Source organism: Lepidochelys kempii, chromosome 4 (assembly GCF_965140265.1).
Source record: "Lepidochelys kempii isolate rLepKem1 chromosome 4, rLepKem1.hap2, whole genome shotgun sequence".
Classification (NCBI taxonomy): domain Eukaryota; kingdom Metazoa; phylum Chordata; order Testudines; family Cheloniidae; genus Lepidochelys; species Lepidochelys kempii.
In genome coordinates, this window is record NC_133259.1 from 75,071,298 (window position 1) to 75,215,476 (window position 144,179).

Genomic DNA, 144,179 nt, shown 5'->3' on the forward strand with positions numbered 1-144,179 from the left:
CACTCCTGTCTGTTTCTGGCAAGTCTTTCAATGGTTCCCCAGCTGTGCCACAGATTTTACAGGTCAGCTTCCACAGCTCTTTGCCATGTTGTTTTTGGGTGGCTTCATTTTCCCTTGCTTTCAGGTGTCCATCTTATTGCTACTCTGGTGATGGAATTAGTTTTCATCCGAAGCACATGACCGATCATTCTCCAATGCCTCCTGGCGATGATTGTGCTCAGATCCTCTTGGCTGCACTATGTCAATAGATCTTGGTTTGAGATTGTTCTGGGCCAAAAAGATACAGAGGATTTTTCTAAGGCAGGTTGTATGGAATGAAGACAGTTTGGACATGTCATACTTTCTCATTCCCCAGCATTTTGCACTATCAAGTAGTGTTGAAAGTACGCAGCTCTGATAAATCTTGAGTTTGGTTTTGGTGTTGTATTTTGATGATTTATAGACTGTATTTAAGCTCCTGAAAGTGTCCCTGGCTGTATAGATTTTGTTCTGGATGTCCTGGCTTGTTCCACCATCCTGGCTGATGGTGCTGCCCAAGTATGTGAATGTTTCTACATTGGTGAGAACATAATCCTCTATCCATACTGGTCATGATGAGGCAATATTAAAGGTCAAGATATCTGTCTTATTGCGGTTGATTTTCAGTCCAATTTGCTGGCTGAATGCGTTGAGTCAAGTTTTTTCTTGTATATGGTGTTGGGTACATGATAGGAGAGCAACATCATCTGCAAAGTCCAGGTCTTCAAGGGATGAGAAGAGTGTCCATTTAATGCCTCTTGGCATGTCTTCTGTTGTACGCCACATTACCCAGTCGATGGCAATGTTGAAGAGGATTGCAGACATGACACACCCCTGACGTGCTCCTGTTTTGACTTCAAAACTGAGCTCACTGTGATCAACACATGTAAAGTTGAAATAAAAGCTTGTGGTGATGTTTATACAGAAAGGAATTCCATATGCCCACAGAATGTGCCATAGGCTGGTCCTGTGAATGCTATCAAAAGCCTTCTCAAAGTCTATGAAATGTATGTAGCATTCCTGTTGCCATTCTAAGCACTGTTCTATTATGTTCCATAGAATGAAGATCTGGTCTGTGCATCCACACCCTTCTTGAAAACCAGCTTGCTCTTTTCTGAGAACACTATCAACTGCCTCTGGTATATGCTGGACTATGATCTTACACAATACTTTGCTTGGCACAGATAAAAGTGTGATACCACGCCAGTTATTACAATCACTGAGAGTTCCTCTCTTTGGTATCTTCACTAAAACCCCATTGGTCCATTCATCTGCCATTTTTTCCCTTTCTCAGACAAATGTAAATAAAGGGGCCAGGATAGATGCTGCTAATTTAGGATTTACCCTGAACAATTCTGAATTAAAGTTATCCTTGCCAGGAGCTTTCCCATTTTTTAAGGATTTGATGGCTTGAATGATCTCTTCCATAGCTGGGGTGTCTGTTTTGATATCAAGATCTTCTTCTGCCTCCTAGATGTTTGCTTTCTCTTTAGGTGGCTCCCTGTTCAGCAATTCTTTGAAATGCTCGGTCCAGCACATTTCTTGTTCTTTTCCGGTTGTTATTAGGTGTCCTTGTTTGTTCCTGATAGTGTTTGTTGGTGTCTGCTGTTTACCACTGATAAGCCGCGTCATTTTGTAGATGGTTCCTTGTTCACCACGAGCAGCTGCATCCTCTGTTTGTGTTGCCAGATCATCAATATAATGCCGTTTGTCTGCTGTCATAAGGAGTTAGACCTCCCAGTGTGCCTTGCTATTCTGCTTGTGGTATTTATCCTTTAGCTTTTGGGAGTTTGTGTCTAAAACTTTTTTCTCCAGGGCTTGTCTAGTTTCTATGCCATTCCATGTGTTGGGTGTAATCCACTTCTTCTTTCTCTTCTACCTGTAGCCTAGTCAGGCTTCACTGCTCTGTTTATAAATTGCTAAAAGAAAAGGAGTACTTGTGGCACCTCAGAGAATAACCAATTTATTTGAGCATAAGCTTTCGTGAGCTACAGCTCACTTCATCAGATGCATACTGTGGAAACTGCAGAAGACATTATATACACAGAGACCATGAAACAATACCTCCTTCCACCCCACTCTCCTGCTGGTAATAGCTTATCTAAAGTGATCACTCTCCTTACAATGTGTATGATAATCAAGTTGGGCCATTTCCAGCACAAATCCAGGTTTTCTCACCCCTCCCCTTCCAAAAACCACACACACAAACTCACTCTCCTGAGAGTGAGTTTGTGTGTGTGGTTTTTGGAAGTTGGGGGGTGAGAAAACCTGGATTTGTGCTGGAAATGGCCCACCTTGATTATCATACACATTGTAAAGACAGTGGTCACTTTGGATGGGCTATTACCAGCAGGAGAGTGAGTTGCGGGGGGGAGGGTGAGAAAACTTGGATTTGTGCTGGAAATGGCCCAACTTGATTATCATACACATTGTAAGGAGAGTGATCACTTTAGATAAGCTATTACCAGCAGGAGAGTGGGGTGGGAGGAGGTATTGTTTCATGGTCTCTGTGTATATAATGTCTTCTGCAGTTTCCACAGTATGCATCCGATGAAGTGAGCTGTAGCTCACGAAAGCTTATGCTCAGATAAATTGGTTAATCTCTAAGGTGCCACAAGTACTCCTTTTCTTTTTGCGAATACAGACTAACACGGCTGTTACTCTGAAACTTATAAATTGCTGTTACTTTGTCCCATCTCTTGGTGATCTCCTCATCTGCATTCCCCTCCTCTTCATCAAAGACTGCAAGTCTTGAAACCTATTATTTAACTGCAGAATGAAAGCTTTCTGTATTTCAAGGGACTTTAGCTTCTCAATATCATAACATCTATGTTCCTTGTTTGGTGGACCCACACCTTTCAGTTTTAGCTTGATGGAGGCTGTCACAAGGTGGTGGTTGCTGCCAACATCTGTACCCCACGTTAAATGTAAATGTACCCACATTAAAATGAAGTATTTTGATTAAATAATAAAGAAAAGTAAAGGGTCTCACATCTCCTGTTCTGGGCTACTGTTTATAACAAAGGATTGAGAGTCAGGAGTTCTGGGTTCTACTCCCAGATCTGGTATGTACTCATTTGTGACTTCAGTAAAGACCTTTAATCAATCTGTGACTCAATTTCTTCATCTGTAAAATGGGGATATTAACACTTTTCCCTCACAAGAGTCTTGACATTTAATGGTTATCAAATGCTTTGAGATCTTCAGAGGAAAGAAGCGAGGTCCCAATTCAGGAAAACACTGAAACACATAATGTATATTTTATACTGCAAGCAATACCGAGGCACTGCTACAGCTATGGCACTGTAGCACTGTAGACACTAACTATAACAATAGAAGAGGTTTGTCCACCACTGCAGTAAATCCATCTCTTCGAGAGGTGATAGCTAGATTAATGGAAGAATTCTTCCATCTACCTAACTGTGTCTACTGTGGGGGTTACGTCAAACTAATTACATCACACAAGGAATGACATTTTTCACAGCCCTGAGCAATGTATCTAGATTGATCTAAATTTTAGGTGTAGACCAGAATTTGGATTAGATTAGTTTATTATAAAGACAAAAGAAACCACTGTGGTCATCTAGTTTGACCTAACACCGGGCATAGAACTTCCTGGAATTAATTCCTTGTTGAACCACAGCATATTTTTAAAAAATCCAATCTCAATAATAAAATGTTCAGTGATGGAGAAGCCACCATAATCCATAGTTAGTACTTCCATTGGTTAATTACCCTCACTATTAAAAATGTGTTCCTGATCTACTGATGAAAAGTGCTATATAATTTGCTATCCAAGAGATAGGCATTAATTTATTTATTATTATTTCTAATCTGAATTTGTTTAGCTTCAGCTTCCAGCCATTGGATCTTTTAAACCTTAGTCTGCTAAATTGAAGAGCCTATATTATCAAATGTCTGTTCTGAGGTACTTAGACTGAGATCAAGATACCCTTTAGTTTTTTTCTTTGTTGAACTGATTAAAGTTATTTGTGTCTATCTCTATAAAGGCATGTTTTCTAATCCTTTAATAATTCTTGTGGCTCTTCTCTGAACCTTCTCTAATTTAACAACATCCTTATGGAATTGTGGACATCAGAACTGGACACAATATTCCAGCAGTGGTTTCACAAGTGTCAGATACAGAGATAAAATAACCTCTCTACTCCTACTCAAGATTCCCCTGTGTTTGCATCCAAGGATTGCATTAACCTGTCTGGCCACAGTGGTACATTGGCAGCTCATGTTCAGATTATTATCCACCATGACCCCAAGTCTCTTTTAAAGTTGCTGCTTCCCAGGATAGAGTACCCCATTCAGTAAGTATGACCTACATTCTTTGTTCCTAAATATATGACTTTACATTTGACTGTATTAAAACACATATTGTTTGCTGGCGCCCAGTTTACCAACTGATCCAGCCCACACTATGTCAGTGACCTGTCCTGTTCTTTTCATTACTTATCACTCCCCCAATCTTTATATCATCTGCAAACTTTATTGGTACTAATTTTATGTTATCTTCTAGGTCATTGATAAAATTGTTAAATACCATAGGACCTAGAACTGATCCCTTTGGATTCCCTATTTACAAATTACATTGTGAGACCCGTCAACCAGTTTTTAATCTGTTTAATCTGTACCATGTAAATTTTGTATAGTTCTAGTTTTTTAATCAAAATGTTTTGCTGTACCAACTGAAATGACTAACAGAAGGCTAAATGTATTATATCAACACTATTACTTTTATCAGCCAAAGTTGTAATGTCACCAAAAATAAATATCAAGTTCATTTTGACAGGTTCTATTTGCCATAAACTATATTTTTTGGCATTAATTATATTTGTCTTTTAATTATTTATTAAGTCATGTGTCAGCCATTCCATTATTTAGCTCAGGATCAATGTCAAACTGATTGGCCTATAATTACCTGGATCATTCTGTTTTTACCTTATTAAAACATTGACACAACATTGTGCTCTTCCAACCTTCTGGAACTTCCCCAGTGTTCTAACTGGCAGGCTCCTTGTTAAGCATTTTTAAACCTCTTAAGATGAAAGTTATCCACACCTGCTGATTTAAAATGTCTGATTTTAGCAGCAGCTGTTTAACATCCTCCTCAGTTACTATTGGAATGGACAGTGTTTCATCATCATGGGATATGACTAAATCATCTCTTTCCCCCCAAATATAGAATAGAAATATTTATTGAATACATCTGCGTTTTCTACATTACTGATATTTCTACCATTTCCATTTAGTAATGGACAAATACCATTGTTAGAATTCTTTTTCTTCTTAATATTCTTAAAATTTCCTTCCTTCTTATTGTCCTTAACATAACTAGCCATAGATGTTTCCTTTTATCTCTTTGCTTCTCCTATCAATTTTCTACAGTTTCTATCTTCCAATTTATATTCATTACTATAAACTTCTCCTTTTTCCATTTGTTATATATTTTTATTTATTTTTTATACACATGTTCAGTTCCTCTCTAATCCATGTTCATTTTTTAACCAGTGTGGCCTTATTTCTTGACTGAGGCTTTTTGAGCATCTACTAAAATGTTCTTAAATAATTCTAAGTTGTCATTCACATTTATCTGTTTTAATTCTTTCTCCCAGCTGATTTTGCTCATAATTGTTTTCAGCTTTGTGAAACAGACCTTTTAAAGCATGCTATCTCTGTGTGTGTGTGTGTGTGTGTAAGTGTAAAACACTGGTCTAGATCTTATTCTGTTTGGTAACAAATATGCTTAAGTCCATTCAAGATGATATTTGCTTTTGCACTCACTAGTATTTTATGTTTTACCCTGTTGTTTCAATTGCAAATATTTCAAAATCTGCCCAGATAAGACATCTGTATTTGAATATGAGTGAAATTGAAATATGAGCCCATTCTCCCATGCCATCTGTTCTGTTAACCCACCAGAAGGGAATGACATTTTAACATAGAGATTAAAGTGGGTGACAGGTATTTCCACTCCTGTGCATCTCTTGATTGTTTGTTTTTTGTTTTTTTTTAATTGAAACATTGCATTTACAAGGTGTTAGGAATTATAGCAGCTTTTAAAAAACCTTGTCAATTACATTATAGATGTTTCTCAGAATGGAACCATAGCTTTTTTAAAATGCTATGATTTCCTGATTCTCCCACTGTTTGTTGATTCCTGTATTTTGAGAACAGAAAAGTATACATTATGAATGTCTGCCTTTCTTAAGTGGGTCCTAAAAGCCTCTTCTCCATATGGCTTGGGCAAAGGGGGAAATGTCAATGTTTTTTCTTTAAACAACAAATAATTACTGCACTAAATGGCATGAAGGTAACTTAGCAATAATCTATTCATTTTCTTACATAGCATATTTGTAATACTTTCTACAGAGCACAGCACATCTGTGCTATTGTTACCTGAAGGGGAATAAGGCAACGCTCCAGAAAGTAAAACTTTAGAAATGGTAGTGGGGAGATAAAAGGAAATCCTCTTTTCTCAGAAGGACAGACTCAACTCCCTTCCGTATCTGATATCGGTGGATTTAGTTTACAATAAGGGTGTCCCTCCCTCCCTGTGTGATGTAATAAAAATGAAGACAAGACAAGGTAATATGGTGCAGACAAAGGTAAGTGTATTAAGGGCAAAGGTACAGAAAACTGGGGGAAAATGGGGGGGGAAGAAACACAAACTTAACCATACAGTGAATCAGTGACTGGCTTTAGGAGCTTGAAGCTCAGACTCACAAAACCTCCCTTGGCCTTTAGAAAAACAATAAATGAAACCCCGATACAGAAACCTTTCCTACGATTTAGGCGCAGTGGACACAGTGCACAGATACGAGGCCCAGGCTTCTACTCTCCAGTTGATTGAGCACATTTGAGGAGGACCACTGTGGAGTCCCAATGACTGCTGGACTTTGTCGCAGGTGGGGAGACCCTCTGGGATGTTGGACACCAGGAAAACAGGACCCTCCACAGGAAAGATGGATTTGATTTGCTGTGATGGGGATAGTGATAACAGATCTCTCCTTCCTCCCTCAACCTCGCTGCAGGATAGATGATACTCTTCTCTCTAGCTTTGGAGTGTTAGGAAGACCCGACCATGCACGTGCTGCTGCTGGAATGGACAGCACTGTGCAGGCACTGAGCAAGATCTTATATAATTTCTAAGGTGGGAAAAGTTTTGGAGGGAATAGAATGTTGGGGGTGGGCTCTGGCGGGAAAAGCTGGTTCAGTCCGGTTTGAGCCAGAGGTCTCCAGTGTCTAAGTTGTAAACAAGTTTGCTTACAAAGATAGAGTCTGAGAGTCATAGTTCATATACTCCATATTAGATTCTATTAAAGCCAGTGATTCACTTAATATTACTTCAAAAATACATTATTAAAACAACTAATTGAACATATTAAACTGTACCAACATTTCTTAAGACTTTATATCTAATACTATTTTGTTGCTAACCTGGATTGAACCATTTCACTTCTTCTCAGTAGTCTTACCAATCAGATGACAAAATATGAACAATACTTATAAATCCAGAATGGAAAGAAACCTCATTGAAATATGGCTAAACTCAATACTCTTTTCACAGATGTATCTTCACTAGAGCTGGGTGAGCTATTAATAGCAAACAATTTATTCATTAAATATAGTCCTTTATGTGTTCATGAATCCATGAATAGACTGCATTTTACAATAAGTCATGCATTATTTCAAAGTTTGAAGAAGGCCTGATCCACAACCCGCTGAATCAATGGAAGGATTCCCATTGATACCAATAGCTTTAGATTTGGCAAAATATTTTCACCTGATGGATCACTCACTAGCTGTTTTTTTGCAAGTATTGTGTCAAGTACTCAGTGGTTCACAATCTAATATTTGAGATGTGTGATTGGTCTACTAACATGATATTGCTTCCATCCCTGGCTTTTATGACTATGACTTTTATAAACAGAAAAGCCTGAAATAGGAAGGGGAAGAAGGAGGAAGCTATCTAAGGAGAGGTTGTTGAGCAGGAGGTAAGGAAGTCTAGGAAATGTTAGGACATTTTAACCCTATTTGCAGGATATTATAGGCTGGTTATGTGTGTAGACATTGGAGACCATGGAATTCTGTAGCATTTCTCAGGATATAGCATATCTTTCTTTGTATTTAACATCTCTTTTCCTATTGCAGCCTTCAGATTCCTTACATTTCAGACCCCTATTTGATTTTCAGATTGTTCTATGCATCTTTATATTATGATGTTCATATTAACTAATACCTTAGAAAAAACTAACCAATTTATTTGAGCATAAGCTTTCGTGAGCTACAGCTCACTTCATCGGATGCTATGCCCCACTAGGAGCACCTGGAGGCATTCCACTTTTGTTACAGATTTTTAAAAAGTGTAGCTTATTGCCCCAAGTGCAGCTGGTGACCTCTGCTGACTGACATGGGGGAGTGGAGCTACAGTTCTGCCTACTCCTTGCCCCTCTCCACTGTGTTGCTCCAATAGGGGAACTATGTGGTCAAAGTCCCCGTGACATCTAAGTATAAGGGCTGTGATTCTAGGTAACCCTTACGTGGATCATGCAAAAGAGGAGGTTCCTTACTGTGCCCCATGTAGCTGCAGAAAGCTAGCCACAATCTAGCCCTTAATTTGAACTGTAGTTTCTTGTATTTGCCCTTGTTTCCTTCACTATTTACTTCAGGGTTTCTTAGCGCCTGTCTAGAGACCAGTTTTGTGAGTTTATTAGAAATTGCTTCACTTTACTCTCCAGGTCCCCTACAGCAGTGCCTATCCTTTCCATTCGGGCTAAATATTTTGAATATAGCTTTGTCCATTGTCCATTTGTCCACTGAAGCTGTGTGCTTAATTTCTCTCTATCGGTGAGGTTGTCATTGAGATAAGCCCATTCATTTCCATAGACTCTCACTGGATAATAAAAGTGATTATCTTAACGGAAATTATTATAATGCTGCTTTCATTGTTGTGTTTCTCTAACTTACAGTCAGTTTTTTTGGGGGTAAAAGCAGTGGAAAAAATGCAGAGAGGAGAAATATTACTGAGCCCTGGTCTACACTACGGGATTAGGTCAAATTTAGCTGCATTAGGTCGATTTTAAAATGAATGCATCTACACAACCAACCCCGTTCTGTCGACCTAAAGGGCTCTTAAAATTGACTTCTGTGCTCCTCCCCGGTGAGGGGAGTAGGGCTAAAATTGACATTGCTGGGTCGAAGCTGGGGTAGTGCAAACACAATTCGATGGTATTGGCCTCTGGGAGGTATCCCAGAGTGCTCCAATGTGACCGCTCTGGACAGCACTTTAAACTCGGATGCACTAGCCAGGTACACAGGAAAAGCCCTGGAAAATTTTGAATTTCATTTCCTGTTTGGTCAGCGTGGCGAGCTCAGCTGCACAGGTGACCATGCAGCTCCCCCAGAATCGCAACCGAGTTCCAGCATGGACCAAAGGGAGACACTGGATCTGATTGCTGAATGGGGAGAAGAATCTGTGCAGGCTGAACTCCAATCAAAAAGGAGAAATGCTAATATGTATGCCAAAATCGCACAGGGCATGGTGGAGAGAGGCTACAACAGGGACACACAGCAGTGCCGCGTGAAAGTCAAGGAGTTCAGGCAAGCCTACCAAAAGACAAAGTAGGCAAATGGTCACGCCGAGTTAGAGTCCCATAAGTGCCACTTATATGATCAGCTGCATAGCATTCTAAGGGGGGGACTCTACCACTACCCCACCACTGTCCATGGACACCTGCAAGGGGGGATTCTCACGCAACAGGGAGGAGGATTTTGTGGATGAGGAGGAGGAGAATGCATAGCAGGCAAGCGGTGAATCTGTTATTCCTAGCAACCAGGACCTTTTCATCACCCTGGAGCCAATACCCTCCCAAGGTGGGATCCCCGACCCTGAAGCTGGAGAAGGCAGCTCTGATGAGTGCACATGTGTAACTACAGTACAGGGTTTAAAAGCAATTGTGTTTAGTGTTTGATTTGCCCTGAAGAATTGGGATGCCAGTACAGCTACTGGAAAAGTCTGTTAATGTGTCTGGGGATGGAGCAGGAATCCTCCAGGGACATCTCCATGAAGCTCTCCTGGAGGTACTCTGAAAGCCTTTGCAGAAGATTTCTGAGGCAGGCTGCTTATTTTGTCCTCCATGGGAGGACACTTTACCACGCCAAGCCAGTAGCAAGTAGTCCAGAATCATTGCAGCACAAAGCATGGCAGCGAATGCTCCTGGGTTTTGGTCTCATTCAAGCAACATTCGGTCTTTATCTTTCTGTGTTAGCCTCAGTAGAGCGATATCATTCATGGTCACCTGGTTGAAATAGGGAGATTTTTGTAAGGAAACAGTAAAAGGACCCTGTTCACGTTGGGTTGTTTGCGCTTGGCTAAAAGGGATCATCCCAGAGAATAGCCATGCGGTGAGGTGGGAGGGAGGTGGGTGCTGCACATCCACCCAAAGACTGAAGCTCCTCCTTTTAAATGTGAAACCCAACCGGCATTGCTTGTTATGGGAAAGGATGGCTCTGCAGTTTGAAACCATTCCCACATGTTATGAAGGCCTAAGAAGTGAACCCCATGTACCAAAAGGCTTAACATGGCTGCCTGGAAACCAAATTCTGTTGCGCAGCCATTTGTGATGTGTCACCATACTGGCAGGTGCTCAATATAAAAGGTAAAAAGAGACCTTGTACCTAAAGCACATGTGCTGTCTGCTGTGAATTGCTTGATTCACTGTGAAAGAGTCTCCCTTTTTTATTCTCAAATGTATCATCTTAAATTTTACTCTCCCTTTTTATCTCCCCACCAGGTGCAAATGTTTCTATGTTCCCCCTATCATCTCCATCCCTGAGGTTATCGCAGATTAGAATGCCAAAAAAACCACACTCGTGATGACATGTTTTCCAAGCTCATGCAGTCCTCCTTCAATGATAGGGTACAGCTTAATGCATGGAGGTATTCAGTGGCAGATGCCAGGATAGCATTAAGTGAGCATGAAGAGCAGAAGCAGGAGGCAATGCTGAGGCTAATGGGGGAGGAAAAAGACATGATGAAGCGTCTGTTGGAGCTGCAGTAAAGCCAACAAGAGTACAGCCCCCAGCTGCATCCAGTGTATAACCGCCTACCCTCCTCCCCATGTTCCATGTCCTCCTCACCCAGATGCCCAAGAATGCAGTGAGGAGGCTCCGGGCACCCAGCCACTCCACTCCAGAGGATGGTCCAAGCAACAGAAGGCTGTCATTCAAAGAGCTTTGATTTGTAGTGTAGCTACAATAAGCAATGTGGCCTCCTTCTGCACCCCACCCCACCTGGGCTACCTTGTCAGTTATCTCACTTTTTTTTTAAATAAGAAAGTATGCATGGTTTCAAAATAGTTACTTAATTTCGTTTGCCAGCTGTGATCAAAGCTGGGGGGGGGAGGTGGTTGACTTACAGGGAATTAAAATCAACAAAGGGGGAGGGTTTGCAGCAAGGAGAAACACACACAACTGGTTTTCAAAGCCTCTCTGATGTGCAGCACATCTAGCTGTGCTCTTCTAATCACCCTGGTGACTGGCTGCTCAAAATTGGCCGCCAGGCGCTTTGCCTCAATCTCCCACCCCCATAAACGTCTTCCCCCTTACTCTCACAGATATTATGGAGCACACAAAAAGCAGCAATAACAATGGGAATGTCAGTCATGCATGTGAAAGTTTTGCTGCCACTGTGAATCATCCCATACCCGCAACACTATGCAGTCCTACCAGCCTGTGCTTGTTTGCGGGGCCAGAATCGGCATTCCACCGTATCAGCCAGCCCCACTGCCACCATGATGTCCCAATTGCCACATCCCGTGCTTTCAGGAACATCTGTGTTCATGTCTTCATCACAATCATCCTTGTGCTGGTGTCTCTTAGCCCAGTTCTGCACATACTGCAGTATAATGCACCAGGTGTTTACAATGCTCACAACAGCAGCGGTGAGCTGAGCGGGCTCCATGCTTGCCATGGTATGGCGTCTGCACGGGTAACCCAGGAAAAAAGGTGTGAAACAATTGTCTGCCATTGCTTTCACGGAGAGAGGGAGGAAGGGGCGACTGATGACATGTACCCAAAACCGTCCTCAACAATGTTTTTGCTCCATCAGGCATTGGGAGCTTAACCCAGAATTCCAATGGGCAGCAGAGATTGAAGGAACTATGGGTTAGCTACCCACAGTGCACCGCTCCGTAAGTAGCTGCTAGCCATGGTATTGAGGACACACTCTGCCAAGTTAATTCACTTAGTGGGGACATACACAATCAACTGTATAAAATCGATTTCTAAAAATTGACTTCTATAAAAATCGACCTAATTTCATAGTGTAGAAATACCCTGAGAGTCCCATCATAATGTGAATATGTATGTCAATAAGTCTAAATGGGCATAGATACCACAATATTCAACATGTAGTGTAAGTAACAGATTAAGAAACATCCCCCCAGGACTAAAGGATACAAAATAAGGCGAACAAATACAGTAGGAAAAGTTAAACCATGGTTGATCAACATCTCTATTAATGATGGGATGAATTGCACCCTCAGCAAGTTTGCAGATGACACTAAGCTGGTGGGGAGAGGTAGATATGATGGAGGGTAGGGATAGGGTCCAGAGTGACCTAGACAAATTGGAGGATTGAGCCAAAATAAATCTGATGAGGTTCAACAAGGACAAGTGCAGAATTCTGCACTTAGGAAGGAAGAATCCCATGCATCACTACAGGCTGGGGACCAACTGGCTAAACAGCAGTTCTGCAGAAAAGGACCTGGGGATTACAGTGGATGAGAAGCTGGATATGAGTCAGCAGTGTGCCCTTGTTGCCAAGAAGGCCAATGGCATATTGGGCTGTATTAGTAGGAGCATTGCCAGCAGATCAAGGGAAGTGACCATCTATTCAGCACTGGTGAGGCCATACATAGAGTATTGCATCCAGTTTTGGTCCCCACATTACAGAAGGGATGTGGACAAATTGGAGAGAGTCCAGTGGAGGGCAATGAAAATTATTAGGAGGCTGGGGCACATGACTTACGAGCAGAGGCTGAGGGAACTGGGGTTATTTAGTCTGCAGAAGAGAAGAGTAAGGGGAGAATTTGAGAGCAGCCTTCAACTACCTGAAGGGGGAGCTCCAAAGAGGATGGAGCTCAGCTGTTCTTAGTGATGGCAGATGACAGAAGTAGTAGTAATGGTCTGAAGTTGCAGTGGGGGAGGTGTAGGTTGGATATTAGGAAACACTATTTCACTAGGAGAGTGGTGAAGCACTGAAATGGGTTCCCTAGAGAGGTGGTGGAATCTCCATCCTTTGAGGTTTATAAGGCCTGGATTGACAAAGCCCTGGCTTGGATGATTTAGTTGGTGTTGGTCCTGCTTTGAACAGGGGATTGACTACATGGCCTCCTGAGGTCTCTTCCAACCCTAATATTCTAAGATCCGCTGCTGCTTTCTCATTAACAAACAAATGGGGGGACTACATCATGCTAGTTCAAATAATTTAATCATTTTACCAGACTGTAATTGTTGCCTCTGTTGCTCTCTAGAGTAGAAATCTATTGCATGCATAAATGATTTTGCACCCTAAATTGACATGTTTATTTCTAGGAATATCCTGCAACATGCCAGTTATAATTTTAATGAAAAATAACTTCATTTTGTTCCAAATACCTTTGGGAAGGACTTATGTCATTTTTGAGGAACCATGACTAAATTCTTGTCTCACAGTGATTTCACAAGTGTGTCACTATTTACTTCTGTGGAGTTACCACTGGTTTACACTCATGTAAGTGAGATCAGAATCAGGCCGAAGTCTTTTGGCCATGTAGTCTGCTCTTAACAAGTCCTGTTAAACTGAGTGGTGTAGTACCTTCAGTTTATCTAAATATAATCCCCAAAATAAAAGTTATTGGATCTCTGGTCAGATGTGTTAAAGATGATATTAATTCTAGAGGAGTTTCTCAAAAGGCACTAATAGTATATAGGCACCTAACTCCCGGTGAAAGTTAATAGGGGATAGGTTCTAAACTGTCATTCGTACCTTTGGAAACCTCTCCCTCCCTGTTAATTCTTAAGAAGCCTCAAGTTCTGACAGTGGAACATTCAGTGTGCAAAACATGAGCAAAATAGTATATTTTCAGGTTCAGTTTGTCTGAAACCTACAAATAATTGCTTCTACCAGCACTATCCCATTGTGTATCAAAGAATACTATTTATATTAAAAAAATCAGCCAGAGAATAGATTTAACCTTCACCTTCTCCCCTAATTATATCAAGGATAATATACACAAGTCAGACCAGAATGTAGTGTATAAGATGAAGACTGAAGGAAATAAACAAAAAAAAGTCAAAAGAAGGACACAGAGGAAGAGTATGGACTACACACTACTCTAATTTGTAGATGTAATTAAAACTGATTGTCTAGTTAACATGTTTCTGACTTTCTAATGTCATTCTGATGACCGATTAATAAAGGCGCAATACTGCTGCCCTTTTTCACATTGAGTAAATGGTACTGATGCCAATGGGACAGCTCGCAGAGTAAGGTACTATCATTGTGAAATAAGGATGGCAGAATATGGTTTAGAGCCATCTATCACAGACCTCCTGTTGTTTTAAAAGTAGCACATACCTATAAATAAAACAATAGAGTAAAGAGCCATCATTTTAACACTGCATCCAGAGTAAAAATCTTCATTTTGTCATAATGGAGAAATAAATAAATAAAAAACAACAACAAGTGTACTCATTCCCCAGTCTGAAGAAAAATAATATTCCCCCAGCTTTACTTTATAATAAATTGCATGTTACATATTGGACACTGACAATAGGATGTGAAGTTACACTTTAAGTTGAAATGTAGATTGAAAAAGATACAGGTCTTAGCAATCAGGTCCTGCATAGGAGCCATATTAGAGTTTGTTTTACCGATTACAAATTATCGGTGGCAGATTTTGCCATCCCCATTCCTATTGGGCTTAATGGATGGCAATTATAAAACTGGAGTAATGTTGTGGTAAACCAAGCCCATTGAGTAGTATCTTATAGTATCTTGAAGAGAAATCTGGAGGGACTGCAAGATACTACTTGCAGAGTATGGTATTAGTCAACTTGTTCAAGGTGGCAGAATCTGGTCCTTAACAAATAATCATGTTTAGTCATAGATGCAGGAATCCTTGGGTGACTTCTATGGCTTGTGTTATGCAGGAAGTCAGACTAAACCATCATGATTAGCCTTAACATTTATAAATCTATACCCTTTACTATGGCAAAATATTCTGTATCCTACTGAAAGCAAAACTTGAATACAAACTTCTTGTTAAGCATTCAAACTTTTCAAAACTTTTTAGAAAAGTTTGGAATAGACTATGTCAATGCTCCTCATTCCCTGGTAAGATATGGATAATGTGAAAAACATTAATTATAAAGTCTACTTTATGCATTATCTGCTGCTTAAATAACTACTTTTTATTGTTGGTGCACCATTTTTTAGGAAAACTTCATCTAACCAAGTAAATGTTTTGAACTGCTTTTATTGTAGCAAAAAACCAAACACACCCCTTATTTCATGTATTTAAAAGGAAAAAAGGAAGATACAAAAGGGAATTTTGTCTTGCTTTTGTTACGATGATAGGTATATCACATTTGGCAAAAGAACCAAATTTCTCTTTACTGGAGCAAAAGAATGATTGAAGAACATACATCTTTGTAAACTATCCTTGAGGTTCCTTCATCTGGGCCCGTTTTATCTCCAGGAAGCCTTTTGAGACACTTTTCAATTGTGGTTTGAAGTTATACCATCTATTTTACATGTCAAATTTTGTTTTTGTCTTTTTCTGTGGTGGTGGTGCTATTTAGTTTTAGAACCAATTCACAACAGATACTTGAGTGAAAAGATACAAATGCCCGAGAGCAAGAATTTAAAATTCTATGTCTGTCTTTAATGATCCATGTGTTTTTTTCTTCAGACTGTTATGCTTTACAGATGATTTTATATGCGACTCACTTTGATTTCCAAACCTGAATATAATCCAAAATGTGATCCTTAATGTTTTAAAAGCTGTGTCAACATTTTTATTGTTTCCCTTTACAGTTCAGTTTTTCTGCAGACCTACTTTTGGCCTGATGAACTAGTTACTACTACTAAAGTAAATTATCTCTCAGTACCATAAACATGATCATGTAGTAAGTTAAACAATAAGTAGTATTTTTCTCTGCATCTTTGATTTCTCTCTCTTCTGGTAGATATTCTAATCTATCCATTTAAATAATCATTTCTTATTGTTCATTTCACTTGTTACATAAATAGATGTATTACACCCAGAAAGTAGTAAATCTATCAGACTTCCATTTAAAAAAAAACATTTGTATATGCAGAATTAAGGAGTTGAGGTGATTTCAGCATATACCACCTTAGCCTATAGGACTATGGGCTCAATCCTTGCTCCCACTGAAGTCAATGACAAAACTGTTTTGGGAGCAGCATTAGACCCCAAAGTCAAGTTTACACAGATGATGTAACTGTGCGTTCACATATCAGTCAGCGTGAAAACCCAGCACCCAAGAGCTGGAAGTATTTATTTTGTTAATTTCACTTTGCTGCTTTGTTCACACCTGGAGGTGAGAGTGAAACTTCAGGTCTGGTCTACACTGGGGGGGAATAAATCTAAGATACGCAACTTCAGCTACCAGAATAGCATAGCTGAAGTTGACGTATCTTAGAATCACTTACTTCGCGTCCTCGCGGTGCGGGATTGACGGCCGCCACTCCCCTGTCGACTCCACTTCTGCCTCTTGCCCTGGTGGAGTTCCGGAGTCGACGGCAGAGCGATCTACACTAAACGCCATAAATCGATCCCCGATAGATTGATCACTACCTGCCAATCTGGCGGGTAGTGTAGACGTGGCCTCAAAGTGGGTCCCTCCTAAGCAGCGCTGGGGAGGGCTAACCTAAGGTGAGTTGCATGGGGGAATCCAAACAGCTGTAAAGGGAGACTATTTTACTAATTTCACTATGCAGCTCAGGGAACAGAACATAAAAAAAATAGTGCTGTCCCTTTGTGTTGACACTTACCAATACACTTCATTTCTTGCTTCTGCCAGTTTGATTTATTAAGGAGCTCATGGCTGCTATATTTAATTAAAGCCAATGCTTTCAATAAATAGGCACCTATATCTGTATTTAGGCACCCAAAGAAGTGCCTTGATTATCAAAGGTGCTGAGTACCCATCAGTCCCCATTGACTTCATTGGGAGTGTAATGGGGCCAGACTCACCACTGTGCTGGGAATTAGCTCTCATTTTGCCACAGTGCGTTTGTCTAGTGGTGTCTTGCCCATCGTCACTCTTGTCTTCACCTCTAGGATCCATGTCACTCCCTGGACCGCAGCATCATCTGGACACAGCCCTCCAGCTGTGCCCCACTCAGTTCTCTCTCCACTTCAGGGGGACCCAATAGTCCTCAGTCCATCCACTTACTTCAGCAGCAAACTGCAGGCTCTGGTCTAGCCACTCACCTCAGTGGCTAACTGGAGTCCATTCACTGGCCACTCCCCTCAGTGGCAAGTGGGGGTGGGGTAAAGGGGGTGGGGACCCAGGCCTACCTACTACTCTGCATTCTAGCCCAGGGAACCTATAGCTAGCAGCCATATACTGCCCCTCCTCCTACTCCACCATCTGTTTCCTTGAGCCACTTCCTCACAGCCCTAGCACTTTCTCCACTCTTATATCAGGGTCTCAGTCAGGCAGCCATCAGGCTGGAGCTCCCTCTTACTCCCCTGACCTTGCCCTGCACTTCTCGGTCAGGACAGCCAGTCCTCCTCCCTTGACCTCCAGGTAGAGACTCCCTCTGTTCTGCTCAGCAGCCCTTCTTATATGGGCCAGCCTGGCCCTGATTGGTTGCTCCACAAAGCCTTCTCCCTATTGGCTGGCTCTATAAGCCCTCTTCTGATTGCCTGGGTTCTGTGCAGCCTCTCCAAGGCTGCTTTAACCCTTCTTCTGCCTGTGTGGGGTAGTCACCCCACCACAGGGAGCTTAGGACGATAGCTTTGTAAACAAAAAGATGCTAAAGTCAAATTCTTCAGTTTTATTAAACCTGCATTATTAATTTGTTTATCACAAGCAGTACAGATGTTTTTAGTTTCTGTCATTTCATTAGAGAGAATCTCTATTCACCATGGCAAATGGAAATCAATTCCATTATGCTATGCTGTTATGCGTGCAATATGGAGGTAAATGACAGTAACCAAGGGGTCAAACTCATCTCTGGTAAAACCACTTCACTCAATAGGGAGACTACCATGGCCCACTGATTATGCAACAACATTCATCAGCAGTGCTACCTTTACACTGCTTCCCTATAGGCCTGATCCTGGCAAGGAAGTATATTTCAATTACTTCAATGGGACTAATTTATGTGTCTGAAGTTAAGCGTGTGAATAAGTCATTCCAGGACACTGTATTTGCTCATACAAAATAAAATAAATGTACTAAATCAGTGCTTTGGAATTCTGTTTTCTGATGGCCCTTCTTGTGTACTTTGTACATATCTGCTATAATTTGTATAAATGCTTTGTTCACTGTAAATGTTCAGGGTAGCTTGTATACGATGCTTAAAGAAAACCATCTGTTTTATGTCAGTATTAGAAGGCTTTCTGTACTTTGTTTTTCTGTTTTTATAGAAATAATGGTTCATACCTTAAAATGATACTGAGAATTTGTGTTTCATTGCCTATTGGCCAAAAATCAAAACACTGATATTTTGACCATCTGGCCTTTACTACTGCAACCCTGATAAAAGCTGAATACGTAAAATCATGTCTTGATTAGGGCTGTCAAGCAATTAAAAATATTAATTGCGATTAATCATGCAATTAAAAAATAATCTGTTAAACAATAATAGAATACAGTTTATATAAATATTTTGATGTTTTCCACATTTTCAAATATATTGATTTCAATAACAACACAGAATACAAAGTATACAGTGCTCACTTTATATTTATTTTTATTATAAATATTTGCATTGTAAAATAAAAAAAATACTATTTTTCAATTCTCTTAATACAAGTACTGTAGTGCAATCTCTTTACCATGAAAGTTGAATTTACAAATGTGGAGTTATGTACAAAAAAACTGCACTCAAAACCAAAACAATGTAAAATTTTAGCCTACAAGTCCACTCAGTCCTACTTCTTGTTCAGTCAATCGCTAAGACAAACAAGTTTGTTTACATTTTCAGGAGATAATGCTGCCCACTTCTTGTTTACCATGTGACTTGAAAGTGAGAACAGGCACTTTTGTCGCTGGTGTTGCAAGATATTTACATGTCAGATGCTCTAAAGATTCATATATCCCTTCATGCTTCAACCACCATTCCAGAAGACATGTGTCCATGCTAATGATAGATTCTGCTTGATAATGATCCAAAGCAGTTCAGACCAACACATGTTCATTTTCATCATCTGAGTCAGATGTCACCAGCAGAAGGCTGATTTTTTTTTTTTTTTTGGTGGTTTGGGTTCTGTAGTTTCCTCATTGGAGTGTTGCTCTTTTAAGCACCTGAAAGCATGCTCCACACCATGTTCCTCTCAGATTTTGGAAGGCACATCAGATTCTTAAACCTTGGGTTGAGTGCTGTATCTATCTTTAGAAATCTCACATTGGTACCTTCTTTGTGTTTTGTCAGATCTGCAGTGAAAGTGTTCTTAAAATGGACAACATGTCTGGGTTATCATCCGAGACTGCTACAACATGAAATATATGGCAGACTGTGGGTAAAATACAGAGCAGGAGACATACAGTTCTCCCCCAAGAAATTCAGTCACAAATTTAATTAACACATTATTTTTTTAATAAGCATCATCAGCATGGAAGCATGTCCTCTGGAATGGTGGCCAAAACATGAAGGGCATACACATGTTTAGCATATCTGGCATGTAAGTACCTTGCAACGCCGGCTACAAAAGTGCCATGCGGAAGTCTGTTTTCACTTTCATTGTAAATATTGTGACATTGTAAATAAAAAGCAGGCAGTATTAATTCCCATAAATGTAAAGATTTTCTTTCTCTTAGCGACTGGCTACAGAAGTAGGACTGAGTGGACTTGTAGGCTCTAAAGTTTTACTTGTTTTGTTTTTGAGTGCAGTTATGTAACAAAAAAATCTACATTTGTAAATTGCTCTTTCATGATAAAGAGATTGCACTATGGTACTTGTATGAGGTGAACTGAAAAATACTATTTTTTCATCATGTTTACAGGGCAAATATTTGTAATAAAAATAATATTAAGTGAGCAGTGTACACTTTGTATTCTGTGTTGTAATTGAAATCAATATATTTGAAAATGTAGAAAAACATCCAAAATATTTAACACATTTCAATTGGTATTCTATTGTTTAACAGTGTGATTAAAACTGTGATTAACTGCGATTAATTTTTTGAATCACAATTTTTTTTCCATTAATCAGGTGAGTTAACTGTGATTATTTGAGAGCCCTAGTTTTGATGTTTTTGTCTTTGATGGTTAAACAGGGAATAAGATAAAAATAATATTAGTTGAATAACTTTATGTGCACCAAAATGAAAATTTCTAACATTCTTTCTGAGCTGCCATACCTTTGGTAGAGTCATAGAAGTAGTACTCATAAATATATTAAGGGAATTAGCTAATTAACTAACTGTACTACCAACATTTTTTGCTTGTTTGTTCATTTGTTTTAAATCACGGACAACTGAGGAAGTAGCAAAGGAAAGGAGAAAAGCAAACATAGTGCCGATTTTCAAAAAAGGAAAGGAAAGAAGGATGATCCTGACAATTACTGTCCTGTAAGTCTATTCCCAGCGAATTCGTGGGGAAAAATATTAAGGTTTGGAAAACCAACTTACATTTTGGACTTAAGTCTGCCCTTGCATGCGTGGGGAAGTGTTGTAAAATAACACAAAGACAGTGGATTCGTTGCACAAAAGAGAGGTCCCTCCACATCCTTCCCTGTCCATGTGGGGACAAGTGAATGAGAACGTCCATGATTTCTGCAAACGTAAGAGGAAGTATGGTTAGGATTAAAAGTAGAAGATGGTATATTTCACAGGATAGGCAGCTAGGGAAGTATCTTCCTCCTGTATTGTGCATGTATACCACAATGCCCTTGCATGAGTCATCGACTGGGATTCAATTCAGAACCTCTGAATATAAAAGCATGAGCCTCTAAAGAACCCAGGTGAAGCATCTAAAGAAGCCAGGCTCCAGAGCTCAAAGGCTCATAAACCTCTATGCTTGGGGTAGCCACTAGAGAGGGGCAGAGACTCTAACTGTGTTAATATGGTTCACACATGCAGTACAGGCAACTGAAGCAAGCAAATTAGAACTGGGGCACTGTAGAATACAACCAATCATCAAAGACAGCACAGGGGACCATGGCTATAAATAACAATAAATTCAATAAGAGCAGACCATGGGATACAATACGAATAGATAACATGTAGATATGAGGACGCAACATATTAGATGCCAGGAGGCCACAACACTATTAGGAGCAAACAGACAATGACAGTGAAATAGCTGATTTTTCAGTTAAACAGGTCAAAATTTTACATATGGTTTAGAAGGAAAAAAACAAACAAACCCTACATTGGTAGTGAGACAGTCTGGGTGACCTAAAAGGCTTTTTTCATTTCCATTTTTTAGGACTGTGTGATGAAATGGCTTGCTTTTGACCAAGACAAGGCATGTGAGATACATACAAAACATAAGTATCACAGAGCATAACTGGAAATGTCAAAGATTTCAGCTGCAGTGTTGTTGTTGCCATTCACATGGTGAAATTGCACAATAGAAAATTGTGGCTCAAGAGTTGTGAAATGGCTGAAATCTGACCTTTTCAATGAAGCTGTCCTACCATCTTCAATATATTCCCCTGAGGAGGCAATAGTCTCTTTGCCTCATACATTTTAGTACCCCTGGCTAGGTGATGGACATTTAATGCTTTGCAGAATTGGGCTCTTCAGGAAAAGAATAAAACAAAATTTTAAAATGTTGCTAAATAAATGCCCAAGCCTCTTACATACAGTGTGAGAGATCCAAACTAGAAGTGTAAATTTTAGGCAGGTAATTAATGGTCTCTTCCATTCACGCTGCTCTATTACAGTAGGATTCTGGATTGGCACTACACACCTGTGATTAACTTACTAGCCACTGGATGTCACTGATGATCTACACAAATACATCTTAACGCTTTGAATGGTTCATTGCATACCATATAAATTGAGCACAATGACTCATATGACCTTGTGCGCTTAATTTGTATATCAACAGTGTCTTTGCCTGGAAATAAACAGGATGCCATAAAAGGCATTAGCAGTTGGTGGGAACAATGATGTGGCACAGAATGAGTTAACACATGAACTGGGGGTCATCCAATGAAATGAATAGGTAGTAGATTTAAAATAAACATAAAAAGAAAAGGTGTACTTGTGGCACCTTAGAGATTAACCAATTTATTTGAGCATGAGCTTTCGTGAGCTACAGCTCACTTCATCGGATGCATGAGTACTTCTCCACACAAAACACAGTCAACCAGTGAAATTTTTTCTCAGGGGATGCTGTGAAGGCCAAAAGTATAACTGGGCTCAAAAAAGAATTAAATAACTTCATGGAGGTTATATCCATTAATAACTATTAGCCAAGATGGTCAGGGATACAACCCCATGTTCTGTGTGTCCTTAAGCCTCTGACTGCCAGAAGCTGTGACTGGATGACAGGGGATGGACCACTTGATAATTGCCCTATTCTGTTCATTCCCTCTGAAACATCTGGTATTGGCCACAGTTGGAAGAGAGGATACTGAGCTAGATGGACAATTGGTCTGACCCTACATGGCCATTCTTATTTTCTTATGTTATGTTAAAGTTCTATTTGATTAGGAGATTATTGGTACTGTACTTATGACTCTCTTTATAACACCAGAGAGCACTTTAATATGTGTATAACTACCCAAGGTGTTATAATTATTGTACCTACAATAACTCTTTGGGTTCTAATAGCCTCCTGTCTCACCACAGTGAATGGGCTGAGCAAGCTCTCTTGATGTTTGGTCATCTTTAGTTTAACTCCTCCCCGAACAATTCTAGGTTCTCCCTGAAGAGGACTCCCCCAAAGCAAAGACTGAGTTTTCTTAGCAATTTTACATTTTGAGTAGCAGGTTCTTTGCAACTGAAAGGTGAAGTATTTGTCTCTGGATGCAAGACTTTATGCTGTTTCAAGCAGCCGCCAGGTCCCTGGGGACCTCTATACATGAGTTAATTTGCTTCCCCACAATTTAAATTTAATTCTTTACTTCTTGTCTAGTGCCAATACATCGCCTTTTATTCACTGATGCCACTGTGATACTGATCCCAGCTTTTAAAGAGTTCCATACAAATACAATGAAGAGATGCATCATGAGAGCTCTTTACACTGATTCAGTTTCAGGTAGATCAGTCTCTGTTTGCTGGAAAATCATTGTCTCTTTAATCCCATAGTTTAATTTCTAATTAAAGGAGTTTTTAGCTTCCCTCCAGCAACTTGTGCTCAGTGAAACTGGAGAATAATGTAATGTTGCCAGTTGTACAGCTATTTATTTAGATAAGTAACTCTCGCACTATGAGAAAATAGTCTAATAAACCTTGTATGGATAGATGGAGAAAAAACACCATTATGTTATTTTAAGAACATAGATTTTTCTGTACCAGATTTCTCCATCAAATCCAGCATCCTGCTTTGGGCACTAGCCTATACTTGCTGCTGTAGCAGAAGGCAATTCCCTCCACCCTAACAGAACCTCAATATGAACAACAACATAAAGTTCATAATGCACCTAGCAAATTATGCAGTGCTGGATGTGGAAAGGAGATCCTTTCCTGGCCTCTGTGGAGATCAGTTATTCCCTGAAGTATGCAATTAGATTAATCTTATAGTCACCTGCCTAACTATAACTCTTTTTATTGGTCATAACATGGCCTTGTCCTTTTAGAAATTAGTCATAGGATCTCTTGTGTCAGTGAATTCCACAGGATGACTATATGCTCTATGAAGAACATTTTTTCCTGTTAGGAAAAGCATGGCACCCCACCCCCATCCCCTATCTTGGGATGTATGCCCCAGTAATTATTTTTCAGAGCTAAAATAGCACAGGGAGACCTTCTCCCTGGGGAGTCTGACTTATTAAGGCTTTCATCAAAACAACAGTTTCCCTCCTACAGTTGTATTAGCTGCTATACACTGAGCAAGGTGTGCAAATTTTATCTCAAGAGAATGAGGACAAGTCAGTGTTTGAGCATAAACATTATATGAAAAAAAACTGCTTCTATAGTCCCCTTTGGAATACAAACTCTGCTTTGCTTATTTTTTAATCTGTTACAAGTCTCTGGGTGAGAATCAAGGACTGGGTGTTAGGTTTCCTTGTTTCTCTTCCTGGCTGTGCCTCTGAATTACTTTATTACTTTGAGAAAGTCATGACAATCTACAATGGCAGATGCTGCAAGTGAGCATTTTATTATAATCTCTCTGTCAGTGAAGCATCACTAAGGGGAAAATCTTTATCCCTTTCCACATACACAGTCAAACCTGTGTAGTTTTCTACAAAGGAAAGGAAGGAGTTGGAGAGACTGCACAAGAGGTTCATGTTCCCTATAAAGAGTGCAGCTCAGCAGGATCGGTGTGCTGTACATGGGGGATACTAGGGCAGATGAAGGAAGAGCTAGCACACGGCAGGAGCTCTTTCCCACTCAGTGGATGTTTAAGGGGGATGCCTTCCCTCCTGACCTGGAAGAGAACTTTAGTGCACAGCCTGGTTGTTGGGGATCAGCACTGATTCTGAAGACTGAGACTAAAAACATTCTCTGGTGTAATACCATGGACTTGACGTCGATTCAAGCTCCATGCAGATCCATTTATAATTCAACAGAGCCTCAGCACCATTTTGTTTTCTCCCTAAACTATTATTTATGATTAGTTATCTATAGACATATCTTCTGTTCCTATGGTATATTCTATAGATGATCACTATATACTTACAAAAGAATATGAGGAGACAAACTGAGACTCTAAACATAGATACGAGCACTTACAGATCAGAATGATAGGTCATAATAAAAGGTGCCTTAAACAGGGAAACAGAGAAGGAATTTTGACTTACAATATTTTCAAGGACTTAGATTTTGCCACAATTAAAGGACTTAGCACACTGTATGGTTTTATATTGTATAGCATCTTATGCACAAATTATATTCCAAGATGTATTACAGAATTAGCAAATAATGTATGGCACAAAGTTAAGATCATGGTGACTTTAATATATTTCTATGAGCAATAAATTAAAGGATTCAGCCACAGAATCAATAATGAGAGGAAATAAATAAGCAAAGAAGAACACATATATTTTTAGAGGATAAAGTAACCTAGTCCACTACCTAACATATATCAAACCTAGGAACCAAAAAGCTGAAGTGTGGTTTCCTTTTCAAAGGAAAACGCATTTCCCTGTCCATTAAGCTTTTGGCAATATCCATATCTGATGTTTGTGGCCTTTTGTTAGTGTTCATAATTTTGCTTGTAGCCAATCCCTCCTTGAGCTGACGGTGGTATTTGAACCTGAGATTTGTAAAGCTAAAAGCTATTACTTGGACTGACGTACTAACAGTGGGAGCGTCAAAAGTGCTCACCGTTGACTTCTGTGGTGCCACTGCCATCACCTTCAACTGGAACAGGCCAGGGCTGAGCAGTTTTGAAAACCTCACTCTAAGTGTTAACTGGAAAGTGTAGCTGACTCGAAATTTCGGATGTGGGCCACCTATAAGAGTGAGATAAAGATCCAGACTCATAGAGTGGGTTATCTACAGTTTTTGAGCATTGTCATTTGTTTGTGCTATTGATAAAATGTATATGTGTGCAAACCCATTGGTGGTGATCAAACAGTAATGGCAAACATGAATGAACACACCCTCATCCTGGTGTGGAGAAGGCTAATGAGCTCCTCTGGGCATGTTCTACACTACAAGATGTAGCTGCAAGGTTTTTCAGACTGGAGTGGGAGAAACTTAAAAGGGGACAACTTACCATGGGTTGGGGTGGTAAACAAGAAGAAGGCTGCTCCACTCAGAGACTGTTGGTAACAAAGGTAGTCCAGTTGAGAGAAAACAACAGTGAGACACAGCTCCTGAAGTTTCCCTGACACATGGTAAAGCAGTATGCCCTAGGAAGAGGGGTAGAAGGTAAACCCCATGAAAGGGCAATAGACTTTGAGAGAATGAGCCTTTAAAACTGACTCTCTGGGGGCTGCCTGAGAGACTGGTCCATGTTTTAGCCAGATCCTTCTCTCTTGCAAGGGGTAGGGAAGAAGAGGAGCCAACCCCCTGCTTGCGGGTAGTAGCCCTCAGAGTGCTTTCCCAAGGTCTGCCAACTGGGGGGAGAAGGGAGATTAAATGATGCACAATGGGACTGGTGTGTGTGTATGTGTTTGTGTGTGTGCGTGTGTCCACGGAACCCTGCCCTCCACAACAAAGTATATCTGAAAATGTTTATATGCACAGTTTTGGGCATCCAAAAAGAGAACCAGGGTTGATGCTCCTTTTAAATATTCGCTCTTTGTCAGAAGTAGTGTAGATAGGCAAAATGGACCAATAAGCACTGAAAATGAGTGCAAATTACCTCCATGAGTAGGCCTACAGTGTAACCTTCCAAATGCAAGAATAGCCTCAACTAAGTTACAGTCCTCCCCCAAAATAAAAAAAAAACCCACCAGTAGCAAATCCTACTCTCCTAACAAATATTGCTATACTGCAAATGTTTCTACTGTAGATCTTGCCTTAGACTCTAATCCTGCATTTGGATATATGCAAGTGGGCCCTGGTGCTTGTGTGAAGCCCCATTGACTTCACTGTGGAGTCACTCAGTGTGAGACTTCCTTTGTGGAGCCCCATAGCTTTGGCACAGGGGTCTGCTTGAGTCTATCTGATTGCAAGATTGGGGCCTTAGTTTGTAAACACTCCAAGACAGGAATGATGTCTTCCTGTCTATTCTTACAGTGCACGGTACGATTGTCCTGATTCTGATGGGGTCTTCTGCATGCTACTGTAATACAAATAAAAAATAAAGACGTGTCTCCACAGGTTTCAGCTTAGTTTACCAGTTATCAACCATACACCAGACACTTGTTTTTTAACAACATTGTTGTTAATAAGGAGAAAGGGAAGCATTACACATTGAATCATTCTCTGTTATCTACATGTGACATGGTCAAAAACTTGTTAAATGATAGGTATCAAAATGCAATTGTAAATGGTGAATAATTGCTGAGCATGTGTATTCCTAGTGGGGTTCTGCAGAGACAGATTCCTAGCCCTATGCTATTTAACATTTTTATGAATGACCTGGAAGGAAACATAAAATCAGCACTGATAAAGTTTGCTGGTGATACAAAGATTGGGGCAATAGTAAATAAACAGGACAGGTCACTGAGGCAGAGCGATCTGAATCACTTGGTAACCTGGGCTCAAGCAAACAATATGTGTTTTAGTGTGGCCAAATATAAAGTCATACATGTTGGAACAAAGAATATAGGTTATATTTACAGTGTGGGGGACTCTATCCTGGTTAGGGTGAGCTGATAGTAAGTGAAAAATCAGGACACTTTTTTTTTCTTTTTCTGCAGGGGATGGGGTATAGTTTCATATATAAGACAAAGCTCCTAATATTGGGATAGTCCTGATAATATTGGGAAGTCTGGTCAGCCTAATCTTGGAAAGCAGTGACTCTGAAGAAGACTTGGGGGACGTGGTAGGTAATTAGCTGAACATGATCTCCCAGTGCGATGCTGTGGCCAAACGGGATAGTGCAACTATGGATGCATAAACAGTGGAATGTCAAGCAGCATGGAGATGCAATATTTCCTCTGTGTTTTTTGGCACTGGTGTGACCACTACTAGAATATTGTGTCCAGTCCAACAAGAAGGATGTTGATAAATTGGAGAGGGTTCAGAGAAGAGCTATAAGGGCTTGTTTTCACTGCCAGGGTAAGTCAACCTAAGTTACGCTACTCCAGCTATGTGAGCAACATAGCTGGAGTCGACATAGCTTAGGTCGATTTACCCCAGTGTCTTCACGGCACTGAGCTGATGGGAGATGCTCTCTGGTTGACTTCCCTTACTCTTCTTGAAGAGCTGGGGTGAACCAGAGAGCGCTCTTCCATCGATTTAGCAGGTCTTCATTAGACCTGGTAAATCAATCACCCACTTCTCGATCTCCCCGGTAGTGGAGACCAGCCCTAAGACTGTTTAAAGGATTAAAAAACATGCGTTATAGTGATTGAGCTCTTTGAATCTATCTATAGCTTATCAAAGGGAACATTAAACAGTAACTTGATCAGTTTATAAGTACCTTCATGGGGAACAGAAACTTTGATCGAGAGGGCTCTTCAATCTAGCAGACAAAGGTATAACAAGAACCAATAGCTGGAAGCTGATGATAGACAAATTCAGACTAGTAGTGATTTTTAACAGTGAGGTTTAAAGAACTATTGGAGTAACTTACAAAGGGTTGTGGTGGATTCTCCATTTCTGGAATCTTATAAATCAAGACTGGATGTTTTTCTAATAAAAATGCTCTAGTTCAAGCACAGATACTGGGCTTGAAGCAGGAATTAATATAGGGAAGTCCCATGACCTACATTATGCAGGAAGTCATATTAGATGATCACAGCGATGCTCTTTGGCCTAACAATTTTCTGTATACATTCTCATCCTGAGCTATCTTTCTGTCTTTTCCCAGAAAGGAACTCCATCTCAATTCAGAATTTTTGTGACACTCTTCTTAAAGATTGTAAAGTCTTCAGTGTAGGTTGTGCAGCTTCAAGGAGCACATCTTCTTCTTAACAGCTAAGCGATACTCTCCTTTGGTTTGCTCATTTGCAATATCCCAAGCACTTTAGCTAGGTAAAACAAAAAATGTACTGTATATTCATCCAGTTCTTCTTAAGCAAGAATTTCTCCTTTACTGTCATTTGTACTACAGATGTTCCTGGCTTTGTGGAGATGGTCTTGCTGGACCTGGATCCTTCCCTAATTATAAAACAATAATACAAATAACTGGAGATGATTACTTAGTTGTTCTGCTCAATCAATTACATGTCTCTTAAATCTTTTGTTTGGACTCCTCAGCCATTAAACTGGACCACTAGTCTAGTCATAGAGTTGATTTTCTGTTCCTTTTTTTCCCCTCTCTTTTCACTATGCTGCTGCTGTGAAAGCTATCCTAGCAGCTACCCACTTCTTGTTTAATTCCTTTTTCTCAGAAACATCTCCTCCCTAGATATGTGGGGCCTAACTCTCATTCCATTAACACACTGAGTTCAATTGTTCTCAATTTCCACCAGTGTGCGTGAGATCATAACACTTCCTTTTATTTCACTTCACAAATTTTACAAAAATATCCCCAACTCTGCAAAAAATCTGGACCAGCCTTTGTTCTGTAGATCCGCTGTTATAATTCTTCATTTAAAAAGAAAAAAGCCTAAATTTGAGGCTCATGAAAGGTGCTGGATCAATATCCTTTGAAACTTAGTACAGTATTTATCTACAAAACAACAGCAGCAGTGTAAGCTTTTCCCCATAATTCCCTCAAATTGTGCTTTATCATGGTCATGGAGTAAACACCTCCATTCTCATTAAATCTTTGGCCTCCCAGCCAGGATTTACAACAAAGTTGCTGTTCCTGATGTTTTTTTAAATTATTATTTATATATAGAAACCTGCTCACTGGTATTTTGACTAAGACCACCAACTAGTTGCACAATAGCCCCATATTTATATTAGATTTTATGTGCTTTGTATTTTCCTCATGAGTCAAGAGTGAAATGTACAGGGCTTGTACTGGCTTTTATTCCAAGAACACTGTGCTATAAATAACAGGCTGGTAATAAAATGATTATGGCAAAATATCTCAGGCTATGTAAAGCACTAAGGAAGAAGGTATTATCAAGGAACAGCATTTCATTGCTGAAACAAAGACTGTCTGCATTTGTCATGCTCAGTTAAAGGAGTTGATATCAAAACGTATCTTACATTTTCAGACTCAAGAAAATACCCACACCTTTTGTAATCACAACAGAATAATAATATAATAAATCATTTTTATGAGGACTGTCTCCATTAAATCATGTGAATAATAATTAAATTGTGCAATGAAAGAGCCACTGAATTCAATTTCTGTAGAAATCAGCCTCCTGCCCTTTCGAAGAAAGAAGATGAGGGTGGCTTGGAGATAAGACAAACAGAGTGAGAGAGAAAGACAGAGTGGCTCACTCTGGTTGTTAGTTTGAAGCTGTAAGATATGAAGGGTGTGTGTGTGTGTGAAAATCAATGTTTATAATTTGGAACCAGAAAAAGGCAGGAGTCCCTGCTTCAGTAATGATCAGCAGGCTAGTAACAATATTGACGGATTATTGTTGGTATTCATGTGTGTCATTACTGGCTGAGTGGTGTACAGTTAAACAGAAGAACTCTCATTTCATTTACCTTGTTTCTCTGTACTTATTAAACATGGTTGGTAGGTATGAGTCACAGGAAAGCACTGTCATGAAGTTCATTGTAATTGATGCCCCAACTGGCAATTGCAACAGAGAGGCCAAAGACCAAATCAATATGGAAACTTAACTGCCCTCCAGGGCAGCACCTAGGCACAGTGGGACAAGTGTGGAAATGCTCACTCTGCTGCTGCCTGTTCATCTCTTCTCTGGCATCTTCTTCTTCTGCTAACACTTTTAATGAGCACTAAATTCCTTTAAAAACAATTGCTTTAACAAATGGAACTGAGCTACTCCTTCATTCAGTGTCACTAAAACTAGATTTTATATATATATATATATACTATGCTTGATATTGGGGTGTGGGTGGGGGTGAGTAGGGTTTTAGATCAAAAGGAAGCAAGTCTGACTCACACCTGACAGTGCATGAGTGGTGATCCCACCATTTGTTCAGTTTAAAAAGAAGAAGTCTTAATTCTTTGGAGGTGGCATTTCTGTTCCAACTGCGACCACTCTTTTCAATAAGCCATTTTAAATACATTTAGCCTAAGAGCTTTTGTTTCATTTGATGAGTACCTGTTTTTTTATTCTCTTTTATTCTCCACTGTCGCTGTGTCACCTCAGCCCTGAGGACTATTTTGCTCAGTGTTCCATCTGCTGAAGTAAGACTCCAACTCCTTCTTTAACACAGGAAAGGAATTTCCTTTAATATGAAGAAAACACATTACAATTCTTTTGACCCCATGCCAAAGTTACAGAAGTGAGTTTACATTTGTTTCTGAAATGAGGGTTACTCATTTTGAGTCTGACTCTTGACACTCCTTTATTTACACAGGTGACCAGGAAAAAAAACACTGTATATGTAATAATTGATTTTAATATCCTTATGCTCCCTACAAAGCCTCTTATGGGCAAATTTTAACCACAAACATTGTTAGTATTAAGTATCAGAGGGGTAGCCATGTTAGTCTTTATCCACAAAAACAACGAGGAGTTTGGTGGCACCTCAAAAACTCTTTAAGGTCTTTAACACTCTTTAGTCTTTAAGGTGCCACCACACTCCTCATTGTTATTGTTAGTATTGTCGGTGTCTCTTTTTTAAAAATTGTAAAATCTCAAATATATCACTGGAGTTTTACCATAAAAGCCTCCAGTTCTGAATTTTCCCTTTTCATGTTAATTTATTTTAAAGCTGTTTGACATGAAAGCTTTTTTTTTAAATTCACCTCATCCTCACCCTGCTTTAGCACTGCACTTGAGTATGTGCTTAACTTTATGATAATGAAGTCCATGGAATGATTGGAGTGCTTAAAGTTGAGCATGCGCTTAAGTGTTTCTTTTTCTCTCAGGCCCTTTGCCCAATCCTACATTCCTTGGGTACTTAGGGCCTGATCCAAAGCCCACTGAAGTAATTCACAATCTTTCCCTTAGTTTTGGACTCAGAACTCCTATAAAAGCCACTGAGTTTTGAATGTACAGATAATAGCATTCTCCCTTTCAGTATATGGGGGAAAATTTCAAACATGCCTAAGTCACTTAAGAGTCTGATTTATTTTTGGTGGGACTTAGACTCCCAAGTCACTGGGATGGTTTTGATTATTTTATCTTATATGCTGAAACTGAAACCAATATTTATTTAAAATATTATGCCCACCACAAGAGGTATAAAGCATTAAGTTTACTCTCTGACTGTCCACACTACTGTAGTAGTATCCACAAGAGTTAAGCATATACAAGGGATTATCATGAGAGCTGGTCAGGAAACCGTTTTCCTGTCCTACACATTTTTTTTTTGTAATATTGAAAAAAATGTTATGCCCTAAATCTAAATGACATTTTCTGACAAAATAACTTTCTTCAGAAAGTTCCTATCTGGTTCTAGCTGGCATCGAAGGTTGGCCTGGGTTCATTCTTTTTAAAAAATGGCTATGTTGTTTCTAAGTAACTGGCGCCTAGATAGTACAGTTATTGGATATATAGCACAGATATGCCTTGAATGATTAATAACTACTGATTCCTTCTGTCTTCAAAAGTTAGCAAATCTGTCCACTTAGGTTTATCACAAAATAGGATCCACCTAAAAAGTACAGACAACAAATGGTTCATGTCACATGAGACACTTTATCTAAGGACCCACAGATCAGCCAAGAGTTCATCACGCCAAAACCAGAAACTAAAAATTGCTGAGTAATGTTAATCACCTAGACAAGAATCTCTCATAAGTTGCGTATGGATAAAACTTGTTTTTCCCTTTCAACCTAACTAAAAAGAGCTCCAAGTTACCAAGCGTGGTTGTCACCTGAATTCTAATGGAAAGTGATCCATTGCACACTATGAGTGGATCAAGAGTTGGGTGGGGAAGATGCAAGTTAAGCAAACCAGAAATGTGGCTACAAGATTGAAGGGACAAAGTATTACCTCAAGAAATCCAAGTCACACGTTTTCATCCCAAAGTATAAATTATACAGTGTTTTCCATGTAAATCACATATTCCATGGATAGTCTGTCTTTCACCCCAAATTAGAAGATACACATTCGTTTACATTGTGAGTCAGATCTACAAAATGTGCAAAATGTGCAAAATATCTCTGGTTCTATTGTAAGTCCTAAATAATATGAAATGCTTATGTACAGTCAAAGAATGTATGGAGAATGTCCTCTGAATTTAGAAGATTATAAAGGATTTTGTTGGTTTTCATTGCAAATAATTGATGCACTCTAGAGGTAATAGGAATTGTGTGGCACAAGGAAAGCTATATAAACCAGTGTTTCAGAGTAACAGCCGTGTTAGTCTGTATTCGCAAAAAGAAAAGGAGTACTTGTGGCACCTTAGAGACTAACCAATTTATTTGAGCATGAGCTTTCGTGAGCTACAGCTCACTTCATCGGATGCATACTTTCCACGGTTGCATCCGATGAAGTGAGCTGTAGCTCACGAAAGCTTATGCTCAAATAAATTGGTTAGTCTCTAAGGTGCCACAAGTACTCCTTTTCTTTTTATAAACCAGTGTGTAACTTTGAAATATTAAAGAAATTCTTTAAAAGGGGGGATCAAAATTAATAGTGGGGCTAATAATGAAATGCAATCCTTGAAACTGTATCAAACTAAAAAAGCCTCCGATAAGAAAAGGATCAAAGGAATTTCAATCCAACACCATCTACTGGATTCCAGTGGAAGCAGCAGAGAAACAAAGAGCTGAAATTTGAGCACCCACAGGGCATGTGTCCAACTGAGGTCATCATATGCTCAAGACCATTGACTGAACCCAACAAGAAGCTGCAGAATCCTAAGTGTGACCCATGCCCAGAACAGCCATATGGAAAGGACTTGCCCCCATCCCAGGATTATCAGGATAAGAAGTGGTGAGAGCTAATTTCAAGGATTGTATTTCTCCTTCCCTTCTGTAATATAAATAATTGAAGGTTATCTTGCTGAGTTTACATTCTCTAGAGAGACCTCAAGTAACCATATTTTATATTTTAACTCCTTTATAAATCCAAGAAAATTGGCTAAGGGACTGAAAACAAAAAGTTTAAGAAATTGTTTTTAATCCAAACTTGTTCCTTTTGGGTCAATCTAGTCATAGAGAAGTAACCATACTTCAAAGTGCCTTAAAGGCAAGTGGACTCTTGAAAGTGTGATAAATGTAAGGTGCTCAAGAATTGAGAACTGATAATCATAAGTAAAAGTAATAAGAAATCTTGGTAATTTGCATTGTTCTTTGATATAACTGAGTCTCAACTCCAAACTGTGAGAATTGCTTGCAAGATTGTATCGTGTGTGTAGTACACATTATTGGTTGTGTCTACATTTGAGTGGTGGTATGTTAATGTGGTTCTGGGTGAATTAATAAATTGTTGGTCTGTTAAGATTAAGTAAGTGTCCTGACTTGAGAAATACTGTTCAAGTTAAAAGTTGACCTGAATAGAGCCCAGCTTTAAAACTAGTAAGCTAATGCTCCCTGGAATCAATAAAAAGGCTATCCTATTGGATTCTATTGTATATTGGAAAACATAGCTTGTTAGACTGAAGCTTTAAAATTTAAATTGCGCTCTGTCAAATTCCTAAATGGACCACCCTTTCACACTTAACTTTGGGTGCTAGAGACAAAGCCAGGTCTACATTATAGTATTGCCAGAATAGTTATCAGTTATGAGTATGAAAGGAAATCACACCCCTAACTGACATAGCTATTCTAGAAATGAATGAAGAAACCCTTTGGATGTTTTGTTTTTAATACCAGCAAAAGGGTCCTTGTGATGACCGGAGAGATGCTTTAATTGTACTGAACTCTTTTTGACAGTATATGTTGTCTCCACAAGAGGGCTTTGCTAGTATATAGCTGAACTGGTAGGAAAAGTCTGTGTAGAGTAGAGTATCCTTTAGGGAATAGCACAACAGTCATCTGATTTGGGTTCATTTTACAGTGTAGTCAAAAACTGTCTGGGACTTTTTAAAGCTAAAAATTTGCATTTAGTTGGAGTCAGAACTGTAATTGCTTTTTGTATATTAAAACAAATAATTTAAAGTGGATGTTGTATGAATGTCCTAGGTACATTTTGTGTTTCTTAATCACACATGGCAGGACTAAATTGAGAATTCCCATATAATTATTTTTTATGTATAGAACAGAGTACTACCTACAAAAGCCTGAAACCCGCCCCCCCCCAAAAAAAAAACGAACAAAAAAAAACAAAAACTGAGGACAAGATCTTTGACCTAAGAATCTTACAATTTAACTCAGGATGTGACCACATGGTTCATGCATGTTCTGTTCAAATGAAAAGGGCTGCAAATAGTGAGAGGAGGTCCACATTGAATGGCTTATTGATGGAAGAGTGGTTTGAATGTGAGGCTGTTCTCTACCAAAAAAAACCAAACAGATTCAAGTAGTGGAAGAAGGCATGAAGCTGGGACCAGAAGAAAGATGACTTTGAAGCTTCTTATTGCAATGGGTATTTTTAAAGCAATACCTCTGATTGTTGGTATGGACTCATGCCTTGGTTCACAAAGGGACTTAGATGTTGCAATGTTCACCATTGTAATGCCTAACTTTTAAGCACCTAAAAAAGCACAGGGACAACACCGTGGTTCACAAAGCTTGAGTTAGACACCTACGTTCCCTATACAATGACTGGGAACAGACAGGCACCTTAGAATGTGATCCACAGAAGCCAGCATACTAAGCAGGGAGATGCCTAAACTAGTGTGGCAAAGCACCTCCTTCACCTCACTGATATCAGTGTTCCCCCTCTGGTAAACTGTCCTAATTTTTCCCATCTTGACTCTGTATGTCTTGACTTTCTGTATGTGCTCTTCAACATTCTTTTAAAGCATTTGTCAAGGTCATCAGTCTGAGGATGACAGACCGAGGTTTGTAGGTCCTGTATTTGGTACATCGCACATAGATCCTTCATCAATTATGACACAACTTGGGGGTGGGAGGGCAGGGAGGGGTCCTTGATCTGTCAATCTCCTTGGGTATTCCTACCCTAGAGACGATTTGGATTAACTCCTTTGCTATAACCTTGCACATCATGTTTCTCAAGGGTATGTCCTCTGGGTACTGGGTAGCATAATTCACAGCCACAATTACACATTGAACTCATGCTGACTTCTCAAGTGAGTCTATCAGGTCTATTGCAATCCTCTTGAACTGGACCAACAATAATCAATAGGTGTACTAGGAGGCCCTTAAGTGAGGTCATGGGCCGTGAACTTGGCATTCTGGGCAGGAGCTGCAGTGGCACTGGTCTTCCATACACACTCTTGGCCAAAAAACCCCAACCTTTTTAGGATTCTATCTAGGGTTTTATCCACCCCAAGTGTTCCCTGAACAAATGGCTATGGGCTAGGTCTAATACTGCCCTTTGATGTCTTCAAGGTACTAGAAGCTACTCCAGTTCTTGCTCCTGTAGTTAGACTATCCTATACAATAGATCACTTTTAATCCATGAAATATTGCCGTGGACCTTTGGTTTCCCCCTTTACCATGATGACATGATGATCCCCAACTTCTTTTCTAATATTCTAAAATCATATTCAAGAGGCCACCATGTCAAAACTCAAGGGGACCTATTTCCATTTCGCCCCCGGGATTGGTCTCAGGTTATCAGCTAGCAAAGTTACAACTCTGCTTGCCAGATGAGACTGCTTATCTGCAAATATCATCTTTGATGCTGGGTCAAGACTTAGGTCCCAATCCTTTGTCTGCCCACATCTAGTCTTCTGGGACTTTCTAGTTGCAGAAAATAAATACTGAGCTAATTCAGAAAAAATGAGAAGAGGGCTATTTTGCTGGGTCCATAGTATTGGTCCTGGGGTTATTGCCTTCCTCTGACCCCTCCACAAGGAGTAGATTTCCAAACTCTGGGAAGTCTTGTCCTATGAATACCAGATATGGGAGTTCAGGGACCACTCCAGCTGTCACCTTTGTTGTATTTCCCTGGACTTCAATTTGTATAGGAATGGCTGGGTAGTAATTAACTGCCTTATGTGCACAGATTATTTCCATGTGTTTGGTTTGAGACAGCTGGTTCCACCCCACCAGTTTCCCTTGAATCTATTAAGGCAATGATTTTCTACCATTCATTCTGACTAGCTGTATGTATCTATGTGGCGTCTTAACCACTCCCACAAGGTTGATTAAGCCATATAAGTCTTCACAGTCACCCAGATTGTACTGCCTGGGTTCCTCTATGGTAGGACACTGAGCTGCTATGTGCCCTAGTTCCCCATAAGCAGAACATCTATACACAGTCTGGAGTATTCCCCTATTATTTGGGTTATTGGGTCTCATCCCAAGTCCCTTGGCGGCCTAAGGCTGCTTTTCAGCATCCTTCCTCCCCAACATAATCCTATGTGAATTTTTGGAGGTCTAGGTCTTCAGGGATTGGACTGGCCTCTTGGTATGGGACATCTCTTCCCTGGTAGTTCAAGAAAGTTCTCTGGCCATTAACTGACTCTCTAGGAGGCTGAGCAAATCATCGTAAGAGGAGGGGTCATTTTGGCCAACCCACCCTTGTAGGTCTGGCAGTAGGCCTCTCAAGAATCTGTCCAAAACTAAGAGTCCTATGATCTTTTCTGTATGGTAGGTCTTGGGACACAACCAAATCCATGTTAGGTGGATCAGCTTGAACAGGTGTGATCATGGTCCTTTGCTATCCCAATACCTCCACTAGTGGAAATCCAGGGTGGCTATAATCACTCCAGCTCTTTCCAGGATCTCAGTTTTTTAAGTTAATGTAGTCTGTAGCAGCCTCTGCAGCAATGTCATTGTGGGTCTTGGACTATTCTTTCAAATGTTGGGACATATGCCACAATATCATCTTCTGTCATCATCTTTGGCAGATAATTGCTGGCCTCTAGGGATGGGGGCCCATTGTGGCCATGTGCCAGAGTGGTCAGGACTTTCAGATAGTTCACTACCTCCTGTAAGGTGGCTTGGTCCTTGGCTGCCTGGTGCATCAGCAGTTGATTCATCTCCTGTTGCATCTGTACAGAATCTTGCTGAGCTGCCATCTGGACTCTGGTAGCCTCTTTTTGTGCCGCTATGGGCTGCATCAGCTCCTTCACAATTTCCTTCACTCTTCCATCAATGAGCTATCTTGCCCCTAGGTTAGTTTGCTGCATATAATCCCACTGCTCACACCATGAGAGGCAAGACACATCCTTTACCTCGCTGGGCTCGCTATTTCCCACTCTGGCGGGAGGGGGAGAGGGTTAGAGTAAATCAGTCCCACTCTGGGAGTTTTTATTCTTCATTCAGGCTTTATTTTTCAATATTTTACAAGATGGGCCTCAGGATGTCCAGACACCTAGAAGGAGGCAGCAATGCACGTGCCCAGTGAGTCCAGAAACCTACAGGGTTAGGTGACAGCTGAGTGGGAGTTTTGTGGTTTACAGTGGAGCCTAAAGCTGAGATTTAGGTGACCCAGTCTGGACCTGGGCCTGAGTATATAAATGAACAATACACTTTGAACCAGGTTCTCATTTACACAAAGGCCCTTTACACCACTCTGGGAGTCTGGGCCTTATGGTGGGCCTAACATACATTTACACTCACTGTCAGGCCTTTTACAATGCAACAATGGCAAAAAAGGGCCTCAAAATATAATGAGAATAAGGCTTTGCGTGAATAAACAATGCACTGTCATGGCTCTAAAGAGTATATACAGTGGACATTAATAGGGATGCCAACTCTTGTTTTAGAAATGTTTTGTAATTTGCCTTTAGTTCAGTACAGGACTGCTGCATGGGTGTCAGTGATACTGTACCACTTATTTTAATGAATGGAGACTACAAGGCTATAGAGATAAGAAAGCTAGTATTGGATATTTGGCTTAACAAAATGCCTATGTTTAATCGTTACTATACCAATAGGCTGGTGTATGGCTGCAGAAGTTATATGCTGCCTTAAACAATCTGTACATTCCCAGCCCTTCTAATACAAAATCACTCATTCACAAGGGCCACTAAATAACTTGTTCCGCTACAGATTTTGTTCAGCTAGGCAATTTCTTGTTATACTCTTATTGAACCAGCCCAGATATATAATACATTACAGTTGATATTTTATAGAAATGGATTGATTATCTTAAAAGAAAAGTATTGAAATAGTCAATTGCAAAGTAAGGGCTTGTCTATCTGGGAACTCTGAGAAAAATAATCTGAATTAACCAAAGGTGTGAATTTACAGTGGTTTATTTAGATTGAAGAAAACCCCTGTGAGGACACCCTTGTAGAGAGCTAAAGTGGCCTTAATTCTGTTTAGTTTAATTCACTGTAGCTACTTTTATCCTGGATGAGAGTGTGCACACAGGGTTTTAATGTAGTTTAATTAACCCAATTTAAATTCACACTTTTAGTTAATTGGGATTAATATTCCTGAGTGTCCTGCTGTAGACAAGCCATTAGTAACATGGGATTTAGGCAGGGACAGAACCAATGACTGCCTCCAACACTATCACAACCCAAGTGCTTTCCAGTGTTGTAATTTGCACCAACCAACAAAGCTGTTTACTGTGTCATTACAACATGAAATTCTTATATAAACCTATTAAACAACTGTACCGAATCAGTGAAAACTATCTCACATATAGCTTCTTCAGCTATTGATAAAGTTACAGGCCCTTTGGATACTATTTAATCCAAAATTGGCTTTCTTTAAACAACAATCACAAAAAAAGAAAGAGTTTTAATAGTTGGAGTCCTTGCTAGTCCATTTTTGTTGGAAGTCTTTATAATATCTTTTTGTTTCACAAAATATCAGATGCATTGTATCTTGTAAAATGGTTTTAGCTAAAATTGGCGATGAAGGTTTGTTTAAGCATCTAGTTTACAGTTTTAAGTTTAAGCTTCTACTTTATGGATTTGAGCCCAATAAGAGGGAAAATAAAAATTGCTTACTTATAATAATGGTGAGTACATCTTATCAAATAATACAAAGTTAACTGGCTAAGTTCAATTCACTCTGATTCATAGGCTCATATTCTTTATTCAGAAATGTTCTGACAGTTGCTGGTTATTGATGGAATTGTTTGTGAATCCCAAATGTTTCATACATTTTATCATGAATAATTATTCATTCAAATGTTCTTAACACTTCAATTCAACTCAATACTTTGTACACATAATGAGCTATACAGATAGTGCCAGGGGTAAAAAAGAGACCGTTTCCCCCAGTTGTCTGTAATAGATCCATAGATTTCAAGGACAGAATGGATCATTGTTATAAGCTAGTCTGACTTCCTGTATAATACAGGGCATAGAACTTCCCCAAAATAATTTCTAGAGCAGATCACTTAGAAAAAAAATACAATCTGGATTTAAAAATTGTCAGTGATGGAGAATCCACCACAACAGAATTAGGTAACATTCACTGGGATAGTACTTAGCACTGCATTTGGTGTTTGATTCCCTGTCTCCTTTAGTCATTAGAGCCCACTTTTGATCCAGTGGCACACAGTGATGTGGTGTGATGTTCAGGGGAAGTTGGCCATTAGAAGCTGTCATAAATATAAAGGGAAGGGTAAACACCTTTAAAATCCCTCCTGGCCAGAGGAAAAACCCTTTCACCTGTAAAGGGTTAAGAAGCTAGGATAACCTCGCTGGCACCTGACCAAAATGACCAATGAGGAGACAAGATACTTTCAAAGCTGGAGGGGGGGAGAAACAAAGGTTCTCTCTGTCTGTGTGATGCTTTTGCCAAGAACAGAAAAGGAATGGAGTCTTAGAACTTAGTAAGTAATCTAGCTAGATATGCGTTAGATTCTGTTTTGTTTAAATGGCTGATAAAATAAGCTGTGCTGAATGGAATGTAGATTCCTGTTTTTGTGTCTTTTTGTAACTTAAGGTTTTGCCTAGAGGGATTCTCTATGTTTTGAATCTGATTACCCTGCAAGGTATTTACCACCCTGATTTTACAGAGGTGATTCTTTTACTTTTTCTTCAATTAAAATTCTTCTTTTAAGAACCTGATTGCTTTTTCATTGTTCTTAAGATCCAAGGGTTTGGGTCTGTATTCACCTATGCAAATTGGTGAGGATTTTTATCAAGCCTTCCCCAGGAAAGGGAGTGTAGGGTTTCAGAGAATTTTGGGGGGAAAGACGTTTCCAGGTGGGCTCTTTCCCTTTTATTTATTTGTTAGACACTTGGTGGTGGCAGAAATAAAGTCCAAGGGCAAAAGGAAAAATAGTTTGTACCTTGGGGAAGTTTTAACCTAAGCTGGTAAAAATAAGCTTAGGGGTTTCTTCATGCAGGTCCCCACATCTGTACCCTAGAGTTCAGAGTGGGGAAGGAACCTTGACAGGAGCCAATGGGCTAAGCCCCCTAAATAACATCACATGTATACTTATGTTGTTGGACTGACATACTCTTCAAACTCTTGCAGGCTGCAGTATTCCTAACTGCACCACAAGACTTCTGACACTACAGAACATAGAATACACAAGGAAGAAGCATGCAGCAGAGAATATTGGTTTAACTGAGATTAACCCTACATAGGTAGCTTACAGGGCTGTAGCCACACGCTTCCTGTGGCCTCCAGCAGTTGGAAGAAAAACAGAGCAGGGAATAGAGGCTTCTGTGCAGCCGTTTCAGATCACATGTACATTCTGTTTGCTGCCTCTGTGCCTGCTGTTGCGGCACAGTATTTGTCTATCTCAGTCTCTCCTTTGTCACAATGGCTACACAATTACTCCTCTGTGGAATTAGATATAACGTGCCATTTCTACCTCTGGTGTATGGTGAGTGACAATCCAGACATGCTTTATTAACTGTGCACCTTTGCTATTCTCCTGTTTAAAATGTTCTAATTCTGCATTCAGGGAGGATAAACAGTGCCTTAGGTGACAAATCACATCACACAAATAATGAATAGTGATGGTGAATAACAAAGAGACATAGGGCTTTATTTTCACATCAATTTAGGCCCCCTTTAGACCACACTGGTAATGTAAAAAAGCGTTAAAATAATCCTAATTTATGCCCCTTTTGAGGACCCTTTATATTGCCAGAGTAATGTGAAGGGATCTTAGTGTAAATGAGATCTAGGCCCAAATAAATAGTTTACCAACAAATAATATGAAGAAAATTATTCATTCACACTGTTGCTCCTCCCTCAGCTGGTAGCCAATGGCGACTTTCACACCAGCCTATGTACAGCTGGGACTGTCTCTGTGAAGTGTGCAGGGTTATACAAACACCCTGAGCACTTGCTCTACCTACCCTCTCTCCCAGGCCCTCAGTCTTCCAGTGGTGTGAAGGACCCCTGTAAATATAGTAAATTTCATGTAGACAGTATTAAGCACATGAGTGTGATTAGCTTTAACACAACCCTGTAAGGGAGTAAAGACATGGTAATAATTTCCCCATCCCTGTGCAGCTTTGCTAGGGCTACCCAGATTTCAGATATAGGTTCTGGAGAAGTTCAGGGACTGCACAGCAGAGATTATCCCCAGGATAGGAGTAGGCAGAATTCATACGCCTCTGGGCACATGATAAGGAGTCCTGAAGAGGCCTGAAGCAAATTACTCCTCTCCCTGAGTGCAATCAGGGCATATGTGATATGTAGGGGACTGGAAGGAAGGAGACTTGATAACAAGGGTTGGCGATGGAAACAGGAGATGCTGCTTTCCTATGAGTCTACTACAAATGGAAAAGGAAATGACAGTTCTAATATTCCTTAACACAGAATAACAAAGCCTGAAACTGTTTAAATATTTAAAATTAGAGCACTCAAAACACTATCAGATCATCACTGCTATTCCATCTCAGTGCTTATGTTAGCAGATAGCTCTGGGGGGTAATAAGGTGACAGAAATGTTTCTGAACAAACACTTACCACTATAGAGGTAGAAACTACATTTTGAAATTGAACCTTTTCATTAATATCCCAGATCAGGTTTTCTTCTCAAAATCAAATTAATGAATTCTATTAAAGTATTTTAGTGGGCCACACATTTTTATTCAAAAAACCTTGCCATCAGAATGTATGTCTCTAACAATTAAAGGCCAGATAATGAACTCCTTACACACCAGGTTCCATTGACTTTAGTGAGTAAGGTGTTCACAGTCTGGTTCTAAACCATCCAAGTATGGAACACAGTCTCTGTATCCCTTTAGGAATCAGACCTACCAATGACATAGGGCATTGTTGGTGGGCCACACCTGCAACTCAGTTGCACATGCTTATGCCATCAGTGAATTTGGCCCTGAATTAGTGAACCATTATAAAAGGATATCACAAAACTGGGTGAGTGGGCAACCAAGTGGGAAATTCAATGTTGATAAATGCAAAGTAATGCACATTGCAAAAAAAAAAAAATCCCAACTGTACACATAAAATGATGTGGTCTAAATTAGCTGTTACAGCTCAAGAAAGAGATCTTGAAGTCATTGTGGATAGTTCTCTGAAAACATCCACTCAATGTGCAGCAGCAGGTAAAAACCCAAAAAGAATGCTGGGAAACATTAAGAAAGGGATAGATGATAAAGAAAATATAATAGATATAAATCCATGGTATACCCATATCTTGAATACTGCATGTAGATGTGGTTGCCCCATCTCAAGAAAGATATATTGGAATTGGAAAAAGGTTCAGAAAAGGGCAATAAAAATTATTAGGGCTATGGAACAGCTTCCATATGAGGAGAGATTAATAAGCCTGGGACTTTTCAGCTTGGAAAAGAGACATCTAAGGGGGGATATGATAGAGGTCTATAAAATCATGAATGGTGTGGAGAAAGTAAATAAGGAAGTGTTATTTACTCCTTCTCAAAACACAAGAACTAGGGGTCACCAAATGAAATTGATAGGCAGCAGGTTTAAAACAAACAAAAGGAAGTATTTCCACACACACACACTCACACACACACAATGCACTGTCAACCGGTGGAACTCTTTGCCAGAGCATGTTGTGAAGGCTAAGACTATAACAGAGTTCAAAAAAGAACTAGATAAATTCATGGAGGATAGGACCATCAATGGCTATTAGCCAGGATGGGCAGGGATGGTGTCCCTAGCCTCTATGTGCCAGAAGCTTGGGATGGATGACAGGGAATGGATCACTTGATGATTACCTGTTCTGTTCTTTCCCTCTGGGGCACCTGGCATTTGCCACTGTTGAAAGACAGAATACTGGGCTAGATGGACTTTGGTCTGACCCAGTATGGCCGTTCTTATGTTCTTAATTGACAGGAAAGGTACCAGGATATTATAACAAATTAGTATGTCCTTGTGATTCCAGTAGCAATGACCCTACATTCTCACTCATCCAACAGGAGAAGGTGGCATAAAATCTAGCATAAGAATGGCTAGTAATAATATTTTGGGATGTTTCTGAGTCGATTTTAAATCTAACTAAACTGTTCCAGCTGAAGTAGCTCAACAGCCAATCCAGACTCTCGCATCTTAATGTCCTCTGATTAATTTAGTTTTTATTTATTATAGGTTTGTTTTGCCCTCTCCCCATCTTTCACCTGTTTGACATCTGTGTTTTTCACTACATTTTAGTAGTCTTTTTGTTGTGTTTAGAAGATTGGTGCAGAAGAGCATTAAAATTCTAGCTTAAAAAACAAGAGAGACCTACCACAGAGACAAGGACAACATATTTTAATAGACAAGGGATTGTTTTGAGTTTACAATTTTGTTTGAAATCTCTCTACTTTCCCTTTAGCTCTTGATATTCAGCAATAGTATTTTCCAGAGGACATGAAATTCAAACACACACATACACAAAACCCCAATGTGCACACACCTTAGGCCCCCACACTGGTGATTTGCAGTTTTTTTGTTTTAACTCTTTGTAGTGTCTTTTCTTTTTGGGTGTAAATTAACATAATTTTTAGTTTTGCTTTTTTTTCAAAAGCTTCACTATACCTTTCCGAGGGTTTTGTCTGCTCCTTTTATCATTCATGCAAAGGGACATAAAATTAAAGAAAGAAAGAAAATGATTGATAGAAAGTTTGAAAAATAAGACCTAGGAGGGAAAAAAAAGGTTAATAAGAGAAACAGGCATGTTCAAGCTAAAGAAAAGAAGATTCAAAGGAAGCATGATGACTGTCTACAAATATGTAAACGGACAAGGGAAATTATTCTCATTAGTCAACCAGGACAGAAGAAGGAATAACATATTTAAACTGCTGCAAGGAAAACGTAGTTTAAATATTATGAAAAACTTTATAACTATGAGAAGTGCTAGGCAATTAAACAAGCTGCAAAGGGGTTTTCTGGAATCACTATCACTGAAGATATTCAAGCTGAACTGGAAACTCATCTGTGAGGGATGATTTGGGACAAAACAGATGAAAAGAAGAAACATGACACGGGGACAGATTGAATGACCTACTAGAGGTCCCTTCAGACTAACGGGATTCAGTGATTCTAGGGATGAAAGACAAGGGCTTAGGGACCATAAAACATTAAGTCATGAAGAATAGTTCATATAAAATGGCAATGGAGCGCAACTCTGAAAGAGAGGGGTTATAAAAAAGTAATAATACTTGAGACGAAAAGAAAGGGAATGTTTCAGACTTGAATAATTAAACAAATAAGAAAAAAGGAATTGATGGTGCCCTATGTTTCCACATTTAGGCTCTGATCCTGCAGACATGTATACACAAGTAACTTTACATGAACAAGTCCCTTTGAACTCCATTAGACTACTCATGTATGTAAAGCTACTTGTGTGGATACAGGTTTAAAGGCCTTAACAAAACAAAAAATATAATAATAAGCCTTTATTGTATACTGCAGTGAGATGAAACATATACAGGAGTTGTTCACTTTTAGCCTTTTAGTGTGTGCCAAAAACTGGGGTTTCTTGTTCATGAGAAATTTTGGCATTTTGAAATTTGATTGAAAATGGAACAAATTTTTTTTCCCAAAAATTTCTCAGAAACCAGAAATCCTGAAGAAATGATGTTTTGCAACACTGACCTGTGGTGTTTCTGAAAAAAAATATGCTCCTTGAGACTGGCAGCTGTGGAGTAAAAATGACATTCTTACACTGATGAAACAAGAATGTCAATTTCAAACAACTGGAGTGTCCAGGGTGCTGAGCTCCATGGCTGTCCTGCCATGCAGACTTCCCCTAGGACAGAGACCCCAGTGCTTCCAGAGTCCCAGGCCAGCTTGCTCCCCAGAACCCTGCCTGTGATTCAGCAACAGTTAATTGCATCCAACTCCTTTTTGTGAGAATTTTTGGGTTCAATGGACCGGCCTTTTCTAAAGAAATGTTTGTTTTGTTGGAAAAGTTCTTACCTGTTCTACTCAGCCCTTTATTTTCTATTGTAATTGTCTAAATAGATGAATGGGGCTTTATACATTGATGTGTGAAGAAAAAAACAAAACTTCATAGCTTGGATTTCGGAAAGATTTTCCTTAGGCCTCATTTTTCCATTGCCATGCATCTTGTGTAGTCATTTACACCCGTGCAAACTGAGTACAATGTGGGACTGAAATAGTGATCAACCAGAATGTTTCACTCTGTACAAGTATAAGTCACTACATGAAGTGCAAGCCTATGGAGAAGCAGGCCCATTATCTTTACAATGTGCTGTTGGGTTTTTCTTTTTATCACCCACAACAAAGCAAGTGATATAGGATCAGGCTCACTTCTCAAATAGAAATTATGAAGACTATATCATAAAATGCCCTTGTGGTGAATCCCTTGTGGGTGAATCTGCTAGAATACTGAACATGAGAATCAGGAAACATATATACTTAGATTGTCAGGCTCAAATGCTAGTGATCAACGGCTCTATGCCTAGTTCGCAGCTGGTATCAAGCAGAGTATTCCAGGGTTCGGTCCTGGAGCCAGTCTTGTTCAACATCTTTATTAATGATCTGGATGATGGGATGGATTGCACCCTCTGCAAGTTCGCAGATGACACTAAACTTGTGGGAGAGATAGGTGTAAGGGCAGGGATAGGGTCCAGAGTGACCTAGACAAATTAGAGGATTGGACCAAAAGAAATCTGATGAAGTTCAACAAGGACAAGTGCAGAGTCCTGCACTTAGGACGGAAGAATCCCATGCACTGCTACAGGATTGGAACCTACGGGCTAGGCAGCAGTTCTGCAGAAAAGGACCTGGGGATTACAGTGGACAAGAAGTTGGGTATGAGTCAGCAGTGTGCCCTTGTTGCCAAGAAGGCTAATGGCATATTGGGCTGCATTAGTATGAGTATTGCCAGCAGATCGAGGGAAGTGATTATTCCCCTCTATTCGGCACTGGTGAGGCCACATCTCGAGTATTGCATCCAGTTTTGGGCCCCCCACTACAGAAAAGATGTGGACAAATTGGAGAGAGTCCAGCAGAGGACAACAAAAATGATCAGGGGGCTAGGGCACATCACTTACGACGAAAGGCTGAGGGAACTGGGATTGTTTAGTCTGCAGAAGAGAAAAGTGATGGGGGGATTTGATAACAGCCTTCAACTACCTGAAGGGGGGGGGGGCTCCAAAGAGGATGGAGCTTGGCTGTTTTCAGTGGTGGCAGATGACAGAACAAGGAGCCATGGTCTGAAGTTGTAGTGGGGGAGGTGTAGGTTGGATATTAGGAAACACTATTTCACTAGGAGGGTGGTGAAGCACTGGAATGTGTTCCCTAGGGAGGTGGTGGAATCTCCTTCCTTAGAGGTTTATAAGGCCTGGATTGACAAAGCCCTGGCTGGGATGATTTAGTTGGTGTTAGTCCTGCTTTGAGGAAGGGTTTGGACTAGATGACTCCTGAGGTCTCTTCCAACCCTAATTTTCTACGATTGTGTGATTCTAAAGTTTTATCAGAGGAGGAAATTAATATCCACTTAGCCAGATATATGGGGCAGAATTCCTACCAAATAGTAGCTCTATGGGAATGGAATAAAAGCAGAAAATCTGACAAGGTCATAAAATAAATCTATTAATATGGACTTTAAAGCTTATGGATTCTTTTCCAATACCTGAGGAAACTGATGTTGCCTTCTGCTACCTTCTAAATGAGACTTGTACTTGATTTAGTTAAAGGATGAGTAATATCAAATATTACTAGCTAAGCTGAAGACTGGGTATATTTAAGACATGGATAGCACTGGAACTCTGATTTGTTTGGATTTATTATATGAGTTATCCATATTGTCACTAGTTCATTCTGTATTTCTTTTGGTATTTTTGTGACTTGAAACACAATTGTTTGTCAGTGTTCATTATTTGACAATGAGGGGTGTGTGACAGTTTAACAGTATTAGAATTATACACATCATTTGAAATGGGACAAGAGATAGGAATCTTGAACTTGGGAGCTGGGACATTGATGGCCTTTATACTATAGCTGTCCATATGAAAAAAGCATACCTCTTTGCCTCTGCAGGAGGAGGACAGGGGATATAAATATGGAACAGATGACTCCTTCTTGTGTGCTTGCCACACTCTACAGGTTTGTGTAAGGGTGGCTGGGGAGCATGACTTCTTCTCTAGCCTTTTTTAGTTTCTTGCCCCATGGAGGGAGCAAAGGCAAGTAGTCCCTTTGCACTCCAGAGCCCTTGTGCAGCCAGACAAGTGGGAGATCCATGCCCAAACAAAGCCCACTCACAATCTGGCTCTGAACAACATGAGTGATGGACAGAAGTCTCAGTCATAGGCACTACCTATCACTATTATTCTAAATGTAACACTATTTATTGGACTGGCTGTCCAAAATGAAGGACTCTCTAATAAGTGTTTTGTATTCTAGAATGAGTAATGTTGCAAGATGCTTCCTCACACTGAGTAGTACCTTGCCTCCCATATAGTCATATTAATGTTAATGGGGCTGCTCAAAAAGCAAGGCACTATTCATTGGCAGGAAGAGTTCCCTTTCTTATTTGTAACAGTTACAACTATTTATGGCTTCATATATCCTTTAATGTTGAGATAAATGATTACTATAGATATTGAATAGATTATATATATGAATGAAATCCTCGTGCCTGAATTAATCATAAATGGTGAAATTCATCCAGTGAGATGTGCCATACAATGCCACATTACTTAAGCCCAGTGTTACAGCTGAATTTGGATGGGGGGTATGGGTGGTGTCACCAGGAAAGGGGGCTTCATAGAACTCTTGCATCATAGAAGGAGACAACATGCTCACTGTGATTTGGCTGAGCAGAGGGGAAAGGCCGCTGATTCTGTGCTTATGTGGGACCAATGGATTGGAATCCTTGAATACCTGGGACTAGGAAAGCATCTACAGAGGGTTTCACTCCAGCACCACACAGTGACTGTGGGTTAGAGAGTGAATTCCATAACCATCCCTGTTTAGTAGAAAGATTATTTTTTTCAGAGTAAGATTCCAGAGTTACACCAACGTATGAGCAGCCACACTGCAAAGCATATTCAGATGTGCTCACACCGGTGTTACACCATGTGAGGTGCTAGGACTTTGGGGAGTGCATCCCGTGGTTCTTGATGCTGCAGTAAATTGAGCTACATTATCATTCTTTCCCAGTGAACTGTGGGAGTACTTGCTGTCCTTATGGGCACACAGGGAGAATTGTGACAAAGCACTGGAAAACTATTAGCAATCAAGTGGGTAAGCCTGTATCCACAGTGCAAACTGGGTGGCTTACCAGCCCCTAGTCTATAGTCCCTGATGGGCCAGCTAGCTCAGGTGTAAAGTACCACCATGCTTAGGGCCAGCATATGAGTATGAACTCACATTAGCTCTGCAGTGAAGAAATCCATTCTTCTGTGAGGGTTCATCACCCAAATATATTGAAGAAGTCTTCTCTTCCACATTTACCCAACCTCAGTCACTGCTTATCACTGTCAGAACATACACAATACATTCAATGTATAATATAATCCATATTATTTTTATTTCTAACATTCACCACTCCTTTCCCTGCCTCTTTCCACGGCCTTTCTACACATTCTGTGAATGTCTAATTTTGACTAAAAGCTCTCTGCGTCAAGGATCATGCTAATTTATTAATTTCTGTAAAGCACCATGCTCTATAAATGTCTGTTAATAAACCCAGCAACAGAATATAATAATAATTATTGAATAAATGTTGACTGCATGGTTGTTATTGAAATATTATTGAGCAAAGCCCGCCCTAGGTTGATGCCATCACATGAGGGGGTCTCAGTAATGCCAATGGGGGATGAGGTGCTTGAGCCAAATTGTTCTGCCGAAGCACTAATTAAGGGCTCTATTCAGTAGCTGCTCCCATTGAGTTAAATGGGAGTTCTTTCCACAAAGTAACAGCTGTATAATTGATTTGTCTTTAAGGAAATGCTGAAATGGAAGCCTTTAAGTAAAGATGCTTTGAATTTTGAACATTTTTTCCTCACTAAGCAAGGCAGGATTATAACAGAAACTAAGCAGAACCTGTCAATGTGTTTGTTTGTCAAAAACTACTGACCACATTTGCTATCACAGAAAAATCAAAGGAAAGGGAGGCAACTGGAAACTCTAGTGACTGGATTTATTTGTGGGGGACTGTTAATGACTTATGGGGTCTGTTAAAATTCATTAAATGCCTGATGTCTCCCTTGAAGGAATAGTAGGTTTGAGACACATCTCAGACTTTGAGGACTGGGGACATAGCAATGGAACAGTGATTTCATGGACAGGTTTGTGATCTGGATATCTTTTGAGACCCCTTAATAAAGTAGTCCCACCAGAGGACAAATATTCAAGAATAATCACTAATTAGATCCACTCTATGCTCTCTCTTTTTCACTTTCTTAAAGAGAATCTCAAAGATAAGATTATCAGAGGTATTATCCTCTCTTAGAGTTCTCTCCAGCACAAATTTCTTTCCAGCTGCTGCCCACAGCAGTCTGTAGGGAGACTGCACACCCTTCCAGAGAGGTAATTTCCACTTATTTGCAGCCATGAAATGCTAGTTTTAGCATTATGTGTCCATTCAAACTTACCTCTTGGGAAGATTGGGGAAGGCACAGAGTACATTCTCCACGACACTTGGGCTTTAGAGAATAATAATGAGTGTGTTTAGTTAGGCAAGGAAGAAGCATTAAAGGAGCCATGTGGCCCAAGGAAAATGTCTCCTTGACAAAGTTCCATTACAGAGTTCACTCATGGAGAAAAGATGAATGTGTGATGATTTGGAGACTCTGTCTGTACAATTTATGAATTATGTGTGAAATTATGAACTCTCCGTGTGTGTCTTTACCAAGCTTTAAAATCCATTTTCTTTGTAAGGCTGTGTGATGCTCTGTACCTTGGGGAACACCCAACACCCCCATGTTCATCTTTATAAAATAATTGTGTGGTATCCAATGCAAAGTTTGTCATGTTGGGGGTCTTTGGAAGGCTCATAATGCACTGAACATGGTTGTTATAGTGATGATATAGTAATTGTTACAGTAATGTTATAGTAAGGTTATAGGTTATAATTATAGTAAGGGGGAAGGGGACCAAAACCCTGGGGTAAGTGGGGAAGTGGGATACCAGGAGGAAGCACGAACAGCAGAGCGCAAGAGGGGAGGACTCCTGCCTCATACTGAGAAAGCAGGACAATCAGCGAGATATTTTAAGTGCCTATACACAAATGCGAGAAGCCTGGGAAATAGGGAGAACTGGAAGTCCTGGCTCAGTCACGGAATATGATGTGATTGGAATAACAGAGACTTGGCGGGGTAACTCACATGACTGGAGCACTGTCATGGATGGATATAAACTGTTCAGGAAGGACAGGCAGGGCAGAAAAGGTGCTGCGGTTGCACTGTATGTAAGAGAGCAGTATGACTGCTCAGAGCTCCAGTAGGAAACTGCAGAAAAACCTGAGAGTCTCTGGATTAAGTTTAGAAGTATGAGCAACAAGGGTGATGTCATGGTGGGAGTCTGCTGTAGACCACCAGACCAGGGGGATGAGGTGGACGAGGCTTTCTTCAGGCAACTAACAGAAGTTACTAGATCACAGGCCCTGGTTCTCATGGGAGACTTCAATCACCCCACTATCTTCTGGGAGAGCAATACAGCAGTGCAGAGACAATCCAGGAAGTTTTTGGAAAGGTAGGGGACAATTTCCTGGTGCAAGTGCTGGAGGAACCAACTAAGGGCAGAGCTCTTCTTGACTTGCTGCTCACAAACAGGGAAGAATTAATAGGGGAAGCAAAAGTGGATGGGAACCTGGGAGACAGTGACCATGAGATGTTAGAGTTCAGGATCCTGATACAAGGAAGAAAGGAGAGTAGCAGAATACAGACCCTAGGCTTCAGAAAAGCAGACTTTGACTCCCTCAGGGAACTAATGGGCAGGATCCCCTGGGAGAATAATATGAGGGGGAAAGGGGTCCAGGAGAGCTGGCTGTGTTTTAAAGAATCCTTATTGAGGTTGCAGGAACAAACCATCCCGATGTGTAGAAAGAATAGTAAATATGGCAGGCAACCAGCTTGGCTTAATAGTGAAATCCTTGCTGATCTTAAACAAAAAAAGGAAGCTTACAAGAAGTGGAAGCTTGGACAAATGACCAGGGAGGAGTATAAAAATATTGCTCAGGCATGCAGGAGTAAAATCAGGAAGGCCAAATCACAATTGGCGTTGCAGCTAGCAAGGGATGTTAAGAATAACAGGAAGGGTTTCTACAGGTATATTAGCAACAAAAAGGTCAGGGAAAGTGTGGGCTCCTTACTGAACGGGGACGGCAACCTAGTGACAGAGGATGTGGAAAAAGCTAATGTACTCCATCCTTTTTTTTTTGCCTCTGTCTTCACAAACAAAGTCAGCTCCCAGACTGCTGCACTGGGCAGCACAGCCTGGGGAGAAGGTGACCAACCCTCTGTGAAGAAAGAAGTGGTTCAGATCTATTTAGAAAACCTGGACGAGCACAAGTCCATCGGGCCGGATGACCTGCATCCGAGGATGCTAAAGGAGTTGGCGGATGTGATTGCAGAGCCATTGGCCATTATCTTTGAAAACTCATGGCGACTGGGGGAGGTCCCAGATGACTGGAAAAAGGCTAATGTAGTGCTCATCTTTAAAAAAGGGAAGAAGGAGGACCCGGAAAACTATAGGCCAGTCAGCCTCACCTCAGTCCCTGGAAAAATCATGGAGCAGGTCCTCAAGGAATCAATTGTGAAGCACGTAGAGGAGAGGAAAGTGATCAGGAACAGTCAGCATGGATTCACCAATGGCAAGTCATTCCTGACTAACCTAATTGCCTTCTATGATGAGATAACTGGCTCTGTGAATGAGGGGAAAGCAGTGGGCGTGTTATTCCTTGACTTTAGCAAAGGTTTTGACACGGTCTCCCACAGCATTCTTGACAGAAAGTTCAAGAAGTATGGGCTGGATGGACTATAACATGGATAGAAAGCTGGCTAGATTGTTGGGCTCAACAGATAGTGATCAATGGCTCGATGTCTAGTTGGCAGCTGTTATCAAGCGGAGTGCCCCAAGGGTCAGTCCTGGGGCTGGTTTTGTTCAATATCTTCATTAATGATCTGGAGGATGGTGTGGATTTCACCCTCAGCAAGTTTGCAGATGACACTAAACTGGGAGGAGTGGTAGATATGCTTGAGGGCAGCGATAGGATACAGAGGGCCCTAGACAAATTAGAGGATTGGGCCAAAAGAAATCTGATCAGGTTCAACAAGGACAAATGCAGAGTTCTAAACTTAGGATGGAATAACCCCACTCACTGCTACAGACTAGGGACCAAGTGGCTAGGCAGCAGTTCTGCAGAAAAGGACCCAGGGGTTACAGTGGATGAGAAGCTGGATATGAGTCAACAGTGTGCCCTTGTTGCCAAGAAGGCTAATGGCATTTTGGGCTGTATAAATAGGAGCATTGCCAGCAGATTGAGGGACGTGATCATTCCCCTCTATTCGGCATTGGTGAGGCCTCATCTGGAGTACTGTGTCCAGTTTTGGGCCCCACACTACAAGAAGGATGTGAAAAAATTGAAAAGAGTCCAGTGGAGGGCAACAAAAATAATTAGGGGGCTGGAGCACATGATTTATGAGGAGAGGATGAGCGAACTGGGATTGTTTAGTCTGCAGAAGAGAAGAATGAGGGGGGATTTAATAGCTGTTTTCAACTACCTGAAAGGGGGTTCCAAAGAGGATGGATCCAGGCTGTTCTCAGTGGTAGCAGATGACAGAACAAGGAGTAATGATCTCAAGTTGCAGTGGAGGTTTAGGTTGGATATTAGGAAAAACTTTTTCACTGAAGCATCGGAATGGGTTACCTAGGGAGGTGGTGGAATCTCCTTCCTTAGAGGTTTTTAAGGTCAGGCTTGACAAAGCCCTGTCTGGGATGATTTAGTTGGGGATTAGTCCTACTTTGAGCAGGGGGTTGGACTAGATGACCTCCTGAGGTCCCTTCCTACCCTGATATTCTATGAATTTCTTGTATATAGTTATGAGGCTGAAAATGTACCCTCATAGCTTAAAGATAGCCCCTGCAAAAACTCCCCAAGAACAGAGAGGCAGTTCACACCTCGTCAGGGCACAGATGGGACAAACTTAGCCCAGCCTCACAGGAACAATGGACACTGGCTTAGGCAGCAAAAAAAGAATCTCTTAGACCCTTGAGGGAGTCACCCTCTTCCTTTGGGCAGTTTGGGACTGCCATGAGGTAATGCTCACCTGACTCTGAAGGAGGAGGAAGGCAAAGTCAGGAGGAAAGAAAGGACATGATAAAACGGAGAGACATTTTGCCATGCTCCCTCTCTTCTACCTACATCTACAGACATCAGCACCACCAAGCAACTGAAACACTGATCAAAGGCTGAAGAGACAGCCTGTGGTGAGAAGCATCTAAGTTTGTAAGGACTTTGGAAGTGTTATCAGCTTGGAATGTGTTTTGCTTTTATTTCATTTAACCAAATCTGACTTGTTATGTTTTGACTTATAATCACTTAAAATCGATCTTTATAGTTTATAAATCTGTTTGTTTATCCTACTTGAAGCAGTGTGTTTGGTTTGCAGTGTGTCAGAGGCTCCCATTGGGATAACAAGCCTGGTACATATCAATTTCTTTGTTAAACTGATGAACTTATATAAGCTTGCAGCATCCAGTGGGTATAACTGGACACTACAAGATAGAGGTTCCTAGGGTTGTTTCTTGGACCGGAGATATTGGCTAGTGTAATTCAGTTGCAAGTAGTTGGGAGCAGCTTACATGCCAGAGGCTGTGCGTGAACAGCCCAGGAGTGGGGGGTTCTCACAGCAGAACAGGGTAAGGCTGACTCCCAGAGTCAAGGATTGGAGTGGCCTAACAGATCACATGTCCAGACAACACAGGAAGGGAATGTCACAGGCTGGCCTTTACTTTCCTATTGTCTTTTGACCTGTCTGCCTTCCTGAACACAGAGGAATGAATAAGCTAGTGAGAGGCATTATGGTTAGGATGGTGGTTGTTTTCTAAATGATCTGTACTGTCTTGTGCTTTATCTGTTATATAAAATAGCAATAATGTGTTAGACTTCTGGGCAAAGTGTCTGAATGAGCTATATATTCTAGACTTACCACGTGACTCTTGACAGTTAAACTGTAAGCCATAAGACCCACACTTTGGAATGAAGTTCTGGAAGAGGGTGTGTTTATTCTGTGGAGGAGTCAGCATAAGTCCAAGGGCTAGGTAACTGGACAGCATGTTCCAGCTCTCAGAAGGGGATGCTAGACCAAAGATATGTTTGTCAAGTGTGTGTCTAGGAACCCCCAAGACTGGGGCCGTGGCTCGGCTCCCTTTAGGTTTCAGCAGCTTAAAACGACTGGGACCCAATGGTGGGGCTCCCTCACAGCAGTCTAATGGATGGCTGATCTGTGGCAAGATGTCAAGTCAAAGAACCCTTCTATGGGAAATGAGAGACATTCTCACTTCAATATCAGGGGGAATCCAACAGTAAAAAAAGGATGACTCCTCACCTTCTTGGCAATTGGTTATGACCAGACAATCCAAGGCATTAAAACTAAATAATAGTCTGTCCTCATGTGAGGGAGCCAGAGCAATAGACCACTCAGGCCTGCCATCTCAATTGGGAAGAGAGTGGAGTTGAAGTGTAGAAGCTCATTTACACAATCTCTTAGTTTCTGCACCTTCTTTATTGCACACACGGATTTCCTCCCTCACCAATTTGGCTGTTAACATCAGACCAATCTCCTTTCTGCACAGGGTAGGGTCAGCAGCCTTCCAAAACTTCCATGGCATATAATATTGAAGAGATTGTCAGCAGCACACAGCTTTTAGCTTCTCATTTTAAAATATTTCTTTTCAGGTTCTTAGTGAATAGATCAAGTGAAAGTTTATATTTCTTTTTTCCAAAATCTACCAGAATAGGAAATGCATACTTAATATGAGCAGGGAATTTGTCACATCATGGCATGGGAATTTCTCGATGTATATAGTACCCCATCTCAACCAAATGATGAAAGGATCTGAGTCCCACTCCAGTTCACTTCACCCCAGTACCTGCCCACCTGTACTTTCCCTCCTGTCACTACATGATCAGGGCTTGTACCACACAGGGAGAACTGAGCTCAGAAGTTCCTGGATGTTTACCTCAGTCTCTCCACAGGCAGCTCAGTTACCCTTTTAACATAATATCACTTAAACATATATACAATTTATTTACACCCAAACCATTTATTTAGGGATTAAATAACACATCCCGGTGTAAGCACTGTGAGGAAATGACTTAGGTTCAATGCAGCACTCCCTAAAGTGCAATAAACTTTACAGCTACAACAAATTTACAAGTCCGTCATCTTGGATCTGGATGTGATGCTGTTGGTGTGACATTCCCTCGGCATAGTTTTGCACTCTGTGCAGTGGCACCTGGTCTTCACTTTTGATTCTAGCCCTCCTGTTACGCAATATCTGCCTCTTCCCTTAATGCCCTCTTAACTGGCTCCTGCTGTTGTACCAGTTGCCTCAAACCCTAGCTGCCATTCCACTGTTCAATGCCCCAGCAACCCCAATTTTCACATGGTTTCCAATAAGGCCTCTCCCTGCTTCCACCTCTGCATCTCTGGAAGCTACCCAGCTTCCTCAAAATAAAACAAAACAAATGAACCCTGGTGATCACACCTTTCTTTTCACAAAGGCTCCATTCTCAGGACACTGCCAATCATAAGGTGGGCTGGGGAAAGAACCAGAGATCCATCATCCTCCCCAGCTAGCCTGAAGCTCTTCTGCAGTCCCTCCAACAGAGGAACCTGGCACCCTTGCCCAGGGTACGTCTCTAAGGTGTCATTTCCTCCCCTTACATGAAGGACTTACCTGTAGATTTACTCACACTGTGAAGTACTTAAGACATTAATGCAAGATCTGGAGCTTCCCCTGCTATTAATTTCAGTTCCCTTTCTCATATTTGTAGTTTTTCCACCCCATATCAATGCAAATTTGTGAACCTCTTTGGGAGTATTAAAACTATATGTACGACTGTGAAAGTAAAATTGTGACCTTTCTTTAAAAGAGATGAGGTTTGTGTTTACAGCCAAAATACTCAAATATTGAAAAGTGCTCTTATGGAGCCTTGTACATGCCAGAAAGAAACACCCTGCTTTACTGGAAAATATCTGCTTCTTAATTTTAAATACTGATCAGGTGCTTGGTTCCAATGTTTTGAAAACTGTGGGATCCATACTTCCAAGAAGTAAAGCCAGGTCAAAAAAAGTCTAGAATATGCAAGGGAAATTAATGTTACATATCACAGGCATTTTTTTAAAAGAGAATTGTCATAAAGCAGTACTATCTCTCTGCCCCATCACTAGCTTCTCACAACCTTGAAGATGGGCCAGATCTTCAGCTGGTGTCCCTTAGCACGGCTACATGAGCATTAATCTGATTTACATCAGGTGACAATCTGGCCCTTTATCTTGCCAACATTCTTATGAGGAAAGGAAATATTATTTCCATATTACAGATGTGAGGAACTGAGAGATCAGGTGACTTTCCCAAGGTCACAAAGAATCTGTGACAGAAGCAAGAGCTGAACCTCTATCTTCTGAGTCACAGACTGCATCATCACCATAAAACTATCCACCCTCTTGCTTTGAGTAGTATCAAATTACTTGAATAGTCCCAATGAAGCAAATGGGACTGCTAGTGGAGTGAGATGCTAATTAACATAAGTAAGAATGTCATTATCTGGCCCATAGTTAAGATATGAGAGTCACAATTCCTTCTCTGATTTGTTGCCAAGGCAGGGAAGCTACATGTTGCCCCTTGTTAGGGGCTGTCAGCACTGAGGGCCTGCAGCTGTGCCTACCCAGTTGCCAGGCAGCCAAAGAGTTCAGCTGGGCCACAGCAGAACCACCTGATTGACTAAGGCAGTCAAGTGGCTAGCTCTTAAACTCAGCAGTGGTAGAGGAGCGATGCCTGTTCAATACACATACCTGTGGATTCTCTGCCTTTCTGTGTGTGCCCCATTCCAAGCACTTGACTCTGCCCTGCACCTAGCTTTGTTCCAGCTATGTCCTAGTCTTGCTCCTGCCTTCCCTGACTCCAGGTAATCTGGTTCTGACCCAATTTCTAGCTCTCTGTGTTAACCCTGAGTTCTGTATTTTGATTCTGACTTTAGTTCTGATTCCTGCTCTGGCCACTAGGGGTCCTGTCAGTGGTGAGCTGGAGCCAGTTCGTATCAGTTCGTTAGAGCTGGTTGTTAAATTTAGAAGCCCTTTTAAATCCGGTTGTTCCACGAGGGACAACTGGTTCTAAAAGGGCTTCTAAATTTAACCAGCCAAAAGTGGTGCCTTAGGCGCCAACTCCATGGGTGCTCCAGGGCTGGAGCACCCAAGGGGAAAATTTGGTGGGTGCAGAGCACCTACCAACAGCTCACGGCCCCAGCTCACCTCTGCTCCGCCTCTGCCTCCTCCCCTGAATGCGCCACCCCGCTCTGCTTCTCCGCCCCCATAGGCTTCCCGCGAATAAGCTGGTGCAGCGGAGAAGCAGGTGGCGGCTTCACACTCAGGCCCAGGGAGGCGGAGGTGAGCTGGGGTGGGGAGGGTGCGAAGAGGGCCACCCGCGCTGCAGCAGGTAACCAGGGAGCGCGCAGGGGAACTGCTCCCCACCCCAGCTCCCCACTGCCATCCTTGGCCAGAGCGGGAAGCCGCTGCCTGCTTCTCAGTCCTCCCAGGCTTCCTGACGAACAGCTGATTCGTGGGAAGCCGGGGAGGGGACGGAGAAGCAGAGCGGGGCAGCGTGTTCAGCGGAGGAGGTGGAGCGCAGGTGAGGTGATTTGGGGCCGGGCGTGGGGTGGGGAGCTGCTGGTGGGTGCTCTAGCCAAATTTTCCCCGTGGGTGCTCTAGCCCCAGAGCACCCAGCGAGTCGGTGTCTAAGGTGCCACTTTTGATGTGATTAATGGGGGAGCGCCTGCTCCCCCTGCTCCCCCCCAGCTACGCTCCCCCACCCCTAGGAGCCAGAGGGACCTGCCAGATGCTTCCTGGAGGCTGCCCCAGATAAGCACCTCCAGGACTCCCCACCTCCCCCCTCGGCAGGTACCTCTGGCTCTTAGGGGTGGGCACCCACTACGGTGGCCCACAAGACCCTCCTGCCTGGTTCTGGGGGCAGTCAGGGGACAGGGGAGGGGGGTGGATGGGGCAGGGGTCCAGGGGGTGGGTGTCAAGGATCGCGGGGGGGTTGGATGAAGCAGGAGTCCCGAGGAGGGAACCTATTGTTAAGATTTTGGCAGCTCATCACTGGATCCTGTCTTATTGATTTCAAAGAACTACTGAGGTATTTAGGTCATACTCAGTGTGCATAACAGAGAGAAAATGTGGCTCACAGTGCGTTAAGGGCTGGTTTAGCCTGACTACTGTGACAATATCTATATTTGGGGCATGCTGCTGTGTGTATTTGCCTATATCTTCTGCATCCCAATTACTTTCCTTGATTATGAATTTTTGCATTAAATATGGCCTGCTTTCTGTTAGGCTGATCAAACTCTGTCATGTGTGCTGACCAACATTTCCAAAAATATCCATGAATTATGAATGCTTTAACTTTTGTATATCTACCATGAGATATCTAAAGCTGGATTTTCAGATATTTGGAACAACTACAAATATAACTGAACTCCATGAGAATGGTGGATTCTGAGTACCTACAGAAAATCAAGGCTTAGGGGTATCAAGTTCCTTATCCAACAATTAAAGAGAAAATCACTAGGTATTTCTGAAAAATGTACTTGCCTTGATTTCTACTATCAAAGTTTATCTACCTGACTTCTTAATGGATACCTTTCTATGTCGTAGTTTTACTGGTTGCTACTAAGGGAAACAGTTCACTAATTTCTCACTTTCACAGTCTAATCAATACCTAGACTAATTCTGGTCTCACCTCCTCTTGTGAATTTTACCAGCTGTTGCTGTCATAATCATTTGGGGGAATTTATGGGATCAGAAGGAAACAACGTTTGTTAATACTAACAACTCTGCTGTGATTAAAATTATTAATAAAGGCAATTATCTTACTCCATCCAGTTTTAGATTTCTAAAATATTTGATGTACTTCTAGGTTTTTGAATTTAATTTTCTACACTAAACAAAACTGTCAAAATGGACCTCATCAGAAGGCCAAGTGGGTATTCTTTCGAGCCAAACAAATTTAAGAATAAATATATGTTTTTACTTGTGTTCTTTTATATGTTAATCTAGTTTTTAATTCTTTTGCTCTAGTGCTTCTTGGCATGTCCATTTTTAGCAGAAGAGTTCACATCAGGAAAATCCAATTATTTGTGCCAAGGGGTTAACTAAATCCATTTTAAATCCTTTCTTTTTCTATTTATGTAATCTCCTAGCCTAAACTACCCACACATACATTTATTTTTTTATTTAATTGTAAAAATAATTACTTTAATAAATCTGTGAGGGTTAGGCAGGATTACAGAGCAGATCAGAGAATACTCTTATGTATAGCATTTTCAAAGAATGAAGGCACTACAAAACCCAAAATACATTTTGTAGTGAACCCAAGACAGCTAGATGCCAATTTACATAACCAAATCCCTTTCTCTGAACCTTAAATCCTTAAACCACAATTTATGTAATCCCTGTTATATGCAAACATACTGTTTGTGTGTAACAGTATCTTAAAAGCGTTGGTACAACCCCCCAAACAATATATTGAATTAATATAAACTAGCCAAATCCCTGGAGACTTCACCACACTTAGGTTCTGAGAAGGAAACTCTTAAAATTATATTCTTGGCTTGGGTGTCCAAATTGTATAATATAGGCTACATATATATGACACACGACTGGCCGTGGCTTGAAGTGTAAGTATAGCTATATGACACAGTGCAAAGCAGGCTGTGTCTACACTGAGGTGTGTAGCTACGCATGTCAGTGAAAGGCTCTGGTGCAGAGCAGGCGGTCAGGAAAGGCTTCAGCAATGGGGAGCTGGCAGAGCCTTTCCTACATGTCTCCCCACTGCCAGAGTGCTTCCCCTGGAGGGGAGATGCTCCGGCAGTGTGGAGCTAGCAGAGCCTTTTCCTTGCTACTGGAGCGTGCAGCAAGGATGGGCTCCACTGTTAGGGAGCTGCTAATCTTTCCCTGCTGGGGAATCTTTTTCCCATTGAAGGGTAGCAGGATAGTAATAATAGCAGTGGGAACCATAGTCTCCATTTTCTAAAGAGACATAATAACATAAGAGCCTAAATCTCCTTGAAAATCAAACATTACTTTTGAAAATGGGACTTAGGCTCCCAAATCACCAAGGTGGGTTTGAGAATTTTAGCTCTTGTCCATTCGCTCACTTGGGCAGAGTCTGAGTAGTGTCTACTGACACCCTTGACTTTGTCTTCTCTCTACCTGATCCTTTTGTGTCTTTCTCAGTTCTGTACCTTTTATCTTAGTCCATTCTTTTTTGATCAGTCTTTGGCTTTTTTTCCTTGCTAATGTCCTATGATTATTTTGTTTGTCTGTTTAGCATTTTTCGGTCTGCATTATTATAAAACAATCCAGCTACCCTTACTTACACAAGGAGTCCTGTTTTCTAACTCACCAAAGAAGCCTCACTTATTTCAGTAGGAATATACATGTCTGGAAGAGTTGCAGTGTTGGGCCCTGAGACTGTAAATATCTGTAGGTGGGGACTACACATTTTATGTTTGTAAAGCACCATTTACATTTTGGCATTCCATAAACAAGACAATTTTATGTCATGTTCAAAACACTTCCTATTTTAGTTGTTTCTTGTCCCACGATCCATAGACATGTTGCCAACTTTCATAATTAGATTGTGAGTCTCCGATAGTTCATGCAATCTTTTTAAGCTCCAGCTCCTGAAATCATTTGATTAAATTAAAAATTAAAAACAGATTCTCATGTAAAGTGTTTTGCCCTAATGGCTGTGGGGAAAAAAAAACTTGGAAATATGACATGGGTGCAGCCTAAAGACTTGAAAAATCAAAAGGCAAATAAAACAAACACTGAATATATATATTTATTTATTTAATGTCATGGTTTGGGGGAGGGGCTTGACTCATGATTTTTGAACTCTTCGGAGTAGCATTAGCAATACTGCTTATGTAAGCACCAGGTACTGAATATTTTTAAAATATCACTATTTAAATGTCTCTCTTTATTGGGCTTTGGTTAGTATTGTTTTTTGACAAAGTTGGTCATGTGTTACAATGAAATAATAAAAAAAAAAATTGAAAAAGATTTAGACAACTTTAACTGACCTACATTAACCATTAACTGGTTAAGGATGTACTGGGCAGAAAGTACCCAGACATCTTAGCAATGAATCTGACTTCGGATCACATTAGTCCTGTAAATAATTTAAACAAAGCTTTAGAGGCTTTTTTTTTTTTTAAAAAAAATACTGAAAAAAAGATGACCACTTTAGTTTTTGACAACTGTGTCTGCTTAAAACTAAGAGCCTGATTTATAACTGCATTACTCCAGTTTTATTCCAGTGTATCTATTTGCATCCATAGAATTGTACTGTCATAAAACTGGAGTAATGCAGTGTTGAATCAGGCCCTGAATCTTTAAGATAGTTCAGCTGAAAAGACCTGTGCTCATGTATCTTTGCAATGATGCATCATACTTACTAATCACAGTCAAGGTGACCCATGTCAGCATGCACTAAGCTTCATATAAGTCATCATACTGAGAGAAAGAGCAGGGGGAAACCATTTAATATTTCATAGTAATTGTGTGATTTTTTTATATTAATACTCATAATCAATTTATGAATGAATATATTTGCAGTGAGTGTTCATTGCCTAAAAATGTTATGCAAGTAATTGCCAAATGGGTAGAACTAACATCTGCTGTCCAGAAAAAGTAACTAGCCCAAATTTTACACATGCCTGAATACTTAGTAGCAGATTTCTAGCATGCTAATAAATAAGTTAAACAGAAATCAGCAGGGGGGGAAAAATCATGAGCCCATATGTTAGCAGTGATATGTTTATTTTACAATATTTGTCTTAATATTATCAAAATGTAATTCATAATTTAAGATTTATTAAAATAGTTCAATGAAATTAAGGTTTGGTCCCCGCAATATGCACTTAGTCAAAAGTCCCACAGGATTGGGCCTTAATTTTATATTTTGTAGTTACTGCTTCAGAACTGTTTTCTTTCATATGTGCTTGGTGTTTTGTTAACTGTTTAATAACACAGGAAGTTACTCAAACAATGATGATTTATGAACAACTTATTCATTTTATAGTGGTTGGCAAACTTTCTGCAAATTTATAGTTTCCCTGAATTTGATCATTATTTGTCATTATAAGGGTCCAGATACTTCTGTCCTTAAGGTGAGATGTAATTTATACTGCACAATTAATCCCACAGAATCAGACAAGTTGGGTGAGGGTTACCCCAGTCCAGATTTCTCTGGTACAATTTCTGTGGGATTGGGTATGCAGTTACTGAAGACAGAAAGTGGTATTGGGAAACCATCTGGTAAACCCATGCTACTGGCCATGCATTCAGGGCCCAAGATCACAATTCCATGAAGAGGGTGGGCTGGGTTCTTCCAAGGTCGTTTCTCTTCGGAGAGCCGTGAAAGCAGTGTTCTTTGTGGTGGCCATGTTGTAGGCATGGCTGGAGGCAAGACTTGTTGGGAGATCAGGGAATATGTGCCCTTTCCATACCTGGGAAGGGCCTGGGGGGAAGATCTGGAAGGAAGTAGAGGTATTAATGTGTCTCTTCTGAGAATTATTTGCAAACTCACATTTCTGTATCTGCTCTGTATTGTTTAGTTTGGGAAGACTTTGAGGTGGACACTTCTGATGAGGGCATGAGAGACTAGAAATATTTTTCTGGTTTTGGACAAACTGAAAAAAATTGTCTGTAGAAATCATCAGGGCAGAAAAGTGAATAAATGAGGCTGTGAATGTGGTCAGACTGAATTTGGAGCTGGAATTAGCAAACATGTTTGCCAATGATTATTCTTGGTTTTCTCATTTCTAAAAATAAATAACAAAAATGTTGCTTTCTAGGCAAGATAGAGGCAGAACCAACATAACTTGTTCCTCATCACTGAAAATGAAAATGAAAAGTTAAAATTCTTTGCATCCTGCATGCTATGCACTAATTAGAGTAATATTTATATAGTAACATTTCATAATGAATGACATTGCCCCCCGCTTACATGTGAAGGCAAATAAATCATGCTTTTAAGAGAACAGTGTTTTCCTAGTTTCGTATGGCAGCCATTTGACTTATCTTATTTCTTTACAAAATAGGAACTTCAGTATTTCATTTCTTACCTTTTATCATGAGAAACCTACAGCTTTAAAATGATTCCCCCTTCCCTAAAATGCAAATAAATTTCTCTGTAGTGAAAACCATATTATACATGCAGTATGTAACTTTCAAAACTTTAGTTAGAAGTAGCAAAGCAAGCTGTCAGACATTTCAGTAATTGAATTTCCTTGAGAACTGCCTTGGTTTGTCAGCTCTGACTTTGCTGTCAAAAGAAAAGGAAATAGCCAGGGAATTCATCTGAGATAAGAGGATATTTTGATAATGCCAAGGCACAAATATTAAATGTTTTCTCAGGAGATGTCTTGTGGTGGGGTTCCCTACCCCATTCTCAGCAAGTTCACTTTAGCCTTGAGTCATTATTAACTGGTGCTGAGTTCTGAGAATTTACTAATGGCCTATCAAACTGCAGTACAAAGGATCCTTTCTTCCTGTTAAAATGCAGAATATCATTGCTTAAAAAGCCCAATATACCCTCTGTCAATTACTTCATAAGTGCAATTCATCTTTTACTGCTTCCGTACTTGGATTGCTTGTAAAATGTTTAGTGGTTAATTAGCCTGGAAGGAAGTCCAACTTATGAGAAACCAAGCCAGAGGAAAAAACATAGCCATAAAATTAATGGCTTACTCTCTAGTCCTTCTTTTATAGGAGAATGTTAATCAGACCCTGTCGGAACTGTACCTTTGACTAGCACTCAGCCTTCTCTGTAATCAGCTTCAGAAGTATTCCATTCTGAGTTTTCTCCTCTGGCCTGTACTTTTCTCCGAAGGACTTGAATGTATTTAGAGACTGACAGCTCTCCTAACAATTGCAGATGGTCTGATAGCTAAAAGGAAATGGGGGCTACATACTTTTACTCTGCTGGAACCATCCTGAAGTAATATTTAAGGTATAAAACTGTTACCTAAAAAATGAAACTAATAAAATGTATACTGCTGTACATAAAAGAAACTAGGCAATATCTGAGCTGTGAGACCTTCATTAAGTAGTGGTAAAAGAGAAAAAGGAGAGAATTGTATGGAGAGTAAATTATTGTATTTACAGCTAGCACTTTATCCCTGCAGGGAAGATAACAAAATAATCAGCTCCTAGGGACAACTTGGCCTACTAAATATACATTATATTTTAGGTTATGTTATAAGGATGCACAAAGAGAGAAATTTTGCTAGTGGTAAAACTGACAAATCATATTTATGTAACATCTCCAAACATTCTGGGCTAGACTCTACAACAGGGGGATAGCTGTAGGCACCCTGCTGCCTAATTGAATTCACAGCCTGGAGTTAGAAGCCTAGGTTCACAATAGAATGTGTGGGGAGTTAGGAACCTAAAAAGGATTCATAAAAGCCAGTGTGCTGAAAAACAAGCTACCTAAGCTGGCCAACAGAAAATGCTGATAAGAGGGTTTTGGCTTCCTTTTAAAAGGCACCTAAGTCTGTGCCAGAGGAGGGCATCTCTCTCTGCTCGGTATTCACAGTGCCTGTGAATCAGGTGTCTAAGCCCTTTCTCTCAAAAAAATGAGGAACCCCCAATCCCTCTTACAACCTTTAGCACCGTGGGTAGAACACTCACCCAGGTTCAATTCCCCTCTCTGCCTGATATGGAGAACAGATTTGAATTTGGGCTACCTATTGGGCTACGGGTTACTCTGGGTCAGGCCTCTCTCATTATATCCAGTTTCTCTCCTTTCCTCTTTGGGAAAAAGGGGGACCTCAGGTCAAGTTTCTGCTCTACATCAGGCAGAGTGAGAAACTGAACCTAGGTCTTTCACATCCTGGCTGAGTGCTCTAACTATTGGTCTAAAAGTTATGGGAAAAGCACCACCATCACCATAGATTGGTGAAATACGTGGTGGAAAACCTAGTTTGAGTATCCAGCCAGGGCTCAGACATGAGCTAGGCACCTCAATACTTAGACTTAGGTGGCTGTGGCATGCTCACCAATAGATTTTAGGCATCTTTTGGGTGTCTACAAAGTTAGTTGTTACCTGAGTGGAGGTTTTAAACTTCTACATTTTGCATTTAGAAAACATTTGGCATTATGCCAAAAGTGGCAGTTAAGTGGCAGTTAAATTTCTTTGTGGTTTTAGCCATTTGTGGGTTGGCCTGAAATTTTTGGAGAGAAAAATAACAGATTTCTTATCAGGCAAACTGCCCTTCAGCACAAGGTGGTCACCAGTAAAAGGTCTGCATCATTGTTTTCATAATGAATATCGTAACATTTTTAACATGTTGCAAATAATGCATTTAATTTCTGTGTCTATTGGCTTGATCTGGCAGGCCGTACTCGGATAAAACTGCTATTGATTAGGTACTATTTTTTTAATGTTTTATATTAATGTAGCAAAAAAATTCCTAAAAGATTTAACTGGAAAAGATATTGACAGCAGTTATTAAACTTACCTAGGAAATACATTTTGTGCACCCCCTCCACACCTCCCCCCCCCTTGGAAATGGCAATGTTTTGCCTTGGGGCGTGGGGGAAATCATATCTAGTTTCACACACAAATAGCCGCATCACTCATACTACCTGAGCATTAAGTACAAAAGGTTTGATCCTGAGAACTGCTAAGCTTCTCCCACTGAAGAAAGTTATAGGTTCTCAGCTCCTCTCAGAATTCAGCCCTATATGCTGGATTGTGACTATAGAACCTGCCCTGTAAAATGAGTGGTGTGTAGCTCTGTTGTTCCAGGAACGATGTGGGGAAGGAATTGTACTATAAGCTCTTTCTATATACATCACCCCCATTACTATACTAGCCCCATGTATGTTACAGGAAAGTACTAGAAGCAGATCTAAGCAATAATTCACCACATAGTCTAGAAATGTAGACATTTAAGGAGTTTATAGCAGGATGAAATATCCATACAGCAAAAAAAGCTCGGTTTTAGCACTTGATCCTCCACTATGAAAACTGTTGCGTAGTTTTTTCGGGGGTTGGATAAAAACATTCCTCTTAGCCTATCTTCCTAACCTGCTGTAGTGTGCTGCTGGTTGAATGACTCTGTGGTTCAAAGTAGCTGCAGGTCAACAAAATGATTTTGTTTTTCCAGAGAAGGATAACTGGCTTGTATTTAGGTCTCATAAATATCAGATCAGTTAATGTCTGAAAATAGCAACTGACAGCTGTTGAGAGAACTAGCTGAAATTCAAATGCTATTTAAATTAAATCATCTCAGAAACGGGGAAATTCTCTCTTGTAGGGACATTGTACATAAATAAACCTTCACCACATAAACACTAGGACTATGCATGATAGAAAGCATCTCATTGAATCAATGCCTGTGTGATGTGAAAGGTTTTGTGTAGAGTTCCTTGTAAGGTCACTCCTGTGGTGGGTTTGGGAGACCAATACTGGCTGACATATCTCTTCCTGTAAGTGCAGAACAATCTTAATAGGCTTCACCGTGCTGTTTTGTACCACAGTGAATCACAGCAGAACTTACCTGTTTTGCAGTGCTGATACCCCATTATTATCCCTTTTGGTGCTGAGAATTAGTTGTTTACTTCTGGACTTTGCTCTCTCTCTCAAATGTCAAATTATGAAAGAAATGTAGCCCTTTGTTTAGAATGTTTCCTTTTGTGAATGGACTTTGAAAATCAAAATTAATGCTCTTCAATTCTTTTATCCAACTTTTTTTGGATATATTAGGTAAGCAATTCTAACAGATTACAGAACCTTAAATAAACCCCTCTTCTGGTGTTTGTGGAAACTCAAGTTGCCAGATAGCACACATATAGACTTACAAGTTATGTTTAATTGTATGTCTAGGCAGTTAGACCTTGTAGGGAAAAATGTGGCTGTCCATAAGGAAGCTATTGCGTATACAAGCAAAAGCTTTGACCGTGTGATAAATAATTGCCTTGGTGCATAGTTGCACTACACAATATGCCTGCTCAATCAAACAAGAAACATGATCCAGTTTCAAAAACACTAGATGGCTCTTGCAACATCTGGTACCTTACTCGGACTCCAATAACTTTCTCAGCTACAGTAGAAGCTCAGTTAGTGTCATTTTACTAATACGCAACACTGATCACTTTAAAGATTCCACCGACCTCATCTCTTCTCCTCAGAAAAGTTTTAATAGTAGAGAGGTGTAAGTGAAGTATCTTATTACAGAGATATCCTTACTTTTACAGAACATTTTACAGATGTGGTATTGCCTCTAGAAGGTTGGTTTCAATTCTCACACATACTCTAGAATTCTGTGAATCAGTATAATCAAACAAAAATAAGCTCATTTTTCAAAATAAACAAAAAGTGATTGTGTGATGCAGTACTCATATCTGTTTAACCATGTCTTTTCTCTTACTCACTAATAGAGATGGTCAACAACTTCGGAATTTCTACACTTTTTGACTAAGAAAGGGGACGATGTCTTCATAAAATATTTCGCAAAATTGTTCCCCATTTTCCTACTAGCTTTATTTGCTGATTTAGAATATTTGACAATCTGTAATATGACTCCCAACCAATAATACAAATTACTGAGCCTCTAATATAATTAGCCCAGAAATGACACATGGCTTGCTCTGTAGTTCTTGGCATCATTAGCATCTTTGTTAAAAATGCTCATTGTTGGCCATCCTTCAATATTGTAGTTCTTTGGAAGGATAATTAAAGGAAAATGTATTTTTACTGTATTAGCTACTTCAGTCTGTACTTCCAACTAACTGCTCAGATGACACCATTTGAACGTTATGATTGGTTTGCAATTATATTTCTCAAGTTCTGCAATTATATTTCTCAAGTTCCATCACCTCTTTTTGATCCCTTTATCTATGTAGAGGTTTACTTTCATTATCTGTGAAGAGTTGGCTAAGGATGGTATCCTCTGGTGAAGATCAATACCAATAAATCATTTAGCTTCTCCGCAGATTTCTCATCCTCTTCTGGGTGTACTAGAAGACTCACTGTCTCGTCATGGGCTTCATCTCATTGATATGTTTGCCTATTTGTTCTTTAATTTGCCTCTTAGTTTCCTTAAATGTATGTATGTTTCAGAGACACTGTGAAACAGAAGGCAATACTTGGATAACCTTATAATAAGACAGGTTTTTTGTATTTTCTTTCCATCTCTCTTTACCTACTTTAGTGCCTCTGTCCGCACAGTCTTGTATCTCTGCACCCCTAGCAATAGATGTACATGAGACTAAAACATATGGGATTAATGGCAAGTATAGTGGAAATGGGATGATACACAGAACCTTTGTTAAAAATATGATGTGTTCTTAGAACCTTAAAATGTGACCCATCTGAAAACAGGAAGTAATGGAAATCTGATAAAAATTGCTGTTTTTTATTCTGTAGCCTGATTTCTTAACCAAAGATATTGGACAACTGGTTGTTTCTCAGCTGTATCCATACATTTGATTTGTCTGAACGCATGTTCTTGCTAAACTTTTTGAAGTGTTCCTGTTACTAGTTACAATGATCACCATTAAAAAGTAACGTTTATCAAAAGTTTCCATACATTTGCAACAGGATATCTTAAGACACCCTAATCATTTATGATCGAGGGTCAGTTTACCATTTGAACATTCAAAACTTTTTTTGGAATTTTCCTTTCATGGGAAATACTGGCACCTTAAAATTACTTTTGATTCAAAAATGGGGAAAAAAAGCAAATTTATAGAAAATTTTCACAAACAGAAAAATTCAAGTTTTGAATCTGAAATATTTAAATGAAAAGCTTTGACATTTTGATCAAAAACAATATTTGACACTTCAAAATGGTATTTTACTTTGAATTTTCAATTTGAAATGAAGAAAAACAATTTTGTTGAAAAATGTTTCAAATCAATATTTTGAATTTTGATTCTTTCATCAGAAAACTGACAAATTGTCAGTCAGCACTTTCCACAGGACAAATCATTTTCCAATAGGAAAAGGTTTAAAGGCAAGCTGTAAACATAATTTATTTTTACTGGAGTGCTTTTACTTTGTAATCTAAGTTTTTCCCCTGTTCATGGCAAAGATAGTCATGATGATGAAACTGGGCTAACTCCTGCTCATCTTAGTGACAAGACTATCAATTGATCTTATATAGCCACATAGGAGCAAGGAGATATTAGTTGCCTCAACCCTGTATATGGCCTACTGGGATTTTGCGTCTGGCATGAAGAACAGGTTCCTCTGGGCTGCTACTCTTTGCTCAAGAGCAGAGATTGAGGTGGAAAGTGATCCTTAGCAATGCCTCCTAGCTAAATTCTGTTGGCTGCTGCCTCAAAGCTGGAGAGAGGGAGGCATTAAGATGCCCTCTTACTCCCGAGGAAAGTAACTTACTGCAGAGTGTTATCAGGGAAGGAATTGCAACTATCTGATGCTTGATTCCTTTCGTGGAGCTACATGCTACCACATATGCAGAGCTTGAAGCAAAGACTCCATCTTGCCCCATGTGAGTAGTCCCTTTGAATGCAATGTGAGTGAAAAGAGAAGAATCTGACCATTGTTTCAAATCCGCTTTTTAAAATAACTAACTTGTCTCTTCTTTTTTAAAAGAATTCAGAGAATAGACTGAGACTGGTTTAGTATAAACACTGGAACATAATAATCTGGGAGCATGTGTAATTCCATGGACAAGTTAATGATAGTAAGGTAAGGGAGGTATCATTGAGTTGTAAAACTCTACTGAATTGGAATTTCAATTGTCAGCCTCTGCAATGTGGCAGGGGGACTTTCTGCCCTCCCAGATCTAGGTCCTCTGGATGATGGAAATTTTGATAATCCAGAAACGGGTCGAGTTGAGTATCATTTGAAAGCCCTTTGTCCCACAAATGCAATGGTACCAAAATAGTAATGAAGCCAAAGGAGGGCAATAAACATGATTAAAGGTCTAGAAAACATGACCTATGGGGAAAGATTCACAAAAATTGGGTTTTAGTCTAGAGAAGAGAAGACTGAGAGAGGGGGGACACAAGTATTCAAGTACATAAAAGGTTGTTACAAATGTAAGCAGGGGAATAGTCCCGCTCTTGTGGGGAACTTTCCTGGCTTCTGCACTACCCCGGTGAAGTGGGCTAGCGAAAGGATCTGAGTCCTCGCTCCCACTTCCTTTACCCAGTGGCCTCCCTGCCCTTGAGGACTCCACTTCCACTCTCCTGTCTGGCAGAGTCCTCGTAACCCCAACAAGGCTGGGCTCAGGATTCCTGGGGGGCTCAACCCCCAACCCTACTGTGGTCACCTAGGACAATTGTGGAAGTTGAATCGTGGAAGTCAACGAATGGCTACGCAGGTGGTGTCAGAGAGAAGGCTTTCGATTCTTTGACGATGGGATGGTGCTCCAAGAAGGAGGAGTGCTAGGCAGAGACGGGCTCCACCTAATGAAGAGAGGGAAGAGCATCTTCGTAAGCAGGCTGGCTAACCTAGTGAGGAGGGCTTTAAACTAGGTTCACGGGGGGAAGGAGACCAAAGCCCTGAGGTAAGTGGGGAAGTGGGATACTGGGAGAAAGCACGAGCAGGAGCGCACAAGAGGGCAGGGGTCCTGCCTCATACTGAGAAAGAGGGACGATCAGCGAGTTATCTCAAGTGCCTATACACAAATGCATGAAGCCTGGGAAACAAGCAGGGAGAACTGGAAGTCTTGGCACAGTCACGGAATTATGATGTGACTGGAATAACAGACACTTGGTGGGATAACTCACATGACCGGAGCACTGTCATGGATGGATATAAACTGTTCAGGAAGGACAGGCAGGGCAGAAAAGGTGAGGGAGTTGCACTGTATGTAAGGGAGCAGTATGACTGCTCAGAGCTCCAGTAGGAAACTGCAGAAAAACCTGAGAGTCTCTGGATTAAGTTTAGAAGTGTGAGCAACAAGGGTGATGTCGTGGTGGGAGTCTGCTATAGACCACCGAACCAGAGGGATGAGGTGGACAAGGCTTTCTTCTGACAACTCACGGAAGTTACTAGATCGCAGGCCCTGGTTCTCATGGGAGACTTCAATCACCTTGATATCTGCTGGGAGAGCAATACAGCGGTGCACAGACAATCCAGGAAGTTTTTGGAAAATGTAGGGGACAATTTCCTGGTGCAAGTGCTGGAGGAACCAACTAGGGGCAGAGCTCTTCTTGACCCGCTGCTCACAAACTGGGAAGAATTAGTAAGGGAAGCAAAAGTGGATGGGAACCTGGGAGGCAGTGACCATGAGATGGTCGAGTTCAGGATTCTGACACAGGGAAGAAAGGAGAACAGCAGAATACAGACCCTAAACTTCAGAAAAGCAGACTTTGACTCCCTCAGGAAACTGATGGGCAGGATCCCCTGGAAGAATAACACGAGGGGGAAAGAAGTCCAGGAGAGCTGGCTGTATTTTAAAGAATCCTTATTGAGGTTACAGGGACAAACCATCCCGATGTGTAGAAAAAATAGTAAATATGGCAGGCGACCAGCTTGGCTTAACAGTGAAATCCTTGCTGATCTTGAACACAAAAAAGAAGCTTACAAGAAGTGGAAGATTGGACAAATGGGAAGAGTGTAAAAATATTGCTCGGGGATGCAGGAGTGAAATCAGGAAGGCCAAATCACACCTGGAGTTGAAGCTAGCAAGAGATGTTAAGAGTAAGAACAAGGGTTTCTTCAGGTATGTTAGCAACAAGAAGAAAGTCAAGGAAAGTGTGGGCCCCTTACTGAATGAGGGAGGAGAGGTAGATACGCTGGAGGGTAGGGATAGGATACAGAGGGCCCTAGACAAATTAGAGGATTGGGCCAAAAGAAATCTGATGAGGTTCAACAAGGACTAGTGCAGAATCCTGCACTTAGGACAGAAGAATCCCATGCACCACTACAGACTAGGGACCGAATGGCTAGGCAGCAGTTCTGCAGAAAAGGATTTAGGGGTTACAGTGGACGAGAAGCTGGATAGGAGTCAAGAGTGTGCCCTTGTTGCCAGAAGGCCAATGGCATTTTGGGATGTATAGGTAGGGCATTGCCAGCAGATTGAGGGACGTGATCATTCCCCTCTATTTGACATTGGTGAGGCTTCATCTGGAGTACAGTGTCCAGTTTTGGGCCCCACACTACAAGAAGGATGTGGAAAAATTGGAAAACGTCCAGCGGAGGGCAACAAAAATGATTAGGGACTGGAACACATGACTTATGAGGAGAGGCTGAGGGAACTGGGATTGTTTAGTCTGCGGAAGAGAAGAATGAGGGGGGATTTGATAGCTGCTTTCAACTACCTGAAAGGGGGTTCCAAAGAGGATGGATCCAGGCTGTTCTCAGTGGTAGCAGATGACAGAACAAGGAGTAATGATCTCAAGTTGCAGTGGAGGAGGTTTAGGTTAGATATTAGGAAAAACGTTTTCACTAGGAGGGTGGTGAAACACTAGAATGCGTTACCTAGGAAGGTGGTGGAATCTCCTTCCTTAGTCCCTCTGGATCTGGCACAGCTCTGCTCCCCAGCTTAGCTTGGGCCCCTGCTTTTTCCTTAGCTCGGCCCCACTCTGTCTGACCCAGCCAAATCCAGCTCACACAGAGGACAGGACCTCCCTGGCCTCCTGACTCCCTGATTAGCCTACCCGCCCTGTCATTCAGGCTGACCTGGAGCATTGGCCTCTCCCCACTGTTCCTGGGGACTGTCAGTCTCAGGGTCCTGATTTCCCATAGACCCTTCCCCTTTTAATACTGGGAGCTAGCCAACCAAAACACCCCACTGACTGTTAGTAAGGGGGCAACAGTCCCCTTACATTAAGGAGGGTGATAAATTGTTCTCCTTATCCACTGAGGGCAGGACAAGAAGTAAAGGGCTTCAGTTTTAGCAAGGTAGACCTAGGTTAGACATTATGGAAAAAACTTCTCAACTGTAAGGATAGTTGAGCCAACAGAGGGTAGCACACAGGAGAGTGTGAGAATGGGAGAGGGAGATCCCCTACTGAAGGAGTGAGCACTAATTCTTGAGCTGAGCAAGCTTGTGTTTGTCTGTTTGGTTTTTCTTTTGGCTTGCTTAATGTTTACAGTGGGTTCACTTAGGGATTGTGTCTGGGGCCTGTGTGGGAGTGGGGGCCAGAGGCCTTCTAGCAAAGTGTGAACTAGCAAGGCTCTAGCCTCTAGTCTTTTCATCCTTGAAGCACAGGAACAAATTATCTTGTGAGGTTATGGAATCTCCTTCAGTGGAAGCTTTTAAAAATACCTGTCAGGGATGGTTTAGATAGTAGTTAATTCTAGCCCAGTGCAGGGGTCTGAACTAGATAACCTATCAAGGTCCTTTCCTGTCCTATATTTCTATGATTCTGTGACAAACCTAAACAATTATATAGATACATATTTGAGAAAACTGTTAAATTACATGATTTAATCATACTTTAACACAGTGATGCATTGCTTATATAAAAAGACATTGATCTTTGGTTCTCCTAAGGAAGTTGTCCTGGACGTATAGGACTGAAACCATTTTTCAGCAAAGTCATCAGCATTGTCTTCATCAAAGGGACACTGCTATGCAGGTTGTCACACTGATCCTCGTCTGCACTGCACTCTCACATCTCTGTACAAGGCAGGCTGTTAGCCAACCACTTGTAAGATGGTGAAGGTCTGGTCTCCAAGTATTTGACTAGCTGAAGGATTGATTCAGGACCAGATGGTATTTCTCACACTACTGGTGTGAACAATCCATCCTCTGAGAGGGTAGCTTTGGATGTACTCAATCATTCCAGAGCTATTCCATTGTTTAATAATTTGCCTTCTTAATAGCAGGTATAAATTCGTCCCTTGTTGGTGGCATTTTTTGTCTATTTGTCTGCTTCATGAAAAAATATCCATCAATGACCAACACTTGCAGACTGACTTCAAGTGGAAGTCTGCATATCAATGCCTCTAGTGCATTTATTACTTATCAGTTACTGTCTCAGCCTTTCTGAGCACCTTCAGAGGCAGAAGAGAATCTACAGAAGCTAAATCAAATGTCTTCCAATAAGATACTTGGTCATTCCAACAGTCAGTAGTAGTGGTAGATTATGCATATGCCTCACAGTTGGTGTGTGTGTTGGAAACCTGCCTTTCACTCAAGCACTCATAAACGAGGCTTTGCAATAAAATGGCAGCCTGTGCACCTCTTTTTTACTGTAATACTTGCTGGTGCTAAAGTCACTGAACCCACCAATGGACTGCTTAAAGAAGTACCAGTCACATGATTTTGGCTTTGTAAAACTCCCGCATACTATAGAACAAAATGCTTTTCCGTAATAACTTAGCAGCTGCAAACAGTCTTCATATTACTGTTGACATCAACACATTCTTCTGCATTTGATAGCACCATGTCTTTTGCAGCTTAAAGATACACATTGTGATTCATTTCTGCATATCAGATGGCTAAAAACTGCATCCATATCCCACAGTTCATCTTCTATCAGGTGCTAAGCATTTCTGCTAAACATTTGTTTCTCAATTCCATTCAAAGCACATATTTCCCTGTACATAGCCTCTGCATTGCCTATCACCACTTCTTTCATGTCTATCAGAGCCTCTGCAAGGTAATTTTTGAACTCCAGCTGAGTCACACAGTTTGCTGTAGTAAAATCAGTATTTGTTTCTGTTACTTTTACCTTTCACCACAACACATTACTTACATTCCTGGTGTAGCCCTCTGTGATGCACAGTGTTATGTGTGGGCATCTTCTGGGTCAATGCACTCACTCAACTTTCTTGTGGTGAGAACATTGCAGCGAAACAGCTTTATACAGTTGATCACCTATCTCTCATTTTAAAACTGTGCTTAATGGATGCCTTTGGGCTTCTGGCTTACTGAAGAAGCAGCAGGTATTCTCTAAATGCATGCCATCAGGGTTTAGTATAAGATGAGACTCCCCCTCAGCTGGCAATTATCCTGACATCTTTAACTTTTTCCTGTTGCATTTGTACTTCCTTTCCAACCTTGCCAAATTCAGTTGATGGGTATGTGTCTTAGTGTTAAGGACTGACCCATGGGAAGCCTTGCCAACAGTCAGGGTGGGAAGATAGCCTAACTGCTGGAGCAGAGGTGATTAGGGCCTAGTGGCTAGAGCCCATATCAGGAGCAGGGTTTACAAGTCCAGGGAATCAGCTGGAGCTGAGACTTGGAGCCATGGTCAGAAGCAGAATTCCAAGTCCAGGGAACGAAACAGAGCCAAGGGTAAGAGCCTATGTATCACCAGGAGCTGGACCTGAGAGTCAGGAACATAGCAGGAGTCAGGAGTGAGGGCCCGGAACAAAGAAGTTTCTGTGAGCAGGACCAGAAACACAGCGATGACTGTGGAATGTTAGTGGGTAGCCAGGGACCTAGGCCTGTTGGGGAGATTTAAGAGTGCCTGCTGGAGTTTTCAGCCAATTAGGAGGCCAGGTTCATTAGCTGAATCAAATCAGGGCAATATGTCTGGGTTCAGCTGTGGGTCCCTGACCTAGCATGTAGGTGCCACCAGGCATTGTATTTAGCCAGGTCATCAGAGGTGGCATTCTCCCAAGATTCAGCTACTATTTGGTACTCTTCATCTCCCCATTGATGCCTAAGAATGATCAAGATCAAAGTAAAAACAAGGATTTTGTAATAAATTACGTTGGGATTATGCCTAATTATGTACATGCCATTTGAGGATGGATTCCAGTAACTTCTGGCTGGATGCTGCTATCTTAACCAGTGCCTCATTACACCCCTTTTGACATACTAAACAAAGTTGATCAAATATCACTAAACTACTTCTTTTTTTACTGATGATGGCAAACCAGCTGGAAGCACTCCTTCAATTTATAGGTTTCAGAGTAGCAGCCGTGTTAGTCTGTATTCGCAAAAAGAAAAAGAGTACTTGTGGCACCTTAGAGACTAACAAATCGAAAGCTTATGCTCAAATAAATTTGTTAGTCTCTAGGGTGCCATAAGTACTCCTTTTCTTTCTTCAATTTATAGTAATCTGTAACATTAAAAAATTAGTCGGGTATCATGTACTGTCTATAACACCACATGAAGAGTCAAGGGCTACAATTTTACTTTGAGAGATGCATGTTTGACATGCCTGTGTCTTTTTAAAACATCTTATCAAATATCTATCTAAATGACACCTCCCTTACCCTTTTTGTTACTAATTTGTCCACAGAATGAGAGATCACTACATTATGCTCCTAGACTATAGTCCAGGTCTGCCTGTAGAAATTCCTTTTTGTATTATGATAGTGTTACTTGTCATCTACCAGAAACAAACCAACCACATTTAATGTACAATATATGTAATTGTATGTGATAAATGAGGCTGTGTAATTACAGCCAAAACCCCTGGGGAATAATTATCTATTAGTGACACCTGCAAAGGAATTGTAAGCAGCTGCAGAGGTTGATGATTTTCAAGAAAAACAAAACCCTCTAACTTCAAGGTAGGTATTAGGAAGTGAGACACCAGAGAAGTTATGTGCCATGTGTGTAAAGGAGGGGTTTGAAGAGGTTTCAAAGGTGGGGCAAAACTAGAAATGTTATGTTGTTCTGCAGAGATGTATCCATAGTGCAGAATAAAAGGGCAGAGTCTCAGCTGGTGTAAACTGTCCTAGCTCTAGTGGCTTTAATTGATCTATTACAGCTCACACCAGCTAAAGATCTGCCCCAAAGGGTTACAAGAATCTTTTGAATGAAAGGCTAAAGGATTCTTATATTAAAATATTTTATTCCTGGCATATTAACCATGCTCTCTGACTGCATTTTAATTTCAAAAAGTAATTTATAGCTCTAGAGGGTAAAATAAAGCCAATTACTTCTTGTAGGGAACTTTTCAAAAGTTTTTATTTTTTTATTTTCTCAAATCAGTTTTTCAATGAGAATTAAACATGCTTGGTTCTTTTTAAAAAATGTCTTTTATAAGAATCAGTTTTTCGTAACATGGCTTCAAAAACTGATGGTGGATTTTTTTTTCACAAAAAGTTTGCAAAGGTTTGGTTTTTTAGCTATTTATGTTTAATACATTCTGACAATTTTTTGCAAACATTTTCGCTGTGGTCAAAAAGCCATTTTTCATCAGCCTTTTTGACCAGTTATTCACAGCTGTTGTAAATGGGCATAGAGCTCCATTAACATCAACAGAGTTATCATTTGTTTATACCACCTGAGGATCTGGTCCAAAGCTTCTGTACACATGACTTGGACTAAAAACCAGCGAATAATCAAAATTAGGATTTTTGAATATCTGCTGGCACCACTATAAATGTGCAGGGACTAAAAGTAAAGTACCTTGTTACAGTTGAGTGTTTCATAAACACAGCTAAATAAATAGTGTTTGTGGTAAACAGCAGCAGGGATTAGCTCTGTTCTGTGCTCTGCTGTAGTGTTTGTTGGGTTACATGCAGTCTCACCAATGACATTCCAGGATTTTAGGAGATAGTGGCTAGGCCTTGTGCCCCCAGAAAGATACCAGAAAAAAGCAATCCCTCTCCCAAAGGTGCCAGAAAGGGTGGGGTTGTTCCCTCCTATCATGTTGTGTAGACTATAAGGACCAGAAATGCTTTGTGCACACTGTGGTGGCCTAGTGGAAAACAGTCTTATCTGCTATTGCTCCTACTAACCATTATGCAATCATTCTCTCTCTCTCTCTCAGGCTACTCACACTTTTCTATTTTAAAGTCCATATCTCCTTGACTGGCAAATGCTGGCCACTACTTGTTAGAGAACTAAAAGGTAAATACAGTATAATGCAAAACTTCAGTTTTTACCTAATGCTTCTTCCCTACCCCAACTAGACACCTGACTCACTGCGCACATGAGCTGGGCACAAAGGTCAAAACTCTGTTGCTGCGGGCATGAATAAGGTTTTGCATTACACTGTAAGGGATGTAACACGCTGTGTGTGGAGTGCTTCCTTTTTCAGCTGCTGTCAGAAGGAAGTTCCCTGTGATGCTGTAGAGTCTGTCACTGTTGGTTGTGTGGACATTAAGGTCTGGTTAAGCGGTGTCTAGTTGCCTTGAATTTTACTTTCTGCATTGGAGGAATAACTTGACTGACAAACCTTTATCCTTTTTTGAACCAAAATTTTTGCTTTCAGAATAATATGTTCTTTTAGACAAATTCTCTGCTAATACTAATGGACACAGTGTCATTAGCTTGGAGTTTTGCTAGTATTAGTGAATCACACATCTGCCCTAACTTAGGCTGAATGTGACTCATTAGATCTTTTATCTGCCCCTCACAATAGATTCTGATCCTCCAGAATGCAAACTTTACTTAAAAAAAAAAAGGGGGGGTGGGGGGATGGGGAAGGGGTCAGATCCTGTGCCCATTGAACCCAACAGATTCCCATTGACTTCTATGGGCTTTGGATCAGACCCTAAAGTTTTAGCCTTTAAAGCTACACAGATAGCTATCTAAGACAACCTAGAACAAGAATTATGGGTGAAATTATGCCACCCTTAGTCATGCGATTAGTAAATACTACTTATAAATAGTCCCAGAGCTTCTATAAAAATATAGAAAATAGGATATACTGGGTTAATCCAAAGGTGAAGATGTATGTGTTACAAAGGTGAGGATGATCTAGTGTTCTAAAATGTAAACTTACTATTTGTGCCTCATGGAGGGGAGAGATGGACATTTGAGAATAACTTTAAGTAGGAGAGAGTGGGATGGAAATGGGATGGTCCACACAGGCAGCAGCATGATAAAATTCATGGGGAAGGGAGTGTGTGAAGGAGAAGAATGGGGCATCAAGAGCTGCTACCTTTCTAAAGAATGTTATAGCTCAGATAGAAGTTATACACTTGATGCAGAAATCACTGGGTGCTTTGTATGGCCTGTGTTATGCAGGATGTCAGCTGGGATGAACATGCTGGTCCCTTCTGGCTTTTAAAATGTATGAATCTATAAAGACTAAGAACATAAGAACGGTCATAAGAATGGCTTCTGGCAAACAGAGGCTATGGACACCATACCTGCCCAACCTGGCTAATAGCCATTGTTGTACCTGTCCTCCATCAATTTATCTAGTTCTTTTTTGAACCCTGTTATAGTCTTGGCATTCACAACATAGCCTTCCAAGGGAAGCAGTGGGGGCAAAAAACCTATCTGGCTTTAAGATTAAACTCAATAAGTTTATGGAGGAGATGGTATGATGGGATAACATGATTTTGGTAATTAATTGATCTTTAAATACTCCTGGTAAATAGGCCCAATGGCCTGTGATGGGATGTTAGATGGGGTGGGATCTGAGTTACTACAGAAAATTCTTTCCTGGGTATCTGGCTGGTGAATCTTGCCCATATGCTCAGGGTTCAGCTGATCGCCATATTTGGGGTCGGGAAGGAATTTTCCTCCAAGGCAGATTGGAAGAGGCCCTGGAGGTTTTTCGCCTTCCTCTGTAGCATGGGGCACGGGTCACTTGCTGGAGGATTCTCTGCTCCTTGAAGTCTTTAAACCATGATTTGAGGACTTCAATAGCTCAGACATAGGTGAGAGGTTTTTCGCAGGAGTGGTAGGTGAGATTCTGTGGCCTGCGTTGTGCTGGAGGTCGGACTAGATGATCTAATGGTCCCTTCGGACCTTAGTATCTATGAATCTAACATCCTCTGGCAAAAATTCCACAGGTTGACTGTACATTGTGTGAAGAAATACTTCCTTTTGTTTGGTTTTAAACCTGCTGCCTATTATTTTCATTTGGTTACCCCTAGTTCTTGTGTTATGAAAAGTAAGAAATAATACTTCATTATTTACTTTCTCTACACCAGTCATGATTTTATAGACTTCAATCATATCCCCCCTTAGTCATCTCTTTTCCAAGCTGAAAAGTTCCAGTTTTATTAATCTCTCCTAATATGGATGCTGTTCCATACTCCTAATAATTGTTGTTGCCCTTTTCTTAACCTTTCCCAATTCCAATATATCTTTTTTGAGATGGAGCAACCACATCTGCATGCAGTATTCAAGATGTGGGCATCCTATGGAATTATAGAGAGGCAATAAGATATTTTCTGTCTTATTATCTATCCCTTTCTTAATTGCCAACATTCTGTTTGCTTTTTTGACTGCCGATGCACATTGAGTAGATGTTTTCAGAAAACTATCCACAATGACTCCAAGATCTCTCTTGAATTGTCACAGCTAATTTAGACATTTTATATATATAGTTGGGATTATGTTTTCAAATATGCATTACTTTGCATTTATCAATATTTAATTTCATCATCCATTTTGTTGCCCACTCACCCAGTTTTGAGAAATCCTTTTGTAGCTCTTTGCAGTCTGCCTGGGACCTAACTATCTTGAGTAGTTTTGTATCATCTGCAAATTTTGCCACCTCACTGTTTACCCCTTTTTCCAGATCATTTATTAATATGTTGAATAGCACTGATCCCAGTACAGACCCCTGCAGGACTAGTATCATTGTCAGAGTGAAGTATTCAGCGAGACACAAGATAGGAAATAGGAAGGGTATTTTTTTGGTTATTGATCAGTAGGTATATAACTTTATCATAGTTTATATGCAATGTCTGCAATTCCTTTTTATTCCTGTTTCTCAGTGGTGGGCCTTCGCCTTGGTGCTGGGGTGGGGGTGAGGAATGTTTGTGGATCCTTGGAGTGGACTGGTGCATCTTCTTTTCTGAAACTCATAGCCAGATCTTGCACTACGATGTTCAAGAGATTTTTCTGTTTATGTATGGCACCCTGGTAACTCTTGATATAGGAGCTGCAGCAGCAGAGGAAGTCTAACTGAGTCATGGCTGAGAAACCAGAGGAACCTGGTACAGAACAGTGACTAGCCAATTTTCCATTTTATGACTTTTATCTCTTAAATTATATTTGAGAGCCAGGTTTGTTAGACAGCAATGTATTGTAGAAAACTAGGGATTGTAGAGCTCAATGGAATATTTGTCCTCTAACACCCCTCCTCCTCCCCCCCCCCCACCCCCAGCCCAGTGATCAGGGTGAAAAACCAAAATTATATGCTTGGATTGGTAGTCTTTCTGTTTAATTGGTTGGATTTTGTAGAAAACTTCAGAAGAAATATATGGATACATATATATAAATTGCGAGAAACACTTTATTCACTTACAAACACAGGCCTGTTGGCCAGGACAAGCAGGCAAATGAATGACAGATGCATGGAATGGTTTAAAGGTCAAGCTGCAACTTTATTAATTATACCTTGGGGAAAGTGTACTCCTGTCCCCGTCTCGCCCTCCAGCTTTCATGCACCAGGCATTTAGTTGGTTCCAGTGCAGGTGACAGAGCCACAAGTCTGGGCTGGGGGAACTTCAGTCCTCAATTACTTCAACTCCTCTCCCATTATGAGTGCAAGGTTCAACTGTACAATGCCAGGTGTCCTTTTACCTCTGGGAGGTGGCCTTTTTTACCTTTCTCCACAATGGCCACAAGTTGCAAAAGTCACTAATTATAACATTTGCTGAATCTAAAATCCTATTGTGTCTAACCTAACTGTACCACTAGGAGGGTCTGAGGAAGGCAAAATAAATCTACTGGACTACAAGTCAATTTGGTCCAGTGGGAAACACTTCCTTCTTGACCCCTAAAACTCATGATTGGTCAGATCCACAGCATCCTAAATGGCATGGTTCCCAATCTACCATTAAGGAGAAGGAGGATGGGAAAGCCAACTGGAGAGTAAGAGGCTATTGAAAAGTCCAGATTAATTTAAATAGCCAAGTGGGGGCGGGCACAGCAGCCAATCAGTGTGCCCCATCCCTGTTTGCCCAGGTTGTGGCCAAGCAGGGAACCAAAGAGAACCCCCCTTCACTGCATGCAATCATTTTGGACTTCTCTCATTTCCTGCTGTACAAAGAACGTCCACAAAATAAAAGTAGTAAGAGGGTATTTTTGACGTTCCTGTAATTTACATAGCTAAATTAGGGGCTGATCCTGCACTAACTGAAATAAAGTTGAGTTTTTTCACTGATTAAAATAGGAGTAGGAGCAGCCATTTAGTTCTTGCAGTTCAGGCCCATTCTGTGCAAACAGAATTCCTAGATGGAATCCAGATAGAGTAGGAAACTAAATCTGAATTCTCTTCAGGAAAAAGACCATTAAAATTCACAAAACTCATATTAGTATTGTTTCCCTCCACCTTAACACAACTTCCTCTCACTTTGGGCAGTCAGCTGGTTGGACTTCAGGAGAAAGTCCCTACACTTAAAGCAGACCTCCTTCAAAAGTCATTCAAAGTTTTCATTAAAAAAAAAAAAAAAAGCTGTTCCTGAAGTTTAACAAGTTGCCCAGGTTAGTAAAGTGGTTTTTGTTTTTGTGTTTTGGTTCCTTTTCATCATGTACTACATTGGTGGTGATTCCTGCCTCACAGTGAGAGACCAACTGTAACAGATTCCATGCAGGGCAAAGAAGTCACAAACATCACGGCAGAAAGAAAAAGACTTCTGAGGTGAAATGAAACTTTTATTAACACTTTTTTTTTGGTCAGAATAGGTTCAGCAAGTGGTCCAAGCTCCCATATACAGTGATACACATTGGAACAATTTTTATATATACACAGATGGAATGTACGTCCTTATTTTCAGAGGTAGTTAAACAGCTTGGGCATTGCTAGGTTTTTTTTTTTTTTTAAACTCTCATACACTGATAGATTAAATGGTTTTAATCTTTTAAAGCCAATATTCAGTCCAAGACCTAGTCTAACTATCTAAATTGGTATTCAGTTTGTAAATTTGTACTCATAACTCAGTGGAGTTTCAATGAGTTTAGCTAGTAAATTCTCGTTAATTGGATGGCTTAAATAATAGTTCTTTCAGTTAGGCCAAAGAATACTTCTAGGCTTCTGCAGAAACTACTGTATAATTCAGGATGCAGGTGAGCTCTCCTTTCTGGGCTGCTTTACCACAATTGAAGCTCTATATCATTAGTAAACAGAGGTGTCTGGCTCTACACTCTTTGTTTTTAAGAATATTAGGAGCTTGGGGGTTATTTTTCAGGCCTTAAAGGGTGGTATGAAATTGACACATGGAAGTATTTGCAAAATAATATTTTAAAAAGTGATACTTAAAACTTGTGGATACACCACCTGTGCAGCACTGGGAACTTTGAACAGCACATTTCGGTATGCTTAGAACCTTGTCTCCTCTTCCATGCCTCCTTTCATTTTATGTACATCAAAATTTTGGTATCTTTATCAGTTTCCATGATTTACACAACAGCAAAGAGATAATAATCAGATTATTAAAGCACATTGGCTTTATTCCTACTGTTACCTCAGCCAGATAGCAGATGAAATATTTAAATTCAAGACACCCCTAGCAACCTTGACAGTCCCTCCCAAACCACACTTTACAGTCAACCCACTGCATTGGTATTCCATTTCTTAATGAAACATTTCAACTCCATAGATGTAATTCATGTACTTCCTTATAATCCATGAAAGTCAGTCTTGCCATCCTAAAGTCCAGATCTGACAGGGCTTGGTCCTGGGGCCGGTTTTGTTCAACATCTTTATTAATGATCTGGACGTTGGGATAGATTGCACCCTCAGCAAGTTTGTGGATGACACTATGCTGGGGAGACAGGTAGATACGCTGGAGGGTAGGGATAGGGTCCAGTGTGACCTAGATAAATTGGAGGATTGGGCCAAAATAAATCTGAGGTTCAACAAGAACAAGTACAGAGTCCTGCACTTAGGACAGAAGAATCCCGTGTACCACTACAGGCTGGGGACCGACTGGCTAAGCAGCAGTTCTGCAGAAAAGGACCTGGGGATTACAGTGGATGAGAAGCTGGATATGAGTCAGCAGTGTGCTCTTGTTGCCAAGAAGGCTAATGGCATATTGGGCTGTATTAGTAGGAGCATTGCCAGGAGATAGAGGGGAATAACCACTTTCCTTTATTCGGCGTTGGTGAAGCCACATCTGGAGTATTGCATCTAGTTTTGGGCCCCACGCTACAGAAAGGATGTGTACAAATTGGAGAGAGTCCAGTGGAGGAAAACGAAAATGATCAGTGGGCTGGGGCTCATAACTTATGAGGAGAGGCTGAGGGAACTGGCCTTGTTTAGTCTGCAGAAGAGGAGAGTGAGGGGGGATTCGATAGCAGCCTTCAGCTACCTGAAGGGGAGTTCCAAAGAGGATGGAGGTTGTCTGTTCTCAGTGGTGGCAGTTGACAGAACAAGGAGCAGTGGTCTCAAGTTGCAGTGGGAGAGGTCTAGGTTGGATATTAGGAAACACTATTTCACTAGGAGAGTAGTGAAGCACTGGAATGGGTTACCTAGGGAGGTAGTGGAATCTCCATTCTTAGAGGTTTTTAAGGCCCGGCTTGACAAAGCCCTGGCTGGGATGATTTAGTTGGTGTTAGTCCTGCTTTGAGCAGGGGATTGGACTAGATGACCTCCTGAGGTCTCTTCCAACCCTCATCTTCTATGATGCTATGATCCTTCTCTGGGATGTCCACGCTTACTTCCCATTGATGTTAAAGGGAGTATGTGTGAGCATCTCCAGGCCTACAAGTTAAATTTTTGTGCCCCAGATACTAGTACCTGTGTGTAAAGTGTCAGTAAAATGGCAAGGGACAAGCCATTATCCAGCCCATTGTAACACTAAAATAAAATATGCATTTGAATTTCAATCTGTTGTTAATCATGCCAATATCACTCTTGTTATATAGACACACAAAGTCCACTTAAAGGTTATTTTAGTTTTAGAGATATTAAGTTGTTAGAAATATTCCATATATAAAATAGGTGATACCACTGTAACTTATAGTATCTCTAACACTAAAACGAACTATAAATGCACCAACTGTGGGTGCAATTTAAAGCTTTTCATGTTTATTGGCATTTCCATGGCTGGAAGTGAGTTAAAATTGCTACAATCCAATAGCTTTTTGGTTGCCTATGTAAAATAGGTCGGTGTATCTGTGCCACTCATATTGGAAAGTAATTCATAGACTGAACAAGAACATCAGGAACTAATTGGCAAGTTGGTAATTTCAAGAAAGAAGCCAAGAACTGAATGGTCATAAGGATTGACCTGATCATAGAATATCTGGGTTGGAAGGGACCTCAGGAGGTCATCTAGTCCAACCCCCTGCTCAAAGCAGGGCCAATCCCCAATTTTTGCCCCAGGTCCCTAAATGACCCCCTCAAGGATTGAACTCTCAACCCGGGGTTTAGCAGGCCAATGCTCAAACCACTGAGCTAACCTATCCTGGTGCATTAGTGTACAGAAATCAGCATTGACATTATCGTTTTTGTGTGTGTGTGTGAGAGAAGTAATCTCTCCAGGTCTGTCAAGCCAGCCCTTTTCATCATTACTTAAACTCACTCTTCATTACAGAAATTAAGAAACATGCACTGAAAAACTTTGAATGGACACATTCCCAAAACACAGAATGTATCGAATTGTTTTTGGTTACACCTGAAACTTATGTGGTAGCACAGTATTGATATGGTAGGAATGCAGGTGTACCATATAACATCAGCTAGTCGTCTATCCATACTCTTTGTTATGTACTGTATTTCAAGGGGAAAATCCATATCTGATATTCTTTGCCATTCTATGTAAAAGCACCAGAGGACAGCATGATAGGTACAAAATAACAAATCCATGCCTCAGTTTTTCTTAATTACTACTAGGAATTTTAATGCCGCTCCCTCCTGCCCCACCCCAGAAGCAAACACAAAGCATTAATACCTAAGCACACAACCCTGCAAAGACAAAAAGCTTCTGCCTGATGACAGCAAATACTGCTCCAGCCCTTCCCATGCTCCTATCTCTCCATACCACACATGCAAACTTTTTTGCAGGATCCTTTCTAAAGCATGGTCATTACATTTGCTTTGCATTTACTAGGTTTGGTGCTGGCAGGTGCAATTACAAACTGCAGCTTGAGTTCTTCATACTCCGAATAGAGACCAAAGCTGTGGTCTCAAAATGTTATATTGAGTTTATTCTAGAGTTTAGGAGTACTTGGACTCAAGATGAGGACAATATATTTGTATTTGTAAATATTGTAATACTTTAAATTCTATGGAAGGTAAAGCAGGGCAGACCGTTATTAGCCCTGCAGTAGCTGTGTTTTTGATCATTGGAGAGACAAACAGAGCAGATGAGTGGCAGGCCCTTATTACTTTCCCCTCCTTCTCGCCAGCTAGCTAGCTGCCTAAGGTGCTCTAGAATTTCTGCTTGATTGGATGACAAATACCTTTTGCAGCCTTTCTCCCAACTGCTGCTTACAAGAGAAACACACATGAAATGTGAAATGGTAGGGTATCGTGTATTTAGTATATTAATAATATATTGTGTTGTCAACCTTCAGTGAAAACTAGAAGAAAATCGAATTCTGAATGTCCTCACTTCTGAGGAAGGCAATTTTTGAAACCAATAAAATCCTATATGTAAGTGGGAGAAAATCAGAACAATTCCTTCTTGTGTCTGAATAGGCAGTCAAAGAGTCACTAGATCAGAAAACTGTACATGGTTTATCAGGCAGCGTGCCAGCAGCTGCTTGTTGCTTTTGGATCAACCATAAAAGGCAGCAATTTCTTGAGCTGATCAATTATTAATTGTACTTTTATCCAGGAAAGGATTTTGTTCTAGAAATGCAAGAGGGCAAATATTAGCTCCTTTTTAAAATCATCTCTATTTTCACATTCTCACTAAACATTCCTGTATATGTTTGCTTTAGACAATATGTAACTTTGCATCTTAAATGCTTTCATTTCTATCGAGTTTGTAGCCAGTGACTTGTGGAGTAGAAAGAGCCAATTCTCATCTGGTATAAATTGGAGCGCCACCAAATAGATGAGGATCTGGCCTGAGTGTTGAATATTAAATGATGCACTGCAGATAACATCTTTGATCAAAGTGCCATTTTTAGAGGAATAAGAAGGATTTTCTGAACTAATGTCCCCTATTAGCAGTGCTACTGAAGTGTCCACACCTAAATCTATTCCATCAGCTTCATTGAGTGCTACAGTCACAGTGGGCTTTGGGTCACTGTCTGCAAAAATACAATGAAACATTTCTTTAATAGCACTTGATATCACAAACATTTTATGGAACTATTTATTCACTGCCCTGTATGAAATATAACGCCAGTGCATCCCTGATTACTTTAACTTTACAGTATACCCAATTCATGATAGCTGAAATTGCATAACATGCACAAAGTGTCATAGTATCCTAGTTGGGCTACAGGAGAGGTAGTAGCTCCTTTAACAATCTCCCCCATGGGAGAGAGGGAGCATAATTGGGGAGGGGAGAACATCATCTGAGCTAGCTGGCTAGTTGGGCTCAGGTCACATGGGGGGTATATATGATTTTAAAACAAGCCATCTGCTCAAGAATCTTATTGAATGGAGGCCTTAATGATCACCTGGAGCTATTTGAATTATTTGCTTTGAACAATTTAGTAAACAGACTTAGCCCTTTCTTTCCAGTTATTAGTTGCTCACTCACTGAGTTAGAGAAACATTTTCACCATCTCTACAATAGGGAAATGTTTAAAATATTTACCACTGTTACTTACACTGATTCAGCTACATCAGTATTAGTAACATTAGAATCAGTCTTGCAGGCAGGGTTCCTGCCCAGTCAGGGCTGACCTTACCATGAGGCGAACTGAGGCAGACGCTTTAGGTGCCCGACTGTGTGGGGGGTGCCACTAGGACCCAGAGTGTAGAAAATTGTGTCTGCTGCTGGTGCATATGTTTCTCTCTCATCTAGATGCACAGAGATGGTGGAGTGCTGTGCTGGATGAAGGAGTGCACAAGAGACATGGCAGGCAGGCAGGAGAAAACATGAGAGGGAATAACAGAAAGCAGTAGGAGCTGCAGGGAGAGAAGAGGAAAAGCCTCTTATGGACCCGCAAGAGCTTGGACTGATTAACACCAACTTCTCAGGGAACTTCCTGTTTCCTGCTGCTTCCCTGAACCCACTTGAGGAGAACAGGCAGTCAACTGAAGTAGTAGGAACCAGTTAGGCCCTTAAGACCCTGATATTTTACCTCTCTCAGGCCCTGCCACCAGGCTGCTTATTTGTCCCCTTCAATTGAGTGAGAGCCACTATAGGTGGCACAGAACAGCAGTCATGAGTGAAAGAAGAAAACGCCCCTCGGGGGCAGCATTCAGAAAAAGAAAGCAAGCAAAGGAAGTTTTCTATCTAAGCCCTGGTCTACACTACGGGGGTAGGTCGAATTTAGCCACGTAAGGTCAATTTTAAAATGAATGCATCTACACAACCAACCTTGTTCCGTCGACCTAATGGGCTCTTAAAATCGACTGCTGTACTCCCCCCCGGCGAGGGGAGTAGCGCTAAAATCTACCTTGCTGGGTCCAATTTGGGATAGTGCAGACACAATACGATGGTATTGGCCTCTGGAGCACCTGGGATAGCTCCCAATGGGACTGCTCTGGCAGCACTTTGAACTCCGATGCACTAGCCAGGTACACAGGAAAAGCCCCAGGGAAATTTTGAATTTCATTTCCTGTTTGGTCAGTGTGGCAAGCTCAGCAGCACAGGTGACCATGCAGTCCCCCCACAATTGCAAACAAGCTCCAGCATGGACCAAAAGGGACACTGGATCTGATTGCTGTATGGGGAGAAGAATCTGTGCAGGCCGAACTCCAATCAAAAAGGAGAAATGCTAATATGTATGCCAAAATCGCACAGGGCGTGATGGAGAGGGGCTACAACAGGGACACACAGCAGTGCCGCATGAAAGTCAAGGAACTCAGGCAAGCCTACCGAAAGACAAAGGAGGCAAACGGTCTCTGGGTCAGAGCCCCATACATGCAGCTTCTATGATCAGCTGCATGGCACCCTGGGGGGGGGACCCTACTACTACCCCACCTCTGTACGTGGACACCTGCAAGGGGGGAGTCTTGCACAACATGGAGGAGGATTTTGTGGATGAGGAAGAGGAGGAGGAGAATGTGCAGTAGGCAAGCAGTGAATCCATTCTCCCCAGCAGCCAGAATCTTTTCGTCACCCTGGAGCCAATACCCTCCCAAGGCGCGATCCCCAACTCTGAAGCCGGAGAAGGCAGCTCTGATAAGTGCATGTTTGTAACTACAATACAGGGTTTAAAAGCAATTGTGTTTAATGTTTGATTCCCCCTGAAGAATTGGGATGTATTTGTGGCCAGTACACCTAGTCTGTTAATGTGTCTGGAGATGGAGTGGGAATCCTCCAGGAACATCTCCATTAAGCTCTCCTGGCAGTACTCTGAAAGCCTTTGCAGAAGGTTTCTGGGGAGGGCTGCCTTATTTCGTCCTCCACGGTAGGACACTTTATCACACCAAGTCAGTAGCAAGTAGTCCAAAAATCATTGCAGCACAAAGTATGGCAGTGAATGCTCCTGGGTTTTGGTCGTATTAAAGCAACATTCGATCTTTATCTTTCCATGTTAGCCTCCGGAGAGTGATATCATTCATGGTCACCTGGTTGAAATAAGGGAATTTTTGTTAAGACACAGTAAAAGGACCCTGTTCATTCTGGGTTGTTTGCGCTTGGCTAAAAGGGATCATCCCAGAGAATAGCCACATGGCAGGGGGAGGGGTGAAAGGATCATCCCAGAGAATAGCCATGCGGTGGGGGAGATGTGTGCTGCACATCCACCCAAAAACCGCAGCCCCTCCTTTTAAATGTGAAACCCAACCGGAATTGCTTGCTATGGGAAAGGATGGCGCTACAGTTGGAAACCATTCCCACATGTTATGAAGGCAGAAGAAGCCAACCCTGCATATCAAAAGGCTTACTATGAATTCTGTTGCGCAGCTGTGTGTGATGGGTCACCAAATGGGCAGGCGCTCAATATAAAAGGCAAAATGTGACCTTGTACCTAAAGCACATGTGCTGTCTGCTGTGAATTGCTTGATTCACTTTGAAGGAGTCTCCCTTTTGCTCTCAGAAATGTATCATCTTAAATTTTAGTCTCCCTTTTTATCTCCCTCCCCCCAGGTGCAAATGTTTCCATGCTCCCCCTATCATCTTCGTCCCTGAGGTTATTGCAGATTAGAAGGCGAAAAAAACCACACTCACGATGACATGTTTTCCAAGCTCATACAGTCCTCCCGCAATGATAGGGCACAATTTAATGCATGGAGGCATTCAGTAGCAGAGGCCAGGAAAGCATTAAGTGCGAACAGCAGAGGCAGGAGGTGATGCTGAGGCTAATGCGGGAGCAAACGGACATGATGAAGCATTTGTTGGAGCTGCAGGAAAGCCAACAGGAGGAATGACCCACGCTGCATCCATTGTATAACCACCTGCCCTCCTCCCCAAGTTCCATATCCTCCTCACCCAGATGCCCAAGAACACAGGAGGAAGGCTCCGGGCACTCAGCCACTCCACTCCAGAGGATGACCCAAGCAACAGAAGGCTGTCATTCAAACAGTTTTGATTTGTAGAGTGGCTACAATAAGCAATGTGGCCTTGTCTCTCCCTCCTCCTGCACCCTACCCCACCCGGGGTACCTTGTCAGTTATCTCACTTTTCTTTAATTAATAAAGAATGAATGCATGGTTTCTAAACAATTGTGACTTTATTTCCTTTGCCCGCTGTGATTGAAGGGGGGAGGGTGGTTGGCTTACAGATAATTAAAATCAACAAAGGGGGTGGGTTTGCAGCAAGGAGAAACACACAAAGCTGTCACACTATAGCCTGGCCAGTCATGAAACTGGTTTTCAAAGCCTCTCTGATGCGCAGGGTGCCTAGCTGTGCTCTTCTAATCTCCCTTGTGTCTGGCTGCTCAAAATCGGCCACGAGGTGATTTGCCTCAACCTCCCACCCCGCCATAAACGTCTTCCCCCTTACTCTCACAGATATTATGGAGCACACAGCAAGCAGCAATAACAATGGGAATGTTGGTTCCGCTGAGGTCTAACCTAGTCAGCAAACGGTGCCTGTGAGCTTTTAAATGTCCAAAGGCACATTCTACCACCATTCTGCACTTGCTCAGCCTATAGTTGAATTGCTCCTTATTACCGTCCAGGCTGCCTGTGTATGGCTTCATGAACCATGGGAGCAAAGAGTAGGCTGGGTCCCCAAGGATAACTATTGGCATTTCAAGATCCCCAATGGTAATTTTCTGGTCTGGGAAGTAAGTCCCTTCTTGCAACTGCTTGAAAAGCCTGGAGTTCCTAAAGATGCGATTGTCATGCGCCATTCCCAGCCTTCCCATGTTGATGCCAGTGAAACCACCACGGCTTGCAGCACCATTGAGAAGTACCCCTTGCAGTTTATATACTGGTTGGCAAGGTGGTCCGGTGCCAAGATAGGGATATGTGTTCCGTCTATCACCCCACCACAGTTAGGGAACCCCACTGCAGCAAAGCCATCCAGTGTGACCTGCACATTTCCCAGAGTCACTACCATTGATAACAGAATGTCAGTGATTGCACTGGCTACTTGGATCACAGCAGTCCCCACAGTAGACTTGCCCACTCCAAATAGATTGACTGACTGCTAGCAGTCTGGTGTTGCAAGCTTCCACAGAGCTATCACCACTCGCTTCTCAACTGTCAGGGAAGCTCTCATCTTGGTATTCCTGTGCTTCAGGGTGGGGGAAAACAATTCACAAAGTTCAAGGAAAGTGGCCTTACGCATGCAAAAGTTTCGCAGCACTGTGAATCATCCCATACCCGCAACACTATGCAGTCCCACCAGTCTGTGCTTGTTTGCCAGGCCCAGAATCGGCATTCCACTGTATCAACCAGCCCCACTGCTGCGATGATGTTCCAATTGCCACAGCCCATGCTTTCAGGAACGTCTGTGTCTATATCCTCATCACAATCATCCTCGTGCTGCTGTCTCTTAGCCAGGTTCTGCACATACTGCAGTATAATGCGCAAGGTGTTTACAATGCTCACAACAGCAGCGGTGAGCTGAGCAGGCTCCATGCTTGCCATGGTATGGCGTCTGCACAGGTAACCCAGGAGAAAAGGCACAAAACGATGGTTTGCCGTTGCTTTCACAGAGGGAGGGGCAACTGATGACATGTACCTAAAACCACCCTCAACAATGTTTTTGCCCCATCAGGCATTGGGAGCTTAATCCAGAATTCCAATGGGCAGCGGAGACTGTGGGAACTGTGGGATAGCTACCCGTAGTGCACCACTCTGTAAGTCAATGCTAGCCACAGTATTGAGGACACACTCCGCCAACTTAATTCACTTAGTGGGGACATACACAATCGACTGTATAAAATCGATTTCTAAAAATCGACTTCTATAAAGTCAACCTAATTTCATAGTGTAGACATACCCTAAGCAGGAAGGAGCTGTCCTGAGATACATAGCCACAAATGATCTTCCAGTTAGAGTGCAGGTGACCTGGCAGCTACTGCAGCACCCATATCTCCATCTCAAATGGATGTAACCATGCACATTCCTGAAGAAAAGTGTAGATCAGAGAAGAGTGTGGTGGAGGCACAAGAAAAGGTGCTGCTGAGTTTAGTCCCTTAAGTCTAGATGATCCAGGACTGTGGACCCACTTGAGCAGTAGCCTGAGGGACTTCCTTGTACTGCCTGGGCCACAGCAAGTGAAAAACTTCATGTTCCCCAAAGACAATGCAAATAGAAGTTTCCATCCAACACATTACTGGAGTGAAATCCCCAATGGTGACAAAGTGGAGAGGCCATGGCTTACGTACTCAAAAACCCAGAATGCTGCCTACTGTTTTGTTGCAAACTCTTCCAGTCTAATGTTCCAGCCACATTGGATTCTACAGGAACAAAGGACTGGAAAAATCTGGCTAGAAATCTGGCATGCCGTGAGAAGGCAGCAAATCACTAGAGAGCATTCCATAGGTGGAAAGAGCTTGAGATGAGACTAAGGTTAAAGGCCACCATAGATGATCAGCATCAAGAGAAGATTGCATCAAAGTCTCGCAAATGTTCGGAAAAGGCTCATTGCCATTGTGAGAATGCTTGCTACCCAAAACCTAGCACTGCGTGGCTCTTCAGATCAGCTGTATGTGCCAAATAATGGAAACTTCCTTAAAATTGTGGAGCTGATGGCTGAGTTTGCTGCTGTACTCCAGGAGCATCTAAGAAGAGTCACCACTCCAAAAATGTACAAATACCACTACCTTGGAAAAACCATTCAAAATGAGATCATACAGTTACTGGCAACAAAAGTCAAAAAGAAGATTGTGGCAGATCTGAAGTCAGCAAGATATTACTCTGTTATGCTGGACTGCACACCTGACATCAGCCATATGGAACAAATGACTTTAATGGTGTGTTTTGAAACAACAACAGAACCTACTGAAAATGTCCCTGCAATGGTGTCTGTCAAAGAGCATTTTCTAGAATTTATTGACATTGATGATACTACAGGAGCTGGTATGACAAATGTGATTCTTAAAAAGCTGGAAGATATGGGAATTGTAATAGCTGACATGAGAGGTCAGGGCTATGATAATGGTGTCAACATGAGAGGAAAGAACAGAGGAGTACAGACATGGATCCGAGAGTTAAACCCTCAAGCTTTTTTTGTCCCGTGCAGTTCCCATTCATTGAACTTGGTGGTCAGTGATGCAGCATCAGCTTCTAGTGAGGCTGCTGAATTTTTTTAATGTAATTCAAAGCGTCTATGTATTTTTCTCTGCATCAACTCATCCATGGCAAATTTTGAAGCAACATCTTGGAACGTCCTCTCTGACACTGAAACCACTGAGTGCCACATGATGGGAAAGTCAAGTGGAGGCGATAAAGCCTGTCAAACACCAAATTGGGGAGATAGATGATGCCATAGTTGCCATTATGGAGGATAATGCTATAACAGGAACTGTTCGTGGGAGAACAGTGGCAGATACTGTTTGAAATAAATGTTGTAAGCAAGAGACTCCTAGGTGTTGACCTTTGATATATCTGAAACAACTGGACAAAGCAAAGTCATACCTACAGTCTTACCAGTCAGATGAGGGATTTCAAAACATTCTGAAGGGTGCCGAGAAGTTGGCAGAGGAACTTCACACTGAAGCTATTTTCCCACCCATTCAAGAATACAAGAGTCACTGAAGAAGATGACATTTTGATTACGAGGCACAGGATAATCCCATAAGAGACCCCAAACAACAATTCAAAGTTGAATTCTTTAACCAGGTGCTAGATTGTGCAATACAGTCAGTTGAAGAACGTTTCATGCAGCTCGAGGAACACAGCAGTATATTCGGGATGTTGTATGATATTCCAAAACTCCTCACTATACCCAAAGAAGACCTACACCAGCAATGCAGGGCATGAGAAACAGTGTTGATACATGATGACATGTGCGATATCGATGCGAGTGATTTAGGTGATGAACTGAAAGCCCTTTCAAGATATATTTCAGCAGGATCAACTCCAAAGGCTGTTCTGGAATATATGTGCACAAATAAGATGACCACCCTCTTTCCAAATGCTTTTGTTGCTCTGCGCATACTTCTAACACTTCCCGTAACAGTTGCCAGTGGAGAATGCAGCTTCTCCAAGCTAAAGTTAATAAAAACACATCTACGCTCCACAATGGCACAGGAGAGGCTGGTCGGCCTTCCAACCATCTCAATAGAGCATGAGCTGGCCCAGACTGTGAACCTTCAGCAGGAAGCAGTTCAAATCTTTGCAACCAAGAAGGCACGGAAAGCACCACTTTGATTATTCAAACAGATTAAAAATGCCAGTGTTTACTATGCAGACAAGAAAAGTTACATTTGCTGTTCAGGCGTTTGAAAGTTAAGTGTTACTTAAAATTTTTGAACAAGGCATTTTAAGTTGTTAGTTCTCCTTTATTGGGGGAGGTAGCAGAGCTGTACCATGAGAGGAGTAGAACAGGAAGAAGGCAGAATTGAGAACTTTCAAAGTTTTGGCCCAAGCGAGGGGGCATGGAGGCGTCATTTAAGCTCCCTGCTTCAGGTGCCAAAATGTTGTGGGCCGGTCCTGTGCCCCATCATCATTTTCAGCACCATAATACTGCTCAGAGTACGATTAATTTGGCCAGCAGCCCATTTACATGAGGTATCACAACACTGCTAACACCCATGGTAGAAATGGTGGAAAACTTGTGAAACTTTCGTAGTGTATACAAAGCCTTTAGTAGTGGTGATGGGGTAGTGCCTAGAGTACCCAGTTGACATTGCAGCCTCATTGTACTTGGTAATGTACAAATGTGAATGAACTTCAACCTATGAGCAGCTCATGAATGTGAGTATTTATTCAGTAGCTGAGCTGTGGGGTTGGTAACTAAAGTCACATAGTATAATTTCTGCTCCCTGACTGGGTAAACAAACTTTTTTCCTAGTACCTGACTGTAATGTGTCATTCCATATTCTTTATGAAAATATGCTTATGATATAAACATGACATAACTGAGATGTACTTTATGCATGATGGATCATGTGAGATATCATTGAACTGGTTATGATTTACTGAATGTGATTATCCTATTTGTATACATGTATCATTTCTGTATCTGAAATTAGGAATATTGACAATGTATCTGTATTTCAACTATTCTACTTTGGGCGACGCCCCCTGCTGACAATTCAGGTACAACAAAGGAAAAGACAGACAGGGCTCATGGCCCATCAGCAAGGACAATAGATTGTGAAAAGGCTTGACCTTCCTGTGTATGCTCCATACTGCCACTAACTCATGGACGCTATAATCCTACAGAGTCAGGTGGTCTTGTCACCTGATACTAAAACATTACCTGGGACTTCTTGTAACTTTCCACTGTAAGGGGAGAGGGGTCAAACTAGGGAAACAAAGGACTCCCACCTTATGCAAATGCTATTTAAGTGTGGGGAGTGAGGTAATCCTGGTAATCAGTTCTCCCCTGCTACTCCACCCACAATGACGGCTGGAAACAACTGAGACTGAACTGGGGGAAGTAACTGGACGTCTGGCCTGTGAAGATTATTAGAACCACATTTAGGATGAGAATTTACATGTAACCAGTTTCTTTAGCGTATTAAGTTTAGTTTGCATGCTCTGTTTTATTTTCTTACTAATCTGCTTTGTTCTGTCTGCTACCAACTTAACTACTTAAAATTCACCTGTTATAGTCAATAAATGTATTTCTGGTTGATAATATAACCCAGTTTATGTGATTTCTAATTGGGGTGGGGGGGAGGAGAAATTGTGCATACCCTCTTCCACATTGAGGGAAGAGGTGAATATAATAATACTTTGGGTCTGTACTCTAAGGGAGGTGGGCATCTGAGTGCTGGAGCAAGTTCCTTAAACTGAGTCTTCCCAGAGTTTATCAGCTGGGTGAGGCTCTGCCTGTGTGTGTGTGTGTGTGTATGTTAGAGGAGGTTTTGAGAACTTGGCTCAGCAAGACAGGTAAAAGGGGGCCCATGCTGGCAGAACAGGTAGACTCAGTGGTAACTCAGCACATCAGGTGACTTCCCAAGGGGTCCAAACCGTCACACTGAACATTAATGGGAACAAAACCTCACTTACCAAAATTTTGCAAATAAAAGGAGGGTATGACTACTGTTGAATGGAATATAAAATATGAATGTTTGCAAATACGCTTTTGCAATGTTTTGCCAGTTCTAGTTATACTAAACTAAAACTGGAAAACGATGACCAAACTGGAGCAATTAGCATTGATTGGCATGACCTGATTGTGCATTTCATCAAAGTAGCATAAAGACCACATGTGTACACAACTGTTTTGTAAGTAGATGCATGTTAGAAACATTTCATTAGAAGTAGATGCATTAGAAACATTGTGTATGAGAGTGACTGTTGGAGCCAGTGGACAATATAACTCTCTGGGAACATTCTGGTTAAAATTGCATGGGGGAAAGACTGATATCTAAAGTTGTCCGTTTGAAAGCCAACTAAGCTTAGCTTGTAGACAGTTGGTGCAGTATTTGAAGTTTTTGCAAACAAGTTTTCTTTTCTATAGCTTACAGAAAATAGAGAATATTTTTCTAATTAACAACTAACATGCTAAACCAAACAAAAATAAATAAAGTTTTAGTGGACTCATTATTTTTGAAATCCAATCTCATTTGCTTTGCTCAGGGTCTGTTTTAAGAACATTAGTAGGACTCAGAATTGTTGATCATAAAATGTAATGATCAAAGCTGATTGACATGTAAACCCACACCAAATTATCTGTGAAGATTTAATGATAATTAGGCTTGAAGAATTCAATTTTATATTTTTTAATAATTGATATCAATGTTTAGTATAAAGCTTTTTTATTTCATTGATTTTAAAATTTCAGTTGTGGGACATTATGGCATGTCAGACAATGATTTAATGACAAGATTCAAAAAGTTAAGATTTATAACTGTTAAAATACAAATTGTCAACATCACATGTCAAAATATACAAAGTAAATATTCTTAAATCAAACTCTAATATATTCTTAAGAAGCATTTTTCTTACTTTGTCTATCTTTATTATAGATGGAATTATTTGTTCATTGGTTTGTGTGCATCTGATGATGAAAATGACATTCACCAATGAAAATCTAATCCTTCAAGGCCTAATGATGATATGGTGAAAAATCTAATCCTTCAAGGCCTAATGATGATATGGTGAAAGCTAACTTCAGTCTACCAATGATAGCACCACTTACACAAGAAATAGCTCTGGAAACACAAGATGCCCTTCCCCTTTGAATTGAAATCTTTATGATTATCTATATAATCATGGTTAATACAACTTATGCATATATATTTATAACCAACAACTTACTATCTCTCTTTTTTTGCCGTATGATTTCATAGATTAGCTTGAGGGTTTCTTTGAGAAATAAAAATTAGCAACTTCTAAAATGACTGCATTTTTCTATATTTTTCTTGTTGCTCACACATGGAAAATATTCTAACTGCTACATGTTACATCCACTATACCTTGTTATTATGGAATCAAAGAACTTGGAGGTTTTTTTATCATAAACAATAAAAACTGGTAAGCACTCAAACTGTATATTGAAGCACTCAAACCAGTACTTTATATAGGCGTGGGCAAGCTAATAAGCTGCTTCCAATTCGGTGGATTCTGAAATGCTAATGGACAAGTATAAAGCAATTAATCAAGACAGGCCAGGAACCGTTTCTAAGATCAAACTCTCAAAAGGTGAAATTCACTTCAGGGCAGAGGCTCATGGTGTAGCAGAAAGAGGGGTTGTGGGGGGGGAAATGATATGGGGAGGAGCCTAAGGTTAGGTAGGAGAGATGGGCCTCGGAACTAATGAAAGCACTGATCTAATTGATCAAATTCCCCATCTATGGAGAAGCTGAGAGGCAGCAGCCACTATCCCAGTCCATAGATTAGAATAGTAATTGAGGAACAGACCACTGTAGCCTTTGCAAGCCATCCATGGGTTGCTGGAGTGAATTTCACCCCCTCCCCTCTGCTTCTGAGGAGTTTCCTGCAGAAAGTCAGATTACTTGGATTTCATATAGAGAGAGGTGAAGTTCACCAAAAACCAGAGACATTGCGTCTCAAGACAGATATATACTTGATGCAACTGTGTTGCTTGTTAGCAACCAATGACTTTCATACTAAACTCTATAACCTTTCAACATTATACTATAGTGAGCACTCCGACTGTGATCTTGCATATCAAATAACTAACTTTTTCTAAAAAAATGTTTTCTTTGGGTATCTTAATGATATATATTGCAGGACAGGGAGGTGCAAACAAATGCACAATATTACATAGCATACATAAGCAGATCAGTGACATTTATTTCTAACTTTCAACTTTCTAATGTGTTCTAATATCAGAGTTAGTAAGGTTTTGGCAGAATCTTCAGCAAGGTTATGCTATTGTTCTTCCACTTTGCCCATATACCTAGTTTATTCATCTATTCAACTGTATGAGAAAATACCCCAAAATCAGACTTAGCATCTTACCCTTTCTAATTTGATTGAAATTTCTTACTGAATGTGATCTTTTGCATTTCTAATGGCATTGTGATGGTCACTAATAACTTTAGCATTTCTCAAATCTGTCACTACACTCAGGTTAATTATCTCTGGTGGAAATGAAAAGATAGGAAAAGAACAAGGTTGGCAACAAAGCTGAATCTAAAAACACTGACAAAACTGGCTTTTTTTAGAAGCAAGTAAACACAATGTATGTTCCTATAACACTTTAATATTAAATACATTACATTAAATAGTAAATTTAATCCAACAAAGAATAATCTTTAGTACATATATATCAGATGCTGAGTAAAATGTAGGAGGCTAGGATTACTGTAAGAATAATGACAGTTGTTGGACCTGAGTAAAGGTGAAGGTAGCTTTAGGACAAAGTCAGACAAGGTGAAAATAAAACAGTATTGGGAAGAGGTTAGGTGTTGATTGAATAGGATTCTGGGTGAGATATCCCAGGTGATCGACACTACTATACTGCAGGATCTAAGCAATATCTCTGATTTACTCCACAGAACCATCTGGTATTAGCATCTGCAATTGCTAAATATAAATATATTTAAGAACATGAAAACTTCTTACAAGTTGAAGAAAACAAAATGTTACGTGCTCACAAATGAGTTTGCAAGCCAAGGGAACATCCTGTTCTACATGAGATTAAAGGCAGCAGGATTTAATGTGACAGTACCTTATTTACTGCAGCTTTATGATGAACTGTGTTATTGTAGGTGTTGACCTGGGGCCTGATCCAGTAACCATTGAAGTCAATGTAAACACTCCAATTCAGTGAACCTTGGATCTGGCCTTTATACTCCAAACCCCTGGCCATTTATGCATTTTCTTCTCTTTATACATGGAATAGTACCATTAAAATAAACAGGACAGTCCCAAGAGGAAAGTTAAGTGTGTGCAGGATCAGAGTCTTACATCTTGTGAATTTTTACTTTACGTTATGGCCCAAATCTAGGTTCTGCTTGATCCAACGCATGAGAGTATTGCATTCAAATAGCTTTGTTTTGTTCTGAATTGGAGTGAATGCAGATTAAAGATTTATACTGTCAGGGAGGAAGCAGCAATTAAAAATTGCCTTGCATCAGAGAGGTTCTAATGAGCCTTCGAACAGCAGAACTGAGTAGAGCATCCTGCTTGCTAAATGCAGAAGACACGTTAAATGCAGTAACATAGTATTACAGAACTAGGAATGGGCTTGCTATTTCACACCATGCAAAATGAAAATGTTTCCTGCTGAGAGAAACCACGTGCCTGAAAGGCAGACACACTGGGAAGCTCAGAAATGTGACCAAGTTGCATTTGCTTGTCTTTTTTTTTTTTTTAAATGTAACTTTTGGCTGACTTCTTGTGGGCAATGTTCAGATGGGATTTGGACAAAGAAAAAAAGGAAACTTTATGAATCATGCGTTCGATGCGTGGAACCAATACAGAAGCAGACATATTCAGTACTGCCAAATACAAGAATACAGAAAACTCAGTCCTTTTCCCCATCATTCATAAGATTGTTTTAAAATAAAGTTTGGGGTTTTTCTTGGCTTTCGGTTTTGGAACTTTTAAGGTTTATATTTTCTTCAACCATTCGTTCTAGAAAGTTGGAGTGAAATCCTCCTCCCACTGAAATCAATGGCAAAGCTCCTATTGACTTCAGTCAGAGAAGGATTTCACCCTCACACTTTTTATCTTAAATGAAACCTGAGATTCTCAGGTCATTGCGTTTGGCTGGGAGCAGGGGCTTTTCACCATATCTATGACTTGCGATAAACCTCCAAGTATTGAAACTCTAATTTCACAGATATACAGTTTAAGGTCAGAAGAGATCATTAAATAATCTAATCTGTCCTTCCTTTGATCATAGGTCACTTAATCTCACTCAGTTACCCCCATATTGAGCCCAATAACTTGTTTGACTGAAGTATGTACTGTGTTTGGCTAAACCATATTTTTTTCAGATAGGCATCCAATGATAATTGGAAGACAACAAAAAGAGTCTACTATTTCTCTTGGTAGTTTATTCCAATGGTTTTATCAGCCTCACTTATAATAGTTGCCATATTTTTAATCTGAATGTTTTTGGCTTCAGATTCCAGCCATGGGTTCTTGTTATGCCTTTCTATGCTACGTTAAAGTCTTTTATCCCCATGAAGGTCAGATGATCATTTATTGTCTTTGGGCATTTTGCTTCCTCAGATCAATGCTTAACTGGATGTCTGCCAAAATCAAGTTAAAACACTAGGAGTACTTGTGGCACCTTAGAGACTAACCAATTTATTTGAGCATAAGCTTTCGTGAGCTATAGCTCACTTCATCGGATGCATACTGTGGAAACTGCAAAAGACATTATATACACAGAGACCATGAAACAATACCTCCTCCCACCCCACTCTCATGCTGGTAATAGCTTATCTAAAGTGATCACTCTCCTTACAATGTGTATGATAATCAAGTTGGGCCATTTCCAGCACAAATACAGGTTTTCTCACCCCCCCCCTCCAAAAACCACACACACAAACTCACTCTCCTGCTGGTAATAGCTTATCCAAAGTGACCACTCTCCCTACAATGTGCATGATAATCAAGGTGGGCCATTTCCAGCACAAATCCAGGTTTTCTCACCCTCCCACCTCCATACACACACAAACTCACTCTCCTGCTGGTAATAGCTCATCCAAAGTGACCACTCTCCCTACAATGTGCATGATAATCAAGGTGGGCCATTTCCAGCACAAATCCAGGTTTTCTCACCCCCCCCCCCACAAACTCTGTTACTCTGAAACAAGTTAAAACACTAGTGTATCAAATTTATTTCCCCTTCTCATCTCTTCTCCAGTGGAGATATGATATTCCACAGATTCCTGAAATACTTATTTCAGAGTAGCAGCTGTGTTAGTCTGTATCCACAAAAAGAAAAGGAGTACTTGTGGCACCTTAGAAACTTACAGTTGCATCCAATGAAGTGAGCTGTAGCTCACGAAAGCTTATGCTCAAATAAATTTGTTAGTCTCCAAGGTGCCACAAGTCCTCCTTTTCTTTTTGAAATACTTATAACACTCTTCCCTCCATAATTTTTCAGGGTGTAAGTTTGTTTATAACAGAGTCTTGAAGTCTGACACACCCTAAACTTTTTTCCAGTATGCTGCCATGATGACTACCAATTCTTCTGTAGCACTGTTCTAAACTGTTTTTGGACCATTTCAATACAATACTGTACATTTTCTTTATAGAGAGCAGTAGAAATTATTTCTTTTTAGGAATAATACCTGATTTTGACAGCTTATATGCTTTAATATTAAACATCTATTGAGCCAGTAAAGAGATTTAATTTGTATAAATAATGGATCAAATAAGGAACATATAAGTCAATTCAGCACATGCTAATGCACAAATAACTATGGAAGCCGTGTACCTGCTGGAATTCTGCTCGGAGCAATGTCAGTGGTAGGTTATTAAGTTGTTCCACGGTACGGCATATCTGACATGTTACCACCCTCCCTACTAGTATCAGTTTGGAACAAATGAGTCAATCCAAACTCAAACCCCACTTTTTTTTTGACTATATATAAAATTTCACTTACTGTTTTTTTCCTTTTTCACACATGTCCATTTCCTGAGTCCCTCCAGCATCACAAGTGGAAGTACCAAATTAATGAGAGAGGCTCTAGCCTGAATGAAATAAAAAAAAAAAACTGGAAGGATTATCAGATCCTATTGATATGAGATTTTCTTATTTGCATTAACATAGTGCCTAGGAAAATCCACCATGGTACAGGGCCCCATAGTTGCTAGGCACAGTATAAATACAGTACAAAGGGATGGTCCCTGCCCTAAAACCTTACAATCTAAATATAAGACAGGAGACAGAGTGGGAAATAGAAGGAAACAAAGAGATGGAAACAAAGATCATTTCTGTCTGGGTCTGAGTACCAAAGAGTCAGATACGATTTGGAAGGAGAAAGGGAAGCTTAGAACTTTTGGAGATTCACATAGGCTCACTCACTGAAATGATTTCAAAACCTAATGGCATTGTAAGAGTCTAGACATGTTTAAAAAAATGTGTTGGCTAAAACCTTTATATTTTATACCCACCACGGCCTCATATATTGTGCATACTCTGAACAGAAAGACACCCTTGTGGAAATATTTGATAGATAGATATCTTGATATTGGAATTTTTTTAAACATCTCTCAGCCTGTAACTTCAGCTGCCTTTGTTATTAGAGTTCAACTACAAATGATTTGGAGGGAGAAGAAATTATAAAATTGGGATTAGAGTGGTGACTTCCAAGGAACTACATTGTTTCAAAAGCAATGTAATGGAGTGGGAAAGGAGGCCTAATGGATTTTAGAAAGCCCTAATAGTTACTACTTCTGTGCACACAAATTTAAGGTCCAAAATCTCAGGACCTGTCAGGGCTAGTAGCAAATACTTTTGTATGGATCAGGAGTGTTTGAAATAATCATTCTTTCTACCATGCTATGTGTTCTCTTCAAAAGCACTTATCAGCATACTATCTCAGTGAACTCAAGTCCCAGTGAAGGACAAAAACAGTGATTACATGTGTTAACCTGAAAAAATGACGAGTAGTCTGGTGTGTTAACTTGCACATTCTATCTCCTTGTAGTTTTACCCAGTAATTACAGCCATGTTCTCAATATTTTTCATATTGTGGACCACAACTTGTTAGATAAACTGTCTCCTCCGCCATCCCCAATTACACAGATTGCCTCCCTTCCCATTTGTGAGCCCAGAACTTCCTTGTGACAACTACAATAATTGCTTACATGGAAAAGTCATATTGGAAAAATGTCTCCATGTGACTGGCCAGCCCTCTGAACCAGCACCAAGTGTTCCATGTGTTTCAACAGTGATAAGTAATACAGCAGGTAGAGTTGTAGGGAAAAGATCTTTATTACACATGCTGAGAGTACAGTGTTACAGGCTGAGGCTCTACAGTTTGTGTGGTAACACCCTGTCCCCAGATTGCATTCCTGTGTCCCAAATTACATCCCTCCTGAAACCTGCTTCTCTTTTCCATCCACTCAGCACGCAACACCATGGACTATTTCATCATTATGAGGCCCCTGCCAAATTCATGGCCATGAAATCTGCTCTCCCCCCATGAAATCTGGTGTTTAGTGTGCTTTTACTCTATATTATACAGCTTTCACAGGGGAGACCAGCGTTTCTCAAATCGGGGATCCTAACCAACAGGGAGTTGCAAGGTGGTTGCACGGTTATTTTAGGGGGCCACCCTTACTTCTGCGCTGCCTTCAGAGCTGGGTGGGTGGAGAGCAGCAGCTGTTGACCAAGCACCAAGCTCTGAAGGCAGCACGCCCACTAGCAGCCGCACAGAAGTAAGGGTGGCAATACTAGGCTATGTCATCCTTACTTCTGCACCGCTACTGGCAGTAGCTCTGCCTTCAGAGCTGGGCTCCCGGGCAGCAGCCACCGCTCTCCAGCTGCCCAGCTCTGAAGGCAGAGCCACCACCGGTAGCAGCACAGAAATAAGGGCAGCAGTATCACAACCCTGACTACAATAAGCTTTCGACCTTCCCCCCACCTCACTCCTTTTTTGGGTCAGGACCCCTACAATATTAACACTGTGAAATTTCAGATTTAAATAGCTGAAATCATGAAATTTATGATTTTTTAAAATTGTATAACCATGAAATTGATCAAAATGGACTATGCATTTGATAGGGCCCTAATCATTATCAGTGCTGTAATTGCTCCTCTAACTGTACGATTATGGCTCTGGGTGAAAATAACCTCATCTTGTCTGCATACTTTACAGGAGTTCTGATATTATACCTCTAGTTTTAACACTTGAATAAAAACAAATATTACCACCTCATTCCCAGTGGGAATGGCTGCTTCAGAAGAAATTGGGGAATTTAGGCATTCAGAACTCAGACTGTGCATTCTGCCACACAATGAAGACAAACAGTAATTAATCTACCCATCAAACATGTGCCAGAATGCCTCATTAACACGATGTAGGGCTCATTGACCTCAGAGTATTTTTCAAACCCAAAAACCATTGGTAACAGGAAGGACCATGCCTGGAATAATACTGATAATATACATTTAGAATGATTACAGCATCTTTTTGTGGAACTATGCTGAATTAAGTACCCCTCAAAGTACTGGCAAAAAAGTGAGGAGTGCGAAAGTTCACTAGAATCACTAAATATTTGTTGCTAGTAAACTATTACCAATGAGTCCCCATAAAAGGCACTCATTCATTGTACTGTAGTGCAGTGTCCTGTGGAAGGAATGACGATCAATAAACTCAAATGTCATAGGACAGTTGCTTCTGCTCATTCTAAAAAACACCCATTTTGTATTTCTAATTCAGTGGTCAAGCAAAGTCATACATCAGATAGCTATCTTAATAGCCCAAGATTTTTCTTTGATTTTTGACTGCAGAATAGACAATGCTGATCCTTTTTATTCAAAACTGTTCGCAATTCAGCGTTGTTTGCTGTCATAGTCCCTGTGTCTCACTTTTAGAACCTTTATTGCTCTTGAACTTTCCTTTGCTATTTTCATTTCCCAAATGATATTTCAGCTTGTCTATCACTTATTTTCAATAAAATATTCCATCTCAACTAATAGTAACATAACTCTTACATCCGAAAGTTGTAATGAAATTGTTATCACTCAGAAACAAAAAAGCAATCTTCCGTTTTAACTTCAGAAAAGAAATCTGTCTCAGCAATTGCTGACTAGAAACTGCTAAAACAAGTTGTAAAGGACAAGAAATGTTATTTCACAATTCATAGCACAGAAATCTTCTCATAAAAATAATCACAGTTCCATGCCACTGATGGTGTCACAAATTTATTTACCACGTTTCTGATTATTTGAAAGCAGATCAGTCTTTTGTCCTCCACAAACATATATTAAGTCACAATATTAAATTAGTGGTCTACATATTTTTCAGTAACACAATTACCCTTTAAAATAATTTATATTATTTTCATTTCATCAGGAATTTTAGCATAGTTATGCTAATCCACTACTATGACACTTGCCCATAACAAACACAATTCAAATCCAAGTGTGTACTCATCACAGCTAGACTCTAAATAATGCTTGAAATGCTTGAAGTTTTATGAGATGATGTTGGCAATGAAATTAGAGATCAAAAGAGATCAGACTGGTTTGATATTTTTTAATCATTATCCAACCATACTAACTTTTACTTATGCAGAAATTGCAGCTGCCTTATTTCTAGTGAACTTGGTTCAGAATAAACAATAAGGCACTTTAAAAGTGACTTTCCATTTTCAGTAGGTTTTACCATACCTGAATTGCATCCAAAGTATTTTACTAGGGAGTGTGAGTTAGAAGAGTTTAAAACTGATTCCGTTAATCTTCATCTTTATTCATATGATAGCCTTACTGTTAGAAGAGAAAATTGAAGGGCTAGATGCACATGGAGAATTAGGTGCTATTTACAAAACAACTGCTGGTAGTGATGTCTCCTGCCTTATGCACAAAAACCTAGCGGTTAAAGCATTCACCTGGGATGATGGGGTAGACTCTGGTTTGAAGCCCTCATCTGAACAAGGGACCTGAACCAGGTCACTTCTGCCAAGTGAGTACCAATACCATCAGGCTATTGGGTATTCTTAGCTGAGAGATTTCCCCTCTTCCCCATTTCACTTTGTATAAAAGAGGATGATTCTATAGCATAGTGATTAGGATGCTTGTGTAAGATGATGGAGTCTCCAGTTCAAACCCATCTCTCCCAGATGAGTGTCCAAATGACTCAGCTTTGGGGCATAAGTGGGGATGGTGCTCCTGCTCACACTTCTCTGATTTTGTGAATGTAACCATTCATTTCCTTTGTTTTCACTTTAAAAAAGTTAATGCCTGAAAAAAAAAGATGAGAAACAATTTGTGTTGACTTTTCAATTTGCTGAAAATACCAACAAATTTCAGTTCAACTCAGATGTATTTTATTTGTGTCCTTTTTTTGGGGGGGAGGGGGAAAGAAGGGAGGAAATCCTAGAGATCCAAAAAAATCTGTAGTTCACTCAGTAGATTTTTTTCAGAGTAACAGCTGTGTTAGTCTATATTCGCAAAAAGAAAAGGAGTACTTGTGGCACCTTAGAGACCAACCAATTTATTTGAGCATAAGCTTTTATGAGCTACAGCTCACTTCATCGGATGCATACTGTGGAAAATACAGAAGATGTTTGTTTTTATACACACAAATCATGAAAAAACGGGTGTTTATCACTACAAAAGGTTTTCTCTCCCCCCACCCCACTCTCCTGCTGGTAATAGCTTATGTAAAGTGATCACTCTCCTTACAATGTGTATGATAATCCAGGTGGGTCATTTCCAGCACAAATCCAAATAGATTTTGGAACACTTAAACACTTAAACCATGTTATGCAAGTTAACATCCAGTAGAGTTACTTTAAGGATAAGTTAGCTACAACTCTGGATTTCTGGTTCATTTTCAGTCTGAACAACCTTTTAATAGTGTATTAGTACATATTTCTTACTTTAAGGTAGAGGAAATACATGTGATCAGTCATGTTGAGTCCTGTGTGAGAACTCAAGGGAAGAGACAAAATGGAGGAAATCTCAGAGAGGTTTGTTAGAGAGCTTATTCCTTCACTCTCCCACTTCCCTGGTCCTTCTCGCATGAACAGAGAGCAACAATACCCGAAGTCTGAAGGTGCAAACAATTCAATGTTTATTGGGGTGAACTTCCAGCAAGCTTAAATACAAGTTCCTTTTTCCTTATTTTCAAATCCCAACTTACTTCCTGTTTGCCCCTAATCTATATAGTAATATTCTTAGCTATACCTTAACCAATCATTCTACTGAAATTTAACTAACCAATCCTAACATATTGTAACATGATTAGCTAACCAATTATATCCCACCACAATAATTAGATTACACCCAGCAAAATTAATTATACAGCAGACAGGAACAATCACAGAACCAGACAGAGATTATACAGACAAACAATAGCAAAGTGGGAACTATAATGACAAAACAATACAGAAGTGAGGATTTCACATCCCAGCTATTGATAAGTGAGTTCTTGCCAGACAGGATGCTATCAAACTAAGTTTCCTTTTACATTTTCTAGGCACTTCCCTTTCTCTGGAGGTGATAGGAATACAATCCTGTCCTGATAGTGCCTGACAGCCCAATAGCACCTTATTTCAATGTGACTAGTTTGGAATGAGAGGATGTGACTGTTCGCTTCCTAGCTTATGGCTGCCTCTGCTGCTTAGCCAAAGGCCTTAGCCTAAGAACAGGGCCTCAGACTGTCACAGTAAGAGAAGGCCCTTACACCAGCAGACAATGATTTTGATTCTTTCTTTTATACCTCTAGAACTAGCCAAGTGATAAGAATACCCCTAAATTCTTAAAGTACAGGCCTTTGCAGACAGGCCTGAATATCTATATCCTAACAAGGTTCTCCTAATACTTTTCCTGCCCTCATTTCTCCCTTCGGAACAGGCCATGAAACTGGCATCCACATCCTGTGGATTCCCTGGGATCTGGACAGATCTCAGCAGAGCTGAAGGAAATCCAGGTCATTCATGCAGAGACTCTGCCTCTGCGGCAGCTTCAGCTCTTCTCAGCATTAGTCCCACGCGTTTGCAATGGACCAGCCGTAAAGCCACCACCATGACCTTGAAGGGCACTGCCACAGGAGTACTGTATTCCTTGTCTGCCCTGATCGCCACAAGGCTGGGGCTGAAACAGTGTGAGTAGTGGGCTTCAGGAGGCGGGTTTAAAGAGCGTAATGGTATTCCTTCTCTGATGCCTGCAGGAAATTATCCACTGAAAATAGCAAGGTAGAGGGCCAGTGAGCGCTGCTGCTATTTATGTACATAGTTGAATTGGGCAAACGATTTGGAATCAAGTTGGGCACATAGTTAGCAAGCCTGTGTAAGCACACATAATTACTGTAGCTCCTTCTGCCTTGTTTCCTACAATTTGTTACACTCCCTTGTTGCTTCTTGATTTAAATTAGATTGTAAACTGTCTTTGTGCAGAGTTAGATTACATGCATGACAAGTGAATGTGTTTGACAAATACAAAAGGAGTGTTTGTGCACAAGCATATTTTAAAATATGGTCAAACAAGGGCAGAGATTTCTTCCAGTGCTCACATGAGGTTCCAGTCGTGAGTAGGACCTCTGGGAACTTTGGCAATATAAATAATATAGTGGGTACATTTTAAAAATATCAATTTAAAAGATTATGTTTGAAATGCCGATATTAAGGTTAAAAGGTTCAAATTAAAGAAAGATACTGACTGGAAACCCAAATTGGTCCAACCTCCCTGTGCTCCCTGCGTCAGTGTCTCTCACACAATCTGGAGTCCTTTCTGTCTGAGAATTTGCCTCATAAGAATGAATGCTGCATAGACAAGGGGGTGAGATATTTGGGTGAGGTGCCTGACAGCTCTTCTGAAGCTTTAACAGCTTATATAAATATGTATTTAGGGGATTCTTAACATTCATATATTTTACCTCATAGGCTTTCTGTAAGGTTAATTTCTAAGCTGTTGAAGTATTGATGAGGAATGGAAAAATGTATTTGTGAACATATTCAAAAGGCATTAGAGAGTATGAAACATAGCATGCTTTCATTTGATTTTTAATATAATGTATTTCATGCCACAATGAATTCATAAAATGAAACAAAATAATTCTAAATATGGCACCAGATTTTAATCGGACACAGGCACTAATGGTCTTGGAATGTGAGAAATGTTAAGCTTTTGATAGAATGTCATTTTGGTGCCAGGATAGCACAAATGAGAGGCAAAGGCAGGAAAATGATTTATGGATTTAAAAACAAGGAGCCACAGCTTTGCTAATCACACATAAGATAATGGCTTAGGCAGGTAGTCCAAGCTCTTAAAAGGCCGGTGTACTTTCAGGGAACCTAAGGATAGGTGAGAAGGCTGAGCCCCAGTGACTTCAGTTGGCATATTACCTATTTGAGGAATAATGGATTGGGCTCTAACTAACAGATGGCAGTAAAATGATGCTCTGGAAATATTTTACTGAGTTACTCATATAAAGTTCTAGTGTATGTAGTCTAACATGATATTTTTTCTCTTTACATCTAAATTCACATCCTCTCTGCCCTGTCAAGAACAAATCAACTATAGTTTCTGAAAAATGAATGGTTTTGTGTCTTGAGGAATCTTTCTCTCCCCTTTGACTGTACTTCAGAGATTTGCTTTATGAACAGGTGTTCAAGGAGGAAAAGTAAAACATTGCTGGATAGAACTCCTGCACAAGAGAGGTTAGTCTCATACAACTGAAATACTGCTTTACTAAAGTCAAATACGTGGAAAGTTGCTTTTCACAATAAGTGACAGCACCAATCTGTTCTGTACTTTGTAGAAACATAAACTTTCAGTTCATTTTGTCAACATTTTCTAATCAAATTGGGGTTTTTGAATAAACACTAAATTGTTTGACCATATTTTAAAATGTGCTTGTGTACAAATGCTTCTCTTGTGTTTGTCAAACATTTTAATTGCCATACATTTAATCTAACTGTCCTGGCTCTGTACTGAAAGAATAGCTCAATGTTTAATGCTGAAGTCGTCTGTACAGTCACAGTTATTAAATAAAAGGGTTAAGAGAAGTACAAGCTGACATTTTTGTGCTAATCCTCTGGATAGCCTAACCCAATTAAAATGCAAACATGGAGACATGAAGAAAATTCTAAATTGGAAATGCCAAAATTATAATATGAATAAAAATTCCTGTTGACATATTGTAAGAGAAGACAGTCTTCATTACTTAAAAAAATCTAGATCAGGTTGAAATTAGAAACTAATCTTGAATTGCTGTTCTTCAGACTCTGTAACATTTCTGATAAATGTTAATTAAAAATGAAAATATATAAATAAAATCTGTTTACATAAATCAATTGAACAAAACAGTGAGGAGGCAGAATTTCATTTACTGAAATACTTAATTTTTTTAGCTAGTGAAGGATGCCTTTTCTTATATCAATGGGAATTGTGGGTACAGATTTTGGGGTTCAAATGATAGCATTTGGATACCTAGCTATAAGCCAGATCTTTCATGGCCCTTATATGATGTTCTGAAGGGTGGGTGTAAGAAGCTTTCTCTTCTGCCTCCACCGTGCTTGATCTGTATAAGGGCCACACAGAAATGCAATCTCTGCTATGTAAGGGGTACAGTGGCTGCTCCCTTCCTTCTTCCCTTGGAGCATATGGTCCCAGATCCACAAAGGTCTAAAACTCGGATTTAGGCTCAGCATTGCAACATCTAAATCTGAGCGATGATGCCCCAAGTATGTTGTGGAGTGACTGGCGGTGTACACAGCTGAAGCTTCTCCTTATCTCAGTATATTGGCCAGCTGCACAGGGGGCAATAAGCTGCATCCCCAAAGTGGTATATTACTTGGTGTGCAATCTCTAAGTGCACGGCAGCTTCTGAGAGACAGAATGGCTTCTGGTGCTCCCCTTTGGGTTGTGCAGCTCTGCACTGCTTCTAGCCCAGGGCTGTACATACAAGGCTCAGTCTAGCCCTGTATGATTTGTTAGTACAATCAAGTATAAGATGCTCATATTCTGTCATTTGAGCTTGAAATTTTGCATCTGAAACTGAATGAGTAGAAGCTATATTTTTAAAATATGCCCCCAGTGTCTGTATATTAAGACTTTTATAATTCATGTAGGCCTGCTTCCCTATGACAGCCAGCTCTGTTTGTACTCCTCTTTTTACAATACATAATTTGGCCCCAATCCTGTAACTTGTTGGGCATGGGTGAATTGCTGTACTTGTAGAGCCACTTCATGTGAATCCAGCAGTCTGCCCATGAGCCATGAAGTCCAAGAACTGGGCCTAAGTAATTACATTAAGAAGAATGATCTACTCCCAAAAAGAGTCTGTGACCAAGAGCAGTGTATTCACACTACAGTATGCTACCAAAATCAGCGTGGTTTGACCTTAGGGTAACCAGTTTTCCCTATTTTATAGGGACAGTCCCAATTTTTGGGTCTTTTTCTTATATAGGCTCCTATTACCCCTGACCCCCTGTCCCAATTTTTCACACTTGCTGTCAGGTCACCCTATTTTACCTGTCCCTGATAACATTATTTTGAGTCTTCAGTGCTGTTAGCCCTTCACAGATATATGGAGTAGCCATCAAATCAAGTAATCTTGATTTTATAATCATCAGCTTTAGTAGTGAGGCCTATGCTTAGGCCTAAAGAAGCATAATAACCCTCCTGATTTAGGACAGGTATATAAAGTTGCTTTTTAAAATATAAGAATTAATTAACTTAAATGAACTTTTTAAAATTGATAGGTTTCAGAGTGGTAGCCGTGTTAGTCTGTATCAGCAAAAATAATGACGAGTTCTTGTGGCACCTTAGAGACTAACAAATTTATTTGGGCATAAGCTTTCATGGGCTAGAACCCATTTCAACAGATGCATGGAGTGGAAAATACAGGAGCAGGTATAAATACATGAAAAGATGGGAGTTGCCTTACCCAGTGTGAGGTCAGTCTAACGAGACAATTCAATTAACAGTAGGATATCAAGGGAGGGAAAATAACTTTTGTAGTGGTAATGAGAGTGTGATGGGGTCTGGATGAAAGCTGGAGGCATGTAGGTAAGTATAGCAGTCAGTAGGTTTCCAGTATAGGGTGATGTTTATGTGACCATCACTTATTAGCACTGTAGTGCCTAGGAAGTGCATCTCTTGTGTGGACTGGTCCAGGCTGAGGTTGATGGGTTTAAATTGTTGGAATCCTGGTGGAATGCCTCAAGGGCCTCCTTCCCATAGGTCCCGATGATGAAGATGTCATCAATGTAGCGCAAGTAGAGTAGCGGTGTTAGGGGACGAGTGCTGAGGAAGCATTGTTCTAAGTCAGCCATAAAAATGTTGGCATACTGCGGGGCCATGCGGGTACCCATAGCAGTCCCGCTGACTTGAAGGTATAAATTGTCCCCAAATCTGAAATAGCTGTGGGTGAGGATAAAGTCACAAAGTTCAGCCACCAGGTTTGCCGTGATAGTACCGGGGATGCTATTCCTGATGGCTTGTAGTCCATCTTTGTGTGGAATCATAGAATCATAGTCCAACAGTCAAAGCAGGACCAATCCCCAATTAAATCATCCCAGCCAGGGCTTTGTCAAGCCTGACCTTAAAAACCTCTAAAGAAGGAGATTCTACCACCTCCCTAAGTAACGCATTCCAGTGTATCACCACCCTCCTAGTGAAAAAAAACTTTTCCTAATATCCAACCTAAACCTCCCCCACTGCAACTTGAGACCATTACTCCTTGTCCTATCCTCTTCTACCACTGAGAATAGTCTAGAACCATCCTCTCTGGAACCACATCTCAGGTAGTTGAAAGCAGTTATCAAATCCCCCCTCATTCTTCTCTTCTGCAGACTAAACAATCCCAGTTCCCTCAGCCTCTCCTCATAAGTCATGTGTTCCAGACCCCTAATCATTTTTGTTGCCCTTCGCTGGACTCTCTCCAGTTTATCCACATCCTTCTTGTAGTTTGGGGCCCCAAACTGGACACAGTACTCCAGATGAGGCCTCACCAATGTCGAATAGAGGGGGACGATCACGTCCCTCGATCTGCTCGCTATGCCCCTACTTATACATCCCAAAATGCCATTGGCCTTCTTGGCAACAAGGGCACACTGCTGACTCATATCCAACTTCTCATCCACTGTCACCCCTAGGTCCTTTTCCGCAGAACTGCTGCCTAGCCATTCGGTCCCTAGTCTGTAGCTGTGCATTGGGTTCTTCCGTCCTCAGTGCAGGACGCTGCACTTATCCTTATTGAACCTCATCAGATGTCTTTTGGCCCAATCCTCCAATTTGTCTAGGTCCCTCTGTATCCTATCCCTGCCCTCCAGCGTATCAGCCACTCCTCCCAGTTTAGTATTATCTGCAAATTTGCTGAGAGTGCAATTCACACCATCTTCCAGATCATTTATGAAGATATTGAACAAAACCGGCCCCAGCACCGACCCCTGGGGCACTCCACTTGACACCGGCTGCCAACTAGACATGGAGCCATTGATCAGTACCCGTTGAGCCCAACAATCTAGCCAACTTTCTACCCACCTTATAGTGCATTCATCCAGCCCGTACTTCTTTAACTTGCTGACAAGAATACTGTGGGAGACCGTGTCAAAAGCTTTGCTAAAGTCAAGAAACAATACATTCACTGCTTTCCCTTCATCCACAGAACCAGTAATCTCATCATAGAAGGCGATTAGATTAGTCAAGCATGACCTTCCCTTGGTGAATCCATGCTGACTGTTCCTGATCACTTTCCTCTCATGTAAGTGCTTCAGGATTGATTCTTTGAGGACCTGCTCCATGATTTTTCCGGGGACTGAGGTGAGGCTGACTGGCCTGTAGTTCCCAGGATCCTCCTTCTTCCCTTTTTTAAAGATTGGCACTACATTAGCCTTTTTCCAGTCATCCAGGACTTCCCCCGTTCGCCACGAGTTTTCCAAGATAATGGCCAATGGCTCTGCAGTCACAGCCGCCAATTCCTTTAGCACTCTCGGATGCAACTCGTCCGGCTCCATGGACTTGTGCACGTCCAGCTTTTCTAAATAGTCCCTAACCACCTCTTTCTCCACAGAGGGCTGGCCATCTATTCCCCATGTTGTGATGCCCAGCGCAGCAGTCTGGGAGCTGACCTTGTTAGTGAAGACAGAGGCAAAAAAAGCATTGAGTACATTAGCTTTTTCCACATCCTCCGTCACTAGGTTGCCTCCCTCATTCATTAAGGGGCCCACACTTTCCTTGGCTTTCTTCTTGTTGCCAACATACCTGAAGAAACCCTTCTTGTTACTCTTGACATCTCTCACTAGCTGCAGCTCCAGGTGCGATTTGGCCCTCCTGATATCATTCCTACATGCCAGAGCAATATTTTTATACTCTTCCCTGGTCATATGTCCAACCTTCCGCTTCTTGTAAGCTGCTTTTTTATGTTTAAGATCCGCTAGGATTTCACCGTTAAGCCAAGCTGGTTGCCTGCCATATTTACTATTCTTTCGACACATTGGGATGGTTTGTCCCTGTAACCTTAACAGGGACTCCTTGAAATACAGCCAGCTCTCCTGGACTCCTTTCCCCTTCATGTTAGTCCCCCAGGGGATCTTACCCATCCGTTCCCTGAGGGAGTCGAAGTCTGCTTTCCTGAAGTCCTGGGTCTGTATCCTGCTGCTTACCTTTCTTCCCTGTGTCAGGATCCTGAACTCAATCAACTCATGATCACTTCCTCCCAGATTCCCATCCACTTTTGCTTCCCCTACTAATTCTTCCCTGTTTGTGAGCAGCAGGTCAAGAAAAGCTCCCCCCCAGTTGGCTCCTCTAGCACTTGCACCAGGAAATTGTCCCCTATGCTTTCCAAAAACTTCCTGGATTGTCTATGCACCGCTGTATTGCTCTCCCAGCAGATATCAGGAAAATTAAAGTCACCCATGAGAACCAGGGCATGCGATCTAGTAGCTTCTGCGAGTAGCCGGAAGAAAGCCTCATCCACCTCATCCCCCTGGTCCGGTGGTCTATAGCAGACTCCCACCACTACATCACTCTTGTTGCTCACTCTTCTAAACTTAATCCAGAGACACTCAGGTTTTTCTGCAGTTTTGTACCGGAGCTCTGAGCAGTCTTACTGCTCCCTTACATACAGTGCTACTCCCCCACCTTTTGTGCCCTGCCTGTCCTTCCTGAACAGTTTATAACCATCCATGACAGTGCTCCAGTCATGTGAGTTATCCCACCAAGTCTCTGTTATTCCAATCACGTCATAATTCCTTGACATCATCAGGACCTCCAGTTCTCCCTGCTTGTTTCCAAGGCTTTGTGCATTCGTATATAAGCACTTGAGCTAACCTGCTGATCGCCCCTCATTCTCAGTATGAGGCAGGAGCCCTCCACTCACAGACATTCCTGCCTGTGCTTCCTCCCAGTATCCTGCTTTCCCACTTAGCTCAGGGCTTTGGTCTCCTTCCCCTGGTGAACCTAGTTTAAAGCCCTCCTCACTAGGTTAGCCAGCCTGCTCACAAAGATGCTCTTCCCTCTCTTCGTAAGGTGGAGCCCATCTCTGCCAAGCTCTCCTCCTTCATGGAACACCATCCCATGGTCAAAGAATCCAAAGCCTTCTCTCCGACACCACCTGCGTAGCCATTCGTTGACTTCCACGATTCGACGGTCCCTACCCAGGCCTTTTCCTTCCACGGGGAGGATGGACGAGAACACCACTTGCGCCTCAAACTCCTTTATCCTTCTTCCCAGAGCCACGTAGTCCGCAGTGATCCGCTCAAGGTCATTCTTGGCAGTATCATTGGTGCCCACGTGGAGAAGCAGGAAGGGGTAGCGATCTGAGGGCTTGATGAGTCTCGGCAGTCTCTCCATCACATCGCGAATCTTAGCCCCCGGCAAGCAGCAGACTTCTCGGTTTTCCCGGTCAGGGCGGCAGATAGATAACTCAGTCCCCCCGAGGAGAGAGTCCCCGACCACGACCACCCGCCTCCTTCTCTTGGGAGTGGTGGTCGTGGAACCCCCACATCTCAGGTCAGTGCATCTCATGCCTTCCAACCAGCAGAGTCTCCTTCTGCTTTCTCCCCCCAGACATATCATCTGGTCCACTCTCCACAATGGTACCTGTGGAGAGAACATGAAAGCGGTTAGTTACCTGTGTCTGCGTTGCTGGAACCCGGAATTCCCCCTTCTTCTTCTGGAGGTCACATGTTGCCAAGCTTCTTCACTGGCCTCTTGGCTCCGCTGTGCAACCTGCTCTAAATCTTTAGAGCTTTGCGCCCGTAGAAGCATATCCTGACTTTTGTCCAGAAAATCCTCCGTTTCTCGTATGCAACGCAGGGTCATTATCTGTTACTCCAGACCTTCAATCTTCTCTTCCATGGAATGTTCATGTAGACAGGTTCTACATCCATAGTGGCTACGATGTTGTTTTCTGGAAGATCACCAAAAGAATTGTAGTTTCCCCAGGACGTCAGTGGTGTCTTGAAGATAGCTGGGAGTGCTGGTAGCGTAGGGCCTGATGAGAGACTCTACATAGCCATATAATCCTGCTGTCAAGGTGCCAATGCCTGAGATGATGGGGGGGGGTCCAGGATTCCCAGGTTTATGGATTTTGGGTAGCAGATAGAATACCCCTGGTCAGGGTTTTCTGGGGGTGTGTCAGTGTAGATTTGTTCCTGTGGTTCTTTAGGGAGTTTCTTGAGCAGATGGTGTAGTTTCTTTTGGTAATCCTTAGTGGGGTCAGAGGGTAATTGCCTGTAGAATGTGGTGTCAGAGAGTTGTCTAGCAGCATCTCGTTCATATTCCGACCTATTTATGAGGACTACAGCACCTCCTTTGTCAACCTTTTTGATTATAATGTCAGAGTTGTTTCTGAGGCTGTGGATGGCATCCACATAAACACCAACCTATACCAGAAACCTACTGACCACTATACTTATCTACATGCCTCCAGCTTTCATCCAGACCTCATCACATGATCCATTGTCTACAGCCAAGCTCTAAGATACAGCCACATTTGCGCTGATCCCTCAGACAGAGACAAGCACCCCCAGAATCTCTTTCAAGCATTCTTAAAACTACACTACCCACCTGGTGAAGTGAAGAAACAGATTGACAGAGCCAGAAGTCACCTACTACAGGACAGGCCCAACAAAGAAAGTAACAGAATGCCACTAGCTGTCACCTACAGACCCCAACTAAAACCTCTCCAGCGCATCATCAAGGATCTACAACCTATCCTGAAGGATGATCCATCACTCTCACAGACCTTGAGAGACAGGCCAGTCCTCGCTTACACACAGCCCCCCAACCTAAAGCAAATATTCACCAGCAGCCACACACCACACAACAAAACACCAACCCAGGAACCAAACCCTGCGACAAACTATGATGCCAACTCTGTACACATATCTATTCAAGGGACACCATCATAGGACCTAACCACATCAGCCACACCATCATGGGCTTGTTCACCAATGTGATGTATGCCATCATGTGCCAGCAATGCCCCTCTGCCATGTACATTGGCCAGACTGGACAGTCTCTATGCAAAAGAATAAATGGACACAAATCTGACATCAGAAATTATAACATTCAAAAACCAGTAGAAGAACACTTCAGTCTCTCTGGTCACTGAATAACAGACCTAAAACTGGAAATTCTTCAACACAAAAACTGCAAAAATAGACTCTAAAGTGAAATTGGAGAACTGGAATTAATTTGCAAACTGGACACCATCAGATTAGGCCTGAATAAAGACTGGGAGTGGTTGGGTCATTACAAAACCTCAACCTAATTTTGCCCATACTAATTTCCGCCTTCTGTTACTCACACCTTCTTGTCAACTGTTTGAAATGGGCCACTCTCATTACCACTACAAAATTTATTTTTCCTCCCTTGGCATCCTACTGTTAATTGAACTGTCTCGTTAGACTGACCTCACACTTGGTAAGGCAACGCCCATCTTTTCATGTATTTATTCCTGCTCCTGTATTTTCCACTCCATGCATCTGGTGAAGTGGGTTCTTGCCCATGACAAGGTATGCCCAAATAAATTTGTTAGTCTCTAAGGTGCCACAAAGACTCCTCATTGTTTTTAAAATTGATAGTTATATTTAGGTTTTTCTAATGATTATGTTTAGAATATAAGGCTAAAATTCAAATGTTGAACTAGCAAAAACCTGTATTCTCTCTTATTAAAGGTGGATCAAATCTTTTTGATCGGAGGAAGAATGAATTACTAGAAGCAGAACTTCCACCTGTTTTTGGCCAAGTGATTAATTAATTAGTAATTTTAATTTTCAGTTAACATCCTTAGCAATGCAAATTAGATTTGCAAACAAATTCTGAGTATGCAATAGACACATCAATGGAATTTTGCAAAAAGAAAAGCTGTGTTTATGTTTAATTTGATAAGATCTGAGTGATATGTTATTTTTGTAATTTGATTTCACTTGAGTTAAATAATTTAACACAGAGGAACTGCAAGCTAGATTATCAAAAAGGGATGGTACATGAGGAATACGAAGAAATTAATGTTAAGACATCATCATGGGTTTTGGCTTTCTTTCTCTATAGGAAGAAGAAAATAGTCTCATTTTTGTAAGATTTTTTTGTTGACCATAGCATGAGTCTGAATTTATCTGTTGCCATGTTTGTCTATAAACATAAAATTGGGGCTAATCTACAGTTAAAATTTTTACTATCATAACTATGTTGGTTTCAGGGGTGTTGTTATTTTAAATTATATAGTTATGCCAGTAAGAGTCCTAGGGCTGTTCTACACTACATCGGTAGATTGACATTCCCTGCATTGAGTCGAATTTATAAGGTGCTTGTCTACACTACAGAGCCCTTCCCGCTGACCTAAAGGGCTTTTTAAAATAGACGCCTGTGCGCCACCTCAATGAGAGGAGTAGTTCTAGATTCGACCTTCCCTGGTCGAATTAGGAGTAGTTTAGACACAGCACAGTATATTTCGACTTGTTTGGCCTCGGGGAGGTGTCACAGAATGCTCCCATGTGTCTGCTCTGGACAGCGCTTTTAACTCCACTGCACTTCAGCCAGGTAAATAGGAAAAGCCCCAGGAACTTTTGAATTTAATTTCCTGTTTGATCAGTGTGGAGAGCTCACCACCGTGGCTGCCCAGGGCCGCAAATGTGCTCCACCGTGGAGCATACAGGAAACACTGGATCTGATTGCTGTGTGGGGAGAAGAGTCTGTGCAGGCAGAGCTCCGAACCAGTAGAAGAAATGCTGACATCTATGCCAAAATCATACAGAGCATGGGGGCGGGGGGTGGGGGGGGGGAAGCTACACCAGGGACACACAGCAGTGCTGTGTGAAAATAAAGGAGCTCAGGCAAGGAACCAGAAGACAAGGGAGGCAAATAGTCACCCTGGTGCTGAGCCACAGACATGCCACTTCTATGAGCAGCTGCATGCGATTCTAGGTGGGGACCCCACAAGTACCCCAACACTCTCTGTGGATACCTCCCAGGGGACCCAAGTGGCCATGGGCAACAATGAGGAGTACATTGTTGATGGGGAAGAGGAAGAAGAGAAGAATGCACAACAGGCAAGCGGAGGATCTGTTCTCCCCAACAGCCAGGTCCTTTTCCTAACTCTGGAGCCAATCCCTGCCCAGGATCCACTGGTGCGGGACTGTGGTGGCAGGAAAGGCACCTCTGGTGAGTGCACACTTATAACAACACTACAGGAGTTAAATGCAATTGTGGTTACTGTTTAACTTGAGTTAAACAATTGGGATACAGTGACGGGCAGTGCAGCCATGCAAAGGGTGCTCCCCAGAAAAGCCTGTTTATATGCCAAGAGTTTCCACAGTAAAAAATTTCCCTGGGTGTGCCCTCACACTGCCTACCCTTTCATGTGTGCTTACCATGCCTGCGTGCAAACTGAAATCTGCTGCCCAGCAGTCTGCCATGTGTTGTACCTTACTGGCAGGCTCTTCTTTTAAAACACAAAATTTGGCCAAGTACCTCAGGGAATGTATTTACTACTGGGAATTGTTTCATTCACTGCAACAGTTAACCTTTTGTTTTCAACAATATATGCTTTTCCTTGCAGCTGCAACATGTTCTCTGGGCGCTTCCTCCACTCCAGCACAAAGGCTGTCCCAGATTAGAAGGCAAAAAAAGCAGACCAGGGAAGACATGTTCTGTGATTTGATGCATTCCTCTGGGGCTGACAGGGCACAGCTCCATGCATGGAGGCTCACACTCTCACAGAGCATGTGCATCAACCAAGAGGGCAGGAAAACAAGCAGGGAACAAGAGCGTAACGCACAAGAGGAGATGTTGCAGCTTTTGGGGGAGCAAACAGACATGTTGAGGCATCTGGTTGAGGTGCAAGAAAGGCAGGTAGACCTCAGAGTCCCACTGCACCCAGTGATGAACCAGTTTCCCTATTCACCAAGTTCCGTATCCTCCTCTCCCAGACGTCCTAGAATGCGCTGGGGGGGTGGGCGGCGGCGAGTTCCTGTTATCCCTTGAACTCAACTCCAGGGGATGGTTCATGGAGCAGAAAACTCTCATTCCCACAGTTTTGATTGCTAGACAGTGCGATTGTTATAAGCTATGTGTCCTTGCCTCTCCATCCCTGTGTTATCAGGCCCTTACCTGGTTATCATTGCTATTCATTGCTATCTCTCAGTGTTTGTTGGCATAATAAAAATGCATGAATTGAGTAAAAGAGGCTCTTTATTCACTGTGCACACTGTGGTTGGTGGGGGTTTAGTTTACAGGGCAGTACATGCGAAAAAGGGGGCAGGCTGGCAAGGAACAATGCACAGAACTGTCACAGCAGTGTTGGATCATTCATGAAATTGGTTTTCAAAGCCTCTCAGAGACACAGCATGCCTCGCTGTGCTCTTCTCATTGCCCTGGTGTCTGGCTGCTCATAATTGGCATCCAGGCAATCTGCCTCCACCCTGCCAGAAACTCCCTCCCCCACACCTTACTTTCACAGATATGGCTAGGCAACAGTTCTGCAGAAAAGGACCTAGGGGTTCTGGTGGATGAGAAGCTGGATATGAGTCAACAGTGTGCCCTTGTTGCAAAGAAGGCCAATGGCATTTTGGGATGTATAAGTAGGGGCTGCCAACAGAATGAGGGACGTGATCATTCCCCTCTATTCGACATTGGTGAGGCCTCATCTGGAGCACTGTGTCCAGTTTTGGGCCCCACACTACAAGAAGGATGTGGAAAAGTTGGAAAATGTCCAGCGGAGGGCAACAAAAATGATTAGGGACTGGAACACATGACTTATGAGGAGAGGCTTAGGGAACTGGGATTGTTTAGTCTGCGGAAGAGAAGAATGAGGGGCGATTTGATAGCTGCTTTCAACTACCTGAAAGGGGGTTCCAAAGAGGATGGGTCTAGACTGTTCTCAGTGGTAGCAGATGACAGAACAAGGAGTAATGGTCTCAAGTTGCAGTGGGGGAGGTTTAGGTTGGATATTAGGAAAAACGTTTTCACTAGGAGGGTGGTGAAACACCGGAATGCCTTACCTAGGGAGGTGGTGGAATCTCCTTCCTTAGAAGTTTTTAAGGTCAGGCTTGACAAAGCCCTGGCTGGGATGATTTATTTGGGGATTGGTCCTGCTTTGAGCAGGGGGTTGGACTAGATGACCTCCTGAGGTCCCTTCCAACCCTGATATTCTATGATTCTATGATATCATGTAGAACACAGCAAGCAGCAACAACAATAGGAATATTGTTTTTGCTGAGGTCTAACCTAGTGAGTAAACTGTGCCAGTGCCCCTTTAGACATCCAAAGGCCCGTTCTACCACTATTCTACACTTGCTCAGCCTATGGTTGAAGTGCTCCTTACTGCTGTCCAGGCTGGCTGTGTATGGCTTCATGAGCCACAGGAGCAACGGGTAGGCTGGATCTCCAAGGATAATTATTGGCATTTCAACATCACCAATGGTAATTTTCTGGTCTGGGAAGAAAGTTCCTTCTTGCAGCTTTCTGAAGAGACCGGAGTTCCTAAAGTTTCCATGTACCTTTCCCAACCATCCCATGCTGATGTTGGTGAAATGGCCCCTCCATCCACTAGCACTTTCAACACCATTGAGAAGCAGCCCTACCGGTTTATGTACTCTTTGACAAGGTGGTCCGGTGCCAAGATAGGGATATGCATTCCATCTATCGCCCCACCACAGTTAGGGAACCCCATCACAGGAAAGCCATCCACTGTCCCTCACATTTCCCAGAGTCTTAGCAGAAGTGAATTTATTGCCCTGGCTACTTGGATCACAGCAGCCCCCACGGTAGATTTATCAATTCCAAACTGATTCCCGACTGACCGGAAGAAATCTGGCTTTGCAAGCTTCCACAGAGCTATCTCCACTCACTTCTCAACTGTCAGAGCAGGTCTCATGTTGGTGTTTCTATGCTTCAGGGCTGGGGAAAGCAATTCGCAAAGTTCCATGGGAGTGGCCTTACGCATTCAAAAGTTATGCAGACACTGCTCCTCATCCCATACCTGCATGACAATGTGGTCCCACCAGACTGTGTTTGTTTCTCTGGCCCAAAAGCAGTGTTCCACTTTGTCAACAAGCCCGGCTGCTGCTGCCAGTATGTGAGAATTGTTCTGTTCCATGACTTCCAGCACAGCTATTTGCTTGGCATCACATTGTTCTGCGTGGCTGCTCCTGGCTATGCTCTGCAAATACCACAGGACTATGTGTGAGGTGTTTGTGATGCTCACAACAACAGCATACAGCTGAATAGGGGTCCATGCTTGCTGTGCTATGGCATTTGCACAAGTAACCCAGGCTTAGCCATGAAAATGATTGTTTGCCATGGCTTTCAGGGAGGGAGGGAGGAGCCAAGTACATCATGGGAGGCTGACTATGTGTACCCAAAAGACCTCATGAAAATGTTTTTGTCCCATCAAGCATTGGAACCCTATCCCAGAATTCCAATCGGGAGCAGGAACTGTGGGATAGCTGCCCACAGTGCATCGCTCCATGAGTCAATGCTACCCATGGTAGTGGGGATGCGCTCCACTTACAGAATGTACATAGTGGGGACATACACCATCGATTTTGTAAAATTGGAGGCTACAGGTTGACTTTAATAAATTCTAACTAATTTTGTAGTGTAGGCCATCTCCTAGTATAAATGCAGTTATGCCAGCAGAGTTTATTTTTGGTTCTCTAAGCTATATCAACATAAGCAATTATATACAGGTATAACTGTGCCCACATTAATTTTGCAGTTTTAATTATGCGAAAATAGTTTAAGTGGAAAAGCTTTTAGACAAGGCCCATATTTTATAATAATACGTTGAGCCTGACTTCAATTTACAAGAGAGCTTGATCAAGATTCCAAAGTTGTTTTGGGGCCAAATTGACAATACACTCTAGGCCTCATTCTTTCTTACACCTTAAAGCTCCTTTATGCCACTCTGTGGGGGAAGAGTAAAAAGGCCTTAAAGAGTATGAAAATGGTCCCTTCCTCCAAAGGAACTCCTTCATTGGTACACAGGAGATATAAGGGCTCTGAGCCAGACCTGCTTCTAGCTTTCAGTGTAGCGGGTCACACTGGGAGCAAAGAGGATTAGTGAGCAGGCAGACCAAGGATGAGAAGGTGGTATGACTGGAACACACTGCACACTGGGTATTCTCTGCATCCCAAGACACACAAAGCAGAGAATAAGTTTCAGCAGCCTTAGGGTTACTTTAACTTTCATCTGAGGTAGGCAGGCCCCCAGAAATATGGAGACTGTGCAGGTGGCTGGACGCCAACCTCATCCTCTTTCATACCTTCATCTTCCCTCCACTGCTGTCCCAGGAACAGGAATAACAGAAAGAACGGGCCTTTTCTATTTATATAGAACTTTAACAGAAATATTAAACATTTTCTATTAAAGGGAAATGCTATTTCCTACAGTGTGAACTTAAGAAAATGACCATTGCCTGTTCCTACTTTGTAATACTTTCTCTCAAATACCAAATCTTAATTACAAGTGGGAAAAAACAGAAAATGAATCTCAAGTTATCTTTCCAACTTCATTATTTATTTGGCATTTTTAATTTCATATTTCAATTATTGGAGATACTCAACCTTCTTTATGTCATCCCCATAATACACATCCAAATTGGAATCGGGAACTAGTTCAAATTCAAGTTTTGACTTCGATTACCATCATAACATAGTAGCACGTTTATTAATGTGTTTTATGTACTGTATTTTTATAAAAGCATTACTGAGTTATCTTATTAGTGTCACTCATATTTTTCCAAATGCAGAATTAAGGGATTTGATATGGCTTCTGATCTGAACACAAAGTTCCTTAAACACAGTAATCGAACATGCATAACCTAAATCAGAATTTTTGATGAAAAGACAGAATATATTCAATCTATACCAATAAACAATTTTAATCAACAAAACAAACTGGAAAAATTCCAGTTGCTTCTCATTGAGCATATCAGTCACAGATCTATAATGAACTTTTCTTGTCTCTTATTCTGAGAAGTAGTGTATAAACTTCATGAAGAGTGTGTTCTGCAGGGAGAGACTTAGACTCAAAACACCACTTCTATATGGCCTTAACGTAGAGGAATTGGGGGGTGGGGGGGGAAAGCAAGAGTGTGGTTAGAACAGCTATTCTGAATTCACCCAGCACAACAAAAAACGTAGCATGCTCCAAAAATCTTGAGCCAGCTGTTACTGACAATGTATTTCCTAGTGAAAGGACAATGATAGTTGTAAAAACCCTGATCTCTCTGATCTTACACTGAAAGACACAGATTCAACTGTGCTTGTACAGAAAGCATCCTTTTAATTAAGTACATTTGAAAGCCAAGCTAAAACTTTTGGAATCTTAATTTGAAGTCCTGGCTCTAGAAACTTTAGCTTGCTTGTTTGCCTTATAACAGAACTCTGAAAGGCCTGATTATATCACTCAGTTGGCCTACAAGATCCTAATTATGGGTTCTGGGCTTGCTTGAAGTTTTCCTAAATGTTCATCTATCTCAATACTTTTTGTAATAGTGTTACACATGGGTGTTGTGGGTCAAAACGGCTTATACCTGCACGTGTTCATTTTTGTCTGCCATGATACATACTTAATTGGAAAAAGAATGACAGACTAAGTGCCTGGGTTTAGTGCAATCTTACATCTTCAGTTTTAGTAATCTGCCATTCAAAGTTCTCCTACATACTAGGATATTCTCTATGGCTTTTGGTGATTTGGAAAAAATATGCATTTTTACTTCAAAATTGGTGGTAGTAATATTTAGCGCTGTGTGTGTTGCTGAAGGAGATTATCCCTGTAGTCCCAAAGCCCAAGATCTACTACTCCCACCACTCAGATTGTCAGAATGAAAGCTGTTGTTACTACAGTAGAAAATCTGGTAGTCCCACAAAGAGCGTTACTATATTTGCAGTCAGTTATTTTAGAAGAATTAAATCAGCTCCATGTAGTTTGATGGGAAATCTTCCAGGAGGTTAATATACAGTATGTATATATGTAAATAAATTTGCCATTAACTAAACTAGAAACTGAAGTGATTCATTGACAGGCAGACCTGTCTTACTTTTGTTTTCTAGCCTGCAGACACAGAGGTACTAATTACTTGAAAGATCACTGGAACATCTTTTCATATTATGAAAAGCTAGAGAGACCAAAATGGAGATAAGTCAAATACTAGAAAAACAGGTTGATTTTCCAAGTTGTTTTTTAAATCAGGTGGAAACTATTTACATTTGACTGACATGCATTTTTCGTATATATGCAGTGCTGGTTTAGTGATCAATTCAGCACTGGATATACAAGAGGTCATTGCATCCACTGGTGGTAGCAGTGAAGGAGCCCTAGATGAGTTGGCAGCAGCTACCAGAGTTTTAACCATGTTAAAGACCTGCTCTGAGCAGGACTAGATGATATGTTACTTAAAATGTTAGTGGCGTCTGGGACTCTGATCAGTCCTGGCTGTAGTATGATGACTGGGCAAGGACGAAGAAAATCAGCTTTCAGGATTCCAAGCTGGTGGCTAGGGTTCTGCCATGTAAATGGCATCCGAGCATGTAACACTACCATCTTTGTATGCTCAATAAAGATGTTTCCTATACCTCTAACTGCCTTTTGTATCCCTTATTGCTAATGAACCGGGGATCTCCCTATGCAAAATAACGTGGGAGAACTAGAGTGGGATCAGAGACTGATCTCAAATTACTAGTGGCATAGCAAAACTTCCATGTGAAAAGGGATCATAATGATTCAGATTTTCTTTAGCAAGTTACAAATAAGAATGATGAAGAGAAGTAGAGAAAGTGGTCCTATTTACCCTTTCACGTAATAGTTCAAGGGAACATCCATTGAAACAGGACACACTTTAAACTGCCAAAAATAAATACTTTATATCATAACACATTATTAACCTGTGGAAATCAATGTCATAAGATATTACTGAGGCCAAGAGCTTAATATAATTTAAAAAAAATAAGAATGACATGCATGTAAGAATAAGAATATGCAACTGATATTACATAGGAAAAATAGGTGGAATATAAACTCTCAGGGCATTAGTTAACTATTAGTTGACAGGGTAAGGAAGAAACTTCCCCTATAGCCTGGGTATTGCATAATTGTATATGATGGGGTTTCCTGCATCTCTTCTGAAGCATCTGAAAGAGTCTACTGTCAAACAATGGATAGTAGATTAGATGGAACACTTGTCTAAATCAAAATATAAAGTCCAATATATCAGCATACAACTAGAATAAAGTTTTAAACATGAGCTTTTTACTTTATCTCTGTTATTCCCATAAAATTAAGATTTCCTTCTGTACAGTTAATTCATGCAAGTATGATGTCACAACTCAAACTTGTTATTAAAAAAGATCTGGAAAAGAACCAACTCTTAATCTTCTTTCAAATTAGGGACATTATTCTTCTTGGTCCATTCAGGAGAGGTAAAGAAGCGTACATGTACACCATAAAGAAGTGGTGTGCTCTACATGGACCTCTGTCCTGTTACTATTTAATATTTTAACCAATGACTTGAATAATGACGTAGAGCTTATGCTTATAAATTTGAAGATGATACCAAACTGGTATGGGTTGCAAGCACTCTGGAAGAACAAGATTAGAATTCAAAATGATCTTGACATATTGGAGAATAGGTCTGAAAGCAACAAAATGAAAGTCAGTGAAATAAAGACAAATGGAAAGTACTGCAGTTAGTAAGAAAAAAACAAATGCACAAATACAAAATGGGGAATAACTAACTATGCAGTAGTACCATTGAAAAGGATCTTGGAGTTATAGTGGATCATAAATTGAATATGAGCTAATAGTGTGAAGCAGCTGTGAAAATGGCTAAAATCATTCTGGCTGCATTAACAGGAGTGCTATGGTAGTAATTGTCCTGCTGTACTAATCACTGGTGAGGCCTCAGTTGGAGTATTGTGTCCAGTTTTGGGTGCCACTCTTCAAGAAAAAAGTGGACAAGTGGAGAGAGTCCAGAGGAGAACAACACAGATGATACAAGGTTTAGAAAACCTGACCGCTGAGGAACGAGTTAGAAACGTGTATGTTTAGTCTTGAGAAATGAAGACTGAGGGGGGAACTAGTAACTGTTTTCAAATATTTTATAAAAAGAGCATTGTTATAAAGATGAGAGTGATCAATTATTTTCCATGCCCATATTCTCTAAAGTTAGGACAAGAAGTAGTGGGCTAATCTTCAGCAAAGGAATTTTAGGTTAGATATTAGGAACAACTTTCCAACTATTAGGATACTAAGGTATTGAATAAGCCTCTAAGGTAGGTTGATGAATCCCCATGACTGGAAGTTTTTAAGGACAAGGTTGGACAAACACCTGTCAGCAATGGTCTAGGTTTACTTGGGTCCTTCCTCAGCATGGGGGCTGGTCTAGCTGACCTCTCTAGGTCCCTTCCAGCCCTGCATTTCTATGATTGTATCTGTGCACATGCATCACACCAAAAAAATGAATGTCACTACATTGTAAAAAACAATAATGTTACTTATCTCAAATTCAAATACATAACAAAAATTTAACAGGATCACAGGTTCAATCACAATGTTGTATTCGTTGTGTGTAGGACAGCATTAACAAGCAACTTAAAGAAAGATGCCTTCAACATAGTTAGAAAAACTCTTTTTTAAAATCAGGTTAATACATACTCTCCCATGACACACTGAAACACTTGAAACAGGCTGTCAGTGCCCACTCAGTGCTGTCATCTCAGTTCATGCTCACATTTCCACAGATAGCTATCAACATTTCTGTTACTGTCAAAGTACTTCCTTGTTAATTAGCACCCACAGTAGGCTACTGTCTTGCTATTGCTAGCAGGTGATTAAAAAAAATAGATCTGAGAGAGGACAACCATTATTCCATTTTCCTTTTATCTTCCCAGCCTAAAAAGGTGTTGTTTTTTTTCCCCTCCACCATCTACTTTCAATTTATTCTGGTCCAAAATACCCTTCAGAACACAGTTTGAACACATCATAAAAGAGATCAGTTGGATTCATACAAGATGGACAAAAATAGCCGTGTTAATGGAGCCAATGGAATATGGAAGTGGATCTTTATGAAAATATACAACATTAATCTTCATATGTATTCGTTGTGTGAATGCTAAATATCTATTTGTGAATAAATGTATAGCAAATGGGCAGAGTTTAATTTGGACTAACTATCTGGAATTTCTATTCTTTTTTTCCCATAGCCAATTATGTGGAAACATTTTTTGATGTGGGACAGGGGAGGAAATCTGTAGCTAATTTTTGCCGACTGTTCCCTTTTTGGAATATGCCCCTCTAGGGCATAACAAATTTAGTTGTGCTTTGGGATGCTGGATTCTCTGAATATTAAACCTAAATAATTTATTCACTTCTGGTGTCTTCAGGGCTTTCAGTGAACACACCCTACAAGAAAAGTCATGCAATTGGTCCATAACTCTTTAGTAAATAGAACTGAAGGGGCTACAGCTGTGTAACCTATCTTGCATATATTGTAAATTTAACTTAGTATATACTTTGTGTGTAATATCACCAAAAGACAGAAAACTCATTAATAGCAATTTTTAAAATCAAGTATAGCCCAAGATTTATATATTAGTATTTTTATTAGAGAAATACAAATATAGCAGGGGCCTCAGGTCTGGTTCTAGTACATCCAAGTGGAAGTAATAAGAGGCTATGGTTTGGCTTTACAGTACATGATATATTATTTGACAATCCATAATGATTGCATCTCTAGGTCTTAAAGCAAACATCTAATATGATTTTAAACTTCATCAGTAGGCTATGTTTCCCATCACTGACTGATCCACCACTCCAGGCTTTGAGAATTCTTGTCCTTTAACATGTTAAATAAGTATTACTTGAATATGTGACAATCTGACTCAATGACCTCCAGCTGTTTTAGCCTTACTGACAAAGTACTGAGAATTTTTTTTTTAAAAAAAGCACATATTCCTCCTTGTCCATTGTAGATAATATTTAATATTTCAAACTTGTAATTATTTAAGTACATTAGTTGGATATTATTAAAACTAACTGATTTTTAAAGTATGATAATGCATCATATATTAAAACTCCACTTTTTTCCTCATGAAAGGACAACAATTCATGGAGTTAAGCGTGCTACTTGAACACATGTCAATTTCAGATTAAGAGGTACAATTTGTGTGATAAAAACAATTTTAACATGGGAAAATGATAAGGGACGAGAGATATAACTAGCAGCTCTTTCAGTAAATCTACAATTCAATTATTTTCCACTCTGTTTCAAAGCAATCATACTTTCTTGAGCAAAAATATAATTGAATCTAGCCACTCTTTTTAAAATCAGGATGAGACTAGTTTTCCAATTTCATTTTGTAACACATTATTACAGCTTAATATCTGACACCTTTACTCAAGTTGAATAGTACTTTACTCCACAATTAATTCCATTGATTTCAGTTAGCCAGACTGTGTCCTTGACTTAGTCAGCTGAGGAGGGGACAAAGGGGGGATAAGGTTCCCACCCTTTCTTTTGCTTGGTCTATGCATATCTTGGCTTAGGATCTGTTGCAGGGTATAGTCTCTGCTCTCTGAAAATTTCCTTCGGGGGCGTGGGGGTAGGGAGTGCTTAGACCTTTGGCTTCACCCATGTCTACTCACTGACTTGAGAAGCTGTCCAGGTGTGAAGGGAGAAGTAAACTTCTAAGGGCTGCTGCAACTTACTGTCCCCTAGAGCAACATGAGTAGGATGGCAAAATGAGGCTCGCAGAGACAGAATCAGAACCCATATTGGAAGTTTTAGTGAAACACACACACATACACAAATCCCACATGTTCAAATGTCATTTAGGTGCACAATTATACAATTTATGTCAGGTTTACAAAGTTAAGATTGAGCAATTGTCTGTGCCTAATTTATATGCATAAATACCATGGCTGCATGCACTCATGCACATACTCAGTGGGACTATATGTGGGCACAGTGGCCTTTCTATGCAGAGTTCATTGCTGAATGAAGGCCATATGTGTTGCCATGTATACTACAGATCTGTCATAAATATAAAGGGAAGGGTAAACCCCTTTGAAATCCCTCCTGGCCAGGGGAAAGCTCCTCTCACCTGTAAAGGGTTAAGAAGCTAAAGGTAACCTCGCTGGCACCTGACCAAAATGACCAATGAGGAGACAAGATACTTTCAAAAGCTGGGAGAAGGGAGAGAAACAAAGGGTCTGTGTCTGTCTATATTCTGTCTTTGCTGGAGCTAGACCAGGAATGGAGTCTTAGAACTTTTAGTAAGTAATCTAGCTAGGTACGTGTTAGATTATGATTTCTTTAAATGGCTGAGAAAAGAACTGTGCTGAATAGAATAACTATTTCTGTCTGTGTATCTTTTTTGTACCTTAAGGTTTTGCCTAGAGGGGTTCTCTATGTTTTGAATCTAATTACCCTGTAAGATATCTACCATCCTGATTTTACAGGGGGGATTTCTTTATTTCTATTTACTTCTATTTTTATTAAAAGTCTTCTTGTAAGAAAATTGAATGCTTTTTCATTGTTCTCAGATCCAAGGGTTTGGGTCTGTGGTCACCTATGCAAATTGGTAAGGCCTTTTTTCCAACATTTCCCAGGAAAGGGGGGGGGTGCAAGTGTTGGGAGGATTGTTCATTGTTCTTAAGATCCAAGGGTCTGGGTCTGTAGTCACCTAGGCAAATTGGTGAGGCTTTTTACCAAACCTTGTCCAGGAAGTGGGGTGCAAGGTTTTGGGAAGTATTTTGGGGGGAAAGACGTGTCCAAACAGCTCTTCCCCAGTAACCAGTATTAGTTTGGTGGTGGTAGCGGCCAATCCAAGGACAAAGGGTGGAATATTTTGTACCTTGGGGGAGTTTTGACCTAAGCTGGTAAAGATAAGCTTAGGAGGTTTTTCATGCAGGTCCCCACAACTGTACCCTAGAGTTCAGAGTGGGGGAGGAACCTTGACAAGATCCATGAACAGGAAATCATGATATGTCCCCATATAGGATACATTTAGGAAGAAAGAAATACTACTTGTAGTCAAATGTCTTTAACAGTACACAGTCTTAGTTGTTACATAGTTCTCTTCAATTATCTAAAGTATATTTGTTGTAGATTTTTTTTTTAAATAATTTTCCTTTAGAGGGTAAAGAAGGGAAATTAAAGTCAGTAGATGAATGTGAAACAAACACCTGCAAGGTATTTGTGCTATGACTTTAACAAAAGACTTTTTGTAATTACAAAATGATTAACAACTGTATTTGTATTTTCTTATCTTGGTGTCATAAACATCCTCTTTTTGAAATTGAATTATTATGAGCTTTGAAAAGGAATACTGATGGCTCTTTTGAATATAGAACAATATTTTGCTTGAGGATTATGTAAATTAGTTCTTAAAGTCTCATTAAATGATAATATTTAAGCCCAACACTAAAAATTCCCAGTTAAAATTCAGATCAGTGGAGCATGAAGTTAGTAGGTAACACCTTGACAGATATATTGAAAACACAGCTACACTCTATAAATACTTTATCTGTACCTAATATTTTTGATATACTAAGTATCCAATGACAGGTTTCAGAGTAACAGCCGTGTTAGTCTGTATTCGCAAAAAGAAAAGGAGGACTTGTGGCACCTTAGAGACTAACCAATTTATTAGAGCATAAGCTTTCGTGAGCTACAGCTCACTTCCTCAGATGCATATCGTGGAAACTGCAGCAGGCTTTATATATACACACAGAGAATATGAAACAATACCTATTCCCACCCCACTGTCCTGCTGGTAATAGCTTATCTAAAGTGATTTCCAGCACAATGTGGAAATCCACAATGTGCTGGAAATCACTTTAGATAAGCTATTACCAGCAGGACAGTGGGGTGGGAATAGGTATTGTTTCATATTCTCTGTGTATATATAAAGCCTGCTGCAGTTTCCACGATATGCATCTGAGGAAGTGAGCTGTAGCTCACGAAAGCTTATGCTCTAATAAATTGGTTAGTCTCTAAGGTGCCACAAGTCCTCCTTTTCTTTTTAAGTATCCAATGCATTCTTCATTCATTTTCATGCTATATTTACATTTACACCAGCATATTATCAGTGCTACATTTAAGTTTGATTTCTTCTTCCAAGTAAATTAAAAATGCACATCGTGTGTAATATCAGGAACTTTAGTCTATTAGAGAGAGGTACTAAAAGAAATATAAGTAATTGTTCTTTTATGACACAATTATTCTCCTTAACATTTTTAAAGATACAATTAAATATATGCTGATCTGTTTAACCTTTATTTACTATCCTAGCTTCCCCCAGAAAGGTTTGACACTGTAGTTTTCACAAAATCAGCAGTTTTGCCAGTTAGTAGGCTTCCTTTCTTATGATAAGGTGTCTTAAACACACATAATGATTGACTTTGTCAAAAGCTATGTCAAATTAAACTAAACATATTTATTGTAAAACCATTTAAAATACCCCTAAGGGAGTCATGGGGAACTGTGGAAGTCATTGATAAATCATTGTCATGTTAAAAAATGTCAGAAATAAGCTTGTGGGGATATGAGCTTGGGTGTCTGTTCACTTATTATCAAAACAGGAAATTTCCTACTGCATATGAGAAGGAGAAAAATTGAGCTAGTCAATGCATATATTAAAGAAAATAAGTAAGCAGCAACCCCACCCCCCCAAGACAAATAAAGATGAGAACGAAGTAGGGAGATGAAGATAACACACAATTCCCAGTTGAATCTTGAAGTATTTGTTTTCCATTCATTTTTATTTACTGAGGATTGGGCTGCTTCATAAATATAAAAACAAACTTACAAGTAAATGAAGAAAATAAGATAAATAACCTTGGACACGTTGTTTACCACAAGCTGTTTCTACTGAGTAGCATATGAAAACCTGCTTTTTGTTACAGATTTCAGAATCTGAATTCGTACTTCAACTAATATCAGCTGTGTACCTGTCACTAATTGTAATTGTATTAAACAGAAATACTAGATAAAGCTTCTTATGTTTGCATCTCATGCTTCTTTGAAGGTTTATATGTTGTTTGTCAGGAATTATTTTGAACATTCCATTGATGAGTTACTCCTTCTAAAAGTACCCAGTACTTTGATTTATTTTGAAGGGATTCTCATTAAACAGTACACTGATATATTGAAATACATGATTAGACTAAAAGTGCTGACAAATATTTTTTCATATTACTCTTTAAGTTGGTTGGTTTTTCTGTGAATATTAAATCAAGGACAAGAGCTTGCACTTCATCTGCATAGAGATGAAGATGTTGCATATATTCATTATTTCTTCCTGCACTGTCACTTTTATGTATTTAGATTTTTTGAAAGAAAATATACTAGGGAAGTGTTTAATGAAACTACCCATTTTATACCTCATGTGGCAGTATAATTTTTTATAAAGCTCAATTATAGGAATAAGCATATCTATTAATATAGCTATACTAATAAACACATCTGTAAATATTTCAACACAATTGAATAAACTAATACCAACATACATTTATTTGGCTTTTTTATCACTTTGCTGTGGGCAAGTTATAGTTATAGTTATGCTTTAGAAGTCACTTTAATTGGGTGTCTGTTTTAAGGTGCTTATAACTTTCTGAAAAATATAGTTCTTTGGAGTGAAGTTTCACTGGCTTTTTCACAGTCCAAAGTTGAATGTTGTTGGAAAGTTTGGTAATATATGGCTCTTTTTCAGTAATTTGAATAGGACAAAAATATGTTTCAGTTTCTAAAATGTCTTTACATACCTCAAACAATCAAATAAAACCAACCAACCAAACAAAAAACATAATTTTAAACATCAATGTTTCAGTAGACATAGGCCTTGTCTATATTGAAAGTTTAAAAACTGATTTAGTTAAATCAGTGCAAAATCCTGTAGGAACACTTCATTTGGATAACATTTTCAAAAATGACTAAGTGATTTAGGAGATTAAATCTCATTTTCAAAAGTGATTTAGGCAGTCAGGTCCAGATTTTTAAAGTTTTCAGTGGGAATTAGATGCTTTTGAAAATCCCACCATGCATTTACCTGCATCTTTAGATTCCTAAATAGCTTTAACAACTTGGCCCCCAGGAATATGATTCCCATTGATACTGAATAAGTGCATTTTTGTTGGATTTTGAATACACACAAGGCCTTTGGTCCCAATCCTGCAAACAGTTGGTTTCAATGGGATGACTATGTGCCTAAAAAGAAAAGGAGTACTTGTGGCACCTTAGAGACTAACAAATTTATTTGAGCATAAACTTTTGTGAGCTACAGCTCACTTCATCGGATGTATTCAGTGGGGAAAAAAAAGTGCCTAAAGTTACTGATATGTATGTGTATAGAGGAACAGATCCTCCTTAGTCCTCAGTAGAATAAATATGTATGTGTTCGGTTTGAAGAAATTATGTTTAGAAATAAACTGTTTAAAATAGCTGTTTAAAATAATCACACTCTTATGCATCATGTATAGTTTTGACACACCTTTCTGGAGATCTCCCACTCAGTCTATAGAGCTCTGATGCACATTGAAATACATTCAAGTTGTATATTTTGTATAGCTGATTGTACAAGAAAACACATTTGAAGCTACCAGAGTATATTGAAATAAATGTCAATAAACACAGAGATAAAGCTCCAGATGAATACACATGCCATCATGAGTGTAACTGGATGTATGACTCTTCAATGACACACACACAAAGAAATATAGGATAATTACTGCTTAGGGGTACTTGATTATTTGTGTAATCTTTTTCTTTCAATTTAAAAGCTCAAAATATATTAAAGTTAAAAAAATCAGTTAACAAAACAAAAACCCACCATTCTCGTGTGGATGTGGTTAAAAAGTTAAACAAAAAGTTAGGTTCATCATTATGATTTCCACAACCATGTTCCTAGCATTTCTTCACGGCATGAGCAATTTCCATTCCCTGTGCTCTTGATCACTGCTATCTGAAATAGTGAGGCAGTAGCATTATCAAGCAGCTGCAAGCACTCTTCAGGGTTCCTGTATGCAGCTGATGTACCTCCCTGTGGTTAAAAGAACAGCCACAGTGTTGAGTAGCTGCCCTCACCTGGTAGTTACTGGTAGCTGGGAGCTACTCTGTTACCACATCTGCTCACTTTTCTCTCCTGCCCCCCATCTCTGAATTTATTACTATTATTTGGGAGCTCAGCTGACCCTAGATGTTTGTAGAGATGCCTCAGGATGCAAGCTGGCATACACCTCTGGACAGTATCATTCCAGATGGTGGCAAAGGGCTTGGGCCAGAAGACACTGAACTTCCTGCCTCATTAACTAGCAAAACTCCATGCCCTCAGCCGTGTTTGCAGGGCCATGTAACTATCTTCTCCTCATGGCAGCAGTGGTGGTACAACATCTGAACACAAACCAGCATGGCCTTTTTGTTGCTGCTGCTTGCTGTAAAAATATCATCATCTTTCCCGCTTGTCTTCCAGGGACAGCTTCCTTTCCTTCCAACCCACACTCCACAAAGAGATTTCACAATGTCAGTGTGAATGCTTCTAGTGCACATTTTTGGTAGTCTTCATGAGCCTTCTTACTAACTTTTCGTGACAGCAAAATTTCTCTTGCCTAAATATTTGAAGGGAAATGAATTTAAAATGGTCACATACACCATTAATAGATTTCAAGGCCAGAAAAGTGGTGATCATCTAATCTAACATGTATAGTATAGTCCATGGAACTTCCCCCAAAAGAATTGCCCAAATTATTTGAATGATTTGTTCATTAGTTTCTTAGCATTAGCTCAGACCCTTATATATTATGCAATAAAGTTCTAGAGAAATAAGTAATTTCTCTTTTAACAAGCAGAAGATATTGTAAGTTCTGTGGCTACAAGCAGCAGTAATTTCTGTACTAACAATGTGCATATACTCTGTTGGTCTGTTCACATGAACCTCTCTTATTCTGCGTGAAGATATACAAAATGTAAAGGGCAGTAAAATAGAGATTTGGGGATTGCAAAAACAAACAAACAAAAAAACATAGGGAACTAGTAGCTAGAAAGAGGTAAATGAGACATTAGGGCTGTAAAAAGGCAGAAGAAGAGAGTGAGAGAGAATTACTGGCAACATTAAGGGGAAGATGGTGAGAAAGTAGAGAGTGGAAAAAAAATTAAAGAGGGGTGGAACAGGGAGACACAGACAAGAAGGGATAACATGGAAAGGAGAAGACAGTTGAAGGGGAAGGTGGAATCTTCTTGATAACTAAAGCTAATGTAACAGCAGCCAACTTGTTAAGTGTGGCATCTTGTCATATTCAAAGAATACTGATGTCCTATGACTACCAGTTCATTTCTGGATAGAGTTTAAGGAGTTCGTTTTAATCTATAAAGCCCTAAGGGGTTTAGGACCAAGCAACATGAGAGATCTCCTTTTCTTGTACAACAGTATGGCAGCTGTGATCTGTGCAGATGCTTGAGCTGAACCGTTCTCAGTGGAGCTGGCCATTGGATGACAATTCTGTTTTGTGACAATTTTCAAAGTTTCAAAAGTTGTTTTTGTTCCACATCAGAATAAAAGCAATACCTTTGGAAAGTCTTCTCCAAATGGAATTGTTTAAAAATGGCTGTTTCTGGAACAGAGAGCTCTAACTTTAGATTTGGGTCTCTCACACTCTCTCTCTGAGCCGGGGACCTCATAAACTTCCCCATTGAAAACTTTGTCTAAACAATAAGTCTCCATAAATGTTTCAGCTTTGATGAAACACCATATATTGGTGAGCTCCCTTCCATTTGACAGTGCTTATGAAGGCCTTTGACTTTGGAATTTGCTCTTTCTATAGGTTTCAGAGTAACGCCAAACCTGTTGGCCTTTGTTTCAGGCTATGCTGAAATGCTTTTTGTGCGGAGCTTTAGGGAAGAGAGTGAGGAATGTCACAGGTTTGGCTTCTGGATAAGATGGGAGGGATGTGCTGTCACCTTTTCTGTTTAGATTTATTTGACTGGTTTATTATACAGTGGACTGGCTGCTGGATTTTTCTTTGATCTATGACTGGTGCTCTTAAAATGTATTAAAGGCACCTTTGTGAGTAGAACCTGAGACTTTTTTTTAAGATAAACAAATGTAGTTGAATATGTAAAAATAAAGATGGGGTCAGAAATAAAAAGTAAAAGCAATGGCTTGAAAAGGGAAAGGGAGCTGATTAGAGGTGCAGAAGAGTTCAATGAAGAGATGGGAACAATGAAAGAAAGTGAATAACTAGACAAAACCATTGTCGTTAATTAAATTCCTGCCCTGCTAGATTCAGAGGGTTTCTCCTCAAGTGGATTTTCTAGCTCACATGGCTCCAATGTATAGGAACAAAGTGTAGAGCACAGATGTCTTCAACCCTAATACACTTACATGTTGCTGTGGGAATACTGACTTTTTGTCATGTCTCATATCAATTTATATAAAAAAGACTAAACTCTTAGACTTATGCTTTCTACAATTTTGGGTGAATTTTATACTCATTAAGCTGTGGAAGTAATAGCACTGGCTTGATCCTGGCACAGTACATGCAGACATGGTGCAGGCTTCCCTGAACAGCTCTGCCAATCTTCTTACTTTTGTTGTCAGATAATGAAACAAACATCTTATAAAAGGGGCTATAATGAGCAGAATAGTCTCTCTATTTGTTACACTTTATAAACCTTAAATTCAGAGAATCAGAACATGTATTTTAGGTAACTGATGACAGACTGTGGTATAGTCTACAGAATGTACTTTTCATGTGAGCTTTGCTGTACAATGCACATATCTGATATTTAAGTATTTCAGAAAATGTCCTAATACATAACATGGAACGTAAATGATTTGCTATATGATTTATGAATTACAATTTATAGTGTAGGTAGTTCAAAATACTAGATAGTATGTTATAATTATTTGACAAGGAACTGATTATATACCCTTGTGATTCTACTGAATCCACGAAACAGGCTAAGCAATGTACAAAACATAGAAGATACTTTTAAATAATGTGTGTAACTTTATACGTGTTATGTAATGTGTGAATTCTTTTTAACGGTATTCAGACAATAATTTAAGTGTGATATATGTATCCCAAGACAAAAGTCTGCTTAAGCATAATTATTTTTTCCATCATCTCTCTCTATTGGTTTTAGAGACATTTTCCTGATTCATTTTCCAGGCAGCTAGATGAATCTTCATAGCTGGTTACATAAAAGATTACAGAAGATTAGAAACCCACCAGTACTGCTTACATATACTTAACAAAAGATGTCAATTAATTCTGTGGGACCTCAAGATCAGCTGCTATCCAATGGAATGCAATAAACTCATTGAAGTCATTTTATAATTGAACTGGAGTTGTTATGACTATTAAACAAACATAGAAGTACATGTGAGCCATGTCCATTGTGTTAGAACAAGTAGTAATATCTGCCTTGCTGCTTATATACAGAAGGGCTTTATTCTTCTCTTATTTATACCCACGCATATAAGGAATTACTCCACTGAAGTCAATAAGGTTATACTGGTGTATAACCAACCTGAGGCTAGAATCAGGCATGGAAGGATTTTGTACCACTTCCTTGAACACAATAATTACAGGTAAGACATTTCAGCAATCCTGTGTCCTTTTGAAAGTTCTGCCTTTTAGAGGTCATATTTCAGGTAAAGCCATTTCACCATTCCATTTGGATGGACTGGTGAGAGCCCATGCCTGCTGTGTGCTGGAGGCACTCTATATTTTCCAAGAATGCCTCAGGAACAAAGAAAATTGTAATAAAAATGGGTTGATGTTTTAATAAATGAATTCAAATTTTGAATTGGTCTGTAGAGCAAAGCATGCTACCAATGTAGTATTCCTAATATTTACTGGTCTGGGAACTAGAAGCACAAATCTTTAACACAGATCTCAACACACTAGTACACTGAGGCAACAACTTCTGTTTGCCAAGAGACTCTCAGGTTCAAGGATCATTATGTATTCCTTCCTAAAGTTTCCATGACACGCTTCCTACACTTGATGAACCAGCGTACAGCAATACAACTCAGCATACCTTACACCCCCTAAACTCCCAGAGGTCAAACTTTAGATGATGTCTTCTATCTTCAAAGCTATGATGGATAAGAATAAAAGGAATGGTTATTATTTTAAAAAATAACGTAGAGCTAAAGGGAACAATGAGCAATTACCATTATCTTTTTAAAATGTAAAATGACCACTTCAATTTTAGAAGTTATATCTATATCTCATCTAAATATACAAAAACTCTTTTTCTTATTTTATGCCATAAATGTCTCACACAGGATATACTTAAATGTCTTTGGGGCATCATTATATAAGATATATGATTCCAAGGGCATCCAGTATTAAAGAATTTTTCTTGCTATCATTCAAGGTACATGTATAAGTCTGTGGTATGAGAGCATTAGTTTGTCCCACAGAAAAATGGCTTTTATTTATCTTTTCTGCAGCCATTGTAGCCTTAGGAAGCCCCAAGGCCATGCAACTCTAATCATGTCTGAGAGCATCACTTTAGTTCCTTAAGATTCGGCCGACAAGGTGCCCTTGGTCCACTATGCAAGGGCATCAAACTAACATGCAATTTTAGAAAACAGCCTTTAAGACTGTCTTTAAGACTCCAGTGCCATCAGGTTTGAACCCCAGTATTAAATCAGGTAATTATATCAGGCCCCTCAGCTATACCCACACAGATCTGTTTATTTATATTTGTTCAGGATATTATAGAAAACAAAGCAAAAATAAATACACCCAGGAAGGGTTCTTAGCACATCAGCTTGACTTGGGTCTGATGTGTTTTTCTTGCTAGGATGCCCCAATGGCATTAGAGAATAAAGAAATGTAGAGACCCAGAATGGACCATAGAAGCATGAAGCAATAGATAAGGGAACTCTGTTATACAGGGAAACTGTGAACCAAAGGGGAAGAACAAAAGAAGGTTTGTAAATAAGGTGAACATGAATATAAAATGAAGGAAGTAGTCAAGAGGCTGATGAATACAAAAAGTAGGAAGAAACTAGGGAAAACTGAAGAAAGGAGAATGGTATATGAGGAAAAGGTTAGAAAATGGAAGGAATGGCAGGAGGTTAGAAAATGGAAGGAATGGCAGGGGACCACATGAATTCCTTGATGGCTTTATATCTATTTATTTTGATAGACCTAGAGGCCTCTGACAGAGTCAGGGCCCCATTGTACCAGGTACTGTATAAATGGGAAATAAAAGATGGTGCCTTCTCCAGAGAACTTAATCTAATTTAAACAAATAGATGTGATAAACAAAAGAAGGAACTGGGGAGTAGGAGTAGGAGGGAAGAGGAAAACAGTAATAGAACTTGTATTAATCTAGGCCAAATATATAAGATAAATATCAGAAGTCCATGCTGGCCACCTACCTACCTGTTATATCTGTTATGGTTTCTTGTAGGCATCATGGTACAAGTGGGCCTTAAGGAAGGATTTGAAAGAGATGAAGGAAGAAGAAAGAGGCAGGAAAGAAAGAGAATTTGGGCAGATGGATTAGTCATTCTCTGCCTCCATTCTCCCCCTGTAAAAGTGGGATAATAATTACAACTGGTTGGGAATTCTCCATCAAAATGATTTTTCTAACAGGAAATGTCCTTTTGGTAAAAACAAAATTTTGTCACAGGAAAATTTCAACTTTGTTGAAAAATTTCAATTTTCCATTTGGAAAACCAAAATCATATCTTCCCTGCTGCTAGCCTGAAAGTCTCCTGTTTCACCTTAGCTTCCCTCCCCGCCTGGATGTCAGAGAAGCAGAGAGCAAGAGCTCTCCTTCTCTTTGCCTACCCCAGCACTGGAGGAGCCAGTGATTCCCAGCTCTCAGCCTTTCTAGTAGCCTTGTAAAGTAAAATTGACCTGAGCCCTCCCAGCAGGCCGCCAGCAAGCCAAAAAATCTCTTTTCTGGTTCTCCCCAAACATACTGGCTTTTTAAATCCCTTCCCAGGAAAAAAAATACTATTTGACTTTGATTTAAGATACAAAAATTACATTTTTTATTTATTCATTTATTTACCAGAAGGGATTTCCATTTTCTAGCTAGCTCTAATTATAATACTTTCTCCTATCATTTGCCATTTAAATAATTTAATTTAATCAATTTAAATCCCAATCAGGCTAGTGCCAAGCTTGTGGGTGGTCCCATTGATTGGGAAGAAATCTTTAGACTGCAAGTTCTTCAGGGAAGGGACTGCCTCTCAGTTTGTGTATATGTAATCCGGATGCAACACAGTGCACTATTTGACTTTTTTTCTTTCTTAATCCAAAAAGGGAGAGAGAAGCAGTGGGGAGGAAAAACAGATTTTGGTTTGGAGTAGAGCTGAGCAAAATATTGTCACCAAAAAAAAAATGCACTTTCAGTTGACCCAAAGCTGTGCACCAATTCTTGTCAAGTTCACTGAATCATTTTGACTGAACTGAAAAATCAAATGTTTCATTTCTGTTGGATTCAAATGGGTCATTTTGATGTTTCTGAACCATTTTGATTTTTCAGCCTGGAGTCATAATATGGCCAGAAAAGGA